Raw genomic sequence first — 144,179 nt, forward strand, 5'->3', positions numbered from 1 at the left:
TGTAAGAGTTAATTTTCCTACATCCACGTAACTGAAAATCTTAAATGAAGAGTTATTGTAGTCAAACCATTTTTAAGATAATCTTTGGCTCTTTAATAGGCTACAAAAGTATTATTGATGAATTTATTTCACTCAACCTCATTTAGTTTTAACATTTCTTGGTTAGCTTTTGCTCCAGCTGGCACTGGGGCACCAAATGTTTATTGACTAGCCTTTATGTTTATTGAATAGCCTTTTCCCAGTGGCTTCACTCACAGATGCATATGACACATTATTAAACACACCACCTCCTCCCACTCTTTGTGCCCAACTTATCCTCCCACGTCTCTCTGTCTATCATTTATCGCCTATTCATTCTCTCTCTCTTTCTCTCTCTTCACCTCCTCCTCCCCCTCTCTTTGTCGATTTTCTCCACCCCCTATCTCTGACCATATCCTCCTGCCCCCTCCTTCTAACCATATCCTCAACCCCCCTCTCTTTTCCTATCTCCACCTCCCCCTCATTTTTTTTTCATCTGCCCAGTACCCCTCCACACCTTCCATCGGCCTCATACATCTCCCTCTCCTCCCTTCTCTCGGTCCATTTCCTCGTCTCCCTCACTCTGTCCACCCTGCCCCCCTCTATCCATCTCAACCTGCCCTCTGCTATGCTCATCAGCACAGAGAAGCCCTGCAGTACAGTCCAATAAAGCAGGTCACTACTGCTCCCACAACAAGTCCAGCATGTGGGGCAGGCTACACATTAGGGGCTTGAAAACAATTTATGTACCCCTGACATAGAGGCCACCATGCAAAGCAGGTTGAAAAAGCAGGCCGATACTATGCCAACACAATACGCCTGTCATGCAAGACAGCCTGCATGTTGGGGCCCAGAAAACTGTTTCTTGCCCCTGCCCTGTGAAGTGAGTTGAAGTGGCAGGCTGATACTGTTCCCCAACAACATGCCTGTCGTGCAGGGCAGCCTAACTGCCAAGGGCGGGAAAAAAAGTTTTGTTCATATATTTGATCATATTGGAGCTAGGAGGTTATAAATGCACAGTGCTGATACTCGTGACACTTGGCAACCCAGCATACTACACTTCAACACCACAAATGTCTTGAGAAATGTACAGATCATCTGAATGGCCTTCCTGTTCTCACCATGTCACTCGATGAACATACCTAGGATGCAAAGGGATGAGATATGCATTCATACTAGCCTCCAGCCAACATTATTTGATGGAATGACACAGCATATGATTTGAAAATGTCAAGAAATTGCTCAAGATGACATCTCACAGCTGTTTGCTACCATAACTCAACAAATACCAGAGAGAAGAAACGCATTAAAGGTGAACAACAAATGCTACTGCAATATGTTAAAGAGAACTTTTGTGCTCTGAACTGAACTTATTAATGCTGATGAGGTTTGGTTTCAATAAGAAGGTGCTATCTGTCGCACATCGTTTGCGATGGTAGACTACTTAGGAGAGAGATTCCTTGGTCAGGCAACATGAATTGGCCACCCACATCTATTGATTTTTTCCTTTCTTCCTCAGTGAATAGTTTCAGAATGATAGATGCAAGAATGCTGAAAAGTTACGGAAAATTTCATTGAAAGAGGGGAGCATACCGTCATAGTCTTAAGTGTCCCACCATCTGACTGCTTGCAATACCTCCAGTGTCAGTTAATATTAATCTAGAATAATTAATCCCAGTTACAAAGAGTAAAGTAAGAAATTTTTTGTTATTTATCTTTTCAGAGTGAGGGGGGCACTGAATCCAAATGTCATTAGCATTGGCTTTGCACACAATTCCAAAAATTCCATGTGGCATACACATGTTGTGCAGCTGTTTCAAGTTGTGGTTCTGGTACAGTAGGAAGACGGAGTTGTACAGGGTTAAAGTCAAATTGCGACTCTAATTAGAACCATCTAAAATAATGATGAAAGTACCTGGAAAAAATATCTGGAAAATAATGAACAAAACTGAGAATGACGGTGTGGATAAAAGCAGGCAATATTAGGTAGGATTTGAAATTAATGTTGTACCTTAATGTCAGAAAGTATTGTATTCTTCATAACATATTGCTCATTTGTGGATATACTCATGTCTGTATTTCCAGGAGAGAGGGTGAAGACAGAGTGGAAATTTTAAATCTAGAAACACTCATGGACGTATGGGTTCACAACATTCGAATCCAGTTAGCCATGGTATGACCTACTGACAATTTTGAAAGACCGTATGATGCCATGACAGACAAAAAGTAACATTTCTCACAAAAACACAATACTGTGAGTTTAATTGTTGTCAATTACTGCTAGCTCAACATTCCTTCAACAGAAGTCAGCTTCAGAGGACAAAGGCCATTTAGAAGCTTCAGAGGACAACCTCTCAATGCATTCACCCTTATCTTCCATAAACCAAGCAAGACAAAGAAAGGACACACATACAGAATTTCCAAACACAGAAAAACAAAAAGAACTAACCTTATCCAGAAACGAATGTCTAATATATGATGTGTGTCTGTAACATGGTTTCCAATTTTTTTGTTTAGAGAAGGCGTTTATTGGCAAAGAATGTTATATTGATGGAAAGGCTGGACTTTCAGCTATTTTTCAACATAATCACCACTGCAATCGATGAACATTTGCATGTGCGGCAGCATTTTTTTGTATACCTTGGCACAGAACTCTCCTACTACGTTGTTTTTCACCTTGTTGTCAGTCTGGAAATGTGTTCCATCCTGACTTCAACTCAGGAAACAGATGAAAATCAGTACGTACTAAGTCTGGGCTGTAGGGACGACAGGTTGTGATGTCCCATCTGAAATGGGCCAGGAGATCAGCTGTTGCATGGGCAGTCTAAGTACGAGTGTTGTGTGATGAAAAAACACTCCCTTCAACAGCATTACCCTCCTTCAATTCTGAATGGCAAGACACACTTGTTTTAAAAGTCTCACAGTAGCAAGCAGCAATTATTATTGTATCAGTAGGCATCAACTTGCACAATAATATGTACACCTTTTCTGTCCAAGAACACACAGGCCATCACTTTGCAGCCAGACAATGTTTGTCTGAACTTTCATGGCTTTGGTTTTTTCTTAGTTTCAAGTGTTGTGTAGTGTACCAAAGTTTCATTAGCAGTGACAATTTAATCCCAAAACTCCTTTCCTTGTTCTGTGTAGTGCTCCTGGAATCCATAGGCTGCTTCAGCACGTTACTGTTTATGGTCTTTGGTGAGCATGTTGGAGACTCATCTCACATGCACCTTGGAATAATGCAAATGTCTGGTCAAAATCTTGTCAATCGCACTTTAGGGATCTGTTCACACACCTCACAAACTGTGATATGCTGATCTTCAAGCATTTCTTTGTCCTCTTTCGCAACTGTTTTGGCCAAAACCAAAGGCTGACCAGAACACAGTTTGTCATGGACATCTAACTTGATTTCTGACCCACTTTCGCACAGAGTGGCCCTTAGACTTCGCGTAACTGATGATGAATGTGAATAGGAGTAGTGCCCTTGGCACTCAAAAAACAGAACACTGCATGCAATTCACACCTGATGGGAGAGTGAGTGGGGGATATCTCTCATGAATGGCTACCCAGTCCAGACTGAGCATCACAGCAGGCTCAGGTTGTGTGTTTGAAAGGGCTGGTGGTGGTGGGGTGGGGTGATCCAAGCTAATGCCAGTACTACCGGATCTAATGTAAAAGATGCTCAGTAGAAATGCAAAATGATAGCCATTATTCTCTAATTTTACTGCTCAGCATGCTGAAACCTGCTGATTGACACTCAGCTGAGAGCTATTACTAAAACTGAACAATTATATGTATTCCTTCTTATCTATTATGGGCTTGCACATTCTGATAAGCAGGTTTTAAGTGAAGTTCTATACTTACAGAAGGTTCGATAATTTCACTGGACTATACTGTACTTGAATCCATTAAGCATTAGCATAACTTGTAAACTGCTACCAATATAAAGTCTTTTGTGCATTTCTAATAAAATTTGTTTTGTTAGCACAATTTAATTGAAACAGGCACTACAATGTAATAAAATATCAGTGCACTTTTCTTATGTAATTCCAAAACTGACCTACATCTTTTATTAAGTTGCTGTACAAATGATGAAGTTCACTAATACTCACCCTTTTCTTGTTGGTTTTATGCATCACTTGTGTGTGCACTAAATTCTGAGAGCATTGTTTCTTACTAAAATCAGATCTTATGGTTCCAATAAAATTAACTTGATTTCAAACTGGTCAACAACTATGCTTGCTGGCTTGATCAAACTGCATCATGTGCAGTGTAAACACTCCATCACATCATCACGGGCAGCACAAACTCTACATTACACAACACAAGTTGAATATGCGGGATGTTTGGAAATTCCAGTTATCAACTTCTAGGACTTGTAGAGGGGAGTGAGTACATAATATTTTGAATAGGATCCAGTGGCGGGAAAAGTACTATTTCTGTGGCATAGCCATTGGAAAACATGTTTGCTGGATAGGTATGCAACAGAGCAGTCATGATGGGTGGTGGTTACATTGGATCGGCTGATGTCAATTGGTATCTGTCCTACATCTCTGACCTCATTCACTTGTCTTAGTGTTAAAGAAACATTGACAAGTACATGTTTGTAGGTACACCTACTATCCTTCTGAATGGTGAAGCTCACGGTAATGGGAGAAATGGTCGTCGCCTCGTTCTCCACAACAACCACCTCCATTGCATATGGTTTTCACCACTATTATGCAACGGCTTCGAGAAAGGGCCCTTCACCGACTCTGTTGCTCCAACGAGATGCCGCACAACTGAACTGGAAGAGACCATACTGCATCAAGTTGAAGAGAATCTGTCAACGAGTACACAAGCAATTTCTTTGGCTATTAATGAGTGGAATTGTAAAACAAATGGTGAACTGGGACACACATAATCAATTACTTGTGAAAGTGGTTGCATTATCAACATGTTTTCAAATAGTTGTAGCATGGGAAAGGTATGTTACCAAACATGGATTCCAATTCAAAATATTATCTACTCACTCCCCTCTACAAGTCCTAGAGGTTTGTAATGGGAATATCCAAACACCCTGTATGAACATGTAATAAAGGAAAAAATAATCACATAACTGGCACTGTAAGAACAGGGCCATATAGTGCATGGAGTTATATTCACCACAGTACTTAACTGGGTTTTCAGTAAGTCAGATAACTGACAGGAAAAAAGGGTAATATATCATTATGTAAATTTTACAACTTTGTTTTTCAATAAATCTGATAATTAATAAGAAAAAGGGCTAACAGAACATAATAATAATAATTCCTTTTATCATTTTCTGTGTCTCAGTGGCACACTGTCGGTCTGAAGGTCTTGGGTTCGATCCACAGTCAGTCCAAGGATTTTTATCCATCACTTTTCTTACCACTGTCAAAGTCTGTTAATATGGAACATGCTAGGTTGCGTGGTGGTTCAGAGTGCACATCAGAAGGTAGTTCCCCTACTACAGGCTTGATGCGAGTTCAAAGGTTGGAGGAAGACAATAGTATATCACATCCAATAGGAGTATGCCCAGCAAAGCACTGTAGTGTTCAGACCTACCTTTAGGTTGATGACATCTTTACCTTCACCTCTTGATTTCTGACAATCTGCAGTTTTATAACTTCAGTTTGAGCCTCACATATGAGAGAGTACCCAAAAGAAACTTAACATTTTCAAAAACTTATTTGTTCACATTTTAAGCACAAACCTTCAAAGTACTCTCCACTTGCACAATATGTTTGTCTAATCATGTATTCCATTTTTCAACATTTCTTAAATTCATCTTTTGTGATTTTTTGACAGCATCACAGTAGTTTTTTTCTTCACCTCAACAAATGCTTTTCTTTCATGTCTCTTTTCAGTCTAGGAAACAAAAAACAGTCACAAAGGGGAAGGGCGAGGAACAGGGGTCATACCATTTTTGGTCAAGAATTGTTGTACAGCAGGGCTGTATGAGCAGGGGCATTGTCATAATGGAAAAATCTGTCACCCCATTGCCACAAATCGGCTTCCGCCGTACACTGTTGCACAGTCTCCTCAAAACTTCCAAACAGAAGGCCTGGTTAACTGTCTGACCCTGCAGAATAAACAATCAATAATGACTAATCTCATATTGAAAAAACAAATCAGCATCGTTTTTAAGTTTGAATTCATCTCCCTCTGGAATGTTTTCTCCATCCACTCCTAGTGGTAAAATGTGGTATTAAAAATGCTCTGCCCACCAAGAAGATAGTTCAGTTTCTTTGGGGTACCCTGTCGTACAACATGAGTCTGTGATGATGTTACAAACTTTCAGGGATGATGATGAAGAAGGATAAATGTACTAATTTGAGGTAAGGGAAATTTCCGAGTCAAAAGGTACAAGCGAAAATATACTCAAGTTCCACCTTAGCCTAGCACAAAGCTTAAATTAAGGGCCCCAACTTCCAAATCCAGGACATTACATACAAAATTGCTGCTGAATAACCCCAAATACCCTCAGATATTTTCTCCTTTCTAATGGACTAGTTATATTGCACGTAATTTGATATCAGAGAAACCGAAAAACCTGTCCTCAGTACATTAATAATGAATTCCTTTTACATGCACAAGTTTCACAAGCTGCTACATTTAAACAGTTGTTGGAAATGGCATTCTACAGCATCAATGCAGGCATGGCATCATCAAAGTTCTTTCATACCCATTCTAATATTACCAGTGTCATTTGAACAGTGTCACAAATGGTGAGAATTCTTGCCAAGTGATCCTCTTGTCTCAACAGGTATCTCATACATGAAACTTTTTACATGGTCCCATTAGAAGAAATAAGGTGGGGGGAGATGAGGTGAAAGTACTGGCCATGAAACAGGACCTGCTCTGACTGTCCAGTTTTCAGGGGATGTCTGATCCATATGTTCACAAAGCCTCCATCAAAAGTGAGATGGGGCTCCATCATGTCGGTATCACATCCACTGACAAATAACAAGTGGGATATGTTGCATCTTACCAACAGGACCACTACATGTGTGTATTAGATTTCAGAGGTATCAGAATGATTTTCTCTTATAACTCTCAATTTGGTCGTTTCTGGAAACAGAGTCCTTTACCTCAAATTGATACATTTAACATTCTCCATAATCAATGAAAGTTGGTATCAGCATCATGGAACCATCCTATAAACACAACATTTCATGTACAAAAAAGTAATAGTAGTAGCAAAATCTATTGTCAATCCAGAGTTTGGTTTGACTATCACAGTGATTTACTAAGCATTTTCTTGTTGGGGTTGGTATGCAGCGCCTTCCTCCAACCACTGAACTGACAACACTCTGTAAGTTGGCATAGAATCCAGACTATGGCAACCTGGCACTTTAATGTTAAGTGCTGTCTCCATTACTATGCATAATGCATCTGTATTTTACTAATTTTGCTCTTTCCTGCCACTATGAATAATTCACTGAATTTAATGGGCTGAAACTCCATTCTGTTAATATTATTTAAAAACACTTGACAGGGAGGGCAATAGTTTTAATCTTTTTCTTACTTAATACTGTTTATCATCAATTTATTAATTCTGCTTGTTCAACACCACTTCATGATATTTGTCAGCACACAAACATTTAAAAATATGTATACAGGTATTTTTTATTTTCTTGTTAACCAGCACCTTCAATTGAAGTGCTAAAATCCTTTCATGGGTATGCCTCATTACGTTTGTGATTTTGCCATTGGCTTCATATTAGAAACACAATGTTTTGGATCTAAATCATTATGGAATTGGATAATAAACTGCTTCAGTTGTAAAAGATTTATTTGTTAAGTTATGTATGGTTTCAGGCAATTATAAGCGATTGGTCACCAGGCTGCTGTCTGGTGACAGCCACATGTGAAGGCAAGATATGATATCACCCGAAACCCGTAGTAATTAAAGTAATAAATTTTTTTCAACTTAAGTGGTTTATTATCTGATTCCACAATGCTCAGTTGTGGATGTCCTGTCAACCAAATTTTGTAAATCATAATGATCTAGGAGAAATTTGTAAATGGTTGCTGCATTATTATTATTATTATTATTATTATTATTATTTTTTTTTTTTGTTGTATATACACCAAAGTTTGACATACATTTCTCTAGGCGAAAAAAAAAATTCTGGGTTTACTGTCACATTAGCAGGTGGATCATAACAGACTGAGCAAATGCTTGAATGGGCGAAGCGATGGTTGGTCCTTTTCATAGGAACCATCCATGCCTGAAGTAATTTAGAAAAGAACCCAAGAAAATGTAAAACTGGATGTCAGGACAGGTATTTCAACTGCTGTCCTCCTGAATATTAATGCAGTGTCTTACAACTGTGCCCTTCATTCGGTCTCTTGGAAGTATCTAGCATGTAATTTCTACGCTAATAGTAATTAGACATCAAATTCTTTTCAATATTTTTATAACAGCTTTTCTAGCAATAATTTTTGAGCTAGAGGCATTTTTTTGGTTTGCTGAATACTTTCTCAAATCATTTTTAAGAAAATATAAGGGCCCTCTCATCAGGTACAATTCAGTCGGCCCTTCATGTACAATAGTGCTTCTTTTGACTCTTCAAAACATGTTAAGCAATCACCCAACTCTTTAAATGACTTAAATATCCTTCAACTTGTTGGTCTTTGCATTATTTTTTAAAACATATATGTGTGATATATGCTTTGGTGAATCAGATGCTTATATATGAGATTAAATGAGTCAAGATACAGCATAATTAGTGACTGCTTCCATTAATCTGTGTCAGTGGCTACTGGTGAATTGCTCCTATATATTAGTGTGTGTGTGTGTGTGTGTGTGTGTGTGTGTGTGTGTGTGTGCGTGAGTGTGTGTGTTTGGAGCTTATGGGCACTCAACACCAAGATTATCAGCTCTGTTACACACAATTAATGAAATGAATGTGGAGAAAATGAAAAATCGTTGTCACACATTGAGGAGGAAGCATATAAAATGGCAATCAGACAATCACTCCTACATAACTTACACTGACTCACACAATCACTCTATCTCACTTGTTGTAAGACAATGGAGAAAATGTAAAAGATGCAATACATGGGATTAAAACAGAAGTAAAACCATGGAAGAGCTAAAAGAAAGTCATAGAGAAATGTGGCTGACTGACCACTTAACAAAAAAATTGAGTGAGCCAATCACTCTCTCAACACATTAAAAACATTACCCTAAAATTTATGGAAACCAGTTAGACAAATCACAGGCCCTTTAAAACTCTCGCCACATTCATTTGAACATTACTTAAAATAGAAAGCAGATCTATTGGCAGATCTGCTGCTGTCCTCTGGTTCGAAAATAAAACAAAGTCTATTAAAATACGACACACACTGATCTGTACGCCTCAAGCATCATCACACATTGGAGAGTCCTCTTGCTGGAGCAAGAACCAATGTGTTATAGCCTGTCATAGGGCTGTGGTCTATGTGAACATAAGTAAGGAGGACTTTGTCCCATCAAGGTGGCTGAAAGGAGTCACACCGTGGCCATGTTGTGGGCTTTACTAGATGGTGCTTATTGTCTGTCACTTCCAGCCACTCATCCTCTCCTTGATTCAAGACTCTGTACCTCAACAGCAAGACTGTAGCATGCAGGGCATGGCACACTGAAGTATCTTAGCTTTCTGCACATTGTTGATTAAAAATTTCTGTGCACAATTCCATTGAAACCACCTGTGTTTTTCCAAAACTCAGACTGCATCTTCGCAATCTTTTCAGGTATATTGAGCAGCTAATTAATATATTTTCCCATTTGTGTCAATTTTGCAATTCTTCTTATTACTATTGTAGTTGGGGTGTCAACAAATAAAGAATTAGTAACTAGTTGTGCTGTGCAGGGCTACATAAGAATTTCATGCAAAAAATATTCATGACTATGTAATAATGATTGTAAGCAGCCAAGAGAGAGAATGGGAGGGAGGAAAACAAACAAAAATTGGTGATTCAAAACCCTCATTAGTGCACAAGGAACGTGTGGATTATTTTCATGAACACATACGCAAGCAGGATGTGAAACATGATTTTTTTTAAAATGTGGAAATACGCTTTGAGACTATAGCAGTAACCTATCTAGATTAATCTGCTAAAGCTGCAACTTTGCGGACATGTAATACCCTTTGTGCATCAAGATCTGGTAATTCTTAAGTTTTACTACTATCATTATTATTACCATCATTAATATTATATTGTGATTCATCTTTGAGGAAAAGTAATTTCCACTAATAAATAATGTGGCAAGTTTTCATGATCTTCTGACAGAACTAATCACTAAAGCAAAGTCATCGCAATTGTCTTCTGATGTGTGGAAACAAACGCAAAAAAGTTGCTGCTGCGTGTAGTATACGTATCACAAGTGAATATTCATGACACTGCGGTTAAACAAAAGTAAGGAAAGGCAACCACTTACCTCAAGTTGATTGTTGTATGGGTAGAGACAGGAAAATTTCACCAAAATGAAAATGCAAAAAATAATGCAAAATTGGCAATTTTTAGCAAAATAACACTAAATTTGATGATTTTTACAAAATATAGCAAAATCAATTACTTTACCGAAAGATGGTAAAATTTGTCATTTTCCCGTATAAATTGGTTATAAATGTGTGGACAGCACCACACCAATATTCATAACTAGTAGTTATTGAATGTTGAAACTGCATTTGCAGTTCACATTTTCTTAAGGCAGATGTTCGTGTGCCATTTTAAAATGACAGTTAATTTCCCATGTAACTAAAACACGACATTAAACTTAGTACCAAAGTTAGTAAAAGACACAAAAAAAAACTAAATTGGAAAGAAAAATGACACTGAAACTGAAAAAAATAACATCAAAATTGATAAAAAGCACATCCAATTTGGCAAAAAAACACATTTTTGCCAAAAAATTACACCAAGTTTTGCAAGAGGCTAACACCAAATTTGGCAAAAAACATCAAATCTGGCAAAGAGCACCATATATGGCCAAAAAAGCACCATATATGGCCAAAAAAGCACCATATATGGCCAAAAAAGCACCAAATTTTTCAGAAAAGCACCAAATTTGGCAAGAAACAAAACCAACAGCATCAAAAAATACCACCAATATTGAGAAAAAGTGCACCAATACTGATAAAAATATTATCGAAACTGGCAAAAAGTAACATTGAATTTGGCCATAAAATTTTTTCTTGTCCATATGTATGGGACATGAGATGAGACAACACATGGGCACTAGCAGTTTTCTAGCTATCTCTCTTTTTGCAGTTTAAACATGAGAGAGAGAGAGAGAACTTTCAGTCAAAATAGTCTCAGTTGCTCTTGGTTCAGTTCATGGTAGAGAAAAAATGTCCAATAATTATGTGTAATAGAAACTGGTCACCATTTTATCCTCTTAGAAGTAGTTACTCGCAGTAACTCATGAGTTTCAAAAAACTAGTCACCATCACTTTCCCCGCCAGTAATACTATGGCTTTTTGAGTTCACTTCACTTCTGCTGCCATACTGTTTTCACTGTGGTTTTGAAGTATTGATGGGTTCACATTTCGTATATAGTCAATAATGATACCAGGAGTCTTTAAGGTTAAGCTTAAACTTTTCTATACATTTTGAAATGTCATTAAGGGTTATTTCTCTATAATCAACAAATGCAGCACATTCAGGCAATTATATACCAATTTATTCGAGATCCTAATCTTATCTCACAACAACACAAATTTTGTTGATCTTTTCTTCAGGAAAATTTTTTGTTCAAAAATTAAGAAAGCAGCAAATCTGTAATGCTCATGAACACTGAAGTGCCAAAGAAAATGGTATAGGCACGCGTATTCAAATATAGAGATATGTAAACAGGCAGAAAAAGGTGCTGCGCTCAGCAACGCCTATATAAGATAATAAGTGTCTGGTCGTTAGATCGGTTACTGCTGTTACAATGGCAGGTTATCATGATTTAAGTGAGTTTGAACATGGTGTTATAGTTGGCACGTGAGTGATGGGACACAGCATCTCCGAGGTTGCAATGAAGTGGGGAGTTTCCTGTATGACAATTTCATGAGTGTACCGTGAATATTAGGAATCCGGTAAAACATCACATCTTGGACATCGCTGCAGCCGCAAAAGGATCCTATGAGAATGGGACCAACAAGAGAATCATTCAACGTGACAGAAATGCAACCCTTCTGCAAATTGCTGCAGATTTCAGTGCTGGGCCATCAACACGTGTTAGTGTGTTAACCATTTGTGTACACTTGATGACTGCACGACACTAAGCTTTATGCCTCTCCTGGGCCCGTCAACACAGACAATGGACTGTTGATGAGTCAAAATGTGTTGCCTGGTTGGACAAGTCTCATTTCAAATTGTATCAAATGGCTGGATGTGTACGGATACGGAGACAACCTCATGAATCCATGGACTCTGCAAGTTACCGGGAGACTGTTCAAGCTGGTGGATGCTCTGAAATAGTGTGGGGCATGTGCAGCTGGAATGATATGAGTCCAATAGGTGACAGGTATGTAAGCATCCTGTCTGATCACCTGCATCCATTCATGTCCATTGCGCATTCCGACGGACTTGGACAATTCCAGCAGAACTATGCGACACCCCATATGTCCAGAATTGCTTCACGAGCACTCTTCTTTAAACGCTTCCACTGGCCAAAAACTCCCCAGACATGAACATTACTGAGCATAGCTCTGATGCCTTGCAACATGCAGTCCAGAAGAGATTTCTACCCCCTCGTACTCTTACAGATTTATGGACAGCCCTGTAGGATTTATGGTGTCAGTTCCCTCCACTACTTCAGACATTAGTCGAGTTCATGACACGTCATGTTGTGCCACTTCTGCGTGCTCATGGGGGCCCTACGTGATATTAGGCAGGTGTACCATTTTCTTTGGCTCTTCAATGTACATTCACATAATCAGCAACAAATAAACAGTATTGAATCCAGTCTTTTATTAACTCCCTTAAGCACAGTTTGTATATAGGTCACAATTTATAACTGGCTGAAAAAATTTTATAGCAGCATGGTATTCACCTTTATTCATTCCTATAAACTGGATGGCACTATTCGGTTATATGTGCCAACAAATATCTCTTTGTTGAATAAGTCCGAAAGCCTGGAGGAGAAAAAACAACATTACAAGAACAATACTTACCAACAGATATGTTGTTTGATGAAAATTCCTAGTATATCATGGCATTTACTAAATATATCTGTCCACCTTTTAATAGTGAGATGAGATGTGAAGTAAAAATGATGTAGATCTCTTCATGTGATTAAGTTAGAGCTATCCTTTACTGTACTAATATATTGTTTTAAATGGTGCTGTTCCATAAAACAAAACCATAAATATGATTTTAGCACAGATATAACTGCATGTGAAAATACAAATAATTATATTTTTATTATCTTTCATATTAACAGGTCTCGTTATGTACAAGTTATAAAAATACATGCTATTACTATTTTATCACATCACTCCACTTTTAATTTTTTGTTGACATCTTCATTTGACTCATATTCATCACTTTTTCGCTTCCCATATAACTGCTTCTCAGATTTCTTCTGTGCAAATGTTTTCTTAAGACCCTTCATTTTTCTTGTCTGTAGTTTGCCAATATTCTGCTTGGGAACATGTATTCTGCCATGTTGGGTTCCAAATGCATCCTCTGATATATTTTTAACTTTCTTTACCTGAAAAGTAAAGTTGGTAACTTTTGTTAGTACTACAACCATACAAACTCCAGATCAAGAAACACACCCACCAGCAAGTTTTGCAAATGAATGCATAAATATGGGAGTCCATCATTAAAACAAGAAAGCCAGCAAAACACACAAAAATGATAATTTATTTACGGTTTTTGTCCAATGCTTTCCACAAGAAATTCATGCAGAAAAAATCAAACAATGGAAAATCCAGGATGGAATGTAACAATATTACCATATAACATATAACAGAGACACTAAGTTGCAGATAGGCACAACAAAAAGACTTTCACAATTAAAGCTTGTGGCCAGTGGCCTTCGTCAACAACACACACACACACACACACACACACACACACACACACACACACACACACACACAGACACGTGTACGCACGCATGCACACACACCACACGCACACATGACTGCAGTCTCAGGCAACTGAAACCACACTGCCAATGTGCTTACGGATGTTTTTGCTAAAACTTAACAGTTTGTTGATGAATTCCTGTTTGTCATCTTCACACAATAAGTGGTAGTAGAAGAACACTAATAGTGGTTAACATCACTGTTATGGCAGTGTGGTTTCAGTTGCCCAAGACTGCAGTCCTTTGTGTGTGTGTGTGTGTGTGTGTGTGTGTTGTTGATGAAGGCCACTGGCCGAAAGCTTTAATTGTGAAAGTTTCTTTGTTGTGCCTATTTGCGACTCAGCATATGGTGAGTAGCAACTTTCTTGTCACAATATTGTTAGAAGCTCAAAAATGACAAAAACCAACAAGGAAATAAAGTTATTCATATTAGAAGCTTTAAGTGTTCCGACATAACCTTTGAAAAATATTGAACAATGTGGTGCACCATTTATCGACAAAATTATGGGGGAGGTGGAGACGAATGAGCAAATCACTTAGAGAATCGGTGTTTCAGAACTGAAGGTGGGACAATGTATGCTTAAACTATTCTATATTCTCTTACATTTATTGCCATTTGCTTGTTCAGTTATTACACATTCACAATAACAATGGTTTATAGTGACATTCTAATTGAATTCCTTTCTTTTTCTTTATGTCTACATTTTATATTCAGATTGTTTTGTGCTCCCCTACGCACCCACACCTTTCATTTTTATTTTGGCTCAATTTCCACTGACAGTTCATTACTAAGAATGCTCTGGAATACGAACTAGCTATTATTCCACTGTCATTTCCCGGTAAATTACTGTGGCCTGCTTCTCTACTGATTTATGATATGTAGTGACTATTCCTTCCATTATCAACAAATAATACCCTTTTTTCCTTTGTTCTCTAGCTAGTTTCAAATTTTAATACATTCTCAAAATTCGCAGTTCAACAGTATTTTTATAATTCTGTGCCTGCCACATCAGCTATAACTGTTTCTATTTCAGCAGGTAGTCAACAGACTCTTCTTTTCTGTCACAATTTTGTAAATTATGAATATGTACATACATATATTTCTGAGTGAGCACTGAACGGTGGGTGTCTGATGCAAATTACACACTTCTGAAATGCTACAGGTGCCTCACGCAGATTAAAAGCTGAAAAACGAAGCCACATCAAGCTCAATAAAGGCATGCACATACTTCAACATGTTTATTACAGACCTATATAGCCACATGGATTGTAAATATGGCTTACAGATGTTTTTGCTAAAACGTAACAGTATTTTGACGAATGCCTGTTTGTCAACTAAAGACAATAACTGGTAGTAGAAGACCACTAATAATGGTTAATATCACTGCATGAAGGTGCTCTTTCGAAATACGTTGGATTTTCACAATACCTGCTAACACAGTGCCCACAAATCTCAGTAGCTCTTACTATTTTGAGATAGTCTTAAGGTGCACAGCTAAAAATAAATGAGAAGGATCTAACAAACTGGATAGGATGCTAAATGATATCAATATAAACACTGTCTAACTTAAATAGTGAATCACAATTTCATTGTGTTTTGGCATCAGTGGTAGAACTGGTGAGAGTGTTACATTTGAATAAGCTATACCAGTGTTCAACATTACAAGAGAAACTAAGTTGAATTTCAAGGTAGTGGCTCTGAAGTCAAACGAAACTACTCTGAAGTGATCAGTCACAACTTAAAGGAAAAAAAGTTACAAAGAAAATAGAAGGGTAATTCAGGAAAACAGTAGCGAATACAGGAGATAAGTTGACAATATGGCATCACATGATGCTAAAGATGCAAAAACAACTGCACAGATGTGCAAGAATCAATTTAGTTTTTGAAAAACCGGATTAAAAGTATGTTGTATCGACAGGACTGCTGCCTCTCAGCACAGCCATAACAAAAGCTGCCCTCAGCAGAGAATGCAGAGAGCAAGTCAGTAGCAATGAAAAGGTTAAAGTTGTCCTGTAAGTATACTATAGACAGCAAAAAACTTACAGTGTGAAATTAAAGTCAATATGCAACTCTGCAAAAACCATGATTGTAACACCACATTGCTTTTTGAGTTTTCAAACCACTTTTGCAAAATCATTGTTTTATCTTGTACTTTTTATGTTGTTAGTATCATTTTTAATGTTCACATATGTTGATATTCTCATTTATATTCTTTTACATTTTCAAATACTCCAGAATCTCAACCTTAGCCATTATACTCCAGTTGCAGTTTCTGTTAGCATATTCTGTATCTGGATCACCATTTTCATTCTCTCTCCATCTCCCCACTCTCGTGCTAAAAGAATCAGTGTTCATAATATTTTATCTACAGCTATTTCACATCCCCACCAGCCCTATCATAAACATTTATCTTTCAGTGAAGTTAACTCTCTGAACTGTGATTTCATTGCCACTTTCATAGCATGTTTTTCCTTCTTCCTTGCCTTTAACTCTTTCCATAACAATTTTGTTTACATTATTTTTAAAACCCACAGCTGAATTTTCGGCTTTTGACCTGAAAAAGTTTTTCGTGGAAGACACATATTCAGAGATTTGCCCAGCATTTTTGTTTCTGAAAAATAACAAGAGAGAGCCCTCCCATAGCAGCCAGCCTTGCTGAAGGCACCTCCAGTGCTGGGCTAGAGGGCATGCATGCTCCAGCGAACTTGAGGGCTACGCCGCCAGTAGCAAAGCTAATGGCAGAGTCACCCAAACCAGACAGGCCTCGACAGAGGAGCCACACAAATCTTGTCTCACACGAGACAAGGAAGGGTGTGGGCAGGGCTCTACAGACGTAGGGAAGCCAGGCCTCAAAGGGGAGTAAACTCAAGGGGAAAATAAAGTTTTCCAGGTTCAGGCATTGGGCATGGGGTTTACATCTACATTTACACCTACACCCGCATAAATACTCCGTACGCCACTGTACAGTGTGTGGTGGAGGGTACCCTGTACTACACAACTAGTTATATTCCTTTCCTGTTTCACTCGCAAATAGAGTGAGGGAAAAAATGACTGTCTATATGCCTCCGTATGAGCCCTAATTTCTCATATCTTGTCTTCATGGTCCTTACGTGCAATGTATGCTGGAGCAGCAGATCTGTTTGGCAGTCAGCTTCAAATGCTGGTTTTCTAAATTTTCTCAACAGTGTTTCTCAATAAGAATGTCACCTTCCCTCCAGGGCTTCCCATTTGAGTTCTTGAAGCACTTCCATAACACTTACAAGTTGTTTGAACTTACCAGTAACAACTCTAGCAGCCCGTCTCTGGATTTCTGCAATGTTTTCCTTCAATCCAGCCTGGTATTGATCCCAAACACTCAAACACTACTTAAGAATAGATCACACAAGGTCCTACATGTCATCTCCTTTCCTAAAGTTCTGTTGATAAACCAACATTGACCGTTTGCCTTCCCTGCCACAATCCTCACATGCTCGTTCCATTTCATATCACTCTGCAATGTTATGCCAGGATATTTAAACAATTTGACTTTGTCACGCAGGACACTAGTAATACTGTATCCAAACATTACAGGTTTTTTCTTCCTACTCATCTGCATTACTTACATTTTTCCACATTTGGAGCTAGCTGCATTCATCACATTAACTGGAAATTTTGTCTAAGTCATCTTGTATCTCCCTACAGCCACTCAGCTTTGACACCTCACTTCACACCACAGCATCACCAGCAAAAACTGCAGATTCTACCCAACCTGTCACACTTCCTTGGGGCACTCCCGACAATACCCTTGTCTCTGATGAACATTCATGGTCAAGGACAACATACAGTGTACTATTGCTTAAGAAGTCTTCAAGCCATTCACTTATCTATGAACTTATCCCATATGCTCGTATCTTCATTAACAGCCCGCAATGGTGCACCGTTTCAAACGCCCTCTGGAAATCTAGAAATATGGCACCTGCATGTTGCCTCTCATCCTTAGTTCACTGTATATCATACGAGAAAAGGGCAAGCCAATTTTGACATGAGAAATGCTTTCTAAAACCATGCTGATTCATGGACATAAGCTTCTCAGTCTCACGGGAGTTTATTATATTCGAACTGAGAATATATTCAAGAGTTTGCAGCAAACCAAAGTTAGGGATATTGGTCTGTTCTTTTACCCTTCTTATATACTAGAGTCCTCTGAACTTTTTTCTATTCACTCAGGACTTTTTGCTGGGTGAGAGATTCACGATAAATACAGGCTAAGTAAGGGGCCAATGCCATAGAGTACTCTTTGTAAAACTGAATTGGGATTCCGCTGAGACCTCGTGATTTATTTGCTTTCAAACCTTTCCGTTGTTTCTCTACACCATGGATGCTTATTACCATGTTGTCCATAAGGGAGCCTGTCTGATGGTCAAATGATGATATATTTCTATGATGCTCCTGTGAGAACGATTTCTTGAACATTAAATTTAAAACTTCGGCTTTTCTTTTACTACTTCAACTGCCACAGCAGACTGGTCAACAAGGGACTGAATGGAAGCCTTAGAACTGCTTAGCGATCTAACATAGGACCATAATTTTTTCAGGTTCTTTGCCGGATCTTTTGCAAAGGTGTGATGGTGGTAGGTGGTAGTTGTATGCTTCACGCACAGATCTTTTCACAGACACACAAATATTTACAAACCTTTGTTTGTTGTCATTTGTGCCTTCTCTCCTGAAATGTTCAAATGTGTGTGAAATCTTATGGGACTTAACTTCTAAGGTCATCAGTCCCTAAGCTTACACACTACTTAACCTAAATTATCCTAAGGACACACACACACACACACACACACACACACACACACACACACACACACACACACACACATGCCCGAGGGAGGACTCGAACCTCCGCCGGGACCTTTCTCTTCTGAACCGAGAGTGCAACAGCCTCTACTTCCTCAGAATCTTATGAATTTCGTTTAAACCATGGTGGATCTTTTCCATCCTTTATCCACTTACCGGTAACAAATCTCGCAGCCCATCGCTGAATTGCTGCAATGTCTTCCTTCAATTCAGTCTGTTACGAATCCCAAACCTAACTCTCCAGACCACGACTTACAATCTGCTTAAACTTTGCCCATAATTTTCTCTACGTCCATTTTACCGGAGCTAAGTGATGTCAGCTCACTGTCTAACTGAGATGTTAACAACTTATCTTCTGTATCTAGCACGAACACTCTCTTAGCCTCCTTGATTGATTTACCAACTTTCGTAATCATGATATTATGATTGCTAATCCCCGTTCCTATGATGACACTGTCAATAAGGTCCGGCCTATTTGCTGCTACAAGGTCCAAGATATTTCCATTGTGTGCGGACTACTGAGCTAGCTGCTCAAAACAGTTTTAAGTAAACATGTTCATATGTATTTCACCTGACTGTCTATCTGTAACCCCTGCAATGAATCCAAAAGACATCCCAGTCTATACTCGGTAGGTTAAAGTCACCTCCAACTAGTATCGCAGCATCTGGGTATTTACCCACTATTGACTGTTAACTATCTTGAATGATTCTAGAACTGTCACAGCGGAATCAGGTGGCCAGTAAAAACATCCAACAACTATCTTGGTTTCACCTACATCTGTTATATACAACCTGGTAACTTCACTGACACACTCAAATTCGACCTCAATAAAGAAAATATTTTTGTCAGCTCCAATGAACGCTCTTCCTCCTATGGCTGGTGATCTGTCTTTGAGATGTACATTCCATGACTAACATCACCTCACAAAATTTAATTGTTGTGGATATCACATATCAGCCTCAGAAGGATACGGATTACACGATGATGATAAGGAAGGAAAAACGTTAATGAGTGAGAAAATGGATATTATGACAGCCATCCGGAATCAAAGGACATTTAAAAGACCTGGCAAATTGCATGAAACTGGAGAAGAAATGAACAAGTCTAGAGTGAAAACAGTTCCACTAGAAGAAATATGATGGGAAGAACTTGGAATGGCTGAAATGGGGAAACATTTTTTGATGTATAGTGGAATGGATACAGAACAACATGGTATTGCTTACACAAGGCTAATGTAATTAATTTCAAAGCAGTTAGTGATAATTTGTGTTCACTGAGATTTATGGCACAATTTTTTCAGGAATATGAGGAGGATGCATTTCACTCAAAACTAAAGTAGGAAATCAACAAAGTTCAAAGGCAAAATATGAAAATGTCCTTGCAGATCTGAATGCAAAAATAGGGAAAGAAGAAGTATATATTTACAGCGCACTTTTACCTGGCTCCCCCTGTGATCAGCGCAAGTCGGCTGACTTGATGTGGCTCTGAAATGTTTACGCTCTCTGCTAACCTTAGCAACATAACACTATTGTGTGCTGTAGCCTTTAAGAATCTATTGTTGATTCGTGTGTGGTGTTGTTGGTTGTGACACACACTGTTATTTATAAAAATGAGTGATGAGGCTGTACCTGGTCCTTCAACTCCATGTACTCAGATGTGAAAGGAGGAGAATAGTGTAAAGTAGTAAAGTGATGCTGAATGTTATTCAGTGCTGTGACAAGGAAAAGAGGCAGAAGGCACTGTTACACCTGCTCCATACGTATTAAAATGACAGAAATGTATACAGGAAAAAGTGAGAGCAGCCTGAAAAGACTGACAAATTTTTTGAGGACTCATCCTGGCTAATCACCTGTTACCACTGGCAAGAAGGGGTAAGTTTCACATTCGTTTGTTTGTTTGCTGTGTAATGCGTGCCGAGTACAAAAATAATTTCCTGAGATAACCACGTTTCGATCTTCAGATGAACATAGTAAATCAAATTATTAATCCAGCATAATTCATTAATCAAATTAATACTTCCTCTTCTCCATTACAATTTTGTCAGTTTTACCTATTACCATATTGTTACTTTGAGCTTTATTCCAGTTTCTTTTTTTATTGTGAGGAATGCATAAAGGCACAAAGCATTTAGGACCTAAAATACTTTATGTAGCAAATACAGATTTATTACATCAAACAGTTGTTCAAAATATCTTCAGCATCTCTTAGCAGCATGTAACTTGACATTTTGTGTGTTGACGTCTGAGAGTGAATGAATGTATTCCACCTATCACATCATTTCCTCCGCTTTCAGCACTCTGCATGTAGAGCAAAATTACAATGCACATATTGTACTTGCAAAATACTCTAAACTACATTTGTTATTACTGTCAAACCGTTGTTGACAGAAGCACAACAGTAAATTCTTTGTAATGACTAATGTAATTTAACTTCATTTCGATGTATTCTGTGCAGAATGCAGTCCAACTTTCTAAGAATTATTTTTCATTTACTCCTCTTGGTGAAAAAGTGGTGAAATTCTGACTTCAGTCGATGATTTTAATAAAAAGGTAATTAGAGAAACAATCTAAGAATTTTATACCTGTAAGAAGAATGTACTAACCATAAGCAGATTGCTGCCTGTACTTAGAAGTAAAATCAACTGGAAGTGGAGTGGTACCTCATTGACAAAATTAAGGAAGTCTATGGGCTTTAAGTGGAAGGTCCAAAATAAGAGACTTTTATTAATAGAACACCCAGACACAGTGTTCTGGTGGTCTTGCTTTGTAGTTGAAATGAGAAATATCAGAGAATCAGGGACAGAAATTTTCTAAAGATTTCTTGAACTCGCTGCAAACAGTTGCCTTTTGTTTTGTTCTTCAATTCTTTTACCATCCCATTACCAGTTTCGAACCACCTAATGATTCATTATCAGATGGTACATATTTATTGTTTGTCTGCACCAGTGTGGAAGTAATGTAGCAAGATGTATAAACAAAACGTAAGGCTCGGAGTGTGGCAAGAATCATTCACATTATGTGATAGATTTTGTTGTTTTACTTACAGTTATTAGTATCCGTTGGTTGGATCTTTGTGTACACAGTATTCTGGAAAACATAATAAATTTTCTATCTTGATGAGACCTAGGTAGACAATAAAATAACCTATGGCAAATGCTGACAGAGTCAAGGGGTGGTGGGTGTCCAAGTGTGGGGAAGTGCCTAAAGGAGGCTCATTGTAGGATGTGTCGTTTCCAAAAAGCGATTTCTAAAGAAAGCACAGCTCCAGTTCTGGGCCAGATCCTTGCAGGGGGACTACCGTATGCAAGTGAGTTCCGTGAATTTTGACAAACGTTATGAGGAGAAGGTTCTTGCAAATCTACCTTCATAGTCTGTCACTATTTTCCATAATGCACTATATCATTGCAGGCAGTCAATAAACCACTGACCAAATATGACACCAAGGTGACACTGGTCAAGTGGCCGCAAACTAAAGGGTCTGATGTGATGACAGCATGCAGGAGGAGGACCTGTACACGTTAGTTCTCCAAAACTGGCCCTCCGAAAAATTGCATGTAATAAACCAACTGGGCGCAAGTAAAGGCCGCAAATTCAGACTGCCACCATAAATTTGCAATTTGAATATAATTGAGTTTGCATGGGCCAAATTCAAATACAATTCAGAGAACAAAATACAACAAGGGAGACGTCTGCTAGAAACCTATTAAATCTCACTGACACTGCCTATCAGCCTATCACAGCAAAGATTTGGAATCTTACTCCAAAAGGTGCAAGAGCTGGAGGAGGATTATTGGAGGTGTGACGGTGTTAAGCAAATTGCTGTTGACAATGCTGATATTAACATGAATCCAGGCAGCACCACTGAATCTGACAACTCACGGATGGACTCAGCCACGGACAACTGCAGTGGAAACAACTCCCAGTTTCATAAATTTTTCTCTTACCTAGTCATTATTTACATTTGTCAGAAAAATACATATTTCATAGTATAAGTTTCTGTTTTCAGTTACTCAAACATTAAGGTGATGCTTAATTTTGTGCCCTTTTGTCATGAATTAACCCATTAGAAATTTCTTTCTTTTATAAGATGTAGCTGTAAGCTGGCTGTCCTAGGAGAAAGAGGTGAGACGTCCCAACAGCCAATGTGCTATGAGCTGAATGCAAGCTTCTGCTCTCAGCATTCTCTGATCAGGGGCCAAGTAAAAGTGTGCGATCAGCAGAAACACAATAGGAAAAGAAAGCCTCCATGAAGTCAGTAATGATAATGGGCTAAGGCTGACACACTTCACCAGTTGTAAGAAGATGATTATATGAGCAAAAAGCACATGGCAGATGGAATCACCAGATGGAGTTATGAGAAACCAAACAGATCATGTAACTGCAGATAAACTGCATGCACCAGACATTATGGAAGTTAGTAGCGGTATAGTGGTGGATGAACACACATGTCATACCTAGTGTGGTTCAGAGACAGACAGATGAGAGCTCTGGCCAGAAACAAAAAGAGATGGCGAAAAGAAAGTTTTCAAATTAAAGAAAAGCAGGAAGAATACAAGAAGATATTAGAAGAGATTATCGAGACAAGAAAGAACACCAGGAAGAAAGGGGATGTGCATCATAAATGTGAGATACTGAAACAGCCATCAGTGTAGTCATAGAGGAAGTGCTGGGGAGGGTAAAATACAGATGAATAATTAAATGGATTGCTCAGGAGTCCTCACTGGTAAGCCAAGAGAGAAATGAAGCGAGACAACGAATACTGCTATGAAAACATGACTACCACCACGAAACTACAGACGGAAGAGTAAAAGAGTGGATAAGTTACATTGGGTGGAGAAAAGGCAGTATGAAAGGGGAAGATAGAGCAGTTGGATAAAATGAGACACAGTAATAAGATATGGAAGTTAAATGAAAGATCTGGAGAACTGAAGAGAGGATTCCAACAGAGAGAAGTCTTCTATAAGGATAAAGATGGAAAACTAATTCGACATAAAAGCAAGGCTTTGGAAAGCTGGAAAGGATATGTTACTGAATTGCTCAATGGAAATGGTTGGAGGTAATGGGTGGAGTTAACAGAGATGAAACCTAAGGTGAGGAAGAGAAGGAACCACATTTGGAACTGGAAGTAGAATTAAATTTGGATGAGGAGGACAACAAATCAGCAGACTGAAGCTTAAAGAATAATAAAGCAGTTGGACAAGATGGCATAGTGATTGAATTATTAAAATTGGGGGGAAAGAAGATGGAGGCTGGGGTTAATGAATTAATTAAAGAAATGTGGATAACGGATAAAATGCCTAAGGATTGGAATGAGGGAATAATCTGCCCATTACATAATGAATGTGGGAAGTAAGAGTGTAACTACAACTGCGAGATTACTCTCTTGGATACAATGTACAAGGTGTTTACTAAGAGTTTATCAACTAGACTACAATGTGGGGTGGGGTAGGGGGAAGAAGGATATTGGGAGATTACCACTCTTGTTTTAGGAGATATGGATCCACAATAGACCATAAAGTTTTAGTGAGATAAGTGTTTTTATAAATACCACAAGCAACTGCATCAGTTGTTCACCGAATTTAAACAAGCATATGACAGCCTACACATAAATAAGATTCTCCAAAAATGAAGGATTTTAGAATACCACTAAAATTAGTGAGGCTGATGGAAATGACAATGAAAGTAACAGTTTGCAAGTCAGAGTTAAAAAAAAGAGCTGTCAGAAGAGTTTCATGTAATGAGGAGGCTGTGGCAAGGAGATGTGATCTCTATGTTATTCTTCAATTTAGCACTAGAGAAGATAATTCGGCAAATGTCAACAGACACAGGGGAACAACATTTAGTGGGCTGGTCTAGGTGGTGGCATATGCTCATGATGTAGCATTAACTGCAAGGAATGTCAGAGCTCTGAAGATAATTACACTGACATTACAAAAGACATGGGATAGTGATGTGCACATATACAGATGGTGGTAGTATTGCATACAAAAGGTATAAAAGGACAGCACATTGATGGAGATGTCATTTATACTCAGTGATTCATTTGAAAAGGTTTCAAATGTGATTACCCACACAAAGGGAATTAACAGACATTGAATGCAGAATGGTATTTGGTGCTAGACGCATGGGGCATTCCATTTCAGAAAACTTTAGGGAATTCCATATTCCGAGATCCACAGTGTCATGAGTATGCTGAGAATACCACATTTCAAGCATTACCTCTCACCACTGACAAAGCAGTGACCGACGGCTTTCACTTAACAACCGAGAGCAGCGGTACTTGTGAAAAGTAGTCAGTATTAAAAGACAAGTACCACTGTGTGAAATAACTGCAGAAATCTATGTGGAACATGGAATGAATGTATTCATTAGGACAGTGCAGCAAAATGTTGTGTTAATGGGCTGTGGCAGTAGACGACTGGTAAGAGCGTCTTTGCTAATGACTTGATATTGCCTGCAGCGCCTGTCCTGGGCTCATGACCATATCAGTCGTATCCAAGACAACTGGAAAACTGTGGCCTGGTCAGTTGAGTCCCAAATTCAGTTGGTAAGAGCTGATGGTAGGGTTCAAGTGTGGCACAAATCCAACAAAGCCATGGCACTGTGCAAGCTGGTCATGTCTCCACAATAGAGTGGGCCGTGTTTACACAGAATGGACTGGGTGCTCTGGTCCAACTGAACCAATTGTTGACTGAAAATGGTTATGTTCAGCTACTTGGAGACCATTTGCAGCTACTCATGGACTTCATGTTCCCAAACAATGATGTAATTATTATGGATGACAATGGGCAATGCCACAATTGTCTGGCATTGGTTTGAAGAGCAATCTGGACAGTTCGAGTGAATGATTTGGCCACCCAGATCGCCCAGATGAATCTCATCAAACATTTATGTGGCGTAAATGAAAGGCCAGCTCATGCACAAAATCCTGCACTAGCAACTCTTTCACAATTATGGACAGCCATAGAGGCAGAATGGCTCAATTACTGCAGGGGACTTCCAACGACTTTTTGAGCCTATGCCATGTTGAATGGCTTGACTATCCTGGGCAAAAGGGAGTCTGACATGATATTGGGCAGTATCTCTTGACTTCTGACACCTCAGGGTATGGTGCATTAGTTGGAGAAGCAAAGAACTTAGGACTGGAAATGAATAAAGACAAAAGGAAGTGCATGAAGATCCTGATAGGGATAGGGAAGAGGCTTCATAAAAATAAATGAGAAACAATATCAAAGAGTGGAGGAGTTTAAATATCTAGGTTTGATAACAACAGAAGAAAAGACGACAGCACTACAAATTCAAGTAAGGTTAGCATGAAAGCTGATACTATCATACCTCGCAGAACATATTCAAGTCCAGAAAAGTTACTAGGAACATGAAAATCAAAATGTATTTGACTGCATTAAGACCTAGTGTAATGTATGGATTACAAGGCTGGATGATAACCACAAAGGAAGGAGGCTGTTTATTGAGATAGGAAAGAAGATTGTGAGACATATATTTAGGGCAGTAAGCAAGAAAAAAATCTTGAGAAAAGGACAAACGCATAACTACATATACCATTTGGACAGGTGAATATTGTGAAAATCAAGCAAGGAAGAATACAACAGGCTTGTCACATACAGAGAAGGCAAGAAACTCAAAAGTGTTTATACGAAAGCCGAAGGGGACATGGAGAAGAGCAAGATCCAAGGAAAGGTGGTTGGAAGATATGGAAGAGGACCTCAAAGCAATGGGAGTCACGAACTGGGGAAGGAAAACAATGGACAGAGAAAAATAGATACAGGTGACAGAAGAGATCGAGGTTCTACTAGGACTGCAGTGCCAACCAGTAAATCAGTTGGACAGATTTGGCCCACTGAATCTGAAGTGGGGTGTTACGCGGGAGGGTCATTCTGAAATTCTGCTATATCTGATCAAGAATAAATATTTTTAATCACCACTAATGAAGAAGAAATAAAAACTTTGAGGTTTGCCAGTGACATTGTAATTCTGTCAGAGACAGCAAAGGACTTTGAAGAGCAGCTGAACGGAATGGACAGTGTCTTGAAAGGAGGATATAAGATGAACATCAACAAAAGCTAAACGAGGATAATGGAATGTAGTCAAATTAAGTCGGGTGATGCTGAGGGAATTAGATTAGGCAATAAGACACTTAACGTAGTAAAGGAGTTTTGCTATTTGGGGAGCAAAATGACTGATGATGGTCGAAGTAGAGAAGATATAAAATGTAGACTGGCAATGGCAAGTAAATCGTTTCTGAAGAAGAGAAATTTGTGAACATCGAGTATAGATTTAAGTGCTAGGAAGTCGTTTCTGAAAGTATTTGTATGGAGTGTAGCCATGTATGGAAGTGAAACATGGACAATAAATAGTTTTGACAAGAAGAGAATAGAAGCTTTCGAAATGTGGTGCTACAGAAGAATGCTGAAGATTAGATGGGTAGATCACATAAATAATGAGGAGGTATTGAATAGAATTGGGGAGAAGAGGAGTTTGTGCCACAACTTGACAAGAAGAAGGGACCGGTTGGTAGGACATGTTCTGAGGTATCAAGGGATCACAAATTTAGCACTGGAGGGCAGCGTGGAAGGTAAAAATCGTAGAGGGAGGCCAAGAGATGAATACACTACGCAGATTCAGAAGGATGTAGGTTGCAGTAGGTACTGGGAGATGAAAAAGCTTGCACAGGATAGAGTAGCATGGAGAGCTGCATCAAACCAGTCTCAGGACTCAAGACAACAACAACAACAACAACAACAACAACAACTAATGAACTGCATATATCAGCAATATTTCAATGGCCGACTTTCAATGCTTTGTTTACACTATTTTTGTATAATTCTCTGAATGGCTAATGTATTACCCAAGATGTTTTCAAGTTGTATACCTTTCTTCCTTGTTATATCTCTACCTTAAATAGCACCATGCCTCCAGGAATTCTCAATAATTAATCACGCTGTTGAGATCAGGCCTATATTATAGTTTTCTCATCTGAAACACGCATATGTCTCTACCAGAAATTGTTAACATCGCCGGATGCACTGTCTGACATTCTGAAGCCTCGAAGCTCAGTAGCTAGCTCCTTGTCATCCTTCACCTCTTCTCACTCACTCGTGTTCATTGCCATTATGAGAGGAAAATATTCAGCAATATTCTTATCTTTCTAGAGACTTTATTTTCATTATAAAATTGTCTGTTTAGACAACAGCTGTTCATCTAAAAGAAATAGAAAAGCTACCATGATAGTTTCTGCAGAAATGTTTTGACACTTTATGTATAACAAAAAAGAAATGAAATATTGCAATGTAAAACACTACCATCACACCATCAGGAATAAAAAAATAACCAAAGTAAGGTATACAAAAGAAAATTGATAAAACCAAATAAATCAATCACTAAAACAAAAATCAAACGGAGTAGAATTATGTCCATCTCAATTATTTATGGGAATAATTTCGAAAATTCCAAGCAATGCACACTACTTAAGTGCATCAGTTACAGCCATGACCACCGCACTAATTACCTGCTGGGTGCCTGTCTCACGGCCATTACATAAGCAGAAGCAGTTTGGTGTTCAGAATGTCACATACAGTGGTGCATGTAGCTTGTGTGATTTGTACTGCTGTTCGATTTGTTTAATTACTGTTGTATCTGCAGCCAAGATGCCAAAATCCTAAATGGTCACTGGGAAAACATATGAAATTCTTATACAGTTTGGTGGTTACAGTATTCTGAGTGACATAACTGTTATAAGTAATGTCACTAACAATACTGATGAATACCACCAATGAAATCAAGTTCAGCGGCATGTAGAAAGTTCTACGAACAAGGAACTACAGGATAGCAATGGTACAGTGAAACAGCAGTTTATTGGTGAACCACTGGCATCTTCATGTAAAAAAAGAGACATGAATTTTTATGGCACCGTGGAGGCATTACTATTATGTTGTTTCCAAGTTCAATGAACATCTTATAAAATTGTATCTAGAACAATGTACTGGAAAGTCTGATCTCTATGAGAGTACTTTAACAATATTCACCTTCATCATATATATACAAGGTTCAGTTTACATTATTTTGAATGAAACTACTAGCAGATGTCTCATATATATCGTCAGGAATGAGGAGAATCTTGTACAACATTAACTTCATCTTGCACTCCTTGTTAAGCTGATAGTTCTTTAGCCTTTTTTTACACCTGAAAAATAGCCTGGCAAAACAGCAAAAACTGTGAACATCATGAAAATTATTAGAGGTATACAACTCAGTTTTCGCCCCCATGTCTCAACTAGTGATTATAGGAGGGGAGTGGTAAAGGAAGTATGGTAATGTGTATGATGTAACTGTGTATTCTGGCAGAGCTGTTTTCAAGATTTTATGAAAGCAAGACACAAATTTGTTCACTTACAAATATTTCTCATTTAGTGTCTCACAAACTTAACACCTATGCACTCACACTGTGTTGGCAAAAGCTATCAAGCTTTCATTCTTTTCGTGTGCTGTCAGTGACTCAATGCTTTCATATTCAGTGTGTGGCACTCTACACTCATAAATTATTTATAGGGAGTTTTAAGTTACAGAACACAGACAGCAAGTAACATGTAAGAAACTTAATCTGTAAGCACCAGTCTTAACCATATTTCACTCCATGAGGCCACTACAGAAAACAGAAAACTTTGCATCATTATGGCACTGTCTGTTCACTTACTAAAGCAAGTTGATGAAAGCATGGGTTTCACTTGTTCTCTATTCAGGAGTCCCACTAAAACAGTCAGTACATGTATGAACTTTACGTCATACACAGACACGTCTACTTCCTGACGACACTTATGAGACGACTGGAGCAATGGTTTCAAAAAGCAACAGAGTGGACATTTTGAAAGACATGAATGATGCACTTGAGGGCATTGTTCGAGGAAACTATAGCTGAAAACCTTGATGTGGAAGACTTGGTAATGAACAAGAATATTGAATTAACATTTAAAAACAAAATACAAAATTACGAGTGAATTGTTTTGGGAACCTGATAATTAAGTGACCTAAGTGAGATCGCTAGTAAAAATTTGCATTTAGAATTGGAATTTTACGACTGAAATGTCGCACAATTTTGCATGTAAAAATCCTAGATTGAGTTATTACATTATTAATTAGGGACATACATCTATGCATACATTATACATTAACTTTTGAACTGGCACAATACCTTAAGTTCCTTTGGCTTTTTGCAAGATAACTTGAATAGGTCATCAGAAGCTAATTTCACTCTTCTCAATTTGAAATCTACAGACGGACCAACTTCTTCCACCTCAACTCGTGGAATTCGTGTTCCAGACTTTTTCAATAATATCCTGCAAGAAAAGTTGTGTTCCTTTATTGTGCTCTGTGGCTGTCATGTTGATAAAAGAACTGACACTCAATACAATTACTTTTTAAATTCTGAATAATATTTCTGGAATTAAAACATCATAAATATATCATGAATAATAAAGCTAGATACTTTGAAACATTATAAATCAATGAGCAAATATTATTTAACACACACAAAGAAGTGCTACATAATACATTAAATAAAATGTGAAGTGTAAAAACAAATCCAAATTAGAAGTTAAAAAATACCTACCTATAACTTCTAAAGTAGAGCTTATCTTCAACAGCTGTAAACATTATAACATGTTCTAGACCTTGCAAACGGATTGCTTCTACATTTTCCCTGTGGAAAAGATCAACCAGCAGATTCTTTATTCTTCTGAACTCATAATTATGCTCGAAGAGCTCTCCCACAAATAAGATACATGGTTTGATACCCAGCATTGGTTTCACAGTTTTAAAATCGTGGATACTTTTGAATGAGTCAATGCCCAATTCAACCATGTCCAAAAGATGACGATCATACATGCGACCTGAAAATTTCAGAAATTGAAACATACATCCAAACTGATGCTTTTCACAACAGTTCTACTTAAAAAGAGAAAAGAAATGTTTGCAATTAGCATAAGATTTGTATCCAGTTTTTATAGAAGGCACCCAGGGGGGGGGGGGGATGGGAATCATCTTTGTGTTCCTGTCAAGCAAATTTTTGGGGAATAAATTACGTATGGTTGCCAGTGATCAGTTGTTTTGATATTGACTTTAGTTATTTCATGACAGGAAAAATCATTTAAGGAATACAGGATGGTAAAAATGTGGTATGGAAAAGAAAAATATCTAAGATCTTATCCAAAGCTTGCCTACCACTTTCTTGCCCAGAATATCTGTTTCATTGTGATGGGTATCCATGTATGTGTATGTAAAAATGATTTAGTTCTTGATGACAGAATGAAGGTAGGAATATAAAAAGTTTAATGTCTCACCATAATCATTAGAGATGAGCATTAGAACTTTTGGAAAAAATAAAGTTGTCATGGATTGTTTACACAACTATTTCTACATTCACTGTAAGTGATTTAGGGAAATAATGGAAAATCTTTATTGGTAATGCAGGGTGAGTGTTTGAACTCTGTTTCTTCTGAATAAGAGTCCAGTCTTGACCACAGTGCTATTGCCCAGAGTGTGGCCTTTTCATGTGGAATTGACTGTAAGTTATTCATTCTGGTTTCACCTTTTGGATTCAGACTTCAAATCAGATGTTTTCACTGTTTGGAGGACAAAATTCAACATCTTGCTAATATTACTGAACAGTGATAAACAATGCAAATCTTTATGGCCATGATGGCTACCAATCCCTACTTCCATCTTGTGGCCTATATATCTTTTTTTTTTTTTTTTCTGCTGCCATTTCACAGGAAATTTTATTTACAGAAGGAATATTTTTATGGCATTTGTTCCTAAAATACACACTACCAAACTGACAATGATGACAATTGAGTGATGTGGTTATTAATGTTCTTATATTAATATTGAATATCAACTATATTAATAAATGTGGCAATGGAAAGAAAGTCCTTGGTGGAATATTAACAGTAATAGTAGTAGTAGTAGACTTCTAAGGGACCTGAAGCCCCTGTGCCGATCTCACATGATTTCTCAAGATGCTCCTGTCTTATGCGTCCTCTTACCAGCTATTTATTCCCAATCTTTCACATTGCAATCAATTCCATTGTGCCAAATACTCCTGAGTCTCCCCCTTGGTCTTTTGCCATATGGCTTCTCCCAGAATATTCTTAACACAATTTTATCTTCTTTCATTCTCATCAGATGTCCAGCCCATTGCAGTCTTCTAGCATTTATTATGTTTACTATCGTTGGTTGTTGCGATAGCTCGTGGATTTCTATGTTGTGTCTTCTCTTCCAGCATTGTGATTCATTGTCATAATACGGACCACAGATTTTTCTATAAACTTTATTCTCAAATACTTGTAAATGGCGGTGTTCTGTTTTCATTAGCTCCATGTTTCTGCCCCACAGATTAGAACTAGTCTGATGATTGTGTTTTATAACTTTTAGTTTTCCTAGTCAGCAGTTTGGACCCTAAGAGGTTTTGTATTGCGTAATAGGCTCGGTTAGCATTTTGCAGTCTCGCTTTTATTTCCACCTGTCTCTTATTTTGTTCAATTGTTCAACACGCTCCAATTTGTGTCCACCAACTATTAGATGTGATTGGTTATCCCATTGATCTCTACATCTTTAAACTATCATGTATTTTGTTTTCTCGTCTTTTCTTTCATGCCAAATCTTGATGCTTCTGTTGCAAGCTCCACAAATAATTGCTTAATCTCTATTTCACTGTTTCCAATGAGCACTATGTGGCCTGCATATACTAACACGTTAATTTTGCTTTCTTGGAGGATCCCAGAGGCATCAAGGGATCACCAATTTAGTATTGGAGGGCAGCGTGGAGGGTAAAAATCATAGGGGGAGACCAAGAGATGAATACACTAAGCAGATTCAGAAAGATGTAGGTTGCAGTAGGTACTGGGAGATGAAAAAGCTTGCACAGGATAGAGTAGCATGGAGAGCTGCATCAAACCAGTCTCATGACTGAAGACCACAACAACAACAACGGAGGATCCCAGCAGGTACCAGTTTGAGTTTCCTCACAACTCTTTCTAAAGCTATATTGAAGAGAAGGGGGGGGGGGCCAAAGCATCTCCTTGTCTTAACCCAATTTTATTTTTAAAATGGTCAGACTTTAATCCATACAGTAAAACCCTGCTTGTATTTCCATCCATGCATACTTTGCAGAGATTTATCAATTTAATTGGGAAGCCAAATTCAGTCATCAGATTCCACAAGCTTTGTCTATGGATGGAGTCATAAGCTTTCATGAAATCGATGAACAGATAATGTATTTTTTGTTTATATTCCCAAACTTTTTCATTTATTGATCTGAGTGCAAATATGTTGTCAGTGGTGGATCTGTTTTTGTGGAAGCCATTTTGATAACCCCTAATTAGATTTTCTGCACATGGTTTTAAGTGGTATAGCAATAAACAAGATATGATATTTATGTACAGGGACACTTATTGATTCTCTCCACTCTGTTGGAATGTTCTCTGTTTACCAGATCATCTGTATCAGATGAACTAAACGTCTGTGCAATGCTTCTCCTCCATATTTTAGTATCTCAGCTGGGATGCTGTCACTGCCAGTTGCTTTACCATTTTTTAGGTGTTTGATATGTAAATAATGGAAGGAGAAAAAGTAACAGCTCACTGTACATCTGAGGCACTAAGTTGTCAACAGGCACATTATCAAGACTGAGAACAATGCAACTGTGTTGGTAATGACTAGTCAGTTTGTGAACAGATGCCTTTTATGAAACTCCATAGTTTAAAGATGATAAAAAAAGTTACTGTGAATTCTAAAATGGCATAATCTGAAATATTTTAAAACTTATCATGATATGAAAATATAAGAATAGAAGATCAAGAATTTTCAACTTCTTGTGAAACTGGTCATCATCTAGAAATTATTGTATACATTGACTGTTTTCAGTGGGACAATCCATGACTGCTCTTCTTGCTGCAAATGGAACTTATAAGCCACCTGGTCATCCTGTGATAACAACCAGCAAGAAAATCAGTTCCGTGTCTTTGGATAAGAAGAACAAACTGACAAACTTATTACACAAAACATTAGTGTCAAAATAGATTAACGAGCTCTTAAGAACTTCACAGAGACAAAACAATTCCTTAGGAAGACAAAATGGAAAAAGGTAACATATATAATTAGGAAGACATATAATATTTCTTTATTTTTCAATAAAGCTTCTTTGCTTCTAGAATATCTAGATTTTGTTTTACATATTTTTAATTTAAATCAAATGTTGCATTAACTGAAGCAATGGGCAATGGTGGATACTTATCCTTTCATGCAACATCTCATAGACACCTCAATGGGTAGCTACTTAAAACACTAATAAATAAAATGGCAAAGTCATGGTTATGTATGATAATCTACCAACTACTCAATTGTTCACTTTGATTTGATTCTCATGAAAGTGCAGATTAAACAGGTTGCAATTAACATAAAAAAGTTACCGATCGACCACAGGATTTTCAAGAGTAACTCTAAAACAGTATGAATGTAGAAAAGAAATCCTCAACAAGGTCAATCACTCATAAAACAAGCACAATACAATAACTGTCTTTAACTTGTTACACTGTGAATTTCTTCACACTTGCAGGATTCAGAAACAAAATATAAATAAATATATAGTAACAGGCCGAATAAATTTTGTATTATGCACATTCCAAACCAGAGTTATGTTAATGGAGAAATACAGAAAGGAAAACCAAGTTTTAATGGCCAGTGACATAATCGTGCCAAACAGATGCCACTCTGACAGCAGCTTTGTCACTCAAACTGGAGAAAAGTCTTAATCCATAACAGTGTGATTTATGATTCTCTTTTCAAACTATCACAAATGATGAAGTGAATAAAAAGTAGAAGGCCAGGCTACTGGTAATTATTATATATTTATGGGCAGAATTATTTGCTATCTCGATATTATTTGGGTTTTGGTTTTGTTTTGCAAAGGTATCATGAATACAATATGTTAAATTATGTGAATTCTCATTGGAAAATAAAGTTCTAGAATAAATGTGAGTCAATAAGGAACTTAAATGATGATAACCACTTGAGGAATTAAAGAAGTAATTGCTGTGCTACATTGGCCACAAAAGAAGTACAATGCATTTAGAATGGTAGTGTTGATAACGATTAATTTCATTTATACTCACTGTTATAACAAGCACTGTCACATAAATTTCATTTTAAACTGAAGTACATATTGCTGCAGAGCTTTAGTTTGTATTCCATGAGGAGAATGTTACTGCAAATAAAACACTTTTTAAATTAGGTTTTATTCTGTGTGTGTGTGTGTGTGTGTGTGTGTGTGTGTGTGTGTGTGTGTGTGTGTGTAACATTTAAGAAAAGAAAAGCAATTCAGATCAAAGAGGAAAAAAGAAGATGCTGTTAACTCTGTGCCAAGGAGGAGAATATGTGGACGAAAAAAAGAGAGAGAGACCCTTCATTCAGAGGAGGACTACAGTCAGAGTGACTTTTTCCTTCTATCCAACACCTGAATGAGAAAGAAAAAACTGAATGGCCTTTCTTTACTTTTATATTTATTTTATCCATGTCATTTCCTCCTGCTGAAGAAGATACTTTCAAATATCACGGTTTGTTTGTGTGTTTATCGGTCTTCCACCTATTCCAGTTTCTCATAATTAAATTGCAAATTTTACTTTCCCTGGGCAACCCTATTGCAAAAAAATTTGCAATAGGGTTGCCCAGGGAAAGTAACCCTGTATGTATATTTATATAGGTATCTACTGTGTAAGAGGCAGAATTGCCACAGGTTCTTCCTTCCTCTTGATACTTCAGTGACAGATAAAATGAGTTAAGTCCATTTTTGAATTATATTTCATTAGCACAAATGTGTGCTCACACCAATTCTGAACACAACACTAAACGACAAGTCCAATGATCCATTTTACTTTCCCACAAATATTATTAATTGATACAAATTAGCATGCATACAAACCTAACACTAAATTATTAGGTCTCTTCTTATTATGTGAACCAAACACGAAAAGATTTGTGTTATACTTCCTTGCAAAATCTTCAACAGGAACAATGTTTTCAAATGGCAGGATATCGTGCTTCTTACTTAACATAACTGCTTGAGGTTTTTTCATTGCATACTGAAACCAAAAAATAACAATTAAATAACAAACATATAACAAAAACTATTAGAAAATGAAAATCTAAAATAATGATACTTTTGTGGGCAGTTTATTTTGGTATCTTCTTAGGGGATTAGTTCTATCTTTACTATTAAATGAAAGTCTATTTACTTGTTTGTTTGACAAACGTGTTTGGCAGCCCCGAAGAAGATACCAGTATTCTATTTTATGAATAATGAATACCAGATTGTACATAAAATGATACTTAGTTTTGCTGATACAGTAATTTGACTTTCCAGGTTTTTATTTCAGAATGTCAGTTGCTTTTCCAATGGACACCACTATGTCACTGAGCAACGGAGAATTTTCTTATAATTGAAAACCAACTGCTGTAAATAAAAACAAATAAAAGATACCAGTAGACTTGGTTCTTACCCTGTGCCTTTAGCACCTGGATGTGAGAGTAATTGGTGTGAGTCTCTTGGAAATCTCCAATGCATTTATTCATGAAAACTATCTACTGAGCATCTAATAAATGAACGACTAAATTCTGTCTTTCACCTTTTTTCAAATGTCATGGAAAAGTATCAGAAAGAGCCCAGCTACTGCATGGAACTCAATACATTTTATGCAGAAAATAAACTTTACCTCCAAGGTACTGTCAGCCAAGCTTTTATTCTCTGCTTTCACAGAAGATGGGCAAGCAGCAGCTAGAACGCAAATGAAGTCTCCTGTGAAGTAACAACACTGTGGAAAGAGGAGCAGATCAGAAGGACAAAACCTGCCTGACTCATATGGCGCTGCTAACAAAAGATGGTTGGTTGGTTTAAAGGAGGGGGGTGGGGGGAAGACCATACTAAGAGGTCATCGGTCCCTTGTTCCCGGTAAAATAATTACACAAGGGAAACAAGAAAAGAAAGGAGACGTACAGCACAATAACAGGAGAATGGAACAACCAGAAGAATGACAGAAGGACAACCAACACTACTATGGACAAAACAGGAAAAGAAACAGGTAGAAGGGATAAAACAAGAGAGCAGATGACTGTGTCTGGCTGACCACGAGAATAAAAAGGAAAAGCCAGCCACTATGCGACATATTAAAACATCCAGCCTAAAAACATTGGAGTGGAGAACACAAAGGGACAAAGAACATGTGCGGAAACTTATACAGAACGATAAAACCCACCACACATATAAAACGTAAAACTAAATTAGCTGATGAGGCATTGTCAGCTAAACTTAAAGGCAACGAGTCTGGTAATGGAAGAGTTCGTCGCAGGGCAGCCAAAGGACAGCTCACCAAGATATGGGCCACAATCAGTCGGGTGCCGCACCAACACTGAGGTGGGTCATCACGGCGCAGGAGGTAGCCATGTGCCACCCAAGCGTGGCCAATTCGGAGCCAACAGAGAACCACAGAGTCCCTGTGAGAGGCCCGCGTGGAGGTCTTCCACACATTCGTAGTCGCCGTAATGGCACGCAGTTTGTTGTGCATACTGAGGTTATGCCATTTCACCTCGCAAAGCCGAAAAAACTTGGGGCGCAGTACTGAATGCAGGTCAGCTGCAGAGAAGCCGATCTCCATAAGTGGTTTTCATGTAGCCTGTCGGCAAGTTTGTTGCCCGTGACCTCGACATGACCTGGGGTCCAGACAAACTTCACTGAACGACTGGACCGTTCCCGGGCATAGATGGACTCCTGGATGGTTGCTACCAAAGGATGACAAGGGTAGCTCTGGTCAATAGCTTGTAAGCTGCTCAAGGTGTCGGTACACAGAAAAAATGACTCCCCAGGGCATGAACAGATGTGCTGAAAAGCACGAGATGTAGCCACCAGCTCGGGCAAGGAATGCTGTCCACTAAGTCTTCGAGCATCAGTGTAAACCACTTCATGGCCTAGGTACATGTTAAGAATCAAGAGGAAGTGGCAGTGGAGAGGCACAGGATTAACTGAGTCCTTAGGGCCATGTGAAAGGTCCAGATGAAGCTGCGGCCTAGGTGTACACAATGGAGGTGTACGTGAATGGACCTCAAGTATAGGTGGTAAAGGCAAGGATTCCAGTTCGGAAAGAAGGGATTGGACACGAACTGCAATTGGAAGTCCTGACCTGGGCTGCCGATGCAGGAGGTGAACCGCCATAGGTGGGAAGAGGAGACATTAATTCGGATGTGCAGGAGAACTATGAACATGTGCAACATAACTGTCCAGCAGTTGTACATGCCTAACCTTCAATGGAGGTACACCGGCCTCCACCAGGATGCTGGTCACCGGACTCTTCCTAAAAGCTCCTGTCGCTAGGCAAACGCCACAGTGGTGCACTGGGTTGAGTAAACGCAACGCTGAGAGTGCCGCCGAACCATAAAACAGACTCCCATAGTCAAGGCCGATTAAACAAGGGCTCTGTAGAGCTGCAGTAGCGTAGAGTGATCTGCATCCCAGTTGGTGTTGCTCAGACAGCAGAGGGCACTGAGGTGCTGCCAGCACTTCCGCTTAAGCTCACGAAGGTAAAGAAGCCGAGTCAATCTGGCTTCGAAAACCAGTCCTAACAATCGATGTCTCCAATACAGTGAGTGGATCGTCATTAAGGTGAAGTTCTGGTTCCAGATGAATGGACAATGCCGACAGAAGTATATAACACACAACTTTGCAGCCGCAAACTGGAAGCTGTGGGCTAGGGCCCATGACTGTGCCTTGTAGATGGCTCCCTGCAGGTGCCGCTTAGCAACACCAGTACTGGTGGAGCAGTATGAAATGCAGAAGTTGTCTGCATACAGACAGGGTGAGACGGATGGCCCTGCAGCTGCTGCTAGACCATTAATGGCAACTAAAAGTAGAGATACAATCAATACAGAGCCCTGCGGGACACCATTCTCCTGGATATGGATGGAACTATGGGAGGCACCAACTTGGACAGAGAAAGTATGAAGTGACAGGAAATTCTGGATAAAAATCAGGAGCAGGCCTCAGAGACCCCAGCTGTACAATGTGGCAAGGATATGATGTTGCCAGGTCGTGTCATACGCTTTTCATAAATCAAAAAAGATGGCAACCAGGTGTTGGCGTCTGGAAAAGGCTGTTCAGATGGCTGATTCGAGGGACACAAGATCATCAGTGGTAGAGCGACCCTGGCGAAAACCACCCTGACATGGAGCCTCTTGCTTTTCAACCAGAAAACTGTTCTTGAGAAGAGCATGAAGACAGTAATATGAATGTACGCATTTTTTCACAGTTTTATGTATATAAACTTATTTATATTGTAATAGATACACGAGGGTGGTTGAAAAGTTCTCGCAATCACCATGAGAGATCAGCGCTAGTGCGATGAGTTGTTCACTTTTTATTCATTGACCTGCTGCCAGTAAACACATGCCGCATCAGTGCTCCTGGAAGAGCTGTGGCGTTGATGTGCCTCTGTTGTTGTTCCCGCATAGTGATTTGCGAAGATGGAAAAAAATTGAGCTTCAAGCAGTAATTAAGTACTTTATAAAGAAAGGTATGAAAGCAAAGGACATTCATGCCAATTTCCAGAATACACAGGGGGACTCAGCTTCTTCATATTCAACTGTTGCCAAGAGGACAAATGAATTTAAATTTGGTTGGAAGAGCTTAGATGATGATCCATGCAGTGGCCAGCGAAGATGTGTCACTACTCCAGAAATCATTGCAAAAGTGCACAAAATGGTCATGGAAGATCACCAATTGAAAGTGCGTGAAATTGCTCATGCTTGTCAGACGTAATCTGAAAGGGTATATCACATTTTAACTGAAGAATTAGAAATGAAAAAAAATATCTGCAAGATGGGTGCCGCAACTCTTGACAGTGGATTAAAAATGCATGAGAATGGACATATTGGAACAATGTTTGGCCTGTTTTAGGAGAAACGAACAAGATATTTTCGCAGGAGAGCTTCTGTAAAGTTTGGAAGGTAGGAGATGAGGTACTGGCGGAAGTGAAGCTATGTGGAAAGGGCGTGAGTCGTGCTTGGGTAGCTCAGTTGGTAGAGCACTTGCCCGTGAAAGACAAAGGTCCTGAGTTCGAGTCTCGGTCCGGCACACAGTTTTAATCTGGCAGGAAGTTTCGTATCAGCGCACACTCCGCTGCAGAGTGAAGATTCTCCTCCACCAAAGAAAGCAAAGACAATTCCTTCGGCGGGAAGGCCACACAATCAGTGTTCTGGGATACGAAGGGGATTCTGTTTGTAGATTATCTCCCCACTGGGCAAACAATTACTGGAGAATTCTATGCTGACCTGGACAAATTGCACCAAAATATACGTGAAAAAAGGCCAGGTTTAGCAAGGAAGAAAGTCATCTTCCAACAAGACAATGCGTGCTGCACACATGTGCCGTCACCAAGCCAAAATTACACGAACTAAGGTACAAATTGTTGCCACACCTGCCTCATTCACCTGATATGGCTCCATCAGAACTTTTCAAACCACCCTCATAAATTCGTAATTATCACATAAATTCAGGTTGTTTCATATCATCATCTCACAAAAATTTATCCCTCCAATATCAGTTTGTAAGTATGTACAAAAATCATGAAACGGACCAATAAAACAATCAATCAATTAATTAGCTACAGGTGGGTGGCTGCCTTTATCCTAGCTCTGTTAACTGTTCCAATCAGCAAAGAATCTGTCCTTGTATAGATATTGATAATTATTTATGGAGGAATAGGGTAAAGTAACTGTTACTAACTGAAAATTTTTGAACATTGTGTTTCTGCTCTTTTACGGACATAGGTATAAAAGCTTCAGTTTGTATTTATGGTTATTTTGGATGTATGAGATCTGCTGTTGTGCCATGGGTAACGAACTTTATTGATCATATTCTTTATATTCAGAATCACAGTAACTGTAAATTGTTATTACTTACATGATAAACAATAGCCGTAATGAATATGGTGATTGAGGGCAGATTTCCTCTCACCAAAATGACAAAACGATGAACGTGAACAAGCAAATACAATAGTAATAATTACTGTTACGCAACCAAACAGTCCCATTTCTTTGCAACAAAAGAATGTTTTATGATACATCAAAAACAGACCTTTCACACCACAGCTTAAGTGATGAAGTGCCAATGTGAATAGCTTCTGTTTGAAAAAAAGTTCAATACATCAACAGTAATCATTTCTCTTTCCTCTGTCTGTCTACCAATTATTACTTTATTTTTAAGGTTACTGATGGCCTGCCCTCAGTATCAAAATTATAACATCCACAGACAAAAGAGTACACAGAAATAACGAGATTGACTGTAAGAACAGCTTGTTCAGGTGTCATCCCAGCTGTCTATTAAGGCTGAGTTTAGACCCTTGAGTAGTATACTTGATTCATTAGCAAATAATATAGTTTTTGAACCAGCATTTAAAGCATTGTGGCACATACTTCATAGTTATTTTGTGGTTGTAAGGAGAAACACAACAAAGTGGTCAGAAACAGTCTGAAAACCTTGTGAGGGTATCGCAGGCCAAGTAGCACTGAGAAATAATTGTTACAAAAAAATATTCAATATGTTGCACAATTTGTGAATTAATTAGCACTGATGTTAGCCAATCAAGTCTTTGCATGCACGTGCAAATTCAAGTACTTGTATGGGCTAAAATAAAGTAATGCACAGACATCATAGGGTCCACGAGTTACCACTTGTTCAAATGCCCATTACCAGTTAAAATGTGCCTTTTTCAGAAGTGATAAATTTAAGGTAGGTGAGCAAAAGTTATGTTTGTTCAGCTTGAGGAAACCAAATGAAAAACAAGTCAGGCAACATTGTCTCTGGCAGGTTGCTTGAATTTGCACATGCGACGATCTGACTGGCAAACTTCAATGCTAAATAACTCGGAAACAGCGTAACATATAGAATTTTTTCTTAACAATTACTTCTCAGCACAGCCTCCCCTGCAAGACCCTTACAAGCTTTTCAGACTGTTTCTAGTCACTCTGTATATGCCGAGAGGCATAACTTATACATAAGCTTTCAGCCACAGCCTTTTCTGAAAAAAGAGAAACACACACCATTCACTCACCCAAGCAAGCACACCTCATGTGCACATGACCGCCAACTCTGCCAGGCTGGCCCAAGCTGCTGGTGTTGGCAGTTGGGTGTGTGAGGTGTGCTTCCTTGTGCGAAGTGCAAGTGTTTCATAATTATCTGTCTGCAACTTAGTATGTTATCTTTGTGATAAGTTGCAGTCTACCTTTTCCTACATTGTTGATATTCCTACCTTGAGTTTCCATTATTTGAAGAAATACTTCAGTTGATCCACTAAAGGAGTACATAAAAAAATCAAAGAAATGAAAGGAATAGAGCAATATGTCACAAACACATTAAATCAATAGGAAGTGAAGGAAGACAATGCAAAACAGCCTCAGCTGAAGCATGGAAAAACTGAAAAGCAAAGGCTCATTAGGACACATGAAACATACAGAAAACTAAAGATAACTTCCAGAAAATTAAAAGCATAAGTGTCACTATCAAATGTGTAAAATAACTTCTATGTTAAATGTGAGAGAGATAGTGAATAGGTGGAAGACTATTACTTTGAGGACCTTTACAAAGGCTGATAACTTCCTGATAGTATGATAGAAGAACAACTGAGTGTTGATTTGGAATATTACAATGAAAGTTTGACAAACCTTCACAAAACCTGTGATCAAACAATGCAGAAGGCACAAGTAACATTTCTGCAGAATTTCTAAAAACACTGGGGAGAAATGATAAACAAGCCTGCATTCAGGTTACGTGTGTAGAATCTATGAGACAACAGACAATAAAATTTTTGGAAGAATATCATTCACAAGATCCAGAAAATAGCTCATACAGCCAAGTTGCTGATCAGTATAATGTACATAAAAATGGAAGAGAAAACTAGTGGTCTGTTAGATGATGTTCAGTTAGCTTTAGGGGAGATAGAGGCACCAACAGAAAGTTCTGACATTATACTTCATAATGGAGGCAAGAATTAAGTAAACTGAACTTTCTTATGATTTTACTGTCTAGATAAAGCACATGGCAATGGCAATGAATTGTGGTGCAATATGTTTGAATTCCTTAGTTAAGTAAGTATGCACTATAGGTAAGGATGGGTAATATACATAAGAACACAAAAGGGACAATAATAATGGGTCATTCCATGTCAAGTATCCTAGTTTAGAACATGTTCCCAGCACCACCATCTTCAATTTTGATGAAATTTATAGTCTGTACATGAGGGATCTGCATGAACTTCCGCAAAGATTCAGGTTCATCTGTAACTTGATTCAGGTACTAGAGCCATTTTTGTGACGTGAGCTACTAGACCCATTTTTGTGAAGACCACTTTTTTGGAGACAGGAAAGTCATGAAGAAATCTTGAATGGCATGCCTTTGTTCTTAATCTAAGCCTCTTGCTTCTGGGCATAGTTGTTCAACTTTCTGAGCTCAACACATAAATGATGCAAGTAAAGTTCAGAAAGCAATGCTTTTGGCATAATCTCATTTCGAAGTGGGCAACAAATCATGTTGTGACAAATTTGCCTCATACTTTAACAAGGAATACATAGTGAAGAAAGGACACAATGGGCCTTGTCTTTTGCCAAACTATTGCCTGTCTGGCTGTTAGATATTTCGCAAATTAGGGTCTAGTTTGTGTGTTTAATTACTGTGCCACCATCCCGCAAATTTTCCAAAAAAATGTGAATATACCAAATTATACCCATGTTCAAAGTTATGTGTCTCAAAATGGACACATTCATTAACAACAGTCAATAAAGCACATTTCATTCTATTAGAAATTCTTGTTTCCATTTTGGCACCTCTCCGAGTAAAGTGAAAAATTGACATTTTATTGATTACGTATTCATTGTTTAAATTTTAATTGTGTTGTTTATTTGGTGATTAATAAAAATTTAAACAGGTTTATGATAAGTTCATTGCTACATTTAACTGTACTAAAAGCTACTACATAGTTCTTTTGTCAATACTAACTACACACTCATTAATTTTCTTTCTTTTCCTTCTTTAGGACTCGACATTTTGATGTATGTGTCTGAAGCTTATCAAGTCGTCATTCAAATGGAGAAATGAGATCCAAGTCAATGCATGCAGTTATAGAAATGCTGAATCCCCATGCCATTTAATGACACACAGTGCCTTAAAAGGACTGAAAGTTTCATTAGATCAACAAGAACTGCTCACTTGATGCAGTGGTTTACATACAGCTGAAAATTCTCAGCTATGCTTCCATCATGCAGCTTTGGTCCTACAAAGTTTTGAATTTTTGCAAAGATCGTGCTACAACCCTTTTGGTATGAAAAACCAAACTGTATGAAAAAGTTTGCACTCAATCAACTTGGAAACATCTGACCAGCTAAAAAAGATAACATTGTCTGATATTAAACAAGTCCACAAACTGTGCCTATACTATAGAAAAGAATTTGATACAATGAAATATTCACAAATGGAAGTTACACCTCAATCGGATGAAGGTGATGAGATTAATGTTTCTCACCATTTGAATGCAAGCTCAACAGCTGTTGGAATATCACCATTAAAATTTTAACAAATTGGTGCAAGGAATACAAAGGGCTATGCAAAGAGAAAAATGTATCAAGTTGAAGGTGCAATTATTATGATAATTGCAGCAGTTGTAGAATTTGATCCCAGTGAACTGGAGCAACCATATGTAAGCAAATAATACTTCACTTGTTAGATTGCAGCCAGCTGACTCAAGAATTGAAAGTAAAATTACATATATCTAATCATAATGAGAAAATTCACATTCTGACCTTAGCTCCCTAAGACGGTCTATCAAAAATACTATGGAAGACTTTTGGGTCCCAGAAAGAATGGTAAGAAAGGCTAGAAAATTAAAAGCTGAACAGGAAATACTAGAACAGAGCAAAGGTAAACGTGGGAAAAAGCTTTCTGAAACTGTGAAGGCAAGAGTCACAGAGAATTTTAATGATGAAGGATTTGTCCAGGTAAAAAGGACTGTACTACTTCCAGAATGAGATTTTCACTCTGCAGCGGAGTGTGCGCTGATATGAAACTTCCTGGCAGATTAAAACTGTGTGCCCGACCGAGACTCGAACTCGGGACCTTTGCCTTTCGTGGGCAAGCGCTCTACCATATGAGCTACCGAAGCACGACTCACGCCTGGTACTCACAGCTTTACTTCAGCCAGTATCGACTGTACTACTGTTCAAATAGGTGGAGAAAAGGTTCAAAAACAAAAGAACCTGTTTCTGAGCAACTTAAAAAAAGAAAGATTTGTTGCTTACTGCAATAAAATGTACTGGAAATTGGATTTTCCAAATTTTGTGAATCAAGGCCAACATGGTGTGTGACTTTACGTGCAGCTGATTCACATCCAGTTTGCGTCGGCACAATACATTAAGAGTGTGAAACTAGTTTTGGCACACAGTCCAATAAAAGATGATTACAAAGTTTTACTGAGCAAAACTGACTGTAATTTTGGAAAGACGGATTGCATGCTTCATCGCTGTGAAGCATGTCCAATAACAGAAGCTCTAAAGGAATATTTGGTAAGTGTTTTTAAATAGACTGATCCTGAGGATCCAATTCAGTTCAAACAATGGATTCACACTGACAGAGATACACTTGAAACCAGAGAAACAGCAGCTGAAGGATTCACTGGAGAATTAGTTACAAAACTTTTGGCCCTTTCTACTCACTACAGCATTGAAAAGCATCAGAGTAAGCATTTGCAATTGACTAAAGAAGATCTCAAACTAGGAGAATTGATTACATTAATGGATTTTGCTGAGAATAATTCTTTAGTTGTCCAAGATGTAGTTCAAGGATTTCACTGGAAAATACCCAAGATATGTTAAATCCATTTTACTACAATGATAATGAATAACTAAAAAGCATCAGCTGCTGTGTAATCAGTGATTATCTCCGACATCATACAGATGCAGTGCATGTGTTTTTAACTGATTTGATCAAACCCCTGAAGTGCGCTTTCACAGAAATTAAGCATATTAATTATTTTAGTGACGGTCCTGCTGTCCAGTATGAAAATTTCAAGAACTTCCTAAATCTTTTCCATCATCAGAAGGATTTGGCACTACTGTAGAATGGAATTCTTTGGAAGTAGCCACGGGAAATCACTATGTGATGGAATTGGGGACACAGTTAAGCATTTAGCACCAAGAGGTAGCCTCCAGCGTTCAGTCGAAAACCAATCTTAACACCAACTGATCTGTTTGAATATTGCAAAACAAATATGCACAGCATTGAATTTATTTACAGCAAAAAATAAATAACTGAAGATGCAAAAACTGATCAAGAAAAGCATTTTGAGGACAGATGTACAGTTTCTGGTATAAGAGAGCATCACCATTTTGTGCCAATTAGTGAAAAGTGACTTCAGATACATAGAGTACCTGATGATACATTGCCCTTTATAGCAAATGTTGACCGAAATGCTTAAGTTACTTCTAAACATGTTGCTTGTACTTATGATGGAAATACCAAGTATCTGTGAAGTTTCATATAAAGAAAAAGAAGCCTTGATTAGTTTCATGCATCCTCATCCTCATGGAGCTGCTCAATCATTTTATTGGCCTGCTAGAAGAAAAACACGCTGGATTCCAGAAGAACAGATACCTGCAGCCATTCCAATTCCAGCTGCATCAATGATGGGGCAGCAATATGTTTCACTGGAAGAAAAGTTGTGGATACAAGCAACAAATTTAACAATGGAAAATCAAAGATTGAATGAAACAATATAATGAAAAGGATAGTTGCTACTCACCATGTAGCAGGGACGCTGAGTCGCAGAAAGGCACAACAAAATAACTGTCGGAAAGTTAGTTTTTGGCCAACAAGGCCTCTGTCAAAAATAGACAGAACACACACACACACACACACACACACACACACACATACACACTCACTCACTCAACATAAGAAAGACTATTCCTACGTATGTACATCCAGAACAACATTGTATGGAAATGAATCATGTATGGTGGGAAACCCAGGTAAAATGAGAATCAAAACATCTGAGACCTGGTGTTAAAGAAGGATGTTGAAAATTAATTGGTCTTATTAGATAAAGATAGTGGTGGTTCTCAACAGAAACACAAAAGAAAGACATATGCGGAAAATACTTACTATAACAAAGGATAGCATAGCATGATATGAGTTCTTACACAAAGCCTTCAATACTGTTTCCTCCAACTCTCAACCTAACTGTCATCTTTCAACCTAACCAAGGCCCTGAACTACACAACAGATCAGTCTGTCATCACAACCTACATTTAAAAAAAATAATGTAGTTGCTAAAAAATGTTGTCAGTGTTCTGTTCTACTCCTGTTTGTGGATGTATGACCAAATGTGCCACATGATAATGTCATGTGATGAAACAGACTCCCAGTATCATCATATTCAGCTGACTCCAGTGTTGTGTCCATGTGCTACTCTGAGATGAAGAGAATGGTGCAGGAGAGGAAACCTTCAAATCAGTTTGGAAAAAGAGGGGGAAGGGAATGGGGAGAAGCACTAGCAGCAATCTTTTCAAAAATAAAATTATGAAATCCCCAAAATCAGAAAGCAATAAGAAACCAAACACTCAGACTGCTCAGAAATAATAAACTGAACGGTATAAAGCAAGTAGCATAGGAATATGCTCCAGATGATTTCTTATTTTCCAAAACTTTTTTCATTTTCAACAGGATGATGGCAGCCCTCCTCCTCTTGTCTTAGCAACGAACACACTCTACGATGAAATATTACCTCTAGGCCAAACAATGTATGAAAGAGCGAGTCTGTTTATTGACCGTATTTAGTATGTGGGTCATTCCATGTCAAGGGGACCAGGGGTCCCCACTCAGCCACTTCCAAATTTAATGAAATTTAGTGCGGAGGTTCTATACAGTCTTTAGTGGCTACATACCGAAATTTCAGTTCAGTATCTTCAGTGGTTGAATTCTTAAGGGATTTTAAAGAGAGGCTACTCACCTACGCATCAACTTTTCATGCTGAATCACATCATGGTGAAAATTTGGGATTTAGCCATACCTAAATATAGATACAAGCCTCTACAGTGGCTAAAAAAATTGTCGCACAATTCTGAGAGCCATAGTTTGATCGACCACTGCTACTTTTCATATGATTCAATCATGCCAGAACTTCAGATAGCTATTCCTACCAATGAAGTCTATATATCAATCAAATTTAACTAGCACTGGATGCCCAGGTGAAAAGATATGCAACTGCAAAGTTGGCCAAAATTTTCTAATTGCAAATTTTAGGGTATTTTTGGGGGGCAATATCTCAACTGAGTCTTCTTCAATCCTCTTTTTCTTGCTACAGCTGGAAAAAGCATGCTTTAAGCTTTCAAACAAATACTGTTTAATTTCTGGATCTTCCAGCTTGACGAGTAAGAATACATTTCACAAGTTATTTTAGTACTTCGAGAAGATTGAAAAGTCAAATATTTTGCTCATTAAGTCCCATAATTAATTTTTTTGAATGTATAACTCAGTTTCAAAGATTAATTTAACACATGACATAAAAACAAGTAACATAAAAAAAACAGCAAATTTGCAGAACAAAAATACTAAAGAGTCAGTTCAATTTTTGGTTAAGCACTTCTACAATTTTGTCAATGACAGATTGTGGATAGCTGTATTGTCTTCCTGGTGATGATATGTTGCTCAGGAATCCAGCAGGTATCTTTAGCAGTCGGCCAGTGGAAGGAACGAGCAGGACCATGTGTGTGCGCATAAAGCTGATGGGGACGTCTTGTTGTTCATGTGAAATCTCACATTTCCAACCCACCAAAAATTGCCATACATACAAGTAACTTACTGTCCTGGTTGTAAACTTGGAATTGAGACTGCTGGAATTTCTTCATCTGTTTCAAAGGCATTAACTGTGAATGTTGTAGCATCACTGTAAATTCTGCTTACTCTGAGATGATTACAATTAATTGATTTTCTCTTGTTCCAGATACTGTATGTCCCATGGTAAACCTTGTTTCTTGATATGGGTGGATTTTTTTCAATTTCTTCTTTTGATACATAAAAAAGATTTACTATCATCGCAAAATTTGAATAAATCATATGGAGTCAATATTTGGTTACTTAAGACCCCCTGCAGAGTAGTACAGGCTGCGTGTCCTTTTTCTGTTCCCCCAATATCATCACAAGGCAATTTACTGTGGCTTGTTCCAATAAGCTTTCATTTGGCAGTGATGCCAAAATCCTTTTCCTGCAGGCATAAATCAATGGAATTTTTGAAATTCTTATATTGAGCAGCTGAAGCATCACTAAAGTAATAAATGTTGTTAATATTTTCAGTCTTCGTCTTTAAATATGCTATTAACTTTATTTGAAAGAAATGGAAAGCAATGGTATTATGACAGAAGAGTCACTGACCATATGAATGCTAATACTGACATTCTTTGCCATCGAAATAGACGTCAGATGGATGATATGTGGTCTGACTATTCTCCCAATGGAATCCTTGCATGGTATCCTGAACAACAAATGAATAATTCTCAGCGAAATCTATCAATACAATTAATTCATTTTCTGCAAGATTTCTTTTTAGCTGCTTAAAATGTAAACTTTGGTATTCTGACACAAAGTGATGGCTTCTTAAAACAGTAATTTTCAAAATCAATGCCTCCATGAAATCTTCAAAAGTTCTCTGGCAAGTCTCCAATGTGTCTCTGCCAGCATGGACCCACTGCTTGTATTCCGTTGTTCCTTCAGGATCATAGTCTTCAAGAAAAGCCTCTAGCTGCATTTTTCCTGGACATTCCTCACAATGTTGGAGCATAAATTTTTTTTATTCCAAACTGAGTAAAGTTTTTTTCATCAAATCCTTGTAGTCGTCTTGGATGAATGTTGCTGAAGCCAACATTAATTTGACATTTTGTTGAATTGCATGAACACATACTGAATGTGACCCAGAAGCACCAGCTGTACTACACCATTTCGGCCTGAGCTCACAAAATTTTGAGAAGCTTAGTTCATTTCCATATTGCTTACAATAAGCAATGAACATTTCTTTAAGGTTACAGTGGAGCAGGCGTTTCTCCTTATGAATCTTTCCTCATTTAATCTTACTGCAACACAATCCTTTTTGCCTGGGCATAAATGAAAAAATTCATCATCTTCAAATAAAGTGAGGACATTTTGTTTTATTTCATCAATGAACTTTTTCCTCCTTTTTGGTTTGCAGGTTTTGCCAAAATCCCATGTTACATCTTTAGTTACCTAGCCTTCTTCAACATCTTAGTTGAAACTGCAAATTCTTTAGCGATTTTTCAGTAGTGCAGCTATTTAGAGCCAGGGTCAAAATTTGAACTTTACTGCTATTGCTTGAAGTCTGAAGTTTAAGATGTCCACAACTTTACAGTTATGCACTCTTCCATTTGTATCTGAGCAATAACTACCTAGCTCACACCACCAGAAACTTCAGACTTCAGGCAATAGCAGTAAAGCATTCTTCTGTAGCACCACATTTCGAAAGCTTCTATTCTCTTCTTGTCCAAACTATTTACCGTCCATGTTTCACTTCCACACATGGCTACACTCCACACAAATACTTTCAGAAACGGCTTCCTGACACTTAAATCTATACTCGATGTTAACAAATTTCTCTTCTTCAGAAACGCTTTCCTTGCCATTGCCAGTCTACATTTTCTATCCTCTCTACTTTGACCGTCATCAGTTATTTTGCTCCCCAAATAGCAAAACTCCTTCGCTACTTTAAGCGTCTCATTTCCTAATCTAATTCCCTGAGCATCACCCGATTTAATTCGACTACATTCCATTATTCTCATTTTGCTTTTGTTGATGTTCATCTTATATCCTCCCTACAAGACACCACCCATTCCGTTCAACTGCTCTTCCAAGTCCTTTGCTGTCTCTGACAGAATTACAATGTCATCGGCGAACCTCAAAGTTCTTATTTCTTCTCCATGGATTTTAATACCTACTCCGAATTTTTCTTTTGTTTCCTTTACTGCTTGCTCAATATACAGATTGAATAACATCGGGGAGAGGCTACAACCCTGTCTTACTCCCTTCCCAACCACTGCTTCCCTTTCATGTCCCTCGACTCTTGTAACTGCCATCTGGTTTCTGTACAAATTGTAAATAGCCTTTCGCTCCCTGTATTTTACCCCTGCCACCTTTAGAATCTGAAAGAGAGTATTCCAGTCAACATTGTCAAAAGCTTTCTCTAAGTATACAAATTCTAGAAACGTAGGTTTGCCTTTCCTCAATCTTTCTTCTAAGATAAGTCGTAAGGTCAGTACTGCATCACGTGTTCCAGTGTTTCTACGGAATCCAAACTGATCTTCCCCGAGGTTGGCTTCTACTAGTTTTTCCATTCGTCTGTAAAGAATTCGTGTTAGTATTTTGCAGCTGTGACTTATTAAACTGATAGTTCGTTAATTTTCACATCTGTCAACACCTGCTTTCTTTGGGATTGGAATTATTATATTCTTCTTGCAGTCTGAGGGTATTTCGCCTGTCTCATACATCTTGCTCACCAGATGGTAGAGTTTTGTCAGGACTGGCTCTCCCAAGGCCGTCAGTAGTTCCAATGGAATGTTGTCTACTCCGGGGGCCTTGTTTCGACTCAGGTCTTTCAGTGCTCTGTCAAACTCTTCACGCAGTATCATATCTCCCATTTCATCTTCATCTACATCCTCTTCCATTTCCATAATATTGTCCTGAAGTACATTGCCCTTGTATAGACACTCTATATACTCCTTCCACCTTTCTGCTTTCCCTTCTTTGCTTAGAACTGGGTTTCCATCTGAGCTCTTGATGTTCATACAAGTGGTTCTCTTATCTCCAAAGGTCTCTTTAATTTTCCTGTAGGCAGTATCTATCTTACCCCTAATGAGATAGGCCTCTACATCCTTACATTTGTCCTCTAGCCATCCCTGCTTAGCCATTTTGCACTTCCTGTCGATCTCATTTTTGAGACGTCTGTATTCCTTTTTGCCTGCTTCATTTACTGCATTTTTATATTTTCTCCTTTCATCAATTAAATTCAATATTTCTTCCGTTACCCAAGGATTTCTACTATCCCTCGTCTTTTTACCTACTTGATCTACTGCTGCCTTCACTACTTCACCCCTCAAAGCTACCCATTCTTCTTCTACTGTATTTCTTTCCCCCATTCCTGTCAATTGTTCCCTTATGCTCTCCCTGAAACTCTATACAACCTCTGGTTCTTTCAGTTTATCCAGGTCCCATCTCCTTAAATTCCCACCTTTTTGCAGTTTCTTCAGTTTTAATCTACAGGTCATAGCCTATAAATTGTGGTCAGAGTCCACATCTGCCCCTGGAAATGTCTTACAATTTAAAACCTGGTTCCTAAATCTCTGTCTTGCCATTATATAATCTATCTGATACCTTTTAGTATCTCCAGGGTTCTTCCATGTATACAACCTTCTATCATGATTCTTAAACCAAGTGTTAGCTATGATTAAGTTGAGCTCTGTGCAAGATTCTACCAGGCGGCTTCCTCTTTCATTTCTTAGCCCCAATCCCTATTCACCTACTACGTTTCCTTCTCTCCCTTTTCCTACACTCGAATTCCAGTCACCCATGACTATTAAATTTTCGTCTCCCTTCACGATCTGAATAATTTCTTTTATTTCATCATACATTTCTTCAATTTCTACGTCATCTGCAGAGCTAGTTGGCATATAAACTTGTACTACTGTAGTAGGTGTGGGCTTCGTATCTATCTTGGCCACAATAATGCGTTCACTATGCTGTTTGTAGTAGCTTACCCGCATTCCTACTTTCCTATTCATTATTAAACCTACTCCTGCATTACCCCTATTTGACTTTATGTTTATAACCCTGTAGTCACCTGACCAGAAGTCTTGTTCCTCCTGCCACTGAACTTCACAAATTCCCACTATATCTAACTTTAACCTATCCATTTCCCTTTTTAAATTTTCTAACCTACCTGCCCGATTAAGGGATCTGACATTCCACGCTCCGATCCGTAGAACGCCAGTTTTCTTTCTCCTGATAATGACATCCTCTTGAGTAGTCCCCGCCCGGAGATCCGAATGGGGGACTATTTTACCTCCGGAATATTTTACCCAAGAGGACGCCATCATCATTTAATCATACAGTAAAGCTGCATGCCCTCGGGAAAAATTACGGCCGTAGTTTCCCCTTGCTTTCAGCCATTCACAGTACCAGCACAGCAAGGCCGTTTTGGTTATTGTTACAAGGCCAGATCAGTCAATCATCCAGGCTGTTGCCCTTGCAACTACTGAAAAGGCTGCTGCCCCTCTTCAGGAACCACACGTTTGTCTGGCCTCTCAACAGATACCCCTCCGTTGTGGTTGTACCTACGGTACGACTAACTGTATTGCTGAGGCATGCAAGCCTCCCCACCAACGGCAAGGTCCATGGTTCATGGGGGGGGGGGGCGGGGGGCTAATCTCATATCTAACAAATAAATTTCAAAATATTCCAAAAAAAGATATCCTATTATTCTGATGGTTCTGCAGCTCAGTATGAAAATAAGAAAAACTTCCTGAACCTTTGCCTTCATGAGGAAGACTTAAACATAAAAGCTGAGTGGCACTTTTCAGCCACAGCACGTGGGAAAGGGCCTTGTGATGGAGTAGGGGGTTCAGTAAAGAGACTGGCAGCTCGTGCAAGTTTGCAAAGGCCATACCAAAATCAGATCCAAACCGCACGAGATCTATTTGAGTGGGCAGTAGATAATATCACAAATGTTGATTTTGCATATTCCACTCAAGAAGACTGCGCTGCTTCCGAAATATTCTTAAAAAGCCGTTTGAAGAGGCATTGACAATCAAAGGAACACAGCAATTTCATGCTTTCATTCCCAACACTACATCAAAATTAATAGTCAAATACTTCGCAGGTGATATGCAGAGTTTGGAGAGGGAAGTAACTACATCACTAGACAAACTGAAGTTACAAGATGTATCAGGCTATGTCACTACTGTATATGGCAGAAACTGGTGGCTTGGGTACATTTTAGAAAAAAACGAAGAACTTTATGAAGTGAAAATAACTTTTCTTCATTCATGTGGACCAGCTAAGTCATTCTCTTATTCTGCACATGCAGATGGTCTGTGGGTGTCAGTTGTAGATGTTCTCACAAAAGTGAATCCATTTACTCTGACAGGGAGAACATACATTCTTAATGAAAGTGATGTAAACCAAACCCAGTCAGTTTTATTAAAATGTAATATGTGAAGTTCCAAGACAATTTATTGGGAAAGTGCTTTCAACTCAAAACTTAATTTTTGTCTCAGATTAGTTTTAATGTATATTTCATAGAAAGTTGTTTCAAAATTATTGTTAGTACTTATTGTTTTAAATTTAGCTATGTACAGATGCCTGTTAGTAAAAAAAACAAGCATTACGTATTTAATTTGTTTAATAGTTCCATTTCAAACATCATGGACCAGAACTTTTATGTAAATACTTGTACTTATTCATACTTTATTTCAGTTTGTAGTTAAATGCTCAATTTCTTGTTTTTGTTACATCGGTTAATATACTGTTAGTGAGGTTGTATGAAATTAAAATAAGCAATCAATTATAAAATGTGCTGATTAGTTTTGGTTTAATAAGGTGATGTTTCGATATTTCTAATAGGCTTTTTTTTTTACTTACCTTTCAGTATATTTTAAAGAAATTCCTGTTTGTTAAAGGTCAATTTGGTCAAACTAGGGCTGTTGGTGAAAAACAAGAGTCCAGAATAATTTTTTTTTAACAATGATCTCATCATCATTCCACATTTATATTTTGCCATGTGATTTACAATAGTATGAAGTAGTTATGGAAATATTTTGAAAATTTTCAATTATGTACTTTCGTAAAAAAATTAAATCAAAATATTAATTACCATTTTGAAAAACGTTATTAATTAGAAGCTATGTTTTTTGTCTATCACTGGAAAAAGCATGAAAAATGCTGCAAAATGACACTTTTCCCAGTTCTCTAGCTCAATTAGGGCAGCTCCTAGGACAATTTGAATAAGTCCGTTCACACATTTTTGGCTGGTTTTTGAAAAGTTTACATAGCCATACTTCAGGAATGGTTTGAGATAAAAAATTGAAATTTGGTATTTTTCTTAGTCTCAGTGCCCACTATAAGTATAGCAACTTTCAGCAAAATCTAAGAGTGTGAGGTAAAATAGGTGTGTTGATTTGACATGGAATGACTCAGCATTACAATACCAATGTTTGTAAAGTAGAACAAAAAATACAATATACTATATGAAATTCTCATGTATAGTCTAGACAGCAAGAACTAGTAATAATTTACAAGATACTATAATAATAGTGTCGTACTATAATAAATAAAAATTAATACAAAGGAAGAATGACTTACCAAGTCTTTCATACATGTCAGAACTGTCTGACTTGTCTTTCTTCCCTGAAGAAACAAAGTTTCTTTAGGATCTTCTATTAATTTTGATTCTCGACTTTGAAGAATTTTCTTTCCTCGATGAGTCTTTGCTTTCCTAAAATAATTATTATGCATTAATTCATGTGGAGTGGTAAAAATGATACCAGTTTTACTTCTTAATCATGCAAACACAAATACCAGAATAATCTGAGGCTGTATTTGTAGTAATGGGTCTGTGTACAACAAAGATAAGGCTTTACAACGTTGATACCAATAATAAAATAGATAGTATTTTATGACACGTCAATTTTCACATAATATTATCTTTAGCATGTCATAATGGGTTTAAAATTCCACTAAATTTCAACCAACCATTCCTACACAATAATACTTTGTGGTACGCTATAGATGTAAGTGACTCGATGCAAATGGAAACTTTGTATTTCTATTGAAGAACTTGTTAGTTGCCAAACGAATAATGGATACAGAAATACTATCTCAAACTTAAGTTTTGAAACAATTATGTCATTGATATTATTTTCATTATGTAAACGTAAAACATATATAGAGACTAGGGCTGGATCTTTACGTAATACAATTTGCAAACCACAAGGGATCAAATACAAGTCAACAAGATTTATTTAATCTAATACTCGTATTTTTAAATCAATAAGCAGTGTCTCGTTTTAGCCTTCGGCCCACTCAGAAAATCATAGTTTTTCAAATCACAAAAAGGTTCTGACTTTTTCACGCATAGCAGCCAAGACTAAATTTCTACGTTTTTTTTTTTTCCACTACACTCACTTTATACGCTGAATTACACCCATTTTCTTCAACACCACGTGTGATACACTGTTTACCAAACACAAATCACTGAAGTTTCACTGCAAGGAAGAGGAAGTCAACATGCCAGAGATCACACATACGAGAAGCACCATGGAGGTAAAGGCCCGTACACACGCAACGATCTGTCTGCGCACATCACATCTGCGCAGACAGATCGTTGTGTGTGGACAGAAGATTTGCACCAACCTGAGGTGTGTGCAAAACTGGAAGTTGGAGTTGGAGGTTTGAGCGAAACCTCTCAAATCTGTGGGTTCAAACCACATCTGCGCAGACAAGTTGGAGCGTGTGGACAGGACATCGCCGCAAATCTGGCGCGAAACAGCTGTTTGCTCAGTCTAGTGTTTGTATTTGTGCGCATAGGGAATTAAAATGGCTGATACTCGTCGGTGTTCTCGAGAGTTTGTAAGTGAATTCATTAAAATATATAGAAACCACCCATGTTTGTGGAAGATTAAAAGTAAAGAATATAGTGACCGAGACAAAAAGACAGCAGCATACAATGCTCCAATTGAAAAATTGTGGGCACTTGACGCCTCGTCAAATAGAGAAACGGTAATAAAAAAAATAAATTCGTTGCGAACTGGCGAAATTATTTGCGGATGGATGCCGAAACTTATAATTATCTCTTAAAGCTTGTAACCCCTCATATTATGAGAAAAAATACTTGCATGAGAAGAGCAATTTCTCCTCATGAACGGCTGGCGGTAACATTAAGATTCCTAGCAACAGGAAGGAGCTACAAGGATTTTGAATTTTCAACTGCAATATCGAAACAAGCGTTGAGTAAAATAATACCCAACACATGTGAAGCTATTTACGCTGTCCTGAAGGATGAGTACATGAAGGTAGGTCAAGTAAATTAAGTCTGTCAGCGAACTGTTTACCGAAAAGAGTTATCCAAAGTTCAGAAATCTAGAAGATCTGGTGTAAGAGTAGATCAAGTATACCAGCCAACGTTATGGTGTTTTGATCTTCTTGGCTTTCTTAGTGATCAAGAAACGCCAAGACCAAGCAGGAGTACAACTGAAGATGAAATTGGAGTGTCAATGTGGCAGGAAATGGAACACGAGTTAATGTAAAACAAAACAGGTTCGCCCTGCAACTCTCGCAGTAAATGTACGTGAGAAAATTGCTTTCGCTTTAGCAACCATTGTCTACACCATTTTGACCGCTTTCTCTGTTTCCTGCTGTTGGTCTGAATGTTTTTTGCAACACAAGTTGCGAACACAGTCCACAACAGAACTTCCTCCATTTCTATATTTCAGAATAACTGAATTAAATTTTTGACGTTTACGGGGAGCGTTGTCGCTTGTCACTGATATTTCTTTTCTACACCGACAGATGACGGGCGAGTAGTAGATTGGGGTGTGTGTCGTGTGAACACATCACGTTTGCAGCGATCTTTTGCATGTACAGACATCTGCGCCGATGTCTGCGCAGACAGATCGTTGCGTGTGGACCGGGCTTAAGAATAGAGGGAGACGCCGTGACGTCACAGCTGTGAAGCTATGTGAAGCCGAGGGTAGCCATCTCAATCCGACCAAAACATTGCTGCTGTAAGCTTGTGTGCATAGGCTTGTCGCTCGCTTTTGGAAGGATTTTGCAAAAGGTATGTTAATTCAAAGAATTAAATTCCTAGTTTTCAAGTTCAAGTTTCAGTATAATACGTACGTATCGTCGATAGAATGTTGAGTAACTCACTTTGTCTTCATCATGTACCAAATTAAAAGCTAACACTACAATTCTGGCGTAAAGTATAGGCCTAAACAGGACACTGTGTAGATTTGCCATTCTATGTACCGTATTTCAGTAAATATTGGTGGTAATGAACAGTGTTTCCCAATAGTGTAACGTAACTGAAATGTCCCAGTACATATTACAAACAGGATGTATTTATGGGGCTTTGGAGGGAGGGTATAGCTAACTTAGTTTTCAGTTTCTATTATTTAGTTTGTGATACACGTTTATTACTGAATTAACAAAAATTGTATCGTTTACATTGATGGCTAGCTATTCGTAATATTACATTAAAAACTATTTTTAATCAGAAGAAACGCGGAATTTCGCCTTTACGAGATTTTATTTGAAACAAAAACTTTGAAACAACTAATCTGATGACGTTACATGCATATATGGTGCAATTAGCGATAGTAATACTCGCAGCACTATAGCACACTGGCAATGTTTTGGTCAGAATGTCATGGCAGCGAGCCACGCCCCCATGGCTTCAAAATGTAGTACGGCTGGGATACGTAGCGCCATCTCCCCTTATTCTTACCTCCATCGTTATGAAGTAGTAACGCAAATCTTGAAGCCTGCGTGGCTCCCCCCCACCCCCCTTCTGTTAGCAGATCTTTGGTGAGTTTCTTCTTTAAGCCAGGTTCAGAAAAGCAGCAAAAGTGTCGCCACAGCTAATGGCATACTGCAGTTACAATTCAGTTGGATGTGTGAAATCCCAGTTTTTAGTGGCGCAACTTTTGTCATACCACAAAAAGTACAGCTCGGTTGTCTTTGTTGCACCACTTTCGTTCCACCATTGCTCCCTGTTGGCAGTATTTCGAAACACGAGTATTCTGTCGCAGTTATCTTACAGTAATTGTTGCTGTGTTTCATTCGATTTCAGTTTGTTTTCAGTTTTGTTCTGAAAAAAAAAAATGAAAACAGTGGTTGACAGAAATACTTTTGCAGCTCTTGGTACTACAAGAAAATCAACCCACATTTGATTTCTCTGTGTGTAAGTGTGTGTGTGTGCGCAAGCCAATGACGTACCACACAACCTTAAAAGATTTTTGAATGAATAAATAAATAAACTTACGTACGTAACCAAAAAAGCGACTCCTTTAGACCTCGTGATTTGTGAGACGAAGCATTGTACAAATTGTGGATTATGTGCAGGAAATAGGTCCAGAGTGTGACGTGGCATCTGTTAAACTAAAAATTAGTTATTCAAAATGCCCATGTCAACAGACACAAGAATATTCTAAAATCTTGGAAGAGTGACGTGCCTGCAGATGATATTTACAATCCACTTGTTGGTTAGTTTGCCATTGTGGACAGAATTTACGCCTCCGAGTGCTATTATTTTAATAACAGTGTCTGTGGCCCCTGATTTATCCTTGTGCGAAATTTATTTTCAGATCAAAAATTTGAGTTTCGTCTTCCTTGTTTTTAACTCTTGTCACAGCTCTAATGCATTCATAACCGCCCATATGATTTCAATTGAGGTCATATTGAAAGATGTGCAACTACAAGGAATTTGTGGCATCCTCTGTCAACGGTAGCTGACGATGCCATGCAGAAAGCGAGAAGTTGTAGCGTCACGTTAGATGCGTGTGTGAACTCGGTTTTAGATACTGATACTTGTAGTATAATTTTAGTTGCACTGCAGAACTATGCATTTGTCACGTCTTACACAGCACACATTTTTGTACACAACTTTTTTATTTTTATAAACATAAAGTTCACAATGATGAAGAACAAGAAAACTCACTCAGTTTTCTGGACGTAACCATAAGAAAAGACAATAACAAACACACATTTGATATATACAGAAAACCCACAAATCTTAAATGGGCTGCAATCAGAAACGTGCTCCAATCAGATACATGCCAAACAGTCTGAACAGGATCCCTCTAAACACTCCTGATTACGAGAAAGAGCTAGCCATTATAAAACAAATAGCTTTGAAAATGAACATAAAGAAACGATGGTAGATAAACTAAACAGAAAACTACAAGACGCAAATAATGAAAAAAGAAGTAACCAAACCATACCAAGACATACAACCTGCACTAGTACAAAAATGTCATACAATGACCTACCACAAGAATTTGACACATAAAATAGGTGACATATTAAAAAAAAAGACAATGTATGTCAGTTCCCTGTGTCAGGAAAATGACATGCGTTGAGACTTGAAAATAGCACATTGATAATGGCTAGGCACTGACTGAAATCTGGATTTACCAAATAAAACTTGCAAAAAGGACGACTGATTGCTGTGCTCTATCATTTATAAATACACTGGAATGACTAGCATGGCATTTGGCACAAGATATAACGAACACATCAGAGCATTTAAATTGGTACAAACAATTCAACATTTGAAGATAATCTGAAACAAGAATACCATAGACCATGCAATATTGAAAAATATATGAATGTCATAAGAATCAATACAGACAGACAAATCCTTCCTTTACAAGGAAATTTCCTCATACACAATGCATTAACAGAAAATAAATACGTGCTTAATGACCAAATAACAATTGGAAAGCAGATACTATAAAAATAATTGAAGAAATTACATGAAAAAGAAAAGAGCCTTATCCATCCTTCACCCTCTTCCAACCAACCTCCTCCCCTCCCAATTCCATTTCACCTCTTGCTCCTCACCCTCTCCTCCAACCAACACTAAATCACACTACTCTACACTTATGTCCACTCATCATAGCTTCTCCCTCACCCACAAAAAATTAATACCTCTTCACTAATCTTACAAAGTATATAAATGCACAGCAACATAATTAAGTAGTATTACACACATACAATTAACTAAAATACAAAAAACATAAGAGTATTAGTCAAAGGCAAACTAGAGGCAAGGTTGTGTTGGCAACACCACAAAACACAATACATACTTAGAAGTACAAAAATAAACAGAAAACAATGGTGTGCAAAAAAGTGTGCTGTGTAAAACGTGAGAAATGCATAGTAGCGCAGAACAACTAAAAATTAGACTACAAATATGTATCTAATGAAGAAAAACGCCAAAGATGAGCTGGCAGACGGCATTTTCCGATGTTGGCGAGAGACCAAGCGGAAATCATCGTAAGTAAGAGGCAACATATTGTTAACTAACTGTTTTTCGAACTTAAAAACAAATCAAATTATAAATATCTTTAATTACAAACCACTGATGCTTTACCTCAATAAAGCGAAATATGTCTGGTGAAAAAACCACACATTTTCTTGTAGTTGCAATGACAGAAAAGATATACCCCTAGGAATTTTTTTCTTTGTATTATAACTTGCAGTTTGTAGTTTCAAGGAAATGGCACAATGAAGATTTATCACAAACACGTCACTGTTGGTACGAATTCTTAAAATTGTCAGTTAATGATGCATTGGCTGTAAAGCCCTAAGATGAATTATAATGTTCCTCAGGACATGTGTTTTACATGGTCAATACAAAAATGAGAACCCCTTAGAAGTATAAGATCAAAGTGGAAAAGGTGTTCAAGAATAAGATGCAAAATGAAAGCAAGAATGTCGCAGAACAAAAGTGTAAAGACTTCAAATGGCAAAAAATATGGCAGAATATATACAACCAACTATTACCCACCAATGTGAGGCCAATGCGGTACTATGTTGTCAACAGAAAATTCCCAACAAACTCGACACTGTATTCCATTCATCAGGCTGATTCTCCACTGTGTGCCACCTGCAAACTAATTGACATCGAAGAACATAAGTTTGTTTGTGGCAATACAAACTACATGTTGTTGTTGTTGTGGCCTTCAGTCCTGAGACTGGTTTGATGCAGCTCTCCATGCTACTCTATCTTGTGCAAGCTTCTTCATCTCCCAGTACCTACTGCAGCCTATATCCTTCTGAATCTGCTTAGTGTATTCATCTCTTGGTCTCCCTCCACGGTTTTTACCCTCCACACTGCCCTCCAATACTAAATGGGTGATCCCTTGATGCCTCAGAACATGTCCTACCAATCGATCCCTTCTTCTAGTCAAGTTGTGCCACAAACTTCTCTTCTCCCCAATCCTATTCAGTACCTCCTCATTAGTTACGTGATCTACCCATCTAACCTTCAGCAATCTTCTGTAGCACCACATTTCGAAAGCTTCTATTAGCAAACTACATATGGCTGTCCATTAGAAATAAATTGTGAGGTATCCAAGGTACATCACTCAATTTGTTAACATCAACAAAGTTTCTACATCTAAATGAAGAACCTTGCCCGAAAATGAAGAAAATGCCAACAACTGGTGAAAGGGACATACGATATTTTGTATATTCTCAAAAAAAGGACAGGAGGAAAAGGTTTTCTGGTTGTATATTACTACAGAACACCATAAACTATAACAAATTATCAATTATTATGAGAAATAAGCATTCCTCCTCCGAAGGAATGTAATGTGAAATCTGCACAAACGTTAGCTAAGAATTTACTGAACTGGAAATTTCTTACAGATCTTAATATTGAAGACTTAAATGTGAATGTGTTGTAGGGTATATAACTCTGTCTGAACAGGCCTTGGTAGGCCCAATGATACCGACAGGCCGCCATATCATCCTCAGCTCACAGGCATAACTGGATGTGGATATGGAGGGAAAGAGAGGAGCACACTGCTCTGCCAGCTGTATGTCAGTTTATGAGACCGGAATCACTACTTGTCAATCAAGTAGCTCCTCAGTTTGCCTCACGAGGGCAACCTGTCAACAGTGCTCAGCGCACTGGATGGTCACCCATCCAATAGCTAGCCCAGTCTGACAGCGCTTAACTTTGATGATCTGACGGGAACTGGTGTTACCACTGTGGCAAGGCTGTTGGCTGTAGAGCATATAACTTTTACAACATGAGTTTCGTTTTCTGAGATATTGTGGTATGTGATGTGATTATGTGAAAGTGTTAAATGTTAATTAAAGTATGTGGAAGAAAGGTGGTTAGAGGCATCGAGCTATGAACCTGAAGTAAACAGGTTCGGCTCCAGCTGTAAGCTATTTTTTTTCCCTGTTTCTGCCTTCTGTAACAGATTCTGGACCAACAGGCACACTTGTATTCGTCCTTGTGTGAAGCTAACGTACCATATTTGGAGATTTCCATATTTACAGCTGCATAATACGAAAATAAGCAGTTTTGATGATGCACTGCATTAGAATAAAGATCTCGTTACAAATGTCGTTTTTCAGTGCAGTTTTTTCTGCTAAATTGGTGGTAAATGTACATAAACGCGATATTTGTGGAGGTAGTGCATTTAACAGTAAACTGCAGTTCTAGATTAGCATCGAACATATGTGGATTAATATGTTCTGGTGACTTCTCATTACAACTGAGGAGAAAAATGGGTTTTAATGTCGCGTTGACATCGAGGTGGAGGAAATTTAAAAGCAGAATACGAATTACTGGCGACTGTCATAACCTGAAGAAAGAATAGAATTAACGCTCTGGTTATTAGCAACTGGAGACTTTTCTGTTAGTGGTTGTTTTGCATTTCAGTAGCTGCTACATATTAGATAGTTTCTAACTCGTGCAGTGACTTACATGAAGCACTTGAAGGATATTAAAGTACATATAAGGAAGATAATGTCAATAAAATATCATTAATGAAATGTGAAATAAACACACAAGCTGTCACACAGGCTACTTGATATGATTTGCTATGTATTTTATATTAGAGGGTAGATAGCGTGATTATGGGTAAATAACTTTTATTTATCATAAAAATGTCTAACATAACAGTGATACATCAGCCTTATAATTATGGATAGCATGAAAATATGCAATAGAATGATCAGATCTTTTGTATATATTGTTAATTTGAATCATTATAATAGATATATATTTGCATTTGTTTACTTTCATGGAAAGTTATTGTTCTTTCCTTCTTAATAAAATATTTTCCTTATTTATTCCATTTCTGACTTGTGCAATATTTATGATGAAATTTATAGTTTATCTTACGTCCCCAGCTGGAAGAAACTGCTGCAAATGAAATATATAGCTACTAAGTTTCCTTTAATTTACGTCTATGGTCACAAACGTTTTGTTAACAGATTACCGGTTTCGGTCTTTAATGACCATCATCAGATCTGCAGCAAAAATGGGGAAAACATAAATAGACTCGCAAACTGTATACAGTTTAAGAACAATACATAGACCATAATGAAAAGTAGTACTGACAAAATTTACATTTGTGCACTTTAAATATGAAGAGGCATACATGTTTCATAAAAACAAAATCCTAATGTACTGCAGCCATAGTGACATCGTCAAATGTTAGATGCATAATCAACACCAGCATCATCAAATACATGTAAATAACATCACATGCACGAGTCATGTTGCCAGTAGTACTACTGTTTAAAACAAGCTGCTGAACAGTAGCCACAAGATGTTTGTGTTGTAAGTTCACCAGATGTCGCTAATGTTGGCATACACTAGTTTTCAATAATTAATTGAAACAGCGAAAATAAAGGATGATACAATAGTTGAAGTCTGTAATAAGCTTATAATGTATGCAAGGCATTACAGTAATAAAAAGCAATAAAAAGAAGAACACAACAAAAGTAATATTGTTAAAAAGAGGAAGAATTAAAAAACAGTGGTTGACATGTGTTCCAGTGTCAATATTCTAGATAATGACATAGATATTAAACACCATTGATAGTGCACTGGGTAATATTAGACAACCACAAAACAAATCGCTAAAGGAGCCACAAATGAAAGAAAACATATTGCTGCACATAGTCAGCGCCTTCTCTTACCACTAACGCCAGAATTCCGCACAGATGGGAAGTGGTTGGAGGAACGTGACCGGCAGAGGACCCCTCGTACCCTGCAGTACTCCGTTGCAAGAGAAGAATGATAAAATTCCGTAACAGTGGATGATCCACATTATGTGATTAATGCATTCTATGAAATGAATAAAGAAGGAACAAGAACATACTAGAGTCATGCGTAAAACATATGAAGACGAAGTAAATATGTGATGCACTCAGTATTAGGTGAACTTATCAACACACTATATATAACAGAGGCGTGCAGTGATTAGTGTAAAACATTGCCAAATAAAGCAAAGTAGGCATTGGGCACAAAGTCACTTTGCCAGTTAAGCAGTTTAGTTGGTTCTCTATTTTATGCTTTATAAATTTCAAGCTTTAACAAATTAAGAGCACGGCCTTTTTCTACTGTGTGAAGAATATGCATACAACTCTCAATGCTCCCTATGGAATAACCAGTATCAGGTAAATGCTGTCCCAAAGCCGTTTTGTTTTGTGGCTGTGAGTGTTCTTTAAACCTTAATTTAAAAGAGCGGCCTGTTTGACCGATATAATATTTGTCACAGTTACTGCAGTCAATCCTGTATACTCCAGAGCCATCAAATTTATCATAGTACCCTTTCAGTTTATGTTTCATTCGTAGTTTTAGGGTGTTATTAACCTGAAAGCCACATCTGACATCAGACTTTTTAAAACATTTTTATATTTGCAGGGACATTTTGCCGTTAAATTTCATAGGAATGGTTTTCATTCTATCTTTGCCGGTTCTCTTTTGTGTGTGAGTATGTGTGTGCCTACTGTTTGTTAAAAGTTTCTTTAGCCTACTGTAGGGGTGTGTGACGTCATTTATAGAAAAGCCGTTAGCTACTGCGATCTGCTTTAAAATGCTAAGTTCTTTACATATTTCGTTTTCCTCCAAAGGTAGACGAAGGAGCCGGTGAACCATGGAAGTGAAGAAAGCTTTTTTGTATTGGGGAGGATGGCATGATCTGGCATTGATGATACTGACTGTAGAAGTTGGTTTCCTAAAAATCGAAAACTTATGTTTGTTATTAACTTTCTTAATTGTGAGATCAAGGTAGTTAATGGCGCCATCTCCTTCTATTTCAGTGGTAAAAATTATTTTGGGGTGCATGCTACCAATTGCTTGGGTGAATGTGTTGACCTCACTGGTGTCACCTTCTATCAGTAATAAAATGTCATCGACATACCATTAGTAATAAGTCGTTTTATCTTTTAGTTGTGGATACTTGGCAAAAAATTTACATTCCAAATCATTGATAAAAATGTCTGCTAAAGTGCCAGCTAGGCTATTACCCATCCCAAGCCTGTCCTTTTGTTAATAAATTTTGTCATTAAAGGTAAAAAAAATTGTAAGCTAAGGCAAAATCAAGGAGTTCAATTAGTTCTATACGCTCTGCAGTACTAATCTTATTGCGGGAGAGGAGATTGCATCTAATAATGTCAATAGTTTCTTTAATTGGGACATTACTGTAAAGATTTTTTACATCCAAGGATGCTAGTGTCGCATTATTTGGTATATGTATATCCTTAATTACATTCACTAGCTCAGCACTGTTTTTGACCCCAAAATAATTATTGAACGTGTAAACTGATTTAAGTTTATTATTAAGGAACTTATTTAATTTATGGCATGGTGATGACGTATTGTTAACAATCGGACAAACCGGATTTCCATCTTTGTGGATATTAACTTGAGACCTGAGCTGGGGAAGTTTGACGTTCATGATTTTGAGCGATTTCTTTTCATAATTGTTAAGAAGAAACTGGGAGCTGTCAATCTTTCGCCGCAAATTAGTCTGAAACTTATCAGTTGGGTTTTTGTGATTTTCTATAATATCGTTTCCTGCAAAAAAATTCTTCTGTTTTCTTAATGTAATCATCTTCATATATAAGAACTGCAGTGTTTTCCTTGTCAGCACGAATGACTATTAAGTTGTGTACAGTTTGCGAGTGTATTTATGTTTTCCCCATTTTTGCTCCAGATCTGATGATGGTCATTAAAGACTGAAACCAGTAACCTGTTAACAAAAAGTTTGTGACAATAGACGTAAATTAAAGGAAACTTTTGACATATATAGGTAACTGTTTTTTTCGCGACAATGTCGCAGCTTGTGAATATATAGCTACTGTTTCTGCGATTTCCAAGGGACCATTCACCCATAGGACAATGAGTGGCAGTATGTTAAGATTACTCGAAATGTGCTGCTGGATATGTACACATCATTTTGACATAATTTCTGAGTCCACCCTCCAGAGCTGTGCAGACTTTATGCTCATGTCTGCATAACTGCTTGCATGAAGAAGAATTGTAACCCTTCATCAACACATTGTACCCAAAGCTGGTGCCAGCATTGGGCAATATTTATGAGACAGTACCCTCATACTGGGGCCAATATCCAGAGGTATTTGTATAGAGCTAATGTAAACATGCCTGACACACAGATTGAGAATTTGCAATTTTGAGCATGAAAAAATATGTTTTATCATTGCAAAAAAAAGGGAAAACACTTAGAAGGAGATGGTGCGCTACACTTCATATATTTCGAAATCATTAAGTTTGAAAACTGTTGTAAATGGTTACTTACCATTATTAAAATTACACCATCTTGACTTTGTTATTTATTAGGCCACTTGATGGATGAGCCCTCATATGAATTTGATAACTTTTGTTGTTATGTCTGCAACTGATTTTGAGCTGCTTCTGCACATGGCTAATCCCAAAATAAACAAGAAATATATATTTTGGAGTGAAGATATGCCTGCTAAAGTTCATTTGGCAGTGTGCTTTGATTTCTTGCTACGTGTAACACTTTGGAAAGCATACAGTTCCTTTTCAAAAGATCCACTTGAGTGATAGCACTAATAGTGCTGGAAGTTTGCAAAGCAATATGTGAGGCCTTGAGTGACTATGTTAAGGCTATGCCCACTTTTAAAATTACTGCGAATAACAGTGTGTTTCAAAAGCAGTATTAAGTTTGAAAAATCTGCCATCCCTTTTTAAATATCGGCCGAAATGATATCACTGATAGTGCATAAAGTTTGCAAAGCCAGTATTTGTAGCACCATAAAATTCTACCACATGATTTAAGGAAAATTTAAAATACAGGCAGTAACTATATGGAACAACATTGGTTAATTGCCTAAAGGTCAGTTTATCACTAAATAAGATTTAAAAAGTACAAAATAAGAATTAGACGCTATTTTCAGACATTAATAATGCCCTACATATTAAGTTTTTCAGTGCAGGCATAACATGTTTCTTGCTTAGTCCTTCGTTTTGTGGCTATTGCACATATTGTAAATACTGGGTGTCAGCTGAACTTTGGTGAAATGTTACATATTGCGTCTTCTCTGCTTTTTTCATAGAAAAAATTGTCTGTTGCATGTATGATTTCCACACTACCTTCTCTATCAAACTTTTTAAATTTTTGGTGGAAGTGGGCAATACAAATCAACATACTCCGATGGCTTTGTTTATGATAATGATTTTAAAATACATACTGTCTAATCCATTTGTCCCTGTGCTTGTTCTACTTCTGACAGTCTGTGATTTTTGTATTTGACAGATGTGTCTGTAGAGTCATGTTCCACAGATGCAGTGTCTTCATTTTTGCATTCATTTTCATGCAAAAAGTCTGACAGAAACCCACAATGTTAGTAAATGGAAACTGTATCCTATAATTAGTGTGTACCACAATCATTTTATACCACTGTGCGAAAGTACTACTTTGTTTCTTTTTTTCTGTTTCAGTTACATGAAAGTAGCGACGAATGACTTGTCAAAGCACAAAGATCTGCAAACTTATTGTGGTGATATCTTTCTTGTTATAATCTTGCCCAAGAAATCCATCTATTAATTCGTAAGTGAACCATGTGGTTTTGTAGCTTCATCTGTCGGTGCCCCTGAGCTGATAGAGTGTTCTATCTTCTTTTGGTAGAGACGATAAGTCAACATCAAGGATTCTCTCTTCCTTTTCAAATCGTTTATGGTGCAATTCATGTGGAAAATTTTTTGATTGCATGGCAATTCATTGGCAGTGACATTTCAGTTTTTATAGTTTTTGGAAGCTGGATTTCACAAATGAATTTGTTGTTGATATGGTCCCAAAAAGTAAAAAACTCGAGAATTGTTCCACTGTCTAGGATGACACATTATGAAAAAAGAAAGCGAAACAAATATGACCAAGAACGAGTGAACAAACAACTCAGCTACTGACAAAGAACAAGCAAAGAAACAAGCTCAGTTACATGACAAAGGCAGAAACAATCAATGATTGCGCCAGTGTCCAGTGGGTGTATCAATATTGTCCAATGTCTTTCGATGTTTGGACGAAATACTGACAAGCATCAGGATCATACCAACATTCGCTCAACTTTGGTTCCACTACTATTTCACTGATCCATGTATCGGATGAACACAATTGGCACCAATGTTGGCCCTAATGTGTGGACCTGATTTAAATCGATTCATCTACTGTATGTTAAGGGACACTCAGTTTTCATCATAATTAAGTAGCTTATAGTCTTGCTAAAGGATTCAACGAAGGGGACCCACTATTTACACAGCTTGCATATTGCTACTTCTACACGGGCAAAAATGTTGATACTTTAGATCAGTGGGAAACCCAGTGGCAAATGTAACAGCAGGAAAAGGGCTTCCTGTTCACTTCAGTTCAGTTAATTGTACCAACAAAACAATCATAAAAATCTCCCAAGGAGATACAAAACATCTATTACTAGGATAAGATTCGGAGACACACTTCCTTACCCATCTCTACAGGATTGGAGTGGCAGACTCTCCCAGACGCACAAAACATTCAGAAGACAATGTAGATCTTGATTATAGCGTATTGGGATCTTCCAGATATATTCCACATCAAAATACTCTCATATCAAGAAATGACAAAACATTATTGAGTGAGAAGAACCTCAAAATTTTAACACTTTAATAGTCATTACCTACAAGAGGAAGATACAAGACTGACTCTGTAATTTTATATAAATACAAAATAGGTGTGGTTTTGAAATTTAATTGCATTCACTAACCCCGGCAACTGTAATGGCTGTATTAGTTGCTGCTAAGAGGCAATAAATATATCGAATGAAATAAAAAGTTTACTGTTACCAGTGACTGTTATTTATATCCCCAACACGTTTAGAATGTTTAAATGTCCAACATTTGTGGCACTGCCTCCAGTGCTCACAAGCTCCTTTCACAATCATAACACATCACGTGTAAACTGTCATATTATAAACAAAGACTGTGTCTGTTTACAAAATGTGACAGTTTACATGTGATGTATTGTGGTAGTGAAAGAAGACTGTGACCACTGGAGACAGTGCCACAAGTTACCCCAAAATCGTAACACATATATGATACCATCATGTGTATATCCACCAGATGATGGAGGTTTAAAACCCCTAAATGTGTTGTGAATATAAATAATACTGACTGGTAACAGTTAACTTGTTCTTACATTCGAATCAATAACAGCCACAGTAAGGCCTAACCTAAAGTGTTCACATTTAACAAATAAATTAAATTTAAAAAAAAAGGAATTGTAAACTACTATTTTCCTTCAAAATTAGATTTGAAAGTTTATACAACCTCATAAATACTGCCATAAATACGGCAAATTATAATACCAAAACGAATTTAAAAAGTCATTATTGAGATTCCTATCATCAGTTTGCACTGTCTGTCATGTCACATCAAGTCAAGAACATTTAACATTGCGTTCCAAGTAGCGGCATTCGCACTTGTCGGCAACGGACATCACGTCACGTCACGACACGCCACGCCCAGGTTTCTCGGGAGTCGTCTGCTAGCATCGGAAGTTAACATATTTTCGCCTCATCATTCCAGTTAAAGTATTAGATTTTGTGCTTCTTTCTCTTCTTAATTTCTATTTTATTATTGTTGCTTTGTTCTCGTGACAAATTGCAAAAGTTTCATGACGAGTTGCATATTTTTTCCATTAAGTATTTTCCACAAGAGAGGTCAGTTACCTGAGAGCGAAAAATTTATTAGGTTTCGCAATAACAGATCACAGCTAAAACCCATACTGTATATAAATAAGAACATAAATTGAGGAAGCAACTTCCATTTAATACCATTTTAAGTTAAAAAGTCAGCTCTAATGGAGAAAAATACAGTTGTTTATCATTTTAATCACTTACACAAGGAGAAATCGTAATGAATAAAGCAAATAAACTTTGTTTATTCCCTTATAAATATCGTTTGATGTGTTTGCATCTATATATTTTCGTTGGCAATAAATGTTGATTTTTTAAAATGTCGTTTGACTTCCTAGAATTTTACCACAAAAAACTGATCAACAACACACATTACGAAATTTGCTTTGGCCATTAATAAAATGTATCGCAGTTTGGTCGTCGCTTCCAACACTATACTCCAATTCCAATGTATCTGTTTGGTATCTCATAACCTCATCTTCGTCTTTCAGTACTGTGTTAAGCTAACTGATATGACGGAAAGTGTGAATGCACCCTGATGTGATAATTCCACGACGTGACGTCTGTGACAGCCAGTGGGAACTGACTTTATCACTGACCATCACATCATGACACACAACATCAATTTTCTCAGCAATAAAGTTCTGATGGTGTTCTTGTCTACTTACATTGGAAGTTAAACTATTTTCGCGTTGGTCACCTATGTTATGGCAATGGATTTTGCGCGCTTGTTTCTTCTTAATCTCCATTGTATTATTGTGCTTAGTTTTTGTGGCAAACTGCAAACGTTACATGATGACTCGCATATTTTTCCCATTGATAGGTCTTTCACAAACGAGATTAGATATTTGAAAACGAAAGATGTACTTCGGTTTTCAACTATCAGAAAAGGGCTGACGTCCACACCATATATAAATTAGAACATAGCTTGATGAAGTAATTTTCACTTTAAGTAAAACGCCCCATGAAGGAATTAACCAAGTGGGACGGAAATTCGTAGAAGTAATGTACACAACTTGTAATGTACACAACTTATAAATCATTACTATTAATGTTCACTCACACTCTACCATAGCGATGACAACTCAGATTCTATCAGACATAAGAATGCCTGAAAACTACTCAGTCACTTTGAGATACTGCAATTATTACAGAAGTGCAATGTCCACAGTAACACCAAGAATGCCATGCGACTAAAGTCAAGCCACTTCACCACATGTGACAATGTTGCCACTAAGCTCGATTCACAGTTGACAAAAATATAAAATAAAGTTTTGCTGATGAGAAACCTTTACCTCTGAAACTATACCTCATTGCAAATATGTGAATGAACTGAAATATTTACATTTAATGATGAAACTAAAGTTGATAATGTTGTGGGTGAACGATAAGGCATAACCTATAGTAGAGTCGGTGAAACAAGATCCCTGATCCCTGACAGCTGCAGTGAGCTATTTGTGGCTACCGTTCATGTCTACCTTAAGCAGTCTTATAAACTGATTCTGTATGTATCTCAATTGCAATGCCTCATTGTTGTCATAGCTTTGTAGACGACTATTATTTTCGCCTGCAGATGTTTGTGCTTGACAGTAGAAAGCTAGTAACATCACTACCAGCTGTCAGGACCCTTCTTTTGTCGACTCTGCTATAGCAAAGTGCCGAGAAGTTTCTGTTGCAAAAAACCAGAAAGCAGGGATGAAATCATCTTTGGAGGGTGATACAATGTAATGGGGACATTTGGATCTGTTTCCTCATTTTATGGTTTTCTGGCATGTTGCAACATGCAAGGAAAGATAAAGGCCAGCCCTCTACTTGCTGCCATGTACAGGCTCAGGCTCATATCTGCTGAAACTATACCGCAGCACGCTGTCTGCAGGTAAGCAGCACCCAAGCTATATCTGAAACGAGCATCGTTTATTGATCCATTACGAAACAATAGGACGTTAAAGAACCCAGGGTGATTGGTTTTAAGGTATTTTTGATTATATGCTACATTTAGTAAACTGAAGGATTAGAGAAAAGGCGGCAAATGAATGTAAAATTATTAGAAGTGGTACAACAGTATGATTATATCATGTACCATCCCTAGTGGACAGTGGGATGCTCATTTGGGAGAAGTGGCCAGGGCTGAAACAAAAGACATGAGGACCGTCTTATAAATAGATCCCATACACCCTAATCATAATCGATGCTAATTTGCCAACCAACCCAATGAATGAGCTGTAAAGTAGCACCATTCGTTACCTAATACCACCTTGGACTAGAACAACAAAACACTTTTTGGGTAGGCCTATGACTATCTTTGTGCCCTGAAATAAGGATCATTCTACCCACAATTCTTCCCACTTCCCCTGAAGTGGTACTTCACCTCCCACGAAATCTATGAAATATTCTGGTCCATCCCAATGCCACCAACTTCCACAAGGGTCATATCCCTGTGGAAGACCCAGGTGGAATACCAGTTTGTTGCACTCATCCAGCACATCCTGTCCCATTGGAGGCATATCCAGCCATGTTAGAGGCAAAGATTACTGTGAAAGCAGTCATGTCACATACCAGCTCAGCTGTGACTTTTGTACTGACTCATATGTGAGTTTGGCCACCAACAAGTTGACTGTCTGAATGAATCCCAACCCCTAAACTGTGATCAGAAGCAGAGTTGACCACACAGTACCTGAACATCCTGCAGAGCAGAACATGCTTGGCATCAGTGGCTGCTCCACTAGCTGTGCTTCTGCGTCTGCCCACCTACCCTCCCACTTTTATGTCCCACCACCAGCTTCTTTGAGTTACATAAGTGGGAACTGTTCTTGCAGCAAATATTCTGATCCCAAAGTACTCTTGGTAATAATCGCCAAATGGCCAGTCACACACAAACTCCCACTTCTGTCCCCATGTCCTTCATTTCACCCTGTAAATCTAAACTTTTTTCTCTCAGGAAGCTATCTCTTTCTCTGCTCTGTCTCCCCCTACAAACGCATACATGCACTTCAGTGTGTGTTACAAACAAGTTTTTGTTTCTGCACCATCGTGAGTTTGCAAATTACACTCTCTGTCTCTTCTTTTGCTACCTCTTTCTCACAGTCCTTGTAGTGTAACGACGTAAGCTTCTTATAAACGATTTTCTTTCGACATATGACCATGTGTAGACTTTGTCACCTACGTCAGTTACAACCCACTTCAAAATTATTTATATTCTTTTTAAATTGTCTCAGAATGGTTCTTGAACGAAACTGTAAAACGTCATTTGAGTCGTATGCACAGAATTACGTCACTCGGGCCAATTGGTTTGCGTAAACTTTTTCAATTTTAGATGTCGTTTGTTTCTCCTCAGAAATTATATTGATACACGTTATCTGATTTAATCGCTATTAGAACCAGATTGAATAAACTTTTGAGATTCAAAGTCGCGATGAACGCTGTCAGAATTCAATAATCTTGTCAAATATATTATTAATTCATTCACATAATTCTTCATAAATAAATCCTCGGAACACGTATTTCAACTTTAGTAGCATCCACTAGTTTATTATCTTCCTACATACAGGCGTGAACCTGAGCCTTGACAGGACAAAACTAGCATTTTCAATAAGATTAAACTTCCTATGATATCATTGTTGTACAAAAGATTACAAATTCTCATTTGTTTGATTTTTAGAAGCACGACACAACAACTCGGTTTCAGGATCTTCTGTTGGTCTTTGGCTGTCGACCCGCGACGTATAGTGGCCAGCAATTTTCTCTCTGGTCCCGGCAGCGAAGATGCTGTCTCCGTTCGTTGCGCCGCCCTCTCCGTACATGAAACATAAAAAAAATACAAAAACTTTAGACAATTCACAACCATTACAAATATTACAAAAATACATAAACAAAACTAAATTAAACTTATATTCACCTGCAAACTGGGCTGACACTGGTGGATGGATGACGCTTCAATTTCGTCCCACTACATACCCCACCCACAAGCTCAGTTTGTCAGGTTTTAACCGAAAATAAAACTTTTTCTATATACAATATTTAACTGTTAATACATTTTCATCACATTTTATGTACTCAAGAGTCCTTGCTCTTAGATAGATTTAATCCTTTTACTACGATATTGTTGTGACTATTTGTCATTACTCTTAATTGTGCTATTATAGTAATTCATAACCGAATATATGGAGATTACTCCTTTTCATTTAATAGTTGCTAGTAAATACTAATTTAATACGTTCTTTAACGTTGTTACATTAGGACAGAGCGTTCAAATTGTGATAGATTAGTTTCAGTTTTATTCATTTACTAGAGTTATTCTTTCCAAAAATGTATATTACTAATAAATTTCTCACAATAACTAATAGTACTATTTACTTTACGTCATTCTTTTCCCTAGTGCCCTATTTATGCCTGAGGTCAAGAAGAAATCAAGCAAACTTTCTTTAGAATCTCGGCACGGCTTTCTTTACCTTCGGACACTCTGTTGGGTAATGGCAATTTATTTAGGAGAAACGAGCGAGAGAGCCCCGTTTGGTGTGTTCTATATTAACACTATTACAAATCTCTATTAAAGGCACTCTGCTATGTTCTCGTGAGCCATATAGCTCTGGACGCCCATGGTCCCTAAAATTATTAACCATCCCCTTTGGTTCCTACTATCCGAGTAAATATAAAAATATACAAAATTCCTTCTGACCTAATAACAAAATTTCTTCCATATAAATCCCCTTTTAGTTATCTTTCTCTTTTTGAAGTACTGGTAGATTATTGTAGAACACTTGTTTAAGCTTCCTGTCATTTCTTTAACATGTAACTATCACGAAAAACTTCACATGAATAAACTATGAACGGTCTTCCATATGTAACATATACTAAATATTAACTTATTTAGGAATGAGGGGTTTAATTTGATCGACACTATATAATCCTTTAATTACACCTGATGAAGGTTCCATAAGAAGTAACGCTTTGGGATGTACAATCTTATGTACAACATATGGACCTTCAAAGATAAAGAAGAATTTTCTGCATTCCTTATTGATCTTCGAACTTTTAGGATGAGATCATACTAATATAAGATCTCCTTTTCTCGTTCGGATGGACAATTCGTAGAATAACATTTTTCTTTTCTTTACATAATATGGTAACCTACTAATTAGGACTCGTATTAGGTGACTTTCAATAATTGGTTCTTCAATTAATTTATCACGGTTTAAATGCCATTTGAAATGATTCCTATAACCTCCCCAGCGTTTAGAATATGGAGGAGGGTCTAACAACTCTAAAGTTAAGTGTTGTTGTTTTCCTCTTGACCAATAATTTTGTTTAAACTGCTTAACAAAATCATCCCAGTCCCTAAATTCAGTTCTATGCAGTACTGCCCATTCCGCAGCTTCTGCTTCTAAATGTCTTATTACAAATTGAATCCGTTTTTCATTACTCCATTTAGGAGATAATGAAGTTTCAAAAGCTTTTCTAAAGATTATAGGGTGAAGTTCGCCTCCTGGTTTGAATACAGGAAATCGACTTGCTACATTTGAATTTATCGTTATATCATCCCAACATTCTGCGATAGACATAGTTGGATTTTGTTTAGATTGCAGAGACGGAGTTGCATCGGATTGGCTTGCCGTGATTTCTTTATTTATATTGTTGTCGTCCGAGCTAGCAAACATGATGCGACTGTTGTCTCTGATTACGTTATTACTTCTACTACTTGAAATGTTTTCATTATTATCTAATTCCGATAACTGTTTAGTAATTTCCTGTATTCGCATTTCTGTATTGGATACACAATTAGCTAATATCGATTCTTCACTGCATTCACGATGTGAACACTCTGTACCTTCATCAATGTTATTATCTTTGGAAGTCTCAAGGTTACTGCATATTTCGGTAATTAAATATTTCATGTTTTCTATTTCAGTATGATCTTTTTCTACTCGATGAGTTAGTATCTCTAATTCTACATTATCTATTGAAGAAATCTCTACAGGTCTGGTAGAAACCTCTTTAATAGATTCTAATAATTCTCTACGAACAGTTTCTGTTTGCATAGAAAATTCATCTCGTAACTTATCGTTATTTTTCTCTATTTCATTTACAACTAAGACATTGACATTATCTAGTCTCTTGGTTAAGTCAGTAATATCATTTCACATGTGAGCTTTTTCTTCACGCGATTCCTGAATATGTTCTTCTAACCTTTTACAATTATCAGCAATCTTATTACTAAGTCCTACTAGTTTTTCCTGAATTTCAACTTTAGAAGCCTCTATTTTATCACTTAATTCTCGGCTGGTTTCATTAAGATGTTCCTGTAACCTGTCTGTAGATTAATTTAGCTCCTCTTTTAATCTAGCAGTAGATTCTTCGTTAGACTATTTTAATTCCTCTTTTAATCTAGCAGTAGATTCTTCGTTAGATTGTTTCAATTTAGCGATCGCCCTAAAAAGGGATCTCATGCTCCTATCGGACATAGATTGATCTTCGTCTGACATTTAACTTCCCAACATTATTGTAAGATATTAACTAGTTACACACGCAGACTTGAAATCAACAATCCTCTAAAAGCACACTCCCTATGTATAACACTCCACTTTCAACTTGAAACAAACTCACCGGACACTAATATTGTAGTTTGTAGTTCTTGGTGATCAGTGTGCTGCTATGGGCTGCAGAAGTAACAGCCGTCGATGCAGCTGCTGAGATACTGCGACCCCACTTCCGCAACCGGCAGGACGCTGGGTCGAACACTGGAGACGTCACTGGCTGCAACCACGCCCGGCACCACCGTAGACATGCGAAGCCCTCAGCAACACCTCTAATACCAGCTGGAGGAACGCCTCCAGCTGACGTACTGGGCCTGTTAGTTTAGGGAGAAAAAAGGTCGTCGGGATTTGCAGCGTTCAGCTGCTGCCCAACAGATGCGCCTTCTCGTGGAATAACTGCGTGATCGTACTGCTTGGCTGCGCTCCGTCTGATGCCCACACCCGCGAAGTCGCCGCTGGCTGGTGAAGGCTCCACGAAAACTCGCGTTAACTTCCGAAGGACTCTTGATGTTTTGTTTCGTACCTGTGTGCCTCAGTCGCACACAAGTCCTGTTTCCAAGGTCGCCACGGCGTAGTGTAACGACGTAAGTTTCTTATAAACGATTTTCTTTCGACATATGACCATGTGTAGACTTCGTCACCTACGTCAGTTACAACCCACTTCAAAATTATTTATATTCTTTTTAAATTGTCTCAGAATGGTTCTTGAACGAAACTGTAAAACATCATTTGAGTTGTATGCACAGAATTACGTCACTCGGGCCAATTGGTTTGCGTAAACTTTTTCAATTTTAGATGTCGTTTGTTTCTCCTCAGAAATTATATTGATACACGTTATCTGATTTAATCGCTATTAGAACCAGATTGAATAAACTTTTGAGATTCAAAGCCGCGATGAACGCTGTCAGAATTCAATAATCTTGTCAAATATATTATTAATTCATTCACATAATTCTTCATAAATAAATCCTCGGAACACGTATTTCAACTTTAGTAGCATCCACTAGTTTATTATCTTCCCACATACAGGCGTGAACCTGAGCCTTGACGGGACAAAACTAGCATTTTCAATAAGATTAAACTTCCTATGATATCATTGTTGTACAAAAGATTACAAATTCTCATTTGTTTGATTTTTAGAAGCACGACACAACAACTCGGTTTCAGGATCTTCTGTTGGTCTTTGGCTGTCGACCCGCGACGTATAGTGGCCAGCAATTTTCTCTCTGGTCCCGGCAGCGAAGATGCTGTCTCCGTTCGTTGCGCCGCCCTCTCCATACATGAAACATAAAAAAAATACAAAAACTTTAGACAATTCACAACCATTACAAATATTACAAAAATACATAAACAAAACTAAATTAAACTTATATTCACCTGCAAACTGGGCTGACACTGGTGGATGGGTGACGCTTCAATTTCGTCCCACTACATCCTGTCACCCTTTCCATGACATTTCTCTTTCCCGCTTCACCTTCTCTTTCGTCTCATTCCATCCAGTAGAACCACTCATTCAAGTCGAGCTTCAGAGATGGGATGGTAATGTAGTTGGCTGCTATGTGTAGGTGTGTGTGTGTGTGTGTGTGTGTGTGTGTGTGTGTTAAGACGTCTGATGAAAGACATTCCCTGTTCCCTGAAAGAGCAAAGAACATTTTCAGTTTTGTTTGTGTGCCTGTTGAATGCTGAACACTTCATCTATACAGTGAGTGCTGTCGTCACTCCTGAAGCTATCTTCACACAGGACATGAAAGCGTTCTTGGATGAGGAGCTGGTCGAGTTTCATGAAGCCACAACATGGAATTCCACGTTCCACAGCTCTCTGAAGCGCGAAAGACTGAAAAAGACAATTCAGATTGCGAAGAGGAAAGTGGACAATGAGGCACAAGGTCGCATTCTGCGTCACAAACTGAACTTAGTAGAAGTCATACTGGATTACTTTGTTTGCACCTGAAGATGATATTTAATGGGTTTTACCTTATAACTCCCATCCTATGAATACATGCTATTTCGAAGCACCTGCAAATTGAGAATCTCTCATAAATAGGTCGTTTTTGCTACAATTTGTTGTAATACAATTATGGGAATCTTGAAGATTGGTTGTTAAAGACTTGTCATACTTGGTTATCTTAACATGCTGTTTCATTCCCATGGCGTATTCAAGATATACCTGAAACGAGTCGTCCTTTGTATGATTTTTAATGTCAGTTAATGATAGATCAGCGATGAAAGCCTTCAGGATATCCTAACATCAAAGATATAGAAATACATTATGTCACTTCACAATAATATAGTAGTTAGAGGTGTGGAGTTTAGAACTCATAAATTAATGCTTCGTGTCCTGCTGTCTCCATATATTTTTTTATGCACCTGAGCGTTTTATAAAAGATTCTGGGACTTTCTTGTGAGAAGTATGTTTCTTGTAGAAATATGGTCTGTAATATTCGATATCATGTGAATATAAGAGCGCTATCTCTCAGGAAGGAGTTTGTTCAGTTTTGTGAACATGCCAGGGAACATGGACTAGCCAAGTGCAAGTCTGCTTTCAGTACCTAACACGATCGCAATTCAGTATTTATTTACTTACCTAAGAAACTTTTCAGACTGTGAGATACATATTTCATTTACAAATATTGTATATGACTATGCATACAGACACACAGACACACACAGACACACACACACACACACACAGACACACACACACACACACACACACATACACACACACACACATCACTTACATGAGCACAAAAAATTAATAGCAATATTGCAGTAAATAAGTGATGTTTTGGCACTATAACCAAGTGAGCTTGCACTACTTGTAGTTGGATAGTTTGTTTAAAGTCTTGTATTCCACATGTTCTAAAACTTCTGCTACTGAATAGAAGTAGTGATCTACTAAAAATGACCTTTGGATTTTACGAAAATGGGAGAATGACGAAATAAGTTTTATCTTATATGGAAAGCTACTGAAAATTTGTATCGCCTTATGGAAGTTTTAACAGCTGACGAACTTACCGACTTGACATGGACTTTCTTTTCTGCCACATAACATGTTTATAAATATTTAACTATTTGTTTACATGTATTTATACTACAGGCAGCACATGGACAAGGAAGACAATGTGTATTTTAATAGAGCTAACAAAGCAGTTTTACTGTCATCCATGTTCGTAAATGAACAGTGTTTTTTGTGAGCTAGATACAGCTGACAACTGCTGCTGGAGAGCACTGCTGTCATAAATCACAATGAGGTGCATGCACCATATGATGCACAAGCTCGTTCTTTAGTCTACACCAACCATAATGGAAACTACTTCAGAATGAGAAACTCACCACATGTGAAGACAGCTTTACACTAAGGGTGTAACAGGCATTGTATGAAGAACTTTAGATGAAAGGATTTGTATTTTATTCTAAAATAAATTATAGATGCTATACATATGCATTATACCCCATCCACTTTTATAAAATATATATTTTAAGAAACCTCATTTCTATATAGCATTAATTACAGAGTGGTTTGCCTCTATGTAAAAAACGAGACTGAATATTTATCAGATAATTAGGGATTTTTTGCAGAATTAGTAGTAATATCTGTAACTACTCAAGATCCAATGAAATAACAATTAAACTATTATGTAAAAGAAACAGCCATTCAAATGACATTCAGCATACTTAAATTAAGGCAAGTCAGTAGTCCTTACAAGGTTTTTAAAGCAGACAGTAAACGCATTTCATATGAATGAAAAATAGAAAATTCGAAGACAACAAAACAACTGGCTCTACACTACTATTACTGAAATATTACACTATTTGACCAAAAACTGAAGCATTCACACCATCGGTGGGTATGTAAATGGTTAGAGACGCAATTCTCTGTGATAGGTACAACAGCCACCACAGTGCATTAGTGTTATTCATGTTTACTGTCATTACCAGGCCTGGTATGTCATATAAAGAGCGTGGACAGTGTCAGATACGGACTAGTCACTACGAAGGACACCGCAATGCCATGTACATCAGATTGGAAGTGTTATCAGCGCCTGACAGTTTGAAAGGGGCCTCATTGTGGTTCTCCATTTCGCCTGCTAGTCGAATTGTGCAATATCCAGAATTGAGGGCCACTCTGATGTGAGAGTGCTGTGATGTAGGGCTGCGTGGGAGCGTCAGTGTAGGCATACTCATCGCCAAGATTCCAGTCGACCATGTCTGACCACCAGAAGGAAGGATCACTGTATTGTGCACCAGACACTCCATAACCCCTTCATACTTGTACCGGCCATCCAGGAGCAAATAATGGATTCCAGGAAATGTTCTATCTCATCCTGCGTCATTGCTCAGAGACTAGCAACAGCCTGACTAGAGAATTACAGTTCTATGTGTAGGCTGCTGTTATCACTACAATACAATCAGCTACGCTTGGAGGGCTGCCACTACTGTGAAGTATGGTCTGCTGATGAATGTGTTCAGTGATAAATCGTGGTTATGCACTGCCCTCGATGACTGTCATTAACAAGTATGGTTGCTACTTGTAGCACAGCATGGTTATTCTTGGCATTATCTACATCTACGTGTACACCTATACTGCTCAAACCACCATGAGGTGCATGGCAGAGAGTACATCCCTTTGTACCAGTTATTAGGGTTTCTTCCTGTTCCATTCATGTATGGAGCTTATGAAAAATGATTGTTTGACTGCCTCTGTGTGTGCAGTAATCATTCTAATCTTATCTTTATGGTTCCTATGTGAGTGATACCTAGGGGTTTGTAATACATTTCTAGAGTTATTATTTAAAGCTGGTTCTTAAAACTTTGTTAACAGACTGTCTTGGGATACTTTACATCTATCATCAAGAGTCTTCCAACTCCATTCCTTCAGTATCTCGCTGACACTCTACTGTGGATTAAGCAAACCTGTGACCATTCATGCTGCCCTTCTCTGTATATGTTCAACATCCCCCATTAGGCCTATCTGGTATGGGTCCCACACACTTGAGCAATATTCTAGAATTCGTCACACAAGTAATTTGCAAGCAATCTCCTTTGAAGATTTATTGCACTTCCCCAGTATTCTACCAATTAACTGAAGGCTACCACCTGCTTTACCCATGACTGCACCTGTATGACGATTCCATTTCGTACCTCTACAAAGTGTTACTCTCAGGTATTTGTATGATTTGGCTGATTCCAACAGTGACTCATTGATATTATAATCACAGGAAGTAAAATTTTTTCGTTTTGTGAAGTGAACTATTTTACATCTCTGAACATTTAAAGCAAGTTGCCAATCTTTGCACCACTTTGAAATCTTATCAAGATTTGACTGAATACTTATGCAATTCCTTTCCGATAGTACTTCATTATAGACAAGTGTATGATCTGCAAAAAAACCTTATTTTACTATTAATATTGTCTGCAAGGTCATCAATACACAACATAAACAGCAAGCATCCCAACACACTTCTGTGGGGAACGCCGAAAGTTACTTCTGCATCTGATGATGACTCTCCATCCAAGATAACATGTTGCGTCCTCCCTACCAAAAAGTTCTCAATCCAGTCACAAATTTCACTTGGTACCACTTATGATCGTTCTTTTGACAATAAGCGTAGGCTTGGTTATCAGTCAAAGACTTTTTGGAAATCGAGAAATACAGCATCTACCTAACTGCCTTGTCCAAAGCTTTCAGTATGTCATGTGAGGAAAATGCGAGTTGCGTTTCATATGGTTGATGTTTTCAAAATCCATGCTGGTTGGCATTGAGAAGGTAATTTGTTCAAGATAACTTATTTTGTTTGAGCTCAGAATATGTTCTAAGATTCTACAACATATCGACGTCAAGGATACTGAATGGTAGTTTTGTGGATTACTTCTACTATCCTTCTTGTAGACAGATGTGACTTTGTCTTTTTCCAAGAATTTAGCAATGCTTTTTGTTCTATGGATCTACAGTAGATTAGGGTTAGGAGAGAGACTAACTCGGCCATCAGTTCAGTGTAGAATCTGACAGAGATTCCATCCAGCCCTAGAGCTTTATTCAATTTTACCGATTTCAGCTATTTCTCAACACCATTGACACTTCAGTGACTCAACGATTAAGTTGGGGTAGTTTTCCTGGGTTTCTGTTTGTAAAGGAACATTTGAAAATGAAGCTAAGCATTTCAGCTTATGCTGATGGGGGAGCCATTAGGTATGACTTCAAGTCACAGCTGGCAATAATTTAGTATACTCTAACAGCTCAACGGTATATCATAGATATCCTGTACCTTCATGTGTTTTCTCTCATCTGACAGTGTCATTTTTCAAGAGGACAATGCTTGTCAACATACGATACATGCCTCTATCAACCATCTGCAGCTTGTTGAGGTATTCCTGTGGCCAGCCACATCTGTCCCTGATAGAACACGTGTGGGACTAGCTAGGACTCAACTCCATCAAAGTGCCGGCATTCATGATATCAAGGATTATTTACAACACTTATGAGTCAGCTTGCCTTAGGAGAGAATACAATGGCGTTATGACACCTTCTCAACCCAATCAGCACATACATTTGGGACAGACTGTGTGCAACATGATAGTGACAAATGGATTCATACTGTTATGTTCCTATTAAATATGACTCAGTTTCGCAATCACTGAAATAACATAACTGAAATAACTCTCAACAAACAAAGTTTCATTTAATTTCCTCTTCTAATACTCTGTGCTTCACGTTTTTGTGTAACAGTGTATTTTTTAAAAAAATGAAAATTATTAACTGAAGTTTGAAAATACGAGTTTTTGGTGTGCACAGACATCCACAAGTGTCTGAACTGAAACAATTCCAATTTAATGTATGTTTGAACAAGTGATCCTAGTTTTGTATGCTGATGTCAATGACCAACCTTACTATCTTCCATAATAGCATCAATAGTGCAAAAAATCATAATTATATTATAAGACAAAGCCTGCCCTCTTATACCAGAGAAATAGGTGAAAATTCAACAATAATAAAACTGTATATATATTTCCCATCTTAGAAATCTCATTCATGCTCTACACTATCTTAACAGGACATGTATAAAGTGATGAAGTATTAATGTACATGGAAATTTTTAAAGTTTAGCATTCCTTATGAGAACTAAGATAAAATGGCGTTCCAAAAGGGCATACACACATGTTATCTTAGTATTGTAATAATATATTATTAAATTCCTTGTACATCTTTGAACTATAAGATGTTGCTTAAGAGCTACTTTACTAAAGTTGTGCAAGTGTTCCTCTAGAGAAAAAATATCTGCTAGTTGTATTTTTATTTAATTATATTTCTGGTATGACCTTTATTTTTTGTAAGTGTGCTATTTCACCCTCCTCTAAACACAATTCAAATTCTTATGCCCATCAAAAATGCTCTCCTTTATCAATGACATGTATTTGTATATAAACTGAAACTCTTGATTGGGGCTGATAGAAAAAGTAAAAAATCGTTGTAAAAAGGGAAAACTATTATAATTAGGTATTACAGGGCAGAAAGTAACTCCAACAGACACATTCACAATAACACACTTTATGTTTACAATCCAAATGTTATTTGTGAATGTGAACTAGTATGTTAGTAACTTTGTGTAGCACTAATTCAACATTATGTGACTGTAACTTATTGTGTATAATGTAATCAGTATAGTTATGTTAATTATATAAGATGGTATGAATCAATACTGATATAATATTTTGGAAAAAACTGTGTAAAATTACATTGATAATGTTTTTAACAATTTCACTAATGTGAATAGTCAGTCAAATGGATTTGATTTGAATAATTGATTTAGCATTTGCACTGTTTTTTTATGAATTGCTGTATCATGCATGAGCTCTCACTTTGCACTTCCATTCACTGATCAAAATACTTACTTTACCCAGTGACCATACACATAGTCCCCACTTGGAAGGTTGCAGGCTGGTATTTGAGTTTTTTTTACACAGTACTCTGTTAATTAGGTAATTTGGAAAGCAGTAACGGATTATACCATAGTATTATTTCTAAATTATTGGGATTTGCAAATTAAACAGTCTGAGGAAGTCACAAGAAGTGTTAATGAGTGACTGAGATAACTAATTTTTACTGTTTCGAAGAACAACATGTTTGACAACATTGGATGAAATATATTCTTTGAAATTCTGAAAATACCAGAAACAACATACAGGGAGAAAAAGGTTACAACTTGTACAGAAAAAGTCTGCAGTTATAAGAGTAGAGGGATGTGAACAGGAAGCAGTTTTTAGTCTGTATACAGTCTATATACAGGGCAAGCACTGAAGGACACCAAGGAGAAATTTGAAAAAGGCGATTAAAGATTGGGGAGAAGAAATAAAAACTTAAATGTTTGCCGATGACATTGTAATTCCGCCAGAAAAAGCAATGGATTTGTAAGAGCAATTGAATGGAATGCATAGTGCCGTCAGAAGAGGTTAGAAGATGAATAAGGACAAAAGTAACACAAGGGTAGTGGCATGTAGTCGAATTAAACCAGCCAGTGCTCAGGGAGTTAGACAAGGAAACAAGACAGTAAAAGCTAGGTAGTCTTTTCTGTAGGTATTGTCCTGGAGTGTGACCTTGCACAGTTATAAAATGTGGAGGATGAACAGTTCAGGCGAGAAGAGAATAGAAGCTTCTGAAATATGACGCTTCAAAAGAACGTTAAAGATTAGATGGGAAGATGGAGTAACTAATGAAGTGTTACTAAGTCGCAATACAGGAAAAACTTATGGCAGAAACTGAAAGACTGTGGGATCAGTTGATAGTATTCTAGGGCATCAAGGAATCATCAGTTTGGCAATGGAAGGAAGTGTGATGGGCAACCATTCTAAAGGGAGTTCAAAGTTCGAATGCAGCAACCAGGTTAAAATGGATGAAGAAGTAATGAGACTCGCACAGGCTATACAACTGTGAAAAGCTACAGCAAACCAGCCTTAGGGCTGAGGACCACAACAACAACAGTTAAACTGCAAGGAATCCTTGTGATGAGATGATACTATATTCTAAAATGAGAAAATCTAGAAAATTTAATTGATTGATTTCGTGGTTCACCATCCATGTAATCAAAATGAACACATTTAAATTTTCTCTTATGAAAAAAGTCACCTGTCTCTGTAAAGAGACCTTCTATATAGATTTGACTGTATATTGATACAGAGTTCATCAAATAAAATTTTTACATGCATTCACTTATTTTTGAAAAGCTTGAAATTTCATCAGATTTTGTCCACTGTCTTTAATATATAACATAAAGTGTGATGAAGGTATAACTAATATTCAGTTATATACACTGGTGAGTGGTATAGCAACCTATATTTAAATACTTTTCGCTGGTTGGAAATGAATGTCTCGATTGTGACAATCTTTCGCCAGTCAGATAGTACACATCATTTTAATAAAGTGCTTGCGTGACCAGCGTACTGATTACTATTGCAGCTGATTTGCATGAGAATGTGTCATATGTAAGTCACATGGGGAAAATCACTTCATGCAACAATAAGGTCTAAACTCACCACAAACTCCTACCTGATGAGATCTTCGTCTAACTCCTCCCTTAAAAGATATGAGATTGGAAATTGTTCTTTGTACAATGTGACTGCCCTTTGTGGGTATGGTTGGTCATAGGTTCTAAAACAGAAAATAAGTTTGGGAAACTGGATCATATTAGTCAATCAGATTTCTTCACAAGATACATTTCACATCTGTTGTTTTCCATTTTGAGCATAAATGAGTTCATAAAATATATTAAACGAATGCTACAATGGCAAGGAACTTCCACAGGTCTCGATGTAACAACAGGTTTCCTTTTTATTAATGAAATTACATACGGTTTGCCAATTTGTCGCCAATTCTTTGCACAAATGCCATACTGAAAGTCGTGGGCACCCCACCGTTAAAATTGTAGTTTCAACAATTCAACAAAAACGACTGCAGTATCGCAATTTATATCCTTTACACCACTTGTTGCCATATTGTGACGTCATTAGCGTTTGTCACATGACCAAAACGGCCGACGTCATCATTTCTTTCCGACAACGTGCTGTCGTTGAGTTCCTTGTTTAAGAGGGAAAATTTGCTGCTAAAATTCATGTCAGATTTCAACATGTCTACGGAGGTGTCTGCATGGGCGTGAGCAGCATTAGGAGGTGGATGAAATATTTCAAAGACAGAAAAACGAGTATCTAAGATATGCCTCGTAGTGATTGCCCTCTACCTGCCTCCACAAAACATATGGAAAGAGCTGATTAGCTCAATGGAGAAGACAGGTGTGTCACAGTGAACGAAAACTTGCAGTAGGATACAGAGCAGTACAAGAAACGATTCAAGGCAACAATTTATGTCCGTTTATTGTCTGAAGACTACAAACTTCAGAGTAGAGTCATCATCCAAAATCTTCCTCAGAGATTTCCTCAAAACGTAACTGATGACTTTCTGTCAAGTATTGTGACCGGCGATGAAAAGTTCTTCCAATGTTATGAGCCTGAAACAAAACTCCATAGTGGGGAATAACATGGCTTGGATACGCACTCGAAGAAGGAAGCAAAGAGAGTGCCATCCGATGGGAAAGTTAAGGGTATTGTCTTCTAGGATGCACAGGATTGAATACTGATCGATTATCCTGAATGTGGACAAACCATAAATGGTTGCCACTATGTCCAAATACTTTTGAAGCTCTGTCATGCAGTGCATGATAAATAGCTTAGGGAGATCATGTTGAAACAGGATAAGGCGCACCATTGCACTGCTCATGTATCTGTGGGGATCGGAACATTCAGGTGCAAAACTCTTCACATCCTTCCTACAGTTCCTACGTGGAACCCTCCAGCTACCATATTTTCGGTTTTGTTGAGCAAACTGCCACAGTGGGCGATGTTAGGCAAGCAGTGTATTAGTGTCTTCGAGAAACTGAAACAAGGTTGCATGGTAATGGTATTTTCAAATTTACAGAACAAGACGGAAAATGTGAGCAAAGAAATGGAGGCTATGTTAAAATATGACAGAAAGTGAATAGATTAAGATAACATAAATTTCTTTGTCCAAAAATAAAAATAAAAAAGTTGCTCATCACTTTTAGTACAGCCCTCACACATTCCCGCTATGTAACATCATTTGGCATTTGTAACACCTCCATTTATTTATCCCGACCTGATCTGATCGAATAGCAGCCCAATATTTTTTTATTAATATGACACTGTACCTAATGGGGCGGGTAATCGGAATTGACTGCTACGGAAGTTGTTACTTTCCAGCTCATCCTGTTCAATACTGTAATAATGAAATGTCTGGTAACAAGAAAAACACCAACACAGTTTCACTAATTACGAACCTACACTCCTGGAAATGGAAAAAAGAACACATTGACACCGGTGTGTCAGACCCACCATACTTGCTCCGGACACTGCGAGAGGGCTGTACAAGCAATGATCACACGCACGGCACAGCGGACACACCAGGAACCGCGGTGTTGGCCGTCGAATGGCGCTAGCTGCGCAGCTTTTGTGCACCGCCGCCGTCAGTGTCAGCCAGTTTGCCGTGGCATACGGAGCTCCATCGCAGTCTTTAACACTGGTAGCATGCCGCGACAGCGTGGACGTGAACCGTATGTGCAGTTGACGGACTTTGAGCGAGGGCGTATAGTGGGCATGCGGGAGGCCGGGTGGACGTACCGCCGAATTGCTCAACACGTGGGGCGTGAGGTCTCCACAGTACATCGATGTTGTCGCCAGTGGTCGGCGGAAGGTGCACGTGCCCGTCGACCTGGGACCGGACCGCAGCGACGCACGGATGCACGCCAAGACCGTAGGATCCTACGCAGTGCCGTAGGGGACCGCACCGCCACTTCCCAGCAAATTAGGGACACTGTTGCTCCTGGGGTATCGGCGAGGACCATTCGCAACCGTCTCCATGAAGCTGGGCTACGGTCCCGCACACCGTTAGGCCGTCTTCCGCTCACGCCCCAACATCGTGCAGCCCGCCTCCAGTGGTGTCGCGACAGGCGTGAATGGAAGGACGAATGGAGACGTGTCGTCTTCAGCGATGAGAGTCGCTTCTGCCTTGGTGCCAATGATGGTCGTACGCGTGTTTGGCGCCGTGCAGGTGAGCGCCACAATCAGGACTGCATACGACCGAGGCACACAGGGCCAACACCCGGCATCATGGTGTGGGGAGCGATCTCCTACACTGGCCGTACACCACTGGTGATCGTCGAGGGGACACTGAATAGTGCACGGTACATCCAAACCGTCATCGAACCCATCGTTCTACCATTCCTAGACCGGCAAGGGAACTTGCTGTTCCAACAGGACAATGCACGTCCGCATGTATCCCGTGCCACCCAACGTGCTCTAGAAGGTGTAAGTCAACTAACCTGGCCAGCAAGATCGCCGGATCTGTCCCCCATTGAGCATGTTTGGGACTGGATGAAGCGTCGTCTCACGCGGTCTGCACGTCCAGCACGAACGCTGGTCCAACTGAGGCGCCAGGTGGAAATGGCATGGCAAGCCGTTCCACAGGACTACATCCAGCATCTCTACGATCGTCTCCATGGGAGAATAGCAGCCTGCACTGCTGCGAAAGGTGGATATACGCTGTACTAGTGCTGACATTGTGCATGCTCTGTTGCCTGTGTCTATGTGCCTGTGGTTCTGTCAGTGTGATCATGTGATGTATCTGACCCCAGGAATGTGTCAACAAAGTTTCCCCTTCCTGGGACAATGAATTCACGGTGTTCTTATTTCAATTTCCAGGAGTGTATAATCGTCTCAAAAACACCAAAAAAAGGGAGACAGCCACTGCCTTCGTCATACATATCTAATTACGGTTAATCTCAGCACAGGCTTCTTCATTTTCCATTATCGTCACACGCTAATCCATCACTGCATCCAACACTGCAATCCAACACTGCAATCCAAGGTGATGCCGGCGCGGTAGACGCGAAACCAAAATATCGGCCCTAGAAATGTCACTGATCACTTTCGTAATAATACTTCTTCTCTTTCCCGGTATTATTTCTAGTACAAAGGGGTCTAACCACGGCAATGGCGACTCCCTTCTCCGTTAAAGCCTTGCATTTCAACAACTGGCCTCCACACTCCCTCTCGCAACACGACACACTCGATTGTTCGCCCTATCCACCAGTGCTGAGTGCAAATTTATAGTAAGGGCCTGCAGACCCCTTACATCCCCGCCATCGAAAACTTCTTTGGAGCCTCTGGCGTAAAAGAATCGACAAGGAAATTAGATATCATTACATCTGAATAAAACACACATTGTAAATAATTAATGAAATTACAATTCACCAAATAATCCCTCGACTCCGGTAGTGGGCTGTCTCCACAATAATATTCTACAAAAGGTTATTACATCTCACAAACATGGCATTGTCCAAATCACAATTTTTTATCAAGCAGCAATAATCCTCTATAGTCCATACTGAATGTAACACACAACATACAATCAAAAATTATTACGTGAACACATGACATATGAGTTATTATATTACAAATTAGTTGTTAGAGGTTTTACACCCATTCTCAGGTAATCGTCGATATGAAATATGAAGTTCTAGTTATAATACATCAGAAAATACAATGCAAATAAACATTCCCCTTTTTCAAATGTCCATTTAACAACTAAATGTTCTAAACATGTCTTACCCAAACATCAAGGAGCTTGAACACCCCCTATTTCAGACATTCGCCCTAATCGAATTCCACTTCCTCATCTGGGTTATCCCTGCTCTCGTGTGAGTAGTACCTTTTTATGTTTTCCACATGTTCCTTACCATGCACTCTCTTTGTCCGTGCATATTCCAACTCCACCGTGTTAGGATGACCAATTTTTATAATCCTGTATAGTCCCTTATAAACGTGGTTGAATTTGTGTATTTCAGAGTTTATTTTCCTTGATTTTGCATGAACCTTTACTAGTACCAAGTCTCCCACTCGGTAAGTTATCGGTTTCACTAGCTTGTCGTGTCTTTCCTGTCTTTTCCTAGCTTTCTCCTTCATACTTAATTCCACTAGCTCCAATTTCCTTTCCCAGGTCAATGAACTTCCTGGTGGGTAGACTAGCAACTCGCGAAAAATTCTGTCGCGTTCTTGATTGAGCAATACTTCACAAGGTGCAAACCCTGTAGAATCATGCGGGAGGTGATTCCTGACCCGCTCAAATTCTTCTAGATATTCTTTCCAAGAACCATGCTTTCTATGACAGTATGTTCGGCATAAACGGTTCAATTCCTTCATTGTTCGTCCTGCAGGGTTATAAGCTGGCCTATATCTAGAAATGGCAATTGGCTCTATTTTGTGTTCATTTAGCATCTCTGTCCACTCCTTGGAGCTAAATTGTGACCGATTATCACTCAAGATTCGCTTAGGAATACACACCTTTTGAAAATAGTCTGTCTCAAACTGGTTAATGATGGCTCTACTAGTGGCTTTCTTTAACAGGTAAAATTTTATGTACTTGGAAACCAGTTCTTCCACTACTAAGATTTGTGTGTAATTCCCTTGTGAGGCAGGAAGTGGCCCAAAGAGATCCACTGCAACTATGTCCTTAATTGCTGTTGGTACAATTGGATGCATATATCCTTTGTGCTGTACTGTAGTCGTTTTAGATTTTTGACAAGTGTCACATGTACTCAGTATCTTACGTATACGCCTTCCCATGTTGGTGAATGCACAATCTAACTTCAACTTTTCCAGACACTTCTTCGGTCCATAATGCACATTACTATAGTGCGTATACCAAATTAATTTCTCTACCACATGCTCAGGCACACAGAGTTTCCAGTTCTCCTCACTCTCCTTGTTTCTATTATAAAGTATCCCATTATGAATATAATAAAATGTGCGAATTCTTTCCTCTCCTGCACACCTGTATTTGTTTTTAATTGTCTTTAATTTCTCGTTCTCGTTCTGTTCCCTGCGCACATTCTTTAGGAACTTCCTTATGAATTCTTCATACTGTACTCCTTTCATCAGGTTAATTCTAACTCCTTCTCCTTCTGGCCTGTCCACCAACATTCCTCTCGAGGTAACTGCTAATCTTGACAAGGCATCAGGTATTATATGGGTTGCTCCTGGCTCATAAATTATCTCGAAGTCATAGTCCTGTAATGCCAGGGCCCATCGCGTTAGTCTGCTATGCCTCAACTTGCTTGTGGTCAGAAATGTAAGGGCCTTATGGTCAGTCACTACTTTCAGATGCCTCCCCGCCAAATAATAACGGAAACGCTTAAACCCCCACACAATTTCCAATGCCCCCCTTTCAGTAATCGAATATTTCCTCTCCCAAGCATTTAAACTCCTGCTACCGAACGTTATTGTTCTTACACTCTCGCCATTTCCGCTCCTCTCCATTTGGTACAAATGTATTCCCAGTCCATAGTCGGAGCTGTCTGCTCCCAAATAAAAATCCTTGGAAAAATCCGGGTGGTACACTATGTCTGCACTATTTAGTGCTTCCTTGATATTCTCAAACCCGGTTTGGCACTCTGCACTCCGATGCCACGTCATCCTCGCCTTGGTCAATTCCCTCATACTCGGGGCATTAAGTACGGATCCTTTGACAAATTTTCTATAAAACTCACAAACCCCAAAGAATGCTCACAACTGCTTCTTACTATGGGGGGTCGGAAAATTTCTAATAGCCTCCATTTTACTAGGATCAGGATAGATACCCTCCTCTGATATTATATGGCCCAGGAATTTTATCTTTGATTTGCCAAATTCCGATTTGTCCAGGTTTACAGTTACCCCTGTGGTTTCAAAAGCTTCCAAGACTGCATCCAATCTATTCCAATGCTCTTCCCATGATTCACTTGCTATCAAGAGGTCATCCACATAGACGGTGACCTTTTTAAGTAACTCCTCGCCCAGTATCTTGTCCATCACTCTTATGAATTCAGACACTGACGCATTAAGCCCAAACGGCAACACTCTAAATTGATAGCACCTCCCTCCATAAGTAAATGCTGTATACTGGCGGGACTCTGTGGTCAATGGTATTTGCCAGTAACCAGCAGTTAAGTCGATACTACTAAGTACCTTCGCTCCTCGGAATTTTTGAATCAGTTCTTCTATAGTCTCAGGCTTGTCCCGCTCCGATTCGATGATCTTGTTCACTGTTCGTGCATCCAAAACTATCCTCACCTTTCCATCCTTCTTATCAACAACAAATAGGGGGTTGTTATACTGACTGTTGGCCCTTTCTATAACACCAAGGTCCATCATCCTCTGTATCTCTTCATCTACTGCTCTTCTTTTCACCTGGGGAATGGAATACTGTTTTATATTGAACGGTTTATGGTTCTTTATCTTTAGCTTACACTCCACCTCTTTCATGATACCTGGCCGTTGAGAAAATACCTTATGACGCCTGTATAACACTGTGGCTAATTTCCTCTTAATCTCTCCATCTAGGTGTGTCATTTCCTCCAACTTTTTACTGATCTTATCCTCTTTATGTCGATCCTCTCGTGCTAATCCCTCAAAGTACATCAACCCTTCTTCTTCTAGTTCCTCTTCCCCGTATCCTATTGTGGGTTCCTCTTCATAACACAATCTTCTCCTTTTAAATTCTACCTCTTCTTTGATTGCACTACCCTCAGCAAACTTTAACCTCTTCTCTTCTCCCTTTCTTCCTTTGACCTTGCTAGTACCTTCATCAAAACTCACAACTGCATCAACGTCATTCAACCAATCTATTCCTAAAATAATTGATGTGTTCAGTCCAGCCACCACCAAAAATTTTGCTTCGTATTCTTCTCCCTCTATCTCGAAGGTAATCAACACTTGTTCTTTAATAGGTTTACTCCTTGCACCCAACGCATTCACAATTCTCACTCCACTCACCGGGAAACTAGGCAAGCTAATGTTTGCTTTCAGTACCTGTTCATATAACCTCTTGGATATTGCACATGCTTCACTTCCTGTATCAACTAATGCCTCAATATTCAGTCCACATAGCTTGATCCCTATCATGGGTAGTATGGGTTCTTTGGGAATCCTACTTCTTTCCTCCAGTAGATCTCCTCTTAGATCTCCACCATTGCCGTGCCTTAGTAGGTTTATTCTGGTCCTTGTAGCTCTCACTCCTGACCAGACCTCATCTGGAGTGTCATTCAGTTTTATGGTCTCTCCGCCTCTTCTATATGCACTGTGTCATTCATTCGCCTATCCCTTCCTCTCTCATGATCTCTTGGTTTTTCACTCCTTCTCCAATCATTTCTCCATTGCCGTTCACCACCATGGTTCCTATACCTATGGCCACCACCTCTTCCTCTATAATTAGACGAATTATTAAAATCATTCCTTTGGTCACTACTTCCCTCTCGGTTTTGATCATTAGCTTGATTGTGTTCCTGTGATCAAACAGATTCCAACTGTTCCAGTATCTCCATCAAAGCCTCCCTATCTTTAATTAGGCTCCCGGATACAGTTTCTTGCATTCTCTGGCTCAATCTTCTTTTCATCGCTAAAATCATTATGTCATCACTCAGGGGTTGTTCCAAGGTCTCGTTCAATTCCCACAAATGTTCGGCAAACTCTCTCAACGTTCCTCTCCATGTATTAAGTGACTTGCGGTGTAGTAGGTCCTCAAGTGCTGCACACTGATGACATTTGGACCAGTATTTCTTCAAGAATTCCCCTTCAAACGGATCATAACTAGTAGTCCCTTCATTCTTCCTAATTCCCCAAGTGAAGGCCTCACATTCCATCCTATCTATTGCAAATTGAATCTTGTCTGCGTCTTTGAAATGTGCTGGGAAAACTCCTTTTAACCATTTCATAAATATAATTGGGTGCAACCCTCCTTTCGGTTTAAACTTCTGCCCTGTATTATTTTGGACGTACCGATTATCACTGTTCATCAAGTTAACGACTCTACCTTCCCCAACGGTTAAAGTGGCATTGCTAATTCGTTTATCAATTTCTTCTGTCTTGCTCTCCAATTGTTGCACTCCCTGTTGTAATTGCGTGACCTCTATTGCAACCCTCTTGTTATCCTCTTCTCGTTGCATGGCTATAGCATTTCTCAGATTGACAGCCAGTTGGTTTTGCCTATCTCCTATCCCATTAACCACATCATTGCATTCTTTCTGCAGCTGCGTCACCTCGGCGATTCGATGATTGCAATTTGTTTCCACTTCGGTGATCCTTTCTCCCAATTCGGCTTTAGTTTCTTCAATATCGTCTTCTATCTTTTTTGTTAACTTTCCTTCCATCTTCTCCACGTCTCCCTGGACTTGGTATATGCTCTTCTGTAGCTTACTCTCTCTCTCGTTGATGTCCATCTTGTCGTTCTTGTAACTCCTGCATTTCCTTCTTCAGATTATATTCTATCTTCATTTGCAATGTTTTCATCTCTTGTGCTAGAATTTCCTTAAATGATTTTTCTAAGCTTTCTTTGGTTTCTTGTAAATCTTCCTTTAATGATTCTCTAGTTTCTTGTAAACCTTCCTCTAATGATTTGCGGAATATTTCTTCCCTTACTTTTGTTGCCTTGGTTTCCTTTAACAAGTGCGCTAACATCGACTGTATATCCTTACCCTCTGAAACTGGCTTATCTCTCATTGTTTGTCCTGGTGTCTCGGGTTAACTAGTTGAATGTGCTAATGGGCTTTCTAATGACAATCCCTAATCACTGATTCCTGAATCATCTCTGTCTTGCTGTCCTATCCCTTTCCTTTCAGCTACTGCCTCACAAACCTCCTGCTTATCTTCGGTAGACATGTTTGGTTTATTTTTAATGCACAGGCAAGTAATATAAAATAACCTCTAGTAACCCAAAACACTCCTAATTACCACTAAACTAATCAAACAGTAATTGCAGTATCTTCAGTTAATCCCAAAATTGATACAATACGTATGAGTACTAAACATAACGACTCTCCAAACCTAATAATTTCAAATATAAATTTTCACATACACAGCTTATGTAAAATGTTTTAAACAAGACAAATCACACCATTCATTAAATCTATAAATGTAAAATCTCCAAAAACAATGATCATATGTGTATAATCACCATTTAGACAGCGCAGTATGCATAAATAAGTATGCTATATTTCAGAGTATGTTTCGCAAACTTTTTGGAAATTACTGTAATTGGGAACTTGTCCTAAGGCAAAACACAGCTTAACACTGTTTATTTATCGTGAAGACAGTGTACCGCAATTTAATGTTATGCTAACCAGTTGTCTTCACTCACCAACTGACGTTACCACGAGTCGCGATGACTTGACGTTTGAAGTGGGCGTGGCGCTGTACTGCCGCCGGAGCCACGTGAAGTCGCGCTGAAAATCTGTGGCGAGTCGTCGTAGTTCTGAGTCGGCTGCTCTGTGGCGCTGCAGGCGGGCGTAGTTTGTAGTTCGGCCGCTAGATGCCGGGTTGGCGCTCGGTGTCTCGAAGTCGCGCTGATCGCTGTCCAGCGTAGTGCGTCTGCGTCTGACCTACTCCTTGCACAGGTAGTCGGGATGACGTGTGAAATCACCTCGCAGATCGTAGTTCTTTGGCCCAGCTGCTGCACGGGTCTGTGTGACGTCACTCAACAATTGCGTCGCCACATTAATTGTCGCCTACATAACAGTTTATGGGTCCACATTAATTTGCTCGATTTTCGCCATTCAAAGAGCAATTTCGGTCTTAACATTACTATTAAACACTTCTTTAAAAGCTTTCGTGACGAATTCTTAGCTCGTTTTGTTGTGGTAATGTTCACACGTGTCTTTCTTTAGTGTTCACTTTTCACCGTTTTTCGTGCGGATTTACGCGTTTGCACATTATAACACAGTTTATCGACACTACTACTCTCATATAATATGGCGGAAAAACAGTTTATTCACAATCGTAAGATGCTATTACTTCGTATTGTTCAAGATGCACTGTTTCTTGTCGCGATTTTAAAGTTTATACTCTGTCTTCATCCGAAATTGGAAAATATTTTCTCGCATTAAGCTAGATAAAATTACCTATTGTTCTTTACGATTCGTCCGAAGATTGCACTTGTCCTTTCATGGTAAGCCAAGGTGTAACACCTCCGTTTATTTATCCTGACCTGATCTAATCGAATAGCAGCACAATATTTTTTATTAATATGACCGTGTACCTAATGGGGCGGGCAATCGGAATTGACTGCTACGGAAGTTGTTACTTTCCAGTTCGTCCTGTTCAATACTGTAATAATGAAATGTCTGGTAACACGAAAAACACCAACACAGTTTCACTAATTACGAACCTATAATCGTCTCAAAAACACCAAAAAAAAGGAGACAGCCACTGCCTTCATCAAACATATCTAATTACGGTTAATCTCAGTACAGGCTTCTTCATTTTCCATTATCGTCACACGCTAATCCATCACTGCATCCAACACTGCAATCCAACACTGCAATCCAAGGTGATGCCGGCGCGGTAGACGCGAAACCAAAATATCGGCCCTAGAAATGTCACTGATCACTTTCGTAATAATACTTTTTCTCTTTCCCGGTATTATTTCTAGTACAAAGGGGTCTAACCACGGCGATGGCGACTCCCTTCTCCGTTAAAGCCTTGCATTTCAACAACTGGCCTCCACACTTGCTCTCGCAAAACGACACAATCGATTGTTCGCCCTATCGACCTGTGCCGAGTCCAAATTTTTAGTAAGGGCCTACGGACCCCTTACACGTTGATCCACTGGTTGTAGTCTCACAACATTTACTCCTTGCCCCACAGCTCTGCGTTACAGGTGCCCGCTCACACAATCCAGCTCAGAGGACAGACATTTGTGGTACTTCATGCCATGGTGTGCCACTGGTTGTAGTCTCACAACATTTACTCCTTGCCCCACAGCTCTGCGTTACAGGTGCCCGCTCACACAATCCAGCTCAGAGGACAGACATTTGTGGTACTTCATGCCATGGTGTGCGATGTTTTCCAAAGTCAACGAAATCATATTCATTATAAATGAATGATGCTGAAGTAGTACTGTTAGTACGTTCTGTTTAAACAATTTGCACACCAGTAATGTCAGAACGTCACCAGATTGATTGCCTTGGTTCTCTGTGGCACAACAAAGGTTTTTTCATTCTCATAATCATGATATATCGCCTATAGATATGACAATGAACCCATCTGCCTTTGATTTTATGTGTCACACTTCCCAGTTCCTGTTTGCACCCTTCTATGAGTGCGTGATTGCGTGATGTTCATATGTGATGTGATATGCAAAGGTGAAGGACTAGGAGTGTAGTGAGCTTGGTCAAAGTATAGCCTGTGGGAAATCTAAGCAAAGACAATGCCTGTAGGTTTCAGAAAAGATCGACAAAGTCGTGAGTGGCAACAACCGATAGGTGAGATTCGCCTCTGGGCTGTTTCAACAAGGAGACATTGTCCTGGAAATCCGCTATGCTGGGACACTATTAGATGTGCTGGCACCAGGTGCGGACACTGGTGTTTTCGAGCTCTTGCTGATGTTGGATAAAAGATATAAAATGGGTTATAGTATGGTGGACAGCGTTCGTGGTGCGTCGTTTCAAGTCAGTTAAACCAAAGAAGTATCAGAAAACTATTTAATTATCATAATTTTGCTAGTATAAAGTAACTGATAAATTATGGTCGTGAAAGTTAAGTGTGAGTGTTTGCCATCAGCTATGTACTCTGTTTGTGGAATAATTTTGAGTAAAATCTCGTCGTTTGAAAGAACATGTCGAGTTGTTGCTAAATTAGTACAGTTTTATTGGGTAAAGTTGAATATTATAGCAATTTTCTTTGTGACATCGTCATGGATACATGTTCACATCAATTCTGTGAGCACATGTTAACAACTAGACAGTCATGATTTTGCTGGTGGTTAAGCAACTTAAAATTCTCACTGAAGTGACTAGAAGCCAGGCCACAGTATTTTCACTAAGTTAGTTTACAAATTTTAAGCAGGTTTCTTTGTTACTTGTAATGCATCTACTGTGTTCACCAGCTGGGTGCGTGGAATCTCTTCTGAGCCTACATGAAGTTTTAGTGTGCACTAAAGTGTAACACTCTTAAGTGAGCAACATGGCCAAAATACTCATTCCTATTACAGCAAAATTCTCCTTGTCCTGCTCCATTCTCCACCCACCTTCTCAAAGTCCTTCCTAGTAGCAGAAACCTGACTGGAACAACCTCCCACATTATATTAGAGAACTAAATAATATCTACATCTTCAGAATACAGATCATGACATATCCTAAAGCAACAATAAGGTTATGTTGTCCTGTATAGACTTGTTTCCCTTGATCATCCCTCTTTCCAACATGATCTTCCTCATTTTCCAGTATTCTTAGCGATGTAATCTAACGGTTTGTATGTATGTAAACATCCACTTCTTTTACAAGATGACTTACTGAGATGTTCGGCCGAACTTCTTTGCTGGCTAGCTTGCTGCTGCAAACTCTCTTTTCTCTTCTTCTCCAAAGTATGTTAGTAGGTACAGGAATTTCTTAAGACACTTTCTACTTACAAAAATAAGGAGACATATAAATTTTCATTTCCTTCAATTAATGACATATATTAAAATTCAGACACATTACAAATCCCACTCTTCACATAAACATGTACTGTTTTGTAAGTCTCTTGTGTCTCCAAACGTTAGAAACAAACTAATTTACCTATACAAGAAAGTTAGCTTGAACACCATTTCCGTTCTCAATCTGAAACAGAATACATGTCTTCCCTTCACCAAGGCTAAGGCAAAAGTTTTTAATAACAATGGTCGAAACACAATTAGAACAGAGTAGCATAAACACTTCATGGTTCTTCTGTCCACATTCACTGAACTTCCATGGATCGACTGACAAGTACTTGTTGGTGCAGTTCGACCGCCATGTCTATATTCTGCTTGTGACTCATTTCCAACCTGCACACACAAACATGTGATGTGCAGTAGATAGGGTCCCACTTTCTCCCACTCATACCTAAAATATCGTGTGGTCAAGACAGTAGAAGGTCGAGTGGTTCTAGAATTTAGGCAGAAATTCCTGAATCACTACAGTAATCCCATTAAATTTCCTTTTCCCAGAACTCGCTATATCAGAAAACATCTACTTTGTAGACCTATAAATTCTTATCTTAACTGCCCTGTCATTATTGTTATTAATGCCACAATTAGTATCATTACTATTATTATTATTATATTATTACTATTATCATCATTAGTGGCTCCAGCTGTGGTAACGTAAGTAACGCCAGTATTAACTTTGTTCATTCATAGTCAGTATAATTTAGCCACACCCTACTGCAGATACTCAGATCTTTTTAATACTAGCTGTCATTCTAAAATTATTGTTTTCTTAGGTAACTGTGGTGTAATATACACTATACATACGAAATCATTGTCTGATGTAAGAGGTGGCTTGATGGTCATAATCAAATGAGGTTAAATAAATTTATTAATGCTTCCCGAAAATGATTCTTTGGAGTGAGATACCCCCTATTGCGAAAATTTATGTATGATTTTAACTTGTTCTTTGTGAGTGACATTTGGCAATGTGTTTTGCAGTAGTTCATATGGTACATATTTTTGAGATTGATTTAGATGTTATTTAATTTCAAGATATATGACATAATGATTCTTATGGTCATCAGCCATGTTGTATGTAATAATTTACTAATTTTAGGTGAATTCCTTTTGTGAATGCTAACAGCCTCCATACGTTCCTGCCACTGCCAATTCGTTATCCCCCTATATGTCCCAGCCATTTGTTTCAGTTCCTTGTTGTTGAATAATAACTTGTAAAATCTAAATTCATTAATTTTTTCAAATTTTAAATTTCTTGGTGGACTTTGTTGAGTCCATCCAGGTCAATTTGCTTTGCTAAACGATATCCGATAGAAAAGATAATTCTGATAGTACCATATATAACACAATTTGAATACAGTGCCCCTCAGGAATATTGTTTGTTTGACTATCAAACAGCGCAAGCTGGTGCAATTAGTTGTAATGTATACATGTGCAAACCCTATCTGTTTGCTGTAGATTTATATGCTTTTATGTGATTGTGAGATTGAATGCTGCTATGTGGAATGACAATGAATTTAATCACTTCAGAGGCAGTGCCGAGCATCAGCAGGGCGTTGGTCAGTACCCATGGAGCTGGACCCTCATTCTTTTATGCAGAACTACACTACTAGCCATTAAAATTGATACACCACGAAGATGACGTCCTACAACGCGAAATTTAACCGACAGGAAGAAGATGCTGTGATATGCAAATTATTAGCTTTTCAGAGCATTCACACAAGGTTGGTGCCGGTGGCGACACCTACTACGTGCTGACATGACGAAAGTTTCCAACCGATTTCTCATACACAAACAGCAATTGACCGGCGTTGCCTGGTGAAACGTTGGTGTGATGCCTCTTGTAAGGAAGAGAAATGTGTACCATCACGTTTCCGACTTTGATAAAGGTCGGATTGTAGCCTATCGTGATTGCAGTTTATCGTAATACGACATTGCTGCTCGCGTTGGTCGAGATCAAATGACTGTTAGCAGAATATGGAATCAGTGTGTTCACGAGGGTAACACGGAACGCTGTGCTGGATCCCAATGGCCTCATACCACTAGCAGTCGAGATGACAGGCGTCTTATCTGCGTGGCTGTAACGTATCGTGCAGCCATGTCTCGATCCCTGAGTCAACAGTTTGCAAGACAAGAAACATCTGCACGAACAGTTCGGCGACGTTTGCAGCAGCAGCATGGACTATCAGCTCAGAGACCATGGCTGTGGTTACCCTTAACGCTGCATCACAGACAGGAGCGCCTGCGATGGCGTACTCAACGACGAACCTGGATGCATGAATGGCAAAACGTTTTTTTTTCCAGATGAATCCAGGTTCTGTTTACTGCATCATGGTGGTCGCATCCATGTTTTTTAAAAAGTTTCTAGTAGATAAACAGCAAGAAATTAAACAAAAAATTATCAGAAAGATTTAACTGTTTTCAATTTTCTAGATGATGTCGATTTTTTCAAATCGCTTAAAGGATTTTATAGAAAAGATTCCACATTTAAATCAAGAATAATAACTTACGGAATTAATAATAACGATAATTATGTTGAACCACAAGTATTTTTTTATCAAAGTAAAGAAGAAATAATCACCAAATTAAATAATATTTAAATACAAAAAGAGTGATGCAAGTTAACATGAAAATTTATTGTAACTTGTAAAAGACAATATGAAATATCAACTTTTATTAAGAAGAACTGGTTTGTAAGATTATTATCAAAAATCTACAAACAAGCTATTAACTGAAATAGAAAAAATCTAATTCGTATTCACTTTATATAGATACTCTATAATTAAGTGTCAACAGACACAATGCAATGTATGGTTCTTCATTTATCAATTTACCAATCCAAATTAAAGATAAAAAAGCTATAATTAATGTAAGCAACGCTGCCCAAATATGTTTCTGTATGCTATTAAAAACTGCATTATGTCCTGTAGCTAAGAATTCAGGAAGAGTTAACAATTATAAAAATATCAGGTTAAAATTAGATGAAATGTTTGGAAAAGAGAAAATTAAATTTTCTATTTAGTTAACAGATATTCCACAATTTGAAGAGAAATCAAATATTAATGTTTATGCACATGAAAGCAATGAAGAAGAAGAAAGAATTACTCTATGTCCTATTTGCCACATAAAAAATAAACAAGAAAGACATGGTAATCTTGTTTTAAATTAAGACAAAATGATTCTTATTATTGTTGGGTAAAATAAATATATGTACATTTATTGGTTGACTCTGAACACTATGCAACTTAACTTCTGAAGTCATCAGTCGCCTAGAACTTAGATCTAATTAAACCTAACTAACCTATGGACATCACACACATCCTTGCCTGGGGCAGGATTTGAACCTGCGACTGTAGCGATCACTTAGTTCCAGATTGTAGCACCTAGAACCGCACAGCCACTCTGGCTGGCTTCTACATTTATTAATTCACAAGCAACTAAAAAGGTCATAAAATTTATCTTTTTTATTCACAAGAAAAATTAGATAATCATGGGAACGATTGTGAAGAATATAAAGAAGTAAAAATAGATATGCCTGTAATAGGTCAAAAATTTGAAAACTGTATTCACTCATTAAGGGTACGTTTAATAACTTATGCAGATTTTGAATCTCTTTTGAAAGATATTAACACTTGTCACCCAAATCCTGAAAAATCTGATACTGATAAACATCGAAACATTTACCGATTTGATTCAGTTATTGTGTTAAATAATGTAATGGTGGTTAAAATATCCTGTTATGTATACTAGTAAAGATGCAGCAAAAAAATTGGTTGAAATGTTAAAAGATGAATATACAGAAATTGCAAAAATTTGTGAATGAAATATTCCAGTGATAATGTTAAAAGAAGATAAAGTAAATTTTATAAAACATTTCATATTTTTGAAAAGAAATTTACTAAAGAAGAAAAGAAAGTATGAGCTCATTGTCGTTTAATAGGAACAAGTAGAGGAACTACACATGAAAATTGCAATATTAATTGTCTAAATTCTAAATTTATTCCATTATATATTCATAATTTAAAAAAAATATGATGTTCATTTGTTTATCAACGAATTAGTAACAGATTATAAAGATATTGATGCTATTCCAAATAATGAACAAAAATGTATTTCTTCTACTAAACATGTTAACTATGGATAAACACTAAGAGTTTTGGATACATTTAAATTTATGGTTTCAAGTATTGATAAATTATCTTCTAATCTTAGAAAAGAAGAATTTAGAGAAGCAGAAAAATATTTTGAAGGTGAAGAATTAGACTTCATAATTAAAAAAGAGTTTGTCCTTAGAAATAATGGATTCTGAAGAAATATTACAAAAAAAGTTTTGAAAGAATGTTTTGATTTGGGACTTTCTGATGAAGATCATAATCGAGCAAAAATAGTTTGGAAATATTCAATATTAAAAATTAAGATGAGTATAAAAAATTATACAATAAATCTAATGTTTTAATACTGGAATATGCTTTTGAAAATTGGAGAGATACATGTATTAAATGTTATAAACTTCGCCCATCTTGATATTGTTCTGCACGAGGATTGTCTTGGGAATCTATGTTAAAAATGACAAAAGTTGGAGTAGGTTTATTAAACGATAATGACACGATTATATTTCTTGAGAAAAGAACTCTAGGCGAAATTTCACAAAGTATTAAAAGATATGCTAAATAAAATGATAAATATACTAAAATTTTGAACCAAAAAGCAGACCAATTTAATTGGATATGTAGATCCAAAAAATTTATTCAATTGGGTAATGTCTCAGCTTTTTCCATTTAAAGATTTCAGTTGGTTAGAACGAAAATGTTTTAATTCTGGAAAAAATATTTAAAATGTGAGTTGATTATTAACATGGTTATATTTTAGAAGTTGTTTTACAGTATCCAAAACATTACTTGATATATATAAAAATTTACCATAAGCAGCAGAAGGAAGAAATAAATTAGAACAATATCAGATAACAAACGCAAATATGTTTTACATCATGAAAATCTTAAAAACTAATTAAATCTTAGACTAAAATTAACGAAAATTCATAGAATCAAATCATTTGAACTATCAGTGTGGTTGAAGAAATACGTATATTTTAATACAGAAATAAGAAAACACAGCTATGATATTTGAAATAGATTTCTACAAGTTAATGAATAATTCAGTACTTGGGAAAACGATAGAAAATATTAGAAATCGACAAAATATTAAAATAATTATATTTCAAAACCAAATAGTGAACATAGTATTGTATTTTCAGAGAGCTAGTAGCAATTCATAATAAGAAATAAAAATAACATTGAATAAACCAATTTATATTGGAATGAGTATTCGAGATATTCTGAGAATAAAAATGTATGTTTTTCTTTACAATGTAATAATACCAAAAATGTGGTGAAAAAATGATTTATTTGTGATATAAAATGAAAAGGCTTCTACAAAGATATGAAATCCATGATAAACGCATGTGATACAAGTGATTATTCAAAAGATAATATTTATGGGATTCCACAAGTACATAAAAAAACTTTAGGAAAAATGAGTGATGATAATTGATGTTAGAACACGTTAGTTTAAGATCGAAAATATATACTTATAAAGTTGATGATAAAGTAGAGAAAATCTTAAGGAGTTACGAAATCAATTGTAGCCAGAAAAATTAAGTTAGTTGATTATAAAAACTGTTTAACTGACAAAATAAAACAACATAGAAAAATGAATTTGATAAGATCTTTTAAATATAAATTGTAGAGACTTGAATCTAATATAATTGTTTTAAATACTGATGTTAATAAACGTGTTATATTACTAGATGGAACTCATGTTCTTGTTGTGGTCCTTAGTCCTGAGACTGGTTTGACGCAGCTCTCCATGCCACTCGATACTGTGCAAGCTTCTTCATCTCCCAGTACGTACTGCAGCGTACATCCTTCTGAATCTGCTTAGTGTATTATTCTCTTAGTCTCCCTCTATGATTTTTACCCTTCACGCTGCCATCCAGTACTAAATTGGTGATCCCTTGGTGTCTCACAACATGTCCTACCCACTGATACCTTCTTCTGGTCATGTTGTGCCACTAACTCCTATTCTCCCCAATTATATTCAACACTTCCTCATTAGTTATGTGATCTACCCATATAATCTTCAGCATCCTTCTGTAGCACCACATTTCGAAAGCTTCTATTCTCTTCTTGTCTAAACTATTTATCGTCCATGTTTCACTTCCATACATGGCTACACTCCATACAAATACTTTCAGAAACGACTACCTGACACTTAAATCTATAATCGATGTTAACAAATTTCTCTTCTTCAGAAACGCTTTCCTTGCCAATGCCAGTCTACATTTTATATCCTCTCTACTTCGACCATCATCAGTTATTTTGCTGCCCAAATAGCAAAACTCCTTTACTTCTTTAAGTGTCTCATTTCCTAATCTAATTCCGTGAGCATCATCCAACTTAATTCGACTACATTCTATTATCCTTATTTTGATTTTGTTGGCGTTCATCTTATATCCTCCTTTCAAGACACTGTCCATTCCGTTCAACTGCTCTACCAAGTCCTTTGCTGTCTCTGACAGAATTACAATGTCACCGGTGAACCACAAAATTTTAATTTCTTCTCCACAGATTTTAATACCTACTCCGAACTTTTCTTTTGTTCCCTTTACTGCTTGCTCAATATACAGATAGACTAGAATCAGGGAGAGACTACAACCCTGTCACACTCCCTTCCCAACCACTGCTTCCCTTTCATGTCCCTCGACTATTGTAACTGCTATCTGCTTTCTGTACAAATTGTAAATAGCCTTTCGCTCCCTGTATTTTACCCCCTTCAACCTTCAGAATTTGAAAGAGGGTATTCCAGTCAACATTGTCACAAGCTTTCTCTAAGTCTACAAATGCTAGAAATGTAGGTTTGCCTTTCCTTAATCTTTCTTCTAAGATAAGTCGTAAGGTCAGTATTGGCTCAAGTGTTCCAACATTTCTACGGAATCCAAACTGATCTTCCCTGAGGTCGAATTCTACCGGTTTTTCCATTTGTCAGTGAAGAATTCGTGTTAGTATTTTGCAGCTGTGACTTATTAAACTGATAGTTCGGTAATTTTCACATCTGTCAACACCTGCTTTCTTTGGGATTGGAATTATTATATTCTTCCTGAAGTCTGAGGGAATTTCTTCTGTCTCATACATCTTGCTCAGCAGATGGTAGAGTTTTGTCAGGACTGGCTCTCCCAAGGCTGTCAGTTGTTCTAATGGAATGTTGTCTACTCCTGGGGCCTTGTTTCGACTTAGGTTTTTCAATGTTCTATCAAACTCTTCACGCAGTATCGTTTCTCCCATTTCATCTTCATCTATCTCCTCTTCCATTTCCATAATATTGTCCTCAAGAACATCGCCCCTGTATAGACCCTCTATATACTCCATCCCGCTTTCTGCTTTCCCTTCTTTGTCCTCTAGCCATGCCTGCTTAGTCATTTTGCACTTCCTGTCGATCTCATTTTTGAGACGTTTGTATTCCTTTTTGCCTGCTACACTTCCTGCATTTTTGTATTTTCTCCTTTCATCAATTAAATTCAGTATCTCTTCTGTTACCCAGGGATTTCTACTAGCCCTCTTCTTTTTACGTATTTGATCCTCTGCTGCCTTCACTATTTCATTCCTCAAAGCTACCCATTCTTCTTCTACCGTATTTCTTTCCCCAATTTCTGTCAATTGTTCCCTTATGCTCTCCCTGAAACTCTGTACAACCTCTGGTTCTTTCAGTTTATCCAGGTCCCATCTCCTTAAATTCCCACCTTTTTGCAGTTTCTTCAGTTTTAAACTATAGTTCATAACCAATAGATTGTGGTCAGAGTCCACATGTCCCCCTGGAAATGTCTTACAATCAAAAATCTGGTTCCTAAATCTCTGTCTTACCATTATATGATCAATCTGAAACCACCTATTATCTCCATGCTTCTTCCATGTATACAACCTTCTTTCATGATTCTTGAACCAAGTGTTAGCTATGATTAATTTAAGCTCTGTGCAAAATTCTAGCAGACGGCTTCCTCTTGCATTTCTTAGCCCCAATCCATATTCACCTACTACGTTTGCTTCTTTTCCTTTTCCTACTGTCGAATTCCCTTCACTACCTGAATAATTTCTTTTATCTCATCATACATTTCATCAATTTTTTCATAATCTGCAGAGCTAGTTGACATATAAACTTGTACTACTGTAGTAGATGTAGGCTTTGTGTCTATCTTGGTCACAATAATGCGCTCACCATGCCGTTTGTAGTAGCTTACCCACATTCCTATTTTCCTATTCATTATTAAACCTACTCCTGCATTACCCCTATTTGATTTTGTATTTATAAACCTGTATTCACCTGACTAAAAGTCTTGTTCCTCCCGCCACCAAACTTCACTAATTCCCACTATATCTAGCTTTAACCTATCCATTTTCCTTTTTAAATTTTCTAACCTACCTACCCGATTAGGGGATCTGACATTCCACACTCCGATCCGTAGAACGCCAGTTTTGTTTCTCCTGATAACGACATCCTCTTGAGTAGTCCCTTGCCCAGAGATCCAAATGTGGGACTGCTTTACCTCTGAAATATTTTACCCAAGAGGACGCCATCATCATTTAATCATACAGTAAATCTGCATGCCCTCGGGAAAAATTATGGCTGTAGTTTCCCCTTGCTTTCAGCCATTTGCAGTACCAGCACAGCAAGGCTGTTTTGGTTAGTGTTACAAGGCCAGATCGGTCAATCATCCAGACTGTTGCCCCTGCAACTACTGAAAAGGCTGCTGCCCTTCTCCAGGAACCACACATCTGTCTGGTCTCTCAACAGATACCCCTCCATTGTGGTTGCACCTACGGTACAGCTATCTGTATCGCTGAGGCTTGCAAGCTTCCCCACCAACGGCAAGATCCATGGTTCATGGGGAGGGATGTAACTCATACATTAGCATATGGTCAAGGTCGTGGTGAGCGGGCGCGGACCGCAGGGGGAACGCTTGGTACCCCAGACCATAGAAGAAACACCCAGGAGCGGGTTTGGTGTGCGCAGACTGCAGAGGGAACATCTAGAACCGCAGCGGACGGAAAACGGAGCAGCAACGCTCCAGCAGGTGGCAGGGAATGGGCGCGGACCACAGAGGAAGCGCCTGCAGCCGTTGGTGGAGGGGAAGGCCATAGGCATAAATAGTGGACCAGGTCCACTCGAGGAGTAGTCTCAGGTCGCACCTGATGAAGGCCACAAGCTACGTGACCGAAATATCGTGCTAGTACGATGCTGATATCTGGCAGAACACCCTACAACCCAAGATGTCATTCTCATTTTTGTTTCCTTTTTATACAATCAATACACCCATTTTTGTATACATACTCTCTATTGGTATTTTCTATTTCTGATTGTATTGTTTTCTTGACTGTGCAATGGAAAAATCATTTTATTTTTGCTACCCATTTATACAGAAAAATTATTGTAATTAAAAAATAAAATTATATTACATTTTATTATATATAAATGAAGTCACTTGTAGATCTAAAAAAACAAACTTATATACAACGATAAAAATATTTTAATAGTTGTTGAAGAAAATAATAATCCTTAGCCTAAAGCAAAGGAAGTGACTAACCTATTAGAATATAAAATATAGTCAACACTTATAAACATACACATGGAGATGGTGAAACAAATTTATAAAATTTAAGATCTGCCAAATTGGGAAGTCTACATTGTAGTGTTTGTTACTGAGTCTAGTTTACATTCTTTAATATTAAAATAAAGCAAGAAGAAGCAATAGTTTTTAAAAAGTAGTTTGCTCATGACGTTTCACCTTCAACAATTAAGATTAATATAAGACAACTGTATAAAGGTAAAATAAATCATTTGCCAGATCTGAATAGAATTTAGGATATTTATGTAAGAATATCGATCAATTGTAAAATTGTCACTTATATAGATAAAAAATTAATACATAATTTTTTATAATCCCTATCCTTTGTGATCTGTGCCTACGCCCATACCTAATTTTCTCTCTCCATGCATTATTCTTCTAACTACAGTTGCAGTTAATTTTTCTCCTAATGAGGTATTAGCTGCATGCATTCTTTCTTTTGTAGCTAATTGAAGTTCTTTATCAGCTTCATGTCTTTTTAATAAATCTTAATTATCTCTATATACAATATCATGTTTTTTTACTTTCTTGTCTAATTTATTTATTTATGGACCACCACATGCTAGTCTTTCTTCAGATTTAGAAAATGGCCCACAGGAATCATATCTATAGATTCATCTCTGGCATTGCTAAATTATCTAAAGCCCAATTTACTAGGCCTTTTCCATGTTTTTCCATTTTCCGAAATGTGTGAGGAAGACTCTCCAAAAATCTAACCAAATATGCAATTCCTTTTGGATTATTAATAATAAAATTACTAAATAACTAGTCAACATTTGAGTTATTCCAACTTTTACAGCATGATAATTTTTATTTCCAGCTAATTCTTCTCCAAGGGTTGCTGCGAAGCAATCAATTAACTGATGAAAGTCATTCATCCAAATAAGTTCAACTGTTTTTTCGGAATATTTTTTTGCTAAACCTTCATCAACATTTTTAAATGAATCATTAAGATTTCTTTCTGAAAAATTAGGAAAATAATTCTTCAACAGTTGTTTATACCAAATAATTATACTTATTTCCCTCACTTGATTTAATTTTTTCGCATTTTTTCATTCTATACAGCATTTGAGTCGAACAACTTTCTACCATAATTTTGTAAATCAAGGGTATCGAATTCTGTACCTAAACCACTCATAGTTATTTGTTTTTTTTTTAGTTTATAGATTCATTAATCCATGTGTTCCTTCATATTGTTTTTCATCAATTTTTAATTTATCACCATTGAATTCTAGTGGTAGTATACCAATGTATTTAAAAGTACCAATAGGTCTTAATCCAAAATTAGTATCTACACTATGTTTGATAAATTCTTACATTCTTTCACCTATACTCATTTTTAACGTTTTTGTCTTCAAATTTTGTTATTTCTTTTTCATAATTCTGTAACAAATTATTTATTTATGATTAAGTTAACACATCATATTTTTTATCACTATCACTCTCTGAAACAAAGAAGAAAGGCCAAGGAGAAGAAGAACTGGATAATTATGTACATATCTGGAGTGGGGTATCAAAAGCAGTAAGAGCCAAAGCAGGAGTCTCCATTATGATAAAAAAAGTCGTGGACAGAAAGAATCACAAATTGGACATTCATCAATCAACGTATAATAACTGTTGAAATGACATTATTTGCTAGGGAAGTTGTGATTATTGGCGTATATGCACCCACGAACGACACAAAAGATAAGGAGAAAGATACATTTTGGGACACCCTCAGGGAGACTATTGACAAAATCCCAAGAAGAAAGGTACTGATTATCACGGGAGATCTGAATGGAAGGGTAGGAATTAGAGAATCTTGTAGAATAGTAGGAAAACATGGAGAGGACGAATATAATGACAATGGAGAACGATTGATTGCAATTTGTGAACAATTTGATCTAAAAATTACCAACACATTTTTCAAACATAAGGACATTCATAAATATACTTGGCAACAGAACACCAAAGAACTTCGTTCTATAATAGATTATATTATCATTAGGCAAATAGGTAGTTTCAAGGCAGTAGACGTCAGATCTTATAGAGGAGCCCAGTGTGGATCAGACCACTATCTAGTTAAAATGAAGTCTTTCTGGCCATGGAAGAATGCAAGGAGTGATACAAGTAACATAAATAAAACGAACCAGACTGAGAAAGATGAAAATTTACCTTTTAATATTGACAGCCTACAAGACGAAAGTATCAGAACACTCTTTGCGGCCAGGATGGAAAGGAAACTGGTTGAATCATTTGAAGGAAGTACAGAGGAAATATATGACTATATAAAAGCTAATGTGAAAATCATAGCAACAGAGGTGTTGGGTAAAAAAGATAGCAACCACAACCGTGCAGCAGAGTGGTGGTCAGAGGAACTAGAGGTCCTCGTTAGAGAAAAACGAAATGCGTTCCTTCAGTGGTTGAATGATAAATCAGAAGAAACAAGGTCAATATACAAGGAAAAGAAGAATGAAGTGATGAAAAAAATAAGGATGGCAAAAAATGAAGCATGGGAAAGAACATGTGCCAAGGTGAATAGCAAATTAGGATTTGGGAGAGCAAAAGAAGCATGGTCAGTATTGAAAGGGCTTCGACAGGATACAAAAAGCAAAACTAATCTCCAACTGATAACACAAAAGGAATGGGAAGAGTATTTCCAAAAATTATTAATTGAGGACAGAGAAGAATATCTAGAAGAAGGAACAGGGGAAGATAAAGGACATGAAGATGATGAGATCCATATTTTAGAAAGAGAAGTACTTCAGCCGTTGAGAACAGGAAAGAATGGTAAATCACCGGGACCAGGCAATATCAATCTGGAGTGTCTGAAATATGGTGGTGACAAAATTGTGAAACTGATCGCACACCTCTTCAACAAAATGATACATGGAGATTCAATACCCAACGAAATGAAGCTAGGTTACATTAATACAATATTTAAGAAAGGGGATCGCAAAATTTGTTCAAACTATCGAGGAATTTGTGTTACAAACACATTAATGAGAAGTTTTGCGAAAGTAATTAAAAACAAACTGGAAAAAAATTTTAGAACCCAAGAAGAACAATGTGGATTCACGGCTGGGAGATCATGTGTAGACCATATTTTCACATTACGACAAATTTTGGAGAAACATAGGGAAAAATCAAAAAGTATAGGATTAATTTTCATAGATCTAGAAAAAGCGTATGATACTGTTCCAAGAAAATTACTTTGGAGAGCACTACATATGGCAAACATAAACCCTTCTTTGATTAAAATAATACAACAGATGTATAAAGATAACATTTGCCAAGTGAAAGTTGGTAATAAACTTTCACAGAAATTTAGAACAAGCAAAGGCCTTTTACAGGGCTGTCCCATGTCACCATCATTATTTAAAATCTATATAGATATTAGCCTTAGAACATGATCTCGTAAATGTAATAGTATGGGATTAGAAATAAGAGATGGAGTTTACCTACATCATTTATTATTTGCTGATGATCAAGTAGTCGTAGCACAAGATGGGGAGGATGCTAACTATATGTGCAATCAACTAGCAGTAGCATACAAAACTTGGGGTTTGAAGATTAATTACCAAAAATCAGAATACTTGACTAATGATTCAGATGAGCTATACATTGAAGGAAAGAAAATCAAAAAGATAAACACTTTCTGTTATTTGGGATCCATTTTAGAAATCGAGGGAAAATCAGAGTTAGAAATCAATAAAAGAATTAGTAGCGGACGGAGGGTCATTGGGATGCTTAACTCAGTCTTATGGAGCAGGAATGTAATGAGCAGAACTAAAAAATTAATATACAAATCCATATTAGAGAGTGTGGTTCTGAATGGAACAGAGACCTGGACAATTAACATGAAGCACATTAAAAAATTACAAGCTCTAGAGACGGACTTTTGGAGAAGATCGGCAAGAATCTCCAGGAAAGAAAAGATAAGGAACACCGAAGTAATAAGGAGAATGGAAATAAAAGAAAGAATATATGACGTAATGGATAGGAAGAAATTACAGTGGTACGGGCATGTACGACGAATGGAGGAAGCCAGAATACCAAAATTGATACTGGAGTGGGAACCGGAGGGGAGAAGAAGAAGAGGACGACCTGTGACCACCTGGTTCCAAAATGTACAGCACACAATGAGGAGAATCAGCGCAGAGGAAGAGGACACGCAAGATCGAAACACCTGGAGAAATATTTTGAGAGTATAGTTTAAGAACGTTTATTGTTTGTATTGTAATTTTCAAGTAAATTATTATGTTGGAGATAAGCCTCTGTAATGAGGAAAAGCTCAAAATAATAATAATATTTTTTGGTTGTCAGAATGTTATTAAATTCTTACATATAATGTTGATTGTAAGGAACCATTAGTTTTTTTCACTGTCTTTATTTTATTAAATTGCTTTTAAAACATTATTTCCTAAAACTGATTTCTTGGTTAACTTGTTCAATTGCATCAATAACTGGTTGATCTTCTTTAAATTGTTCATATTCTGTTCTTTGTTGTTTTGTATATTTCTGAACTCTTCTTTTAATTGGTCCTTAACTCTTTCATTTTGTCTAGCTTATTTAAAAACTTATAAATCCAATTTTGTAAAGATTAATTTAGGATAGAGATAAAAACAACTGCTTTTTATTTTATATTTAAGATTTATGTTCCACATCTATATCTTACATTTAAAAATTCTTAATCTTTTCATGATATTTACTGTCATTAACGTGGCTTCTCATGTTGTTGTGGTCTTCAGTCCAGAGGCTGGTTTGATGCAGCTCTCCACACTACTCTATTCTGTGCAAGCTTCTTCATCTCTGAGTAACTACTGCAAGCTACATCCTTCTGAATCTGCTTAGTGTATTCATCTCTTGCTCTCCCACTGCGATTTTTACCCTCCACACTGCCCTCCAATAGTAAATTGGTGATCCCTTGTTGCCTCAGAACATGTCCGACCAATCGATCCCTTCTTCTAGACAAGTTGCGCCACAATTTCCTCTTCTCCCCAACTCAATTCAGTATCTCCTCATTAGTTATGTGATCTACCTATCTAATCTTCAGCATTCTTCTGTAGTACCACATTTCGAAAGTTTCTTTTCTCTTCCTGCCTACACTGTTTATTGTCCATGTTTCACTTCCATACATGGCTACACTCTATACAAATACTTTCAGAAACGACTTCCTGACACATCAATACTCAAAGTTAAGAAATTTTTCTTCTTCAGAAACGCTTTCCTTGTCATTGCCAGTCTACATTTTATATCTTGTCTACTGCGACCATCATCAGTTATTTTGCTCCCCAAATAGCAAAACTCCTTTACTACTTTAAGTGTCTCATTTCCTAATCTAATTCCCTCAGCATCACCCGATTTAATTCGACTACATTCCATTATCCTCATTTTGCTTTTGTTGATGTTCATCTTATATCCTTCTTTCATTACACTATACATTCCCTTCATGTGCTCTTCCAGATCCTTTGCTGTCTCTGACAGAATTACAATGTCATTGGTGAACCTCAAAGTTTTTCTATCTTCTCCATGGATTTTATTCCTACTCCAACTTTTTCTTTTGCTTCCTTTAGTGTTTGCTCTGTATACAGATTGAAAAACATCGAGGATAGGCTACAACCCTGTCTCACTCCCTTCATAACCACTGCTGCCCTTTTACGCCCTCAAGTCTTATAACTTCCATCTGGTTTTGTACAAACTGTAAATAGCCTTTCGCTCCCTGTATTTTACCCCTGCCACCTTGAGAATTTGAAAGAGAGTATTCCAGTCAACATTGTCAAAAGCTTTCTCTAAGTCTACAAATGCTAGAAACTTATGTTTGCCTTCCCTTAACCTATCTTCCAAAATATGTCGTAGGGTCAGGAATCCAAACTGATCTTCCCTGAGGTCAGCTCCTACCGGTTTTTCCATTCGTCTGTACAGAATTCACGTTAGTATTTTGCAGCTGTGACTTATTACGCTGATAGTTCGGCAATTTTCACATTTGTCAACACCTGATTTCCTTGGGACTGGAATTATTATGTTCCTCATGAAGTCTGAGGGTATTTCGCCTGTCTCATACTTCTTGCTCACCAGATGGTAGAGTTTTGTCAGGGCTGGCTCTCCCAAGGCTATTAGTAGTTCTAATGGAATGTTGTCTACTCCCGGGGCCTTGTTTCGGCTTAGGTCTTTCAGTGCTCTCTCAAACTCTTCATGCAGTATTATATCTCACATTTGCTATTCATCTACATCCTCTTCCATTTCCATAATATTGTCCTCAAGTACATCTATATACTCCTTCCACCATTCTGCTTTCCCTTCTTTGCTTAGAACTGGGTTTGCATCTGAGCTCTTGACATTCAGACAGGTGGTTCTCTTTTCTCTAAAGATCTCTTTAATTTTCCCGTAGGCAGTATCTATCTTTCCCCTCGTGAGATAAGCCTCTACATCCTTAAATTTGGCCTCTAGCCATCCCCACTTAGCCATTTTGCGCTTCCTGTCGATCTCATTTTTGAGATGTTTGTATTCGTTTCTGCCTGCTTCGTTTACTGCATTTTTATATTTTTTCCTTTCATCAATTAATTTAAATATATCTTCTGACACCCAAGGACTTCTACTAGCCCTCGTCTTTTTACTTACTTTATCCTCTGCTTCCTTTACTATTTCATCTCTCAAACCGATCCCCTTCTACTTCTGCTGTATCTCTTTCCCCCATTCCTGTCAATAGTTCCCCTGAAACTCTCTACAACCTCTGGTTCTGTCAGTCTATCCAGGTCCCATCTCCTTAAATTCCCCCCTTTTCCCGGTTTCTTCAGTTTTAATCTGTAGTTCATAACCAATAGATTGTCTGCAGAGTCTACATCTGCCGCTGGATAGGTCTTAGAATTTAAAATCTGGTTCCTAAATCTTTGTATTACCATTATATAATCTATCTAAATTCTTCCAGTATCTCCAGGCCTCTTCCATGTATACAAGCTTCTTTAATGATTCCTGAACCATGTGTTAGTTACGTTTAAGTTATGCTGTGTGCAAAATTCTACCAGGATGATTCCTGTTTCATTTCTTACCCCTATTCCATATTCACCTACTACATTTCCTTCTCTTCCTTTTCCTACTATCGATTTCCAATCACCCATGATTATTGAATTTTCGTCTCTCTCCACTATATGAATAATTTCTTTTATCTCATCATATATTTCATCAATCTCTTCGTGATATGTGGAGCTAGTTGGCATATACATTTGTGCTACTGTGGTAGATGTGGGTTGCGTGTCTATCTTGGCCACAATAATGTGTTCACTATATTGTTTGTAGTAGTTCATAACCAATAGATTGTCTGCAGAGTCTACATCTGCCGCTGGAAATGTCTTAGAATTTATTTATTATTAAACCTACTCCTGCGATACCCCTATTTGATTTTGTATTTATAGCCCTGTATTCACCTGACCAGAAGTTTTGTTCCTCCTGCCATTGAACTTGACTAATTCCCACTAAATCTAACATTAACCTATCCATTTCCCTTTCTAAATTTTCTAACCTACCTGCCTGATTAATGGATCTGACATTCCACACTTTGACAAACTGCCTATTGGCTCCTGTCTCGGGTTCTTCGGCCGACGTTCATCTAATGATTTTTCTGACGTTTCGCCAGCACGAGTGGCTGGCATTGTCAAAGCTTCACCCTCCATTGCCGGTGGTGAACTGGAAGCTAGCTCGCGGCCGCAGACTACATGTACCTGGCGCGCCAACTCGGCGAAGTAAGGAACCAGAAAAAGAAATGTCGGGTACGGCCTTTCTGAAATACATTCCCAGAGAGACGGACAGAATCGGCCGTACGTTGCGCAAACATGGCGTAAAGACGATTTTCAAACCGACAAGGAAGATCAAAGAGCGTCTTAGGTCGGCGAAGGAGAAAAGAGACCCACTTGCAATGTCGGGAATATACCGTATACCTTGCACATGCGGAAAAGTTTATGTCGGAATGACTGGACGATCCATTAACACCAGGATCAAAGAGCATAAGCAACATTGCAGGTTGGGGCAGGTGGAGAAATCGGCCGTGGCAGAGCACGCACTGAATGAGACCGACCACATAATAAAATTCGCCGACATGGAAGTTCTGGCTGTAGAGAAGCACTATCACACGCGCTTGTTCAGAGAAGCTGTAGAAATCCAAAAACACGCGAATAGTTTCAACAAGAAAGAGGAAAGCCTTAAGGTAAACGGATCCTGGCTTCCTGTACTGCAGCGAACGACCGTCGCAGGTAGCAAGAGGAGAACCCTACCGGAAATGACCGCGGAGAAGCCCTCGGACGTTGGCGCGCCAGGTACACATAGTCTGCGGCCGCGAGCTAGCCTCCAGTTCACCACCGGCACTGGAGGCTGAAGCTTTGACAATGCCAGCCACTCGTGCTGGCGAAACGTCAGAAAAATCGTTAGATGAACGTCGGCCGAAAAACCCGAGACAGAAGCCAATAGGCGGTTTGTCAACAAGTGGCAACGAAAGCCTTAATAATTTTGTATTCCACACTTTGATCCATAGAACGTCAGTTTTCATTCTCCTAACAACGACATCCTCCTGACTAGCCCCCGCACCGAGATCCGAATCAGGGACTTTTTTACCTCTAGAATACTTTACCCAAGAGGACACCGTCATTATTTAACCATATAGTAAAGCTGCATGCTCTCGGGAAAAATTGCAGCTGTAGTTTCCCCTTGCTTTCACCCATTTGCAGTACCAGCACAGCAAGGCCGTTTTGGTTAGTGTTACAAGACCAGATCAGTCAATCAACCAGACTGTGGCCCCTGCAACTACTGAAAAGGCTTCTGCTCCTCTTCAGGGAGCACACATTTGTCTGGCCTCTCAACAGATACCCCTCTGTTGTGGTTGCACCTACAGTACAGCTATCTGCATCGCTGAGACATGCAGGCCTCCCCACCAGTGGGATGGTCCATGATTCATGGGGGTGTCTTGTCATATGTATCATAATAAAACCGAATTTACCTTTATTCCAACGTCTACTACATGTTTCATTAAATTCATCAAACTTTAATTCCCCCACCAACAAATTCATGATAAATATGATCTAAAATTTGTATCATCTTGTGTAAAAATATTTAAGAATTAAAATTATTTTTTACTAATTGTTTTGGTATTTTTGAATAAGTTTGACTTAGATAAAAACAATCTATTCTTTTATGTCTACCTCTAGTTATATATTCTCTACCTATATCTTGATTTTCAAGAATGAAGCTCATCAGTAACTACAAGTGAATTATCTTCAAATTTATCTAATAGAAAAATTTCATCATTATTTTCAATAAAGTAGCAATTTTTTCATTAATTTTATATTCAACTTTGTCCTTTTTATAAATTCTTGATATTTTGCTTGATTCAGACTTTTATTTTAAATGTACAAATGATTAATTTTTACCAATTTAACCATCCTGGAGCTAGAATATAATTATCAATCATTCATGTTGGTTTTCTACAACCAATAGGACCCATCAATGTGCGTAGATCAGAATTTGGTAAAAGTTAATGATGTTTATTTTTAATTTTTTTTTGAACTTCTTATTTTTGGTTCTCATTCTGTCATTCATTTATATAATTTTTATTAATATAAATTAGGTTATTTCACTTGAGTGATAATTCATCTGTTCTTTTAACTGCAAATATGACCTCAAAAAATAGTAAACTTTACTGTGATGGAGAACTATCAAATCAATTACTTGAAATAGAACAAGAAAGACTGAAAAATGCAATAATTCATATTGCCTTCATTGACCTACAAACAGCTGATTCTGCTAGATTAAAGGGAAAAAGAAATTTTGTAATCGATATTACTAACAATTATAATTCTGCTGAATATCATATGCCTTATTTTATTTTCGTTACTTTCCAAACTAATCAAATAATAATCACTTACATGATTCTCCTTTATACAATCACATTAAATTACAAAATATTTTTTTGAAAAATGGAAGAAATGGAGTTTTTCTTCAAGAATTATGGAATATTGATCCATCGAATCACTTTTTAAAAGTTTATGATGCTTTTCGAAATTTTGAAAGATTAAACCAATTAAATAATGATCTAAATGTAAGTCTATTCAATTTGATTCAAAATTAACCTATCTATGCTATAAATATGTCTAGAAGAATGAATGTTGTAACTAGTCAAAAACAAGAATCAAATTACATGCATTATTTAATGAAAATACACATAATGATACATTTGCATACATAGTTGTGTATGGTAAAACGAACTTGACTTATGATTCACAATATAAAATGCTTACTGAAAAATTTTAATTACATAAAGGAATTAAAAAATTGGAAAGAATTAAGCCTCATGGTTTCAGTTTCTTTTGAAAAATTTTCGGAAAAATAATGAAGATAAAAACTGAGAAGTTTACATTTTCCAAAACAATATGAACATGAAAGGTATTATTGAAAATCTAGTCAGTGAAGATAACAGTTATATTGAGGCTTGTGCAGAAGTGTACACTAAAGTAACAGAGCTGAGAAAACATAAACCTTGCATATTCTCAAAAGCTGAAATTTTACCAACTAAATATGGTGATAAAGTTTTATTACTTTTAGATGGTAAATTTAAAATTTCTCTTCCAGATCGCTATACTAAAATCTTTCCAGAAGACGACGAAAAATTAGAGAAAATTAGTCTATTATATTTTATTTATTGAGGAAAAAACAAAATAAAGGTAATCTGATTCATACTACTGAATTTGAATGAACGTTTGGTTTTCTAATTTAATTGTTGAGTATAATATTTATTTGAGTGATTTATTTTTCAATTAAATTAAATTTTTCGGTGGGGGGATTAGGCGATATTGAAAACTTGGTTTATATCTTGGAATGTCAAATCAATATTCATTATTCTCTGAGTCAGAATTGGCATGTTGATACTTCTCACGTCGACGATATTCTATGCCCCATTTTGTTTATCTTCATGGAAAGTATTCCTGAGCTTACATTTTGGCAAGATAAGGTCCACCTGCTCATGGGGTGGGCTGCTACTGCTTTTTCTCGTGTTTGCTAAACCATACCTTGACCAAGAAGGTCACTGGATCTTCCCCCGAATGAGAATGTATAGAGTATTGTCGTCATGCCTCTTCAATCAGCCTTTGGCGATCTAATGCACCAATTGGACAGAATTTGGCATGATGTCCCTGAGGACATCCAACAACTCTGTCAGTAAGTGTCAAGAGCCAGTGTATAAAGGCCAGGGGTGGACCAGTGCATTATTAACTCGCTCAATCTGTGAAGCTCTTTCTCTTGAACAAATACTGACCATGATATCCATATCCTGGACCGCAACTGACTGATGGTGTTCACACTTCCCATATATTCGCTGAGAATGTGCTTCAGCTATTTTCGCAACTGGTATGTAGGTGTGTAAATATTACTAACTGTGGATCTTAAGGGAACGCCATTTTGGTTCACTTTAGGCTGGCAGTGAAGTTATTCATGTTCTGGTATCACAGAATGACGTTATATGACCACCCTAATTCGTTGAGAAGGGTCACCATATTCCCCTCGATTTTATTCTTAAGATTGGCATCTATCTGTCCGTAGGCAAAGTTATTCAAAAGGTTGGAAATCTTCATCTTGTAGTACACAGGTGGCATTAGAACAGTAGCTCGCTCTTTTAGGCTGGAATTAGTTTCCTTGTTCACCCACAGATTTCTCAGTTTTACTAGTTCTTTCTTGGAAATGTTGGATCTTAGCATTATCACCTTCGTAAGCGCTCCACAGGCTTTGTGACGTACATCTCTTGGTGCCACTCGCACTGCAGAACTATTTTGAAGTGACTTCTAGAATCACAACGCCTATTATTTGTGCTCTGAAGGAATGCATACTCAGACTGTCAATTTGTGCTGAAGTTACAGACGAAATCAAGAATGCTTGTGAATGTCAAAAATCAAGAACGTTTGATAAAGAGGCTGTGACTGTGACAGAGGAAGAGAAGCCAGAAATTGATTGTGTGTCTTATGCTAGTCCAATAGCAGGGAAGGTCAGTAGACTCTTACAGAAACGTGATATTCAATGTATTTCTCTCCCTTCAAATAATATAGAAAGTATTCATAGTAATGTTAAAGAGGATCTAGTGTAAGTAGGCTGTTTAAGTTTTTATATTGGTAACGCCACATAGCGCTCTGTATGTGCTGTGTGCAGTCTGTGACTGGTTTGCATTGTTGTTGGAATATCTGCCATTGTAGTGTTGGGTAGCTGGATGTTAACAGCGCGTAGCGTTGCGCAGTTGGAGGTGAGCCGCCAGCTGTGGTGGATGTGGGGAGAGAGATGGCGGAGTTCTGAAATTTGTAAAACTGGATGTCATGAACTGCTATATATATTATGACTATTAAGGTAAATACGTTGTTCTCTATTAAAATCTTTCATTAGCTATCTATGCCTATCAGTAGTTAGTGCCTTCCGTAGTTTGAATCTTTTATTTAGCTGGCAGTAGTGGCGCTCGCTGTATTGCAGGAGTTCGAGTAACGAAGATTTTTGTGAGGTAAGTGATTTGTGAAAGGTATAGGTTAATGTTAGTCAGGGCCATTCTTTTGTAGGGATTATTGAAAGTCAGATTGCGTTGCGCTAAAAAAAAAATATTGTGTGTCAGTTTAAGCACAGTCATGTATAATTTTTCTAAGGGGACGCTTCACTAGGTCTTCAAACACAGGGCGTGAATCGCATTCCATGGGACGTCACACATGGGGAAATCTGTTAGGATAGTCCAGGAGACATGCAAGGAAGACAGAGACACACCTGACTAAAACAACCAAGCAAACCAGCTGTCTCAGAGCACTGTCTTGAATATAATCAAGGAATAAAATTCGATGTGACCAGTATCGTGGTGTAAATGGAATGTTTATTGGTCAGCATGATAAAGGAGATTATTGCTACAAAGATGTCAGGAAACCCAATAATCAGGGACTGAGATTTCAATTTAAATAACATCTAGGGTCAAGCACTCAATTCATTAAGATCACGCCACCTTCCACATCCTCCAGATCTAGGAAATGCTGAGGCAGTGTGCATTTAATGGAATATCAGTGCGATTTCTGAAAAACAAAAGAGCACCAAAGGGCGTAATCAGCTTATGGGCTTTGAGATTCCTACCAGGTCATACTAACTCGCTATATATAGCAACCAATAGTTCACAGACTGGCTGGTGTTCAGGGATCAAGTACACGTAACAGTAAAATCTGCAGCACCTGAAAAGGCGGCTGGCTCTGTTATCGAAACATTGTGCTTAAAATGGAAACAACAACTCGGCTGTGTATCTGGAAGCTCATAATTAATCAATCACACAGAAAAAACTTGAGGTTCCAGGTTCATTTAGTAGTTCTGCAAGGAATGGTACAACACAGTTGTTCATATAATACGTGCATCCTTGATTATGGACTAACAGAACGAATCCTAACCAAGGATGTACATATTATCGCGTAGATAAATAAATGTGCTAGTCTGAACATCGTTGCACCTATTGATCACTATATTTCATAGTATCATTTATGGATTGTTCTCCTTCCCTCCATACAGGTGGTATACACAGTGATACAAGGTATGTCACATAAGGTGCTCCATTTGACGTTACCAAGAGGGTCGGTAGTAAGTCAGTGAACTTGTACTCGGCAGGAGGTTTCTTGTGGCGCTGATATATCGCTCAATGCAAATGACAGGATGGTTACATTGAAAAGAACATGGCCGATATCTTTCTGCACCATTTCACAACCTGAAGTTGATCTCCATCTTTAATGAACTCACAACTGATGATGTATTAAATGTCAGTGTTCTTTCCTTCATCCTGTTTAATGGTAATTTTCAGCACTGTGCACACATTTCATGATAATGCACAAATGTGTTAGCGAGTGATATGTGTTGCTCTTGCTCTCCAAAATTTTATGTTTTCACTTTACAGCTATGAGACTTGAGATGTCAAATATTTAGCACACCAATTGGTACACTTTAGTCTGTGACACGCACTAAGGAGCTTCACTTAAATTAATAGGATTATGAGTACATGTATTGTTTATATTTTAATCTTCATGTATTAACATATCTTGGTATTGCAGAACCACTTGAAAGTGCCAGAAGATGTCGAAATCGGTAGTGAAACAAACCTACCATATTCTGTCACATGGATAAAATGTTGCCATTTCTTGTAATGATATGCTTCAATGTATAACTCATGTAAGGGCTCACAGGGAGCATTATAGTGGATTGTGTGCAACTTATTCTGCAACATTATCAGCCCACGACCAGTATCTGTAAGCATCCTCTCACCTGCGTTCTTCCATATATGTTTTTTGTTCTATGTTCTGCAGTCAGTGGTGGACTCGTGGTTACGAAAAGTGCCGGGTACCTAAAAGCAAGCGAAGGCTTAATGTAACTGTAATAATTAGTATTCTAAAATGTTATGGAAGTTTTATTTATTAAGCTCAAAAAGAGTACTTACAACTGGAGCTATCGTCATTGTTTCAGATATAAATACTCTGCCAAAACCGATTTTTGAACATGTAGTGGTGCATTGTACCCTTTGAGCACTCATTGTGGTCCAGGAGTCCGGAGCTGTCGTAGAAAGTGTGCCAACTGTGTAGAGTCGCGTTTGTGAGATGGTTGGATTGCTCAGAACCAAAGGCAAAATGAAGTGTCACTTGATACGAGAAGTGCAGTCGTCAACTTTGGAGAAGCCATATTGATTTCGTTGTTTTCATACTATAACTTGTGTGTTATGCCAGTATGCCATTGCAAGACAATGGCGCATTGAAGATTTATAATAAAAACGTCAGCCTCTCTCTCTCTCTCTCTCTCTGTTCATCTCCTCCTCCCCATCTCTATTTCCATCTCCACCTACCCCAGTTCTTCTTTCCTATCCATCTCCCTTTCATTCTCTCTGTCCTCCCCTCCTTTCTTCCTCTCCCTACCCATCACCTCCTGATCCTCCATCACCTTCCACCCCCTCTCTTGTCCACCCCCTCCCCCCCTCTGTCTCCCTAACCACTTCATCTTGTCCCCTCTCTCTGTCCATCCCCTCCACTCTACATCTCAACCTTCCATAAGCCATGCCCATTCGGAAGTATTTTTCTTTTTTTTGGTCATCAGTCTTTGATGTGGCCCATCACGAATTCCTCTCCTTTGCTAACCTCTTCAGCTCAGAGTAGCAATTGCAACTTATGTCCTCAATTATTTGATGGATTTATTCCAGTCTCTGTCTTCCTCTACAGTTTTTGCCCTCTACTGCTTCCTCTAGTTCCATTGAAGTCATTCACTCATGTCTTAACAGATGTCCTATCATCCTGTCCCTTCTCCATATCAGTGTTTGCTACATATTTCTTTCCTCTCCAATTCTGCACAGAACCTCCTCATTCCATACGTTATCAGTCCACTTAATTTTCAACATTCATCTGTAGAACCACATCTCAAATGGTTCGATTCTCTTCTGTTCCGGTTTTCACACAGTCCATGTTTCACTACCATACAATGCTGTAATCCAGTCGTACATTCTCAGAAATTTCTTCCTCAAATTAAGGCCGATATTTGATATTAGTAGACTTCTCTTGGCCAGGAATGCCCTTTTTGCCATTGCTAGTCTGCTTTTGATGTCCTCCTTGGTCTGTCCATCATTGGTTACTTTACTGCCTAGGTGGCATAATTCCTTAACTTCATCTACTTCATGACTATCAATCCTGATGTTAAGTCTCTCGCTGTTCCCATTTGAACTACTTCTCTTCACCTTCGTCTTTCTTCGATTTACTCTCATTCCATATTCTGTACTCATTAGGCTGTTCATTCCATTTAGCAGATCTTGTAATTCTTCTTCACTTCCTCTCAGGATAGCAATGTCATCAGCAAATCGTATCATTGATATCCTTTCATCTTGAGTTTTGATTCCACTCTTGAACCTTATTTTTATTTCCATCGTTGCTTCCTCGATTGAACAGTAGGGGCGAAAGGCTACATACTTGTCTTACACCCTTTTTAATATGAGCAGTTCGTTCTTCGTCATCCACTCGTATTATTCCCTCTTGGCTGTTGTATATATTGTGTATCTACCGTCTCTCCCTTTAGCTTACCCCTACTTTTCTCAGAATTTCGAACATATTGTACAATTTTACTTTGGTTGAGTTGTTTTGAGGGAGGAGACCAGACAGCAAGGACATCGGTCTCATCGGATTAGGGAAGGATGGGGAAGGAAGTCGGCGGTGCCCTTTTCAAAGGAACCATCCCAACATTTGCCTGAAGAGATTTATGGAAATCACAGAAAACCTGAACCAGGATGGCTGGACACGGGATTGAACCGTCGTCCTCCCGAATGCGAGTCTAGTGTGCTAACCACTCCGCCACGTTGCTCGGTCATTTTACAATGTCGAACGCTTTTTCCAGGTCAACAAATCGTATGAACGTGTCTTTATTTTTCTCTGGTCTTGCTTCCATTATTAACTGCAACGACAGAATTTCCTCTCTAGTGCCTTTACCTTTCCTAAAGCCAAACTGATGGTCATCTATCGCTCACTCAATTTTCAAAAAAATGGTTCAAATGGCTCTGAGCACTATGTGACTTAATTTATGAGGTCATCTGTCCCCTAGAACTTAGAACTACTTAAACCTAACAAACCTAAGGACATCACACACATCGATGCCCGAGGCAGGATTCGAACCTGCGACCGTAGCGGTAGTGGTTCGAGACTGTAGCGTCTAGAATCTCTCGGCCACCCCGGCCGGCTCAATTTTCAGCTTTCTTTTCCATTTTTCTGTATATTATTCTTGTATGCAACTTGGATGCATGAGCTGTTAAGCTGAATGTGCGGTAATTCCACTCTTGTGAGCTCTTGGCGTCTTCGGAATTGTGTGAGTGATGCTTTTCCGAAAGTCAGATGGTATGTCGCCAGACTCATACATTCTACACATCAATATTAATAGACGTTTTGTTGCCACTTCCCTCAATGATTTTAGAAATTCTGATGGAATGTTATTTATCCTTTTTGCCTTATTTGATCTTAAGTCCTCCAAAGCTCTTTTAAATTCTGATTCTAATACTGGATCCCCCATCTCTTCTAAATCGACTCCTGTTTCTTCTTCTATCACATCAGACAAATCTTACCCCTCATAGAGGCTTTCAATGTTATCTCACCACCTATTCGTTCTCTCCTCTGTATTAAACAGTGGAAGTCCCGTTTCACTCTTAATGTTATCACCCTTGCTTTTAACGTCACCGAAGGTTGTTCTGACTTTCGTGTATGCCGAGTCTGTCCTTCCGACCGTCATTTCTTTTTGGATATCTACGCGTTTTTCCTGCAGCCATTTCGTCTTAGCTTCCCTGCACTTCCTATTTATTTCATTCCTCAGCGACTTGTATTTCTCTCTTCTTGAGATTCCCTGAACATTTTTGTACTTTCTCTTTTCATCCATCAATGGAAGTATTTCTTCTTTTACCATACAGTCCCCTCGTAGTTACCTTCTTTGTATCTATGTTTTCCTTCCCAACTTCTGTGCTGGCCCTTTTAGGGATGTCCACTTCTCTTCAACTGTACTGCTTGGTGAGGTATTCCTTATTGCTGTATATATAGCCTTAGAGAACTTCAACCGTATCTCGTCATTCCTTTCTACTTCCTTATCCCACTTCTTTACATATTGATTCTTCCTGACTAATGTCTTAAACTTCAGCTTACTCTTCATCACTACTATATTGTGATCTGAGTCTATGTCTGCTCCTGGGTACAACTTACAGTCCAGTATCTGATTTTGGAATCTCTGTCTGACCATGATGTATTCTAACTGAGATCTTCCCGTATCACCCGGCCTTTTCCAATTATACCTCCTCCTCTTGTGATTCTTGAACAGAGTATTCGCTGTTACTAGCTGAAACATGTTACAGGACTCAATTAGTCTTTCCCCTGTCTTATTCTTTGTCCCAAGTCAATTGTCTCCTGTAACCTTTCCTTCTACTCCTTCCCCTACAACTGGATTCTTCTCCGACGAATATTAGATTTTCATATCCCTTTACATACTATGTTACCCTTTCAATATCCTCATACACTTTCTCTATCTCTTCATCTTCAGCTTGCGATGTCGTCATGTATACCTGAACTATCATTGTCGGTGTTGGTTTGCTGTCGATTCTGATAAGAACAACCTTATCACTAAACTGTTCACAGTAACGCACTCTCTGCCCTACCTTCCTATTTAGAACGAATCCTACTCCCATTATACCATTTTCTGCTGTTGTTGATATTATCCTACACTCATCTGACCAGAAGTCCTTGTCTTCTTGCTACTTCACCTCACTGACCCCTACTGTATCTAGATTGAGCCTTTGCATTTCCCTTTTCAGATTTTCTAGTTTACTTACCACACTCAAGCGTCTGACATTCCCCGCTCCAACACATGGAATGGTATCCTTCCGTTGATCATTCAGTCTTTTTCTCATGGTAATCTCCCCCTTGGCGGTCCCCTCCCAAATGGGGGACTATTTGCTAGTATAGTCCCTGCAAAACAGACCAATAAGACAAGACGATGCTGTTCTCATAACAAACCTATTGTGCAAGGTGGTCTACAAGTCAGAGGCAACAAAATAGCTTGATGCCTCTGGTGTATAGGATGCCATGCAGAGCATGTCAACAAAGTGGGCTGACAGTATTCAAACATGGGTGTCATGCAGGGCAGACTGCATGTTGGGGATGGGAAACTACTTTTTGCTCATGACCTGACATTTAGGCTGCCCTGCTAAGCAGGTTGATAAGGTAGGCCATACCACTCCCACGCAACATGCCTGTCATGTGGGCAGCCTACACATCAGGGGCTGAAGAACCATATTTTGCTTCTCTCTCCACTTCTATGGGGACTAGGAGGTTCTAACCCTCACAGTGCTGACATTTGTGACTCTTGGACCAACTCTTCCTCTCCTTCTCCCTGTCCATGCTCTTCTGCCCCCTCTTTGCCCAACTCCTCAACCCCCTTCTCCTCTTACCCTCTCTGTTGATCTCCTCTGCCTCTCTGCACATTTCCTCTTCACTCCCCTCTCAGTCCATCTGCTCCTCCTCTCTCTTTCCGTCCATCTCCCCTTCCACTCTGTCTGTTCCTTTCCTCCTTTCCCCTCCCTCTTTCCACCTCCTACTGCCCCATACACACTCCATCCATGGGTCCCTCTGTCCACCTCAGCCTACCTCCAGCTGTACCCATCTGCACATGTAGCCCTTGAAAAACATTTCTATTAAGTAGGCTGATACCGTTCCCACAACACAGCTGTAGCAACAGGCAGTGTACATGTCAGAGGCTTGAAAACAGTTTTTGCCCTTGATGTGTAGGCTGTCCAGTAAACTAGGTAGATAAGGCAGCCAGATGCAGGGCAGCTTATAAGATAGGGGTAGAAAAACTTTTTCTTCCTATACCTCCACTCCCACTGGAGTTAGGCAGTTAGAAATCCCACTGTGCTGATACTTGTAAAATTAGCTGTTTGGGTACCAAATTTGGTTGAAATTGATACAGGGGTGTAGAAGGTGATGCTGGACTTACATACATACATGTCACTTACACATATGTATGTCACATATATTGCACACATCTCCTCTGTCACACTCTCTTTGTCCATCTCTTTCTCCCTCTCTATCCTACTCCTCCTACATGCTCACTCTGCCCATTTTCTCATTACCTTTTGTTGGTCTCATCCACATCCTCTCTCTGTCCATCTCTTCCTCCTCTCTGTCCACCTCCTCCTCCCCTCTCTCTGTCCAACTCATCCCCCACTCTATATACCCATTTCCTCCTCCCTACTAGCTCTGCCAATCTTCACAACACATCTTGATCTACCTCTTCCTCCTCCTCTCAGTGCATATCCTCTTTCCCCTTTCTCACTGTTCATCTCCTGCTCATTGCCCTCTCTCTTCATCTCTTTCTCTGTCTGTCTCTTCCTTTCCCTCTCTCCTCCAATCATCACTCTTTCCATCGTCTTGTGCCCCATCTCCCATTCTTTCCATCACGCCTGCATAGTAAGTCGACAAAGCAGGCTGATACTACTCCCATAATATGCCTGTCATGCAAGGAAGTCCATATCAAAGAGTGGAAAAATAATTTCTTGCCTCTGATGTTAAGGCTACCCTGCAAAGCAGATCGACAAGGGAGGCAACAGAGTTCAAATACAAAATACCTATTTTGGAGGGCAGTCTGTGTGTCATGGCAGAAAAAGCCAGACTTTTGAGCATATCTCCGCTCAGCTCATGAGCTATAAATCGCACACTGCTCATACTCGTGAAGTTTACTGATTGTGTGCCAAATTTGGTTGAACTCGATTCAGGTGTATTGGGAGGAGATTCCAGATATACATAAACGCACAGTCTGGTTTTTAGTGTACTCTGTCAGGAATGCGTTTCTTCGATTTTGTGACTTTTGTGCTATTAAAAAACGAAGGATGAAACTGCTATAGGTACAATTTCATTTTGTGTGGGGTGAACATGGATAAAGTGTACAGTTAAAGTACAGACCTAAGTTTGATGATTGTGTGACCATGTATTGAGCATATTTCACTCATTTATCAGATTCTAAAGTACCGGCATCTAAACAACTGGATCAGGAGCGTAATTACGAATTTTTCGAAATAATCTATAAGCCCTTCTGAGCTCCATGGTAATGGTAATAATAACTGCATACTCATCAGTTTTCTGATTAAGCTGATATCTTAGATTTACAAATCAGCCTCTCATTCAACTAATAAATCATAGCTACTTTCATTGGCCTTAGATCAGTGCCTTCCAGTCAAATCTGTAACTATACTATGGATCAGCCTGTCACTACTTTCGAGATTCATCAGCTCAGTCCTCATTTCCTAATACATAGTCTAAGAGAAAAAGCCGACGCAGCACAAAGGAATTATCTGAATGGGACGGAAATCAGTAGATGTGATGTACATGCGCAGACAAACCAAGTATTACAGTTTCAAAAGAACTGGATGATTTATTTAAGAGAAAGAGCTTCACAAATTGTACAAGTTAATAACACATTGGTCCACTTGATGCAAACATCTATTCAGCTTAGCATTGATTAATAGAGTTGTTGGAGGTCCTCCTGAAGGGTATCGTGCCAAATCCTGTCCAGTTGGCGCGTTAGATCGCCAAAATCTCAAGCTGATTGGAGAGGCCTGCCCCTAACACTCCGAATGTTCGCAACTGGGGAGAGATCCAGCCACTCTGCTAAGCAATGTAGGTTTCCACAAGCATGGAGAGAGGCAGTAGAAACTCCTGCTGTGTGGAGGTCGACATTATCTTGCTGAAATATAATCCCAGGATGTCTTGCCATGAAGGCAGTAAAACAGGGTATAGAATATCGTCGACGTATCGCTGTGCTGTAAGGGTGCCACAGATGCCAATTAAAGGCGGCCTGTTATGAAAAGAAATGGCACTCCAGACCAACACTCTATGTTGTCTGGCACTGTGGTGGATGACTGGCAGGCTGATATTCTACCGCTGCCCTTGGAGTCTCCAGACACGTCTTTATCCTGGAATCAAAGTGACTAGAGTAGACTTATGTTCAGTGATAAGTCCTACTTCGAAATGAGTCCTATGACCATTAGAGACATGTCTGCAGAGGCCCCGAACAATGGTGGGATACCAACCAGACTGTCGCCAGCCATACAGCACCCGAGGGTGATGGTCTGGGATGCAATGTCAGTTCATAGCAGGACCCCTTTCGTTGTCATCTGGACACTCTTACAGCGCAACGGTACGTCGACGGTATTCTACTGACCATTTTGTTGCCCTTATGGCAAGCCATCCTGGGTGTTACATTACAGCAAGATAATGCGCTTCCAGACACGGCGAGAATTTTTACTGCTTGTCTTCGTGTTTGGCAAGCCTTACGTTGGTCAGAAAGATCGCTGGATCTCTCCCAAATTGCGAAAATTTGGAATGTTATGGGCAGGGACCTCCAACCAACTCGGGATTTTGACGATATAACGTGCCAGTTGGGCAGAATTCGGCACGATATATCTCAGAAGGACATCCAACAACAATATCTTTCAGTGCCAGTCGAATAACTGCTTGCATAAGGACCAGAGGTGGACCAACACGTTATTGACTTGCGCAATTTGTGAAGCTCTTTCTCTTGAATAAGTCATTCAGTTTTTCTGAAATTATAATCATTTGTTTGTCTACTCATGTCAGTCACACTCACCGACTTCCATCCCATTTGAATATTTTGTCAGGGGTGCGTCTTTTTTTTTGTTTTTTTTTTGCCTTAGATTGTACTTCAGTTACACGTAGTCACAGCTCCATGTAGCACTTTATTGACTACTGATAAGCCTTCTATTTACAAAGCTCTCGCCAATAGGTGAATGTCGTCACTTATGTCAAAAGACAAGTAATGGATTAATGTCACCAGATGGCGTTAGTTAAAAACTCGGATGCCTTCCTTATGACGTCATGAAAGTTAGCCAATAAACACACTTTCGATCACTTATACTAATGTATACTATAGTAAAGCGAGACTCAACTGCGTCTGGTACATGCATAATATTTTGCAAATCCTTGACCTGTGCCTGAAATTTTCATATTTGCAAAGTTATTGATTTGTTTCACTTAACAAGCACGAATTATACAACTTGAACGCATGAAATAGTAATCGTTCTTCAAGAAACTCATTTGCCAGTAACCGTACAGACATTAATAGCCACAGTAAAAATATATTTCACCCACAAGTATGCAGTGTTTCCACTTTTTAAAAGACAATTCGGATGGATACTTTTCACCCATTCATAAGTTACAAGGATAGTGAAGATGGAATGTTAAAATATACATCTATGCAAATTTAAACATTGTCTTGTGCCTGTTTTGCAGTTAGGCGACGTTCTTCAAGAAGTTGTAATGTTACTTAAAATCCGTCTTGATTGCATATATTTTTTTATTATTATTCATATGACCGATTTCGGTTCATTCAGAACCATCTTCAGATCTGTTATTTCAGTTACAGGAGTAACCCGTCCAAATCCAGCAACTTTCACATGTGACGTAGCATGTGAAAGTTGCTGGATTTGGACGGGTTACTCCTGCAACTGAAATATCAGATCTGAAGATGGTTCTGAATGAACTGAAACCGGTCATATGAATAATAATAAAAAAATATGCAATCAAGATGGATTTTAAGTAACGTTATAAAATCACTGATTGCTGTTATCCCATAAGACATTATGTCTGTTTTTGCAAACTTCAAGAAGTTGTCTGAAATTATCTGAAAAGAACGGAAAATCTTTACCATCATTAATTACGAGGATCGTTGAATAAGTAATGCCTCACATTTTTTTTCCTCAGAACATATTAATTGTTAAGAGTCAGAATTTGGTGAAAATATACATCAACATGTCTTGTCCATGTCATATTTTTCTATATCGTTTCTATCACGTTCTATGGCCAAACTCCAACATTGTGGAAGAGCATGTATTTCCTGCTGGTAGGCGTAGCCATTTTCTCACTGCATGACTGACACTCTCGTCATCATTAAAGTGTGTTCCCCATAGAGAATCTTTAAGCACCCCAAAGAGATGATTGTCCGAGGGTGCCAAGTCTGGACTGTAGAGTGGATGAGGCAATGATGTTCAGCCCAGTTTTGCGATGTGTTCCCAGGTTTTCAGACTTGTGTGTGGGAGTGCATTATAATTTTGGAGCAAGTTTTTTGCTGGTTCGAACATGTCGGAAACTGTTATTGAGTTTATTCAGAGTTTTCATATATGCTTCTGAACTAATGGTTGACCCTCTTGGCTTCACATCCACGAGAACAACGGCATCACAAACCCAGAAGACTGTCACCATGACTTTTCCAGTAGAGGGGGTTGTATTGAATTTATTCTTTTGTGGTGAATGAAGATGATGCCACTCCATGGCTACCTTTTTGTTTCTAGTGCAAAATGGTACACCCAGCTTCCGTCCCCTGTAACGATCTGTGGCAGAAAGGCACGCTCCAGCAATTCAGATGACCTTTCTTTGGATCTTGTGGTCCGCTGTGAGCATTCGTGGAACCCATCGTGAGCACCTCTTTGAATGTCCGAGAATATCGATCATTGCAGACGCACTTACAATGCTGACCGACAACTGTACAGTCCATTGTCGAGTTGCGATGCACCAGTCGGCACGAATAATAGCATCCACGCGATTCACCATGTCTGGAACAGTGGCTGTGACAGGACGCCCCGAGCATGGCTGATCACGGAGCTCTGTTTCGCATTTCCTGAGTCTGTAATTTTCTTTACCCATCGCCCAACTGTACTCCTATCAACTGCAGCATCGCCATACACTACACACAAACGATTATGGATGTTCACCAAGGTTTCTTTTTCTGTACGCAAGAATTCAATAACAGCACGCTGCTTGTAACGTGAATCGTACGTAAAGGCCATTTTGATATTGCAGTACGGCTCTGCCATAAGTCAGGACGGTTCGAAACTTCACCGGCGCACAGAACAAGCACGTGTATATGTGTGTATGTATTCCTAGGGGACAAAATTGCTGAGGTCATCGATCCCTAGACTTACACACTACTTAAAACAAACATGCTAGGAACAACATACTCTCTCTCTCTCTCTCTCTCTCTCTCTCTCTCTCTCTCTCTCTCTCTCTCTCACACACACACACACACACACACACACACACCGATGCCCGAGGGAGCACTCGAACCTCCAGCAGGAGGGGCCGCGCAATTCGTGCAGCATGTTTGTCTATGTATATTAATGGCTTTTTTAAAAACTGTGGGGCATTACTTATTAATGATCCTCGTACTTTGCAAGGTACATATCTTTTTGTGGTTTGATATGCTATTGCATAAACGTGGGATTCATGTCCTTCAACTTCCTTGTGTGCATTAAATGAGCCTTAAACCTGTTTGAGAAATTAAACGACCTGCTCCTTACCCTTTATTTAATGTATTAAATTTTCTACTTGGTTTCTATGGACCTTAATAGATTGATGATCGCTGTTTCTTCTGCTACACCATTATCTTTGATCCCAATCGCTGTGTGAACATTCTGAAACAGATTAGGTCTAAGTAATAGCTATGGTATATTTCACTGTAAGCAAATTCAAGAACTGTAAGTTGTAGATTGCTTACAGTGATAATTTTTGTGTGTTTTTTTAGGGTGACGAAGTTAAAGGGCACTTGATTTTAAGATTTCATTCTGAATGTGGACAAAGTTTCATTCGCCAGACAAAGACGAATCGACAGCATTATCAGAGCTTTTCAACAGACTCGAGTTCCTCAGCAGGCTATTAGCCTGGAGGTACACAAGAGGTCCATTACAGAACACAAAGAAAAGCATTTCCATGTATATTGCGAAATCGTCGAAAGATAGCGAAAGCATCAACTGTGAATCAGAAACAGGCTATAATTTAACACTGGAGAGTGTGCAGTTAATACAAAAGAATAATCGGATGGTCAGGAGTAATGTTGTTTTGGTTTTCAGTCCGAAGACTGGTTTGATGCAGCTCTCTATGCTACTATATCCTCTAAATAGTTAATGTAACCCAGATCCTTCTGAATTTGCTTACTGGATTTGTCTCTTGGTCTCCCACTACGATTTTTATCCCCGACACTCCCCTACAGTACTAAACTGGTGATCCCTTGATCTCTCAGACTGTGTCCTGTCAGCCGATCCCTTTTTCCTCCCCAGTTCTATTCAGTGCTTCCGCACTTTTACTTGATCTACCCACCTAATCTTCATCACACTTCTGCAGCAACAAATTTCAGAAACTTTTCTTGTATAAACTGTTCGAGTTTCACTTACATACATTGCTACACTCCATGCGGCTACTTTCAGGAAAGCTTCTGGACACTAAAATCTTTAATTTTAGGCAGACTAAACAATGTTCACAACTGCGGCATCTCAGCAAACTATGTGGGCACAGCGAAGAAGAAGGTGGTCTCTGATGGATTGTAGTTTGAGAAGTCAAATGTTCGACTAACGTGTTGTAGACTGCAACAGGGCGGTAAATAAAGAAGTGCAGTTAAAGAGTTCACACGAATGTGCACATACAGATGTTGGTTAAAAAATGTTATTGCAAATTTTGGTTCTCTTGTAAGTCTCAGGGGATGATTTCTACACTTGGAGCATTAGTACACTGTTACACACCCGTGCATTAGTTATAGTTTTTGAATGAATTCTCACTCAGACATGAGTGCAGTTCATGCTAGGGAAAGAAAATTAGGCGATTATTATAGCAAAATCAGTTTTTCACGACACAGTTCAATCACTATCTATTGGCATTGTCCTTTTCTTTCACACAATGAAATTTGCACTGGTGAGACGCTTTATAGTTTTACTTTAATAATAAATTGACTCCGAGCCCCCAATAGCAGTAATGTAGGCTTTATAAACGAAAATTACTCAATCAATTCGAACAGAACCACAAGTCCCATAATTCTCTTTGTTCCAGCAGTTTTTGCGCGAAATCACAGATCGCCACATGTTCACTTACGCCGATGTATACCTCGTAATTCGCACTCACACAAATAATCGTAGCACTTCCAGTTCACCCAATATATACTTGCACACTTGTACTATTAAACAATACTCTTTGTCGAAAAAAAATTCTCAAACGACCACATGGGCCACCACCTCAAGTGGCTTGCTCTCCACCCACCCTCCAAAACGATTGACTAACGACTGACCCTGGCCAAGATGGCTGCTCGCTTATATAGGCTCGGGTTAGGGAAGGATGGGGAAGGAAATCGCCCGTGCCCTTTCAAAGGAACCATCCCGGCATTTGCCTGAAACAATTTAGGGAAATCACGGAAAACCTAAATCAGGATGGCCGGAGACGGGATTGAACCGTCGTCCTCCCGAATGCGAGTCCAGTGTGCTAACCACTGCGCCACCTCGCTCGGTTCTCTATACGGGCTTAATTATTTGTGAATCTTAACATATGACTAGGGCACTCGATCCTCTATGACGGAACGTTTTTAATGAGTGCTCGCTCATCCCTGTAAGTTGTTATTTACTATTTTTATTAATCTTTCAGTATTCGTGATATTAACCGATTTTGAGGTTACTATAACTTTTGCGTCTCGTGACTTGAAATAAAGATCGATCTTTCATTAGGTGCATATTGCTGACCACCATCCACTGCCGCATCGATCTTCACCGTAAGTTACATAGTTTTCGCGTAATGTGCGAAAAACCAAAAAAGTGCCCCAAGCTGCGGGCCACGTGGCCGCCCGGCGGCAAAGACCATCCCACCGACTGTTGCAAATCTCACGCGGGCGCGCCACGCGCTTCCGCGAATCGCGCACCATGTAGTGCACTCGCTCTCCACAAAGCAATCCTTGCATACTAGAAATATTTATCTAGTAACGGGGGTTTGTACCTTCACAAGGCACGTTTGGTGCCCTGGATGAGGAAAGAGCTCTGGATATGAAGTTCACTCAAGTTTTCGTTAATCTCTTTGATTTTTGGTGCAACATGTGGGAAAGGTCACCTGATGTCTTTAGCTCTGCGTAAGGTATATAGTATTATATTTAATATTTTAAAGTAGTGTGTGTCAGCTCTTAAAAGTAGCCATTAGGTAAGTTTCACTCATTAGGTGAATGATAAGGTATCAATACCATCATCACAACTGCTATACTCTTCTCTTTGAAAATTCTGATGGTATTCGATCACATGTATACTCAAGGATGGAAGGAGAAATAAATGTATTCACATGTTTAAAGTAAATCATTTAAATACATTTACTTATTGTAGATCACTTGTAACTTTTTAACCACTGAGTGCTGAGTGACAACACTTTAAGAGCAGTTGATATTGTTGATTTTATGTCTTCCAGAGAATAACTTTGATCTACTGTTGTGTGCACAAAGTTCCATTAAGATCCAAGCACAATTACCGTTTTGTTTCATGTTTCATAGAAAGCCTATTACTAACAAATTTTGCATACATATTGATGAACGAAATAGGCTTATTCTGTCTGTCGATCTCTGCTTTTTATTTCAAAATTACCGGTTTCGAGTGATGTCACCCATTTTCAGATCATATGTTGTAGTTATGAAGTAACTTGTCGCAATGGAACTATCGGTTCACAGTAATATACAAAGAACAGCGGACACTATAGGAAAGTGAACTGATAGTTAAATTATGCCATTTTACTCTATGACATGTGATCAGATGGACGACAATGCCCGAAACCTGGAATTTCAAAATAAACACAGCGATCGACAGAAAGTAAGCCTACTTTGTACAAGTAAGGATCTCGGATAATTCCCTTGTGACGAAACTGTCCAGTTTTGATATTCAGGGTTGTAACACGCCTGGGGGTACAAATGGCGGGTCCCTTAATTGGTATAAGTGCTTGCTGCTTCTTGACCATGCGCCCTGTCCGCACCACGTACCTGCTAATCCCGCGGCGGTCGTATTGCTCTGCTCCACACTGCTGCTGGCTTGCCTAAAATTATTTATCTAAATGTGCAAGCTGGTTTATGGGAGCCACTCAACGTTAAGCACAGCACTGCCCTAAGTCTGGTATGAACATCTATATTCTGAGGCGATTTGAAAATCACAGGTTGCACTGTTCACACTCTTAAGTCGTAAGTTTCGATGCCAACTTCTAGATGATTATCTGTCCACAATATCACTTGAACGAGCGTACGAGTAACCGACACGACGTGGGTGATTGTTGAAGATGTGTAGGTCGAATGGTCGAACGAAAGTTCTTACGCTCGTCACGCATACACAGATACTTATTAGCAGTCCTCCTTGACACTAGTATTTATATAACACTGTTTATAGAGTTAATTCTTCATTTCTCAGTTCTCACTTGTAAGAGCGTGCGCGTAGCCGTCACGACGCTGCTGATTGTTGAAGATGCGGAAACTCGGTGACTGATCGCATTTTCTCACCCTCGCTACAAGACACTGGCACGTAACTCCACTCTTTTGTGGTAACTAATTTTTACTGATTACATTAGTTCATTCTGGGAGACCGAACACGGCGCGGATGATTGATGCTGTACGGTACGACACGCAGTGAAAGGATACACAAATACGTTGTCGGCGGCACTGCTCATTTTCAGTTACATCTTAACGCACTTTCCTCTGAATCACTTCCATATTTCACCACTTTACTGTAATAGCACTTGTAGCAACACTGCAACTTCCATAATAACAGTGCCTCTCACATGCAGAGCTACCCACAACACAACATTACAGTTCCGTGGCCCGCGCTCGACTCTGCAAACACGCGTCCGCTCCCAAAGATACTCCGCAACCAACCCAGCGATATGACAATACGCTTACAGGATGTACCTAAAATATCCAGTTAAGGCATGGCGAACGATCGAACATACATACATTTGTCTTTAGTTTGTAGTTATTCTGGTGATTCTATGAGTTATTAAATGGAAATCATTAGTCTACCACTGATATTTGATCTTCCCCAGACTATGTTGCATACGGAATCAGTTTATTCTGTGGCAGATTTAAGTTTCCTGTCTACTGTTATAAATGTTCAACGCCCTCTATACACTGTGTTTACAATAAACAACTGTCCCAAAAAGCTCATTGATATTAGTCTCCAATTTTTATCTCACTTAGAATTTAACTTCATGTGTCCCTGCTGCTTGATGATTTTTACAAAAAGGTTTGTAGTGAAGTAGATTCTCAAGTAAACTTACATTTTTCTGAATTGACAGAATCCAACTTTTACACACCACTCATTTATTTTGTCTGCAAAATGAATATTTCATTTACACAAACATACAAAAGTAAAATACTGTGGCGTTCTCTCACCAGTAGTACCTGTAGCGAGTTGACTGGCGAGTTGTGACAGTTTGGAAGGCTTTGAGTAATCCAGGGTTTTGTTTGGAGAATTCTTTGAGTCTATGTTTCATGGTCTGTTCAAGACTTTCATGTCTATAGGAGTGACAGTTGCTCATTTAAACATTAGGCTGTTGGATCTGAACTGTTCTATCTTAAATGAAATAGCCTACATACGTATCTTGAACTTAAATCTCTCTAATTTAAATGTGGGATGATACACTGATGCTTAATGGGAAAGAGTTCCATATCGACACAGTTCTTCTACTGAGATTATCTTTCATACTGTGACATACCAGTACTGGCTATTTTGAGGAAAGTTGCTTTGTATGATTGCCATCTTGGAAGACCTAGAACATGATGTCTCGTGCATGATTACGATTATATCGTTGCTATCTATCGCCTTAGCTGTTAAGGCAAGATATTAGTGACTGTGTGCAGCTATGACAGCTGACTAGCAATTCCAAGAGTTCATGAAGGTGGACAGCAGTCTTTTTAGAAAGAAGGTTGCAGTACAGTATTCAGCAACTGGATAAACTAAGCCGAGAACTATAGTATGGATTGTTGTTGCATTAACACCTCATGAGGTATCAGTTTCTTTTTAAAGTTGTGCATCTTTAACTTTTGTCTGTAGGTAAGTGACTTATTTAACGTTATGCCAATACATTTGGTTTAAATATTTGTGTCGTTTATCTGACAAATTTATTCTGTATTGTTGACTCTCTGTTCTACTGTTCAAGTGGAAAGTACATGCTTCTGTCTTGGACAGATCTGGACAGTGTCTCCATTTACTGTAGCATAAATTCAAGGTTTATAGATCCTTGAACAAGACATTCCATGCATTCTACTGTGGTAGTTTGAGCAACTAAGACTAGCTAATCAACGTAACTGAATTCGGCAGTAGTAGCGTCAGACAAACTGCTGTCGTACAAAATGAATGTATTGAAGCCAGTAAAAAACCTTGAGGTAGCCTATTCCTCATTGGGCTTTAAAGAGATTTTAAAGCAGATGATTCATGGAAGTGGTCACATTTTTACTTGATACTTCTAAGTTCCTTCTCAGGAGTCCAGACATATGGCATAATAGGCATATGTAGCAGGTAAGGCAACAAATGCTGAGATGTTTTTCCTTTTTTGCGGAATCCTAACTCAAAATAGTTGTGCGCACCCTTGGTTTAGGGGTAGCTTCTCTTATTAGTAATCAAAACGTCCACCACCGCTTAAATTTTGATAAATAATCAGCAGTGGCGACCAAAGACTTCCGGCATAAGGAGTCACCCTCGTTCTGTCAACGGCCTTGTAGTGTGATGAAGAGTAGGTTGTAGTTTGAAAGATTAGTCAGGAAGAACCAATATGCAAAGACGTGGGATATAGAATTACTGAGGAAAGACGAGATACGCTTGAAGTTATCGAAGGCTATAGATACTGCAATAAGGAATAGCACTGTAGTCAGTACAGTTGAAGAGTAATGGACATCTCTGAAAAGGGCAATCACAGGAAACATATGTACAAAGAAGGTAACTACGAAGAAACCATGGGTAACAGAAGAAATACTTCAGCTGATCGATGAAAAAAGCACATATAAAGATGTTCAGGTATATTCAGGAATACAGAAGTACAAGTCGCTGAGGAATGAAAGTAATAGGACGTGCAGGGAATCTGAGACGAAATGACTGCATGAAGAATGACTGCATGAAGAATGTGAAGAAGTCGAAAAAGAAATGATTGTCAGAAGAACTGCATCAGCATATAGGCAAGTCAAAGCAACCTTCGGTTATATACAACAAGGGTGGTAATATTAAGAGTGCAAGGGGAATTCCACTGTTAAGAAGCAGAGGAGAGAGCGGATAGGTGGAAAGAGTACGTTAAAGACCTCTATGAGGGGAAGATTCGTCTGATATGGTGGAATAAGAAGCAGCAGTCGATTTAGAAGAGATAGGGGATGCAGTATTAGAATCAGAATTTAAGAGAGCTTTGGTGGATTTAAGATCAAATAAGGCAGAATGGGTAGACAATATTCCATCAGATTTTCTAAATTCATTGGGAGAGGTGGCAACAAAACGACTATTCTAGCTGGTGAGTAGAATGTATGAGTCTGGCGACAAGCCATCTGATTTTAGGAAAAATATCATCTACACAATTCTGAAGACTGTAAGGGCTGACAAGCGAGAGAATTAGGCCATGATCAGCTTAATAGCTCATGCATCGAAGATGGTCATGAAGTAGATGAAATTAAGGAATTCTGCTACCTAGGCAACAAAGTAACGAGTGACGGACAGAACAAGGAGGATATCAAAAGCAGATAGCACTGGCAAAAAGGGAATTTCTGGCCAAGAGAAGTCTACTAGTATCAAAAATAGACCTTGATTTGAGGGAGAAAGTTCTGAGAATGTACGTCTGGTGGACAATGTTGTATGGTAGTGAAACGTTGACTGGGGGAAAACCAGAACAGAAGAGAATCCAAGCATTTGAGATGCGGTGCTACAGACGAATGTTGAAAATTAGGTGAACTGATATGGTAAGGAATGAGGAGGTTCTGCGCAGAATTGGAAAGGAAAGGAATATGTGGCGAACACTGATATGGAGTAGGGACAGGTGATAGGACATCTGTTAAGACATAAGAGAATAACTTCCATGGTACAAGAGGGAGCTGTAGAGGACAAAAACTTTAGAGGAATACAGATTGGAATACATCCAGCAAATAATTGAGGACGTAGGATGCAAGTGCTACTCTGAGATGAGTTTGGCACAGGAGAGAGATTCGTGGTGGTCCGCATCAAACCAGTCAGAAGATTGATAACAAACAAAAAAAAAACTCTACATAAAATTTCTGTCAGTAATTATGCGCAACAGCTTCATCTATTCTGTGATTCTGCTTTCAGTGTTGGACCTTATTACTTCCTAAATTATGTTTTGTGTTATGTATTTCTGCAGTCGGAAACATGAGAAATGCTAAGGATCGACAGCTTGATCGGCCATTAGGTAATTTTTCGCAATTAAAGATCTTGGTTTGTTTTGATTTTGTTGTTATTTTGATTCCTTAGATTTTTATACAATGGATCTATTTGTAATGAAGGACATCTTAACGAATTCATTTCAACTGCACAGGGTATTTTTACAACGCATAGTTTGTAGCAATATGTAGCTTTCTCATGCACTCTGATATCAAATGATTCTTGAAGTTTTACATATTTTGTATTATAAATGCTATTTAATATGCAATTAAATGACCTTTTATGCACATAGTCAGAGAAGGTAAACATATATATTATGTATAAATAATTGAGATAAAAAATCGACGAATTGTTATCTCTGAATTTTTGAAAGCTGTTGGTCATTTTCTTTCTGTTACCCTACTCTCTCCTGTCTTGTCCACTGCTCGTGCAATCGTTTGTAGTTATTGGGTAATAGTACCTGCGGTAACTGGGAACTGTCTATTTAATATACGACTAATTACCAGTATTTTCACAGCTGACAGACCAGATGTTTTACTTCCTGTAAGTACTTGCAACACTTTCCGAAATAACGGCTTGCCAACGAACAATTATCAGCGTTTCCTTTATCTTATGTGGATCGCTACTGACGTTAGCAAACTTTTTCAGATCCTCCTGTTATTTGATTAAGAAATCCGATGTCAAAGCGCAAATAAAACTGGCACGCCTGTAAAAATATTCAAGTGGTCGCTAAGTAGGAATTGAGAGCCTGTTATTCCAGCAGCTGATTCTAAAAAATACAATTTTCTTCGTCAGTGCAATTCTTCTTGGTCAGAGAGAGAATTATAAGTTTTAGTCGCAACAGTAGTTGCACAAGTAAGTAACAAAGGAAAAGACCACTACATTTATAATACATGGGGACTCTCGAAGGAAGCCAGTAAGCAATTATTTCAGGAAGTAAACCAGTATAAATAAAATGCGGCTTATAAAAATAATAGTTACTGCTGTGATGGTACCTTCAAAAGATGTGTGTTGAATATGTGAGAGAAATCCAAGTGTTCCCAACATTCAGGACCAGCTCGTAACTCTAAGTTCAGTAATTTTGTAGAAACTATAGTCCACGAGCTCTTTTTCAAGTTCAGTGGTTTATTGATGTTCTGTTTCGTATTGAATGTGATTTTGTTTTTTGCACCTTTGTGGTGGTAAAGAGACTTTGTGAGAACTACTGCTGTCATGTCTCAAGATTGTGTGTGTCCCTCTTTGTTGAAAGAAGTTTTCTATTGTTGCCTATGAATACAGTGAGTAAATGTATTGACAACTGAGTAAATATCTCAAAAACCGTACATAGATGCCTACATGTAGTGCTACTGTTGGCTCTACGATCAATCTCCCCTCAGTTGTATAGTTTAAAAACGTTTATGACACTCGTAGCATTTCCCAGTAGTATTAGGCCACAGGAGAGTAGATGAGAGTAGATAGGAACTGTACCAATCGAGAGAGCATTATAATTTCTAGTTCATTATTCCGAGAAGTAGCTCTTAGTCCAAAGAATGCCGAACTAAGATTCATAAGTAGTTTTTCAGTATGACCAGTCTATTTTAACTAATTACATCCCTTGGATACCTACAAATTTTGCGCCAGATGTTTATTTTTTCTGTCCTTTAGTGTCTATGTCAGCAGCTTATAATTTCTTGTTTACGACCTGAAACTGTGTAAGATTTTTTTTCGAAATATTTAAGGTTAAACTGTTTGCTGTGAACCATTTGCATACTTCGATTGTTATTGGTTTGGTTGTAACTTGTTTAGTGGAGTTTGTCTCTTTGATCATGATACTTATATCATACATAAACATTTTTGCTATATTTATTGACACTGCCCCTCCCCCCC

General features: G+C 38.3%; 1 protein-coding gene across 1 annotated transcript; it reads right to left on the minus strand.

Annotated features, from left to right (window-relative positions):
* Positions 1 to 13,405: 13,405 nt before the first annotated feature.
* On the minus strand, positions 13,406 to 56,410 carry LOC124804963 (ribosome production factor 2 homolog). Its single transcript, XM_047265354.1, has 6 exons — positions 56,272 to 56,410; positions 55,450 to 55,582; positions 35,923 to 36,082; positions 30,556 to 30,835; positions 30,139 to 30,283; positions 13,406 to 13,714 (listed from the first exon to the last, which is right to left on the minus strand). The coding sequence occupies exons 1-6, from the start codon at positions 56,292 to 56,294 to the stop codon at positions 13,496 to 13,498; spliced, it is 960 nt and encodes a 319-aa protein (XP_047121310.1). The 5' UTR covers positions 56,295 to 56,410; the 3' UTR covers positions 13,406 to 13,495.
* Between the last annotated feature and the right edge of the window lie 87,769 nt (positions 56,411 to 144,179).

This window comes from Schistocerca piceifrons, chromosome 7 (genome assembly GCF_021461385.2).
Source record: "Schistocerca piceifrons isolate TAMUIC-IGC-003096 chromosome 7, iqSchPice1.1, whole genome shotgun sequence".
Taxonomy (NCBI): domain Eukaryota; kingdom Metazoa; phylum Arthropoda; class Insecta; order Orthoptera; family Acrididae; genus Schistocerca; species Schistocerca piceifrons.

What these genes read in the sequence shown, in the direction of transcription:
- LOC124804963 (XM_047265354.1), bottom strand. Translation starts at nt 56,294, where the DNA reads ATGGGTGTAATTCAGCGTATAAA. An exon ending in GGTGTAATTCAGCGTATAAA is followed by an intron (nt 55,583 to 56,271) that starts GTGAGTGTAGTG and finishes TAATTATTTTAG; the next exon opens with GAAAGCAAAGACTCATCGAG. An exon ending in ACCTAATAATTTAGTGTTAG is followed by an intron (nt 30,836 to 35,922) that starts GTTTGTATGCAT and finishes TGAAATTTTCAG; the next exon opens with GTCGCATGTATGATCGTCAT.